The sequence below is a fragment of the Heterodontus francisci genome, unplaced genomic scaffold, assembly GCF_036365525.1.
Source record: "Heterodontus francisci isolate sHetFra1 unplaced genomic scaffold, sHetFra1.hap1 HAP1_SCAFFOLD_121, whole genome shotgun sequence".
Classification (NCBI taxonomy): domain Eukaryota; kingdom Metazoa; phylum Chordata; class Chondrichthyes; order Heterodontiformes; family Heterodontidae; genus Heterodontus; species Heterodontus francisci.
In genome coordinates, this window is record NW_027140425.1 from 129,738 (window position 1) to 273,916 (window position 144,179).

The 144,179-nt window shown below is 45.3% G+C and overlaps 2 protein-coding genes across 2 annotated transcripts; one reads left to right on the plus strand and one right to left on the minus strand.

Annotated features, from left to right (window-relative positions):
* Positions 1 to 14,630: 14,630 nt before the first annotated feature.
* Positions 14,631 to 90,489, plus strand: LOC137359683 (NACHT, LRR and PYD domains-containing protein 3-like). The gene is given in 14 exon segments (XM_068025463.1): positions 14,631 to 14,807; positions 17,155 to 17,176; positions 17,333 to 17,499; positions 30,669 to 30,840; positions 30,946 to 31,011; positions 47,892 to 49,629; positions 81,136 to 81,222; positions 81,403 to 81,566; positions 81,569 to 81,597; positions 81,647 to 81,777; positions 81,926 to 82,096; positions 82,309 to 82,479; positions 90,075 to 90,242; positions 90,402 to 90,489. Coding segments are annotated over 14 exon segments (3,351 nt in total).
* An 18,720-nt stretch (positions 90,490 to 109,209) lies between these two features.
* On the minus strand, positions 109,210 to 111,764 carry LOC137359684 (probable G-protein coupled receptor 139). Its single transcript, XM_068025464.1, has 2 exons — positions 111,674 to 111,764; positions 109,210 to 110,180 (listed from the first exon to the last, which is right to left on the minus strand). The coding sequence occupies exons 1-2, from the start codon at positions 111,762 to 111,764 to the stop codon at positions 109,210 to 109,212; spliced, it is 1,062 nt and encodes a 353-aa protein (XP_067881565.1).
* Between the last annotated feature and the right edge of the window lie 32,415 nt (positions 111,765 to 144,179).

The window sequence follows — 144,179 nt, forward strand, 5'->3', positions numbered from 1 at the left end:
TTGTGGTAAATAGACTTTGAGAGCTATGGGGATCGAGTGGGGGAGTGGGACTGAATGGATAGTTCCATGGAGAGCTGGCATGAACCCGATGGTCTGAATGACCTCCTTCTGTGCCATAAATAATTCAGTGATTCACTGGGCATCTGTCTGTGTCATACCTGATGTGGAGAGTGGATCATAACGCTCGGGAAATGCTCGATCCCGGAGCTAACAGCTATTGTACTAATGGGGAAGGAGGGACTGATATCATGTTTAACAAGGCACTGTTCTACCTCTCATTTTCATATTTCTGTGTAACCTTCCTATTAATATTGTATTTATTACAGAATATCAGAATCTGGGAACGCCTGTCACCACCATGGCTGAAGGTTCAAACAGCGGAGAAGATCCAACATCTTCAACAAGAATGAGAATGGACACAGGTAGGTTCACAAAATACTTCAAATATAATTTCTGTCCTGCCAAAGGTGTCCAAGTCTTGAGCAGGAAGCTGCAGCTACACAGGAAGAAAGAACAGGACAGGGACTGAGTGAGTGATCATCTAGAGGTGCATCACATTGACAGGTGGATGGAACCCCTGAGCACTGGAACTGTCCAGTAGATACCTGGTATTGGGACTGTAAGGGGGAGAGAGAAACAGGCAGGATTTTCCATCCGGGGGAAGGAAACAGTGGTTGGGATTGTTTCTGTGTCCCGAACCCGCCCATGGGGGAAGGAGTCACAAGCCCTAGTTTGTGCCAGACAGTTAATGGCCAGAGAGGGCAGGCTCACTGTCTAATTAATGACAGCAGGCAGACTGTCGAAGCTGGAGGGTCTGTCAGAGGCCGTCCAGCTTGAAAGGAGTAGCAGGCTGTAATAGAGGGTGACAATGCTTCAAAATGGAGGCACTCTCTCTATCCTCAACTTTTTAAAACTTTAATTGAAAACAAATGGATCTTGCAGCCAAACCACCACTGTTAGTGGGGGAACCCCTCTACTGGGCAGAGTGTGGCTGCTCCTTCACCCAGGCTGGCAGGGTGGGCCTCTAGACTTTCCTGGAATACTGGCCCTCCTGGTCTGCTGCTGGGAGGCTGCCTCCAGGCAGTTAAACTGGCTCCCGCTGCCTGCAATGATCTGAAGGCCAAATGGAAAATCCCAAATCTACTAGACAGTTCCAGTGCTCAGGGGCTCCATCCACCTGTCAATATGATGCCCCTCTAGATGATCACTCACTCAGTCCATGACCTCCTTTAATTGGCTGCAATAGGCTCTTTGTGAACTTGTCGGTGAACCATCACGTGGTGGGGTAGTCCTGCTGCCTCCCCCACTCCCCGTCTCCATGAAAATGGCCTGAAGCCAGGATGGAGCTGAGGAACCAGTGTGCTAGACGGAGGGGCTATTTTTAGCACCCACTCATCCACCTCCAATCCCAGCCCCGAAAGGTGCTTAAATCAAGGAGGGTCTTCCTGAGCAACAGTGTGTGATCAGGAGGCCACCCCGAGTGGGGCCGTGTGAGAGGTAGTTGGGGCACAGGAATAGGGGAGTGATAGTGATGGGAGATTCTACAGTCAGGGCAATAGACAGACTCTTCTACAGCCCTGAGCAGGTCCAGAATGGTCAGTTACCTCCCTGGTGTCAGAGGGAAGAACATCCTGTGATGGGTGGGACCTTCTCTGGGAAGCCAGGGAAAGCAGATAATGGTCATGGTTGGAACCATCATCAAGAACAGAAGAAACAGGAGGTGGAATAGGAAATTTGATCCTTTAAGCCTGCTCCACCATTCAATAACATCATGGCTGATCTTCTACTTCAACTCCATCTTCCTACACTAACCCATATTCCTTAATTCCCATGGTACCCAAAATGTATCAACTTCCATCTTGAATATTCTCAGTAACAAAGTGTCTACAGCTCTCTGAGGTAGAGAATTTCAAAGATTCACAACCCTTTGAATGAATAAATTTGTCATCTCAGTCCTAAATGGCTGACCTATTATTCTGAGACTGACCCCATGTTCTCGATTTCCCACTCAGGGGAAACATGTTCTCAGCTTCTAACCTGTCAAACCTGTTATGAATTTTATGAATGCAATCACCTCTCATTCTTCTGAACTCCAGGGAATATAGGCCTACTCAATCTCTCCTCATAGGACAATCCCTTCATCCCAGGAACAAGTCTAATGACCCTGCGTTGCACTCTCTCCAGGGCAACTATGTTCTTCCTTAGATAAGGAGACCAAAACTGCCCGCAGTAGTCCAGGCATGGCTTCACCAATACCTTGTATAATTAGACTAAGACTCCTTTATTCTTATACTTTAATGCCTTTGTAACAAAAGCTAACGTATCTTTTCACCTCTTTGAGGCGTCTGGTGGTCATGAAAGGTGCTATATAAATGCAAGTTTAAAAAAAAAGTTCTTTATCATGAAGACCATTTAATTATTCCCCATTATAATTTCACCTGTCTTTGCTTCTAAAAGGTGTATAATTGCTTTCAGTAATATCTTCCTATTTACATCCCTATAGACAATTACAATCTGTTTTATGTCTCTTGCTAATCTACACTTACATTCTCTTTCATTATCAATCTCTTAGTCTTCCTTTGCTTAATTCTGCAATCCTCTGGCTTATTACTCTTTCAGGCAATTAATTTGATTTAATAATAACTTAACTCCTCTTGTTAGCATTGGTTGGACCACTTTTTGTGGGATTTTGTGCCTTAAAGGAATATCTGCTTCTGACTCTGCAACAAAATTTGAAACAGAGTCAAAAACAGCAAGTCGCAGTAAATGGTTGCATTTTGGACTGGAGGATGGTAGACAGCGGTATTCCCCAAGGGTCAGTGCTGGGACAACTGCATTTCTTTGCTATAAATAAAATGACCTGGATTTTAGAATAAAGTAGAATTTCAAAATTTTCCAACAATACCACACTTGGAGGAGTGACAGTGAGGATGATGCGAACTGCCTGTAACAGAACATAGGCTAACAGAACGGGCAGACAAGTGGCTGATGGAATTGAATACTGACAAGTGTGAGGTGATGTATTTTGGCAGAAGGGATAGGGTGAGGCAATATAGATTTAATGGTGCAGTTCTAAAGAGTGTGCTGCAGTAGAGGGACCTGGGGGTGCATGTGCATCGATCTTTAAAGGTGGCACAGCATATTGAGAGAGTGGTTAGCAAAGCTTATGGGATCTTGGGCTTCATAAATAGAGGCATTGAGTACAAAAGCAGGGAAGACATGCCATATCTATATAAAGCTCTGGTTAGACCTCCATTGGAGTACAGCGTCCAGTTCTGGTCACCACACTTTAGGAAGGATGTGAGGGTCCTTGTGAGGATGCAGAGGAGATTTACCAGAATGGTTCCAGCGATGGGGGATTGTAGTTACAAGGTTAAGTTGGAAAAGCTGGGTTTGTTTTTCCTGCAGCAAAGGCGATTGAAGGACAATTTGATAGAAGTGTATAAGATTATGACAGGCTTGGATAAGTTAGACAAGGAAAAGGTGTTCCATTAACTGATGGTAATTAGACTAGGGGACACAGATTGAAGGTTTTGGACAAGAAATGCAGATGGAAGATGAGGAAGATCCTTTAGTACACATTGGGTGATGATGACCTGGAACTCACTGCCCACGAGGGTGGTGGAAGCAGAGACAATCAATGATCTCTAAAGGAAATTGGATGGCCAGTTGATGGAAATGAACTTTCAGAGCTTGGGGGATCGAGCTGGGGGAGTGGGACTGACTGGATAGTTCCATGGTGAGCCAGCATGGACTTGATGGGCTGAATGGCCTCCTTCTGTGCCTTAATTGATTGTTAGTCAGACACAACCTGCCCTTCACAAATCCATGCTGACCTTTGATTAATCTGTGTCTTCCCAAGTGAAGACTTATCCTGTTACTCAGAATTTTTACCAATAATTTTCCCAACACTGAGGTTAGACTGACTGGCTGTAATTCCTCAGTCTATCCCTTTTTAAACAATGGTACAATGTTAGATATGGTTGTCCAGGATCACAATGTTCTTCACAAATTCCCACATGCTGTTGTTAAAGCCCTGCCATGACCATCTAGTCTGACTTATTTGATTCATTTTAGTTGATTATCTTAGACTAATTAATTAATTGATTTTCTAGTTAAAGTTATTAATTTAATAAAGTAATAAAGTTTCCTCACATCAGAGACAAATGAAAAACATTCACCAGCAACTGGAATTATATAAAAAATAAAAAGCAGCATCTCCTTTCCTCTCTGCTCTGAATTACAACTTGCACCAAATTCTTGACTTTAGCTCTCTGTTAACAAATCACTCTTTCCTGACCACAGTGTGTCGCAGTAAATACTGTTCACTTAGATAGAGTTTATAACTCACACCCAAGTTACAACTGTTAACTCAGCTTCCTGTTCCAGTTATTAACATCTATTCAGATAATCACTTTCAGCTGATTGACAGTTAACTCTCACTGACGGGCAGTTTCTATTAACTCGGTATCTTCACTAACTTGCAGGCCCTTTTACAATTTGTAAAAGTCAAAGTCAATTTGTAAATGTAAAACTAAATTTCAGCTTGAGAAATACTTACCAGAGAATTTCCTCCTGCACCAAATTCCTGACTTTTCTGTTAACAAAACACTCTTTCACCAGCATTCTTCACTCCACACTCACTGCCGTACAAATCCTGCTTACTTACATCGAGCTAAATTTCTCCCACCAGGGGAAACATCCTCTCAGCTTCGATACTGTCAACCCCCTCATAATCTTGTATGTTTCAATAGATCACCTCTCATTCTTCCAAACTCCAATGTGTATTGATCCAAAGTGCTCAACCTTTCTTCAGAAGACAAATCCCTCCTTCATTACAGAATCCAAACAAGTGAACTTTCTCTGAATTACCTACAATGCAAGAATATCCCCTATAAAGAAGGAGACCAAAACTGTACACAGTACTCTAGGTGTGGGGGATGCAGTACATTGCCATTCATTTGCTTGGTCAGTGGAAGGCAGGACTGGGTGAGTGGGGTGCGGGCGTGGTGCTGGGTGAGTGGGTGCAGGCACGGGGCTGGGTGAGTGGGGTGCAGACGCGGGGCTGGGTGAGTGGGGTGCAGACGCGGGGCTGGGTGAGTGGGGTGCAGACGCGGGGCTGGGTGAGTGGGGTGCAGACGCGGGGCTGGGTGAGTGGGGTGCGTACGCGGGGCTGGGTGAGTGGGGTGCAGACGCGGGGCTGGGTGAGTGGGGTGCGGACGCGGGGCTGGGAGAGTGGGGTGTGGACGCGGGGCTGGGTGAGTGGGGTGCAGACGCCGGGCTGGGTGAGTGGGGTGTGGGCGCCTGGCTGGGTGAGTGGGGTGCGGGCGCAGGGCTGGGTGAGTGGTGTGCGGGCGCGGGGCTGGGTGAGTGGGGTGCAGACGCGGGGCAGGGTGAGTGGGGTGAGGCCGCGTGGCAGGGTAGGGTGAGTGGGGTGCAGATGCCGGGCTGGGTGAGTGGGGTGCAGACGTGGGGCTGGATGAGTGGGGTGAGGGTGCGGGGCTGGGTGAGTGGGGTGCAGACGTGGGGCTGGGTGAGTGGGGTGAGGGTGCGGGGCTGGGTGAGTGTGGTGCAGACACGGGGCTGGGTGAATGGGGTGCGGGCGCGGGGCTGGGTGAGTGGGGTGCAGACGTGGGGTTGGGTGAGTGGGGTGCGGGCGCGGGGCTAGGTGAGTGGGGTGCAGACGTGGGGCTGGGTGAGTGGGGTGCGGGCACGGGGTTAGATTTGGAGGAGTGCAGAGATGTTGAAGGCTGGTCGGGGTGGAGATGTTTCTGTTGATATCAGAAGATTTATTCTAATTCTGCCGCCCACATTAAACAGTGTGAAGACTGAGGACATGTTCTTTACCCAGCACTATGAATTCTGTTCCCTCGCCAATGATTCTGTCTCCGTCCCAGACAATGTCTCAGATTGAACCAGACTGTTCACAACCTCAGTGTTCTGTTTGAGGCCGGGCTGAGCTTCCGAGATGATATTCTGTTCATCATAATGACCGCTTCCTTCCACCTCTGTAACATCGCCCATCTTCACCCTGCTTCAGCCCATCTGCGGCTGATCCCGAATCCATACTTTTATCACCTGTACACTCGATTTCCCGAGGCTCTCTGGAGCAGCTTTGCTCCTTTCACCTTTTGTAAATGTAGATCAATCAAACTCCCTGCTCACTGATCACCCTGTCATTATAAACCTACATTGTATCCTGGTCCCCCAGCACCTGCAAATTAAACTTCTCATCCTCATTTAATCATCTTTATGGTTTCGTCAGTCCCTGTCTCTGTAACCTCCTCCAGCCCTGCAATCCCTCCACCATCTGTAACCTCCTCCCGCCCTGCAATCCCTCCACCATCTGTAACCTCCTCCCGCCCTGCAATCCCTCCACCATCTGTAACCTCCTCCAGTCCTGTAATCCCCCCACCATCTGTAACCTCCTCCAGCCCTGCAATCCCCCCACCATCTGTAACCTCCTCCAGTCCTGCAATCCCCCCACCATCTGTAACCTCCTCCAGCCCTGCAATCCCCCCACCATCTGTAACCTCCTCCAGCCCTGCAATCCCTCCACCATCTGTAACCTCCTCCAGCCCTGCAATCCCATCACCATCTGTAACCTCCTCCAGCCCTGCAATCCCCCCACCATTTGTAACCTCCTCCAGCCCTGCAATCCCTCCACCATCTGTAACCTCCTCCAGCCCTGCAATCCCTTCACCATCTGTAACCTCCTCCAGCCCTGCAATCCCCCCACCATCTGTAACCTCCTCCAGTCCTGCAATTCCCCCCACCATCTGTAACCTCCTCCAGCCCTGCAATCCCCCCACCATCTGTAACCTCCTCCAGCCCTGCAATCCCTCCACCATCTGTAACCTCCTCCAGCCCTGCAATCCCTTCACCATCTGTAACCTCCTCCAGCCCTGCAATCCCCCCTCCATCTGTAACCTCCTCCAGCCCTGCAGTCCCTCCACCATCTGTAACCTCCTCCCGCCCTGCAATCCCCCACCATCTGTAACCTCCTCCCGCCCTGCAATCCCTCCACCATCTGTAACCTCCTCCAGCCCTGCAATCCCTTCACCATCTGTAACCTCCTCCAGCCCTGCAATCCCCCCTCCATCTGTAACCTCCTCCAGCCCTGCAGTCCCTCCACCATCTGTAACCTCCTCCCGCCCTGCAATCCCCCACCATCTGTAACCTCCTCCCGCCCTGCAATCCCTCCACCATCTGTAACCTCCTCCCGCCCTGCAATCCCTCCACCATCTGTAACCTCCTCCAGTCCTGTAATCCTCGCACCATCTGTAACCTCCTCCAGCCCTGCAATCCTCCCACCATCTGTAACCTCCTCCAGCCCTGCAATCCCTCCACCATCTGTAACCTCCTCCAGCCCTGCCATCCCCCACCATCTGTACCCTCCTCCAGCCCTGCAATCCTCCCACCATCTGTAACCTCCTCCAGCCCTGCAATCCCTCCACCATCTGTAACCTCCTCCAGCCCTGCCATCCCCCACCATCTGTAACCTCCTCCCGCCCTCCAATCCCCCACCATCTGTAACCTCCTCCAGCCCTGCAATCCCTCCACCATCTGTAACCTCCTCCAGCCCTGCAGTCCCCCCACCATCTGTAACCTCCTCCAGCCCTGCAATCCCCCCACCATCTGTAACCTCCTCCAGCCCTGCAATCCCCCATCATCTGTAATCTCCTTCAGCCCTGCAATCCCTCCACCATCTGTAACCTCCTTCAGCCCTGCAATCCCCCACCATCTGTAACCTCCTCCAGCCCTGCAGTCCCCCCCCACCCCCGGCCCCGCAACCACCAAATTCTCACTCTTCCTCCAACACTGACCATTTGTACATTTCACCTTCTCCTCACCCCATCTGTGTCGGCCGTACTTTGAATTGTCCCAACTTTCTGCTTTGCTTTGCCGTCCTTAAACCTCTCAACCTCCTTCTTCTCAATTTGGACCCTCCTATAATTCAGATCTTTGACCAATATTTTGTCCGCTGCTGCTGCTTCCTCCTTTATTCAGCGTCCATCTTTTGTCTGGCTCAGCTTCTGTGAAGTGCCTTGGGATGTATTTTGATGTTTAAAATGCTATTGAAATGTAAGTTATTGTTGTGTTTTTATGATACCAGGGTCAGTACAAGTGAAACAGCCGAGAAGTGAATTTCACTTTGTCTCAAACTTGGTTATAAATGAATGCTGCAGAATAATTTGAACTGTACATCAATGATTTAGACGTGAATATCGGAGGTATAATAAGTAATTTGCATATGACATGAAAATTGGTGGTGTCGTAAATAGTGAGGAGGAAAGCCTCAGATTACAGAACGTTATCGAAGGGCTGGTAAGATGGGCAGAGCAGTGGCAAATAGAATTTAATCCTGAGAAGTGTGAGGTGATGCATTTTGGGAGGACAAACAAGGCAAGGGAATATACAATGGATGGTAGGACGCTCGGAAGTTCAGAGGGTCAGAGGGACCTGGTGTCCTGGTCCGTAGATCACTGAAGGCAGCGGCACAGGTAGATAAGGTGGTTAGGAAGGCATATGGGATACTTGCCTGTATCAGCTGAGGCACAGAATACAAGAGCAGGGAGGTTATGATGGAGCTGTATAAAACGCTAGTTAGTTCACAGCTGGAGTACTGTGTACAGTTCTGGTCACCACACTATAGGAAGGATGTGACTGCACTGGAGAGGGTACAGAGGAGATTCACCAGGATGTTGCCTGGGCTGGAGCATTTCAGCTATGAAGAGAGACTGAAAAGGCTTGGGTTGTTTTCCTTAGAGCAGAGAAGGCTGAGGGGGGACATGATTGAGGTGGAGAATATTATGAGGGGCATTGATAGGTTAGATAGGAAGAAACTTTTTCCCATAGTGGAGGGGGAAAGAACCAGGGGTCATAGATTTAAGGTAAGGGTCAGGAGGTTTAGAGGGGATTTGAGGAAAAAAATTTTCACCGAGGATGGTTGGAATCTGGAACGTAATGCCTGAAGAGGTGGTAGAGACAGGAACCCTCACAACATTTAAGTAGTACTTAGATGAGCACTTGAAACGCCATAGCATACAAGGTTGTCAGCCAAGTGCTGGAAAATGGGATTAGAATAGTTAGGTGCTTGATAGCCAGCACAGACACGATGGGCCGAAGGGCCTGTTTCCATGCTGTATAACGCTATGACTCTATGTCGTTTGGTGAAAGTACTGATCTGAGACTGAATCACTGAGCAAATGCAGCTTAACAAGAGCATTATCAATAAAAAAAAATGACACTGAGGCACAGGATGAGATATCACAGCACAGGAATGCATAGGTTTCATCCCACATGCCAAAGACTTGCAGGTTGATAGGTAAATTGGCCATTATGAATTGCCCCGAGTATAGGTAGGTGGTAGGGAAATATAGGGACAGGTGGGGATGTGGTAGGAATATGGAATTAGTTGAGGATTAGTAGAATTGGGTGGTTGATGGTCGGCACAGAATCGGTGGGCCGAAGGGCCTGTTTCAGTGCTGTATCTCTAAACTAAACAAAGGACTTACCTGGGAACAGAGCGGGTCAGTGGCTGGTGGACCTGTGTGGAAGCTGATCCAGAGCAGCGGCTGCAAGTAAAGAGCAGGACTCTAGGCCCTCATTCACTTACCTGGAAACAGAGCGGTGCAGTGCCTGGCGGACCTTTTTTTTAAATTCATTCACGGGATGTGGGCGTCGCTGGCCAGGCCAGCATTTATTGCCCATCCCTAATTGCCCTTGAGAAGGTGGTGGTGAGCTGCCTTCTTGAACCGCTGCAGTCCATGTGGGGTAGGTACACCCACAGTGCTGTTAGGAAGGGAGTTCCAGGATTTTGACCCAGCGACAGTGAAGGAACGACGATATAGTTCCAAGTCAGGATGGTGTGTGACTTGGAGGGGAACTTGTAGGTGGTGGTGTTCCCATGTACGTGCTGCCCTTGTCCTTCTAGTTGGTCGAGTTCACGGGTTTGGAAGGTGCTGTCTAAGGAGCCTTGGTGCATTGCTGCAGTGCATCTTGTAGATGGTACACACTGCTGCCACTGTGCGGCAGTGGTGGAGGGAGTGAATGTTTGCAGATGGGGTGCCAATCAAGCGGGCTGCTTTGTCCTGGATGGTGTCGAGCTTCTTGAATGTTGTTGGAGCTGCACCCATCCAGGCAAGTGGAGAGTATTCCATCACACTCCTGACTTGTACCTTGTAGATGGTGGACAGGCTTTGGGGAGTCAGGAGGTGAGTTACTCGCCTCAGGATTCCTAGCCTCTGACCTGCTCTTGTAGCCATGGTATTCATATGGCTACTCCAGTTCAGTTTTCGGTCAATGGTAGCCCCTAGGATGTTGATAGTGGGGAATTCAGCGATGGAATGTCAAGGGGAGATGGTTAGATTCTCTTTTGTTGGAGATGGTCATTGCCTGGCACTTGTGTGGCGCAAATGTTACTTGCCACTTATCAGCCCAAGCCTGGATATTGTCCAGGTCTTGCTGCATTTCTACACGGACTGCTTCAGTATCTGAGGAGTCACGAATGGTGCTGAACATTGTGCAATCATCAGCGAACATCCCCACTTCTGACCTTATGATTGAAGGAAGGTCATTGATGAAGCAGCTGAAGATGGTTGGGCCCAGGACACTACCCTGAGGAACTCCTGCAGTGATGTCCTGGAGCTCAGATGATTGACCTCCAACAACCACAACCATCTTCCTTTGTGCTAGGTATGACTCCAGCCAGCGGAGGGTTTTCCCCCTGATTCCCATTGACCTCAGTTTTGCTAGGGCTCCTTGATTAGATTTAGATTAGAGATACAGCACTGAAACAGGCCCTTCGGCCCACCGAGTCTGTGCCGAACATCAACCACCCATTTATACTAATCCTGCACTAATCCCATATCCCTACCAAACATCCCCACCTGTCCCGATATCTCCCTACCACCTACCTATACTAGTGACAATTTATAATGGCCAATTTACCTATCAACCTGCAAGTCTTTTGGCTTGTGGGAGGAAACCGGAGCACCCGGAGAAAACCCACGCAGACACAGGGAGAACTTGCAAACTCCACACAGGCAGTACCCGGAATCGAACCCGGGTCCCTGGAGCTGTGAGGCTGCGGTGCTAACCACTGCGCCACTGTGCCGCCCCATGCCATGCTCGGTCAAATGCTGCCTTGATGTCAAGGGCAGTCACTCTCACCTCACCTCACCTCGAGTTCAGCTCTTTTGTCCGTGTTTGAACCAAGGCTGTAATGAGGTCAGGAGCTGAGTGGCCCTGGTGGAACCCAAACTGGGTATCACTGAGCAGGTTATTGCGAAGCAAGTGCCGCTTGATGGACCTGTGTGGAAGCTGATCCGGAATGGCGGCTGTAAGTAATGACCAGGACTCGAGGCCCTCATTCACTTACCTGGGAGCAGAGTGGGGCAGTGACTGGCGGACCTGTGTGGAAGCTGATCCGAGCGGTGGCTGTAAGTAAAGAGCAGGACTCGAGGCCCTCATTCACTTACCTGGGAGCAGAGCGGTGCAGTGACTGGCGGACCTGTGTGGAAGCTGATCCGGAACGGTGGCTGTAAGTCAAGAGCAGGACTCGAGGCCCTCGTTCACTTACCTGGGAACAGAGCGGTGCAGTGACTGGCGGACCTGTGTCTCTCAGCGCGCATTGAAACTTGAAAAGCAGAAAAGAAACTTAGTGACATCACGGGAATTCTGCAAGGTGATTGAACAAAGAACAAAGAAAATTACAGCACAGGAACAGGCCCTTCGGCCCTCCAAGCCTACGCCGATCCAAATCCTCTATCGAAGCCTGTCGCCTATTTTCTAAGGGTCTGTATCTCTTTACTTCCTGCCCATTCATGTATCTGTCTAGATACATCTTAAAAGACGCTATCGTGCCCGCGTCTACCACCTCCACTGGTAATGCGTTCCATGCACCCACCACCCTCTGCATAAAGAACTTTCCACGCATATCCCCCCTAAACTTTTCCCCTTTCACTTTGAACTCGTGTCCCCTTGTAATTGAATCCCCCACTCTGGGAAAAAACTTCTTGCTATCCACCCTGTCTATACCTCTCATGATTTTGTACACCTCAATCAGGTCCCCCCTCAACCTCCGACTTTCTAATGAAAATAATCCGAATCTACTCAACCTCTCTTCATAGCTCACGTCCTCCATACCAGGCAACATCCTGGTGAACCTCCTCTGCACCCTCTCCAAAGCATCCACATCCTTTTGGTAATGTGGCGACCAGAACTGCACGCAGTATTCCAAATGTGGCCGAACCAATGTCCTATACAACTGTAACATGACCTGCCAACTCTTGTACTCAATACCCCGTCCGATGAAGGAAAGCATGCCGTATGCCTTCTTGACCACTCTATTGACCTGCGTTGCCACCTTCAGGGAACAATGGACCTGAACACCCAAATCTCTCTGCACATCAATTTTCCCCTGGACTTTTCCATTTACTGTATAGTTCACTCTTGAATTGGATCTTCCAAAATGCATCACCTCGCATTTGCCCTGATTGAACTCCATCTGCCATTTCTCTGCCCAACTCTCCAGTCTATCTATATTCTGCTGTATTCTCTGACAGTCCCCTTCAGTATCTGCTACTCCACCAATCTTAGTGTCGTCTGCAAACTTGCTAATCAGACCACCTATAATTTCCTCCAAATCATTTATGTATATCACAAACAACAGTGGTCCCAGCATGGATCCCTGTGGAACACCACTGGTCACACGTCTCCATTTTGAGAAACTCCCTTCCACTGCTACTCTCTGTCTCCTGTTGCCCAGCCAGTTCTTTATCCATCTAGCTGGCACACCTTGGACCCCATGCGCCTTCACTTTCTTCATCAGCCTACCATGGGGAACCTTATCAAACGCCTTACTGAAGTCCATGTATATGACATCTACAGCCCTTCCCTCATCAATCAACTTTGTCACTTCCTCAAAGAATTCCATTAAGTTGGTAAGACATGACCTTCCCTGCACAAAACCATGTTGCCTATCACTGATAAGCCCATTTTCTTCCAGATGGGAATAGATCCTATCCCTCAGTATCTTCTCCAGCAGCTTCCCTACCACTGACGTCAGGCTCACCGGTCTATAATTACCTGCATTTTCCCTGCTACCCTTCTTAAGCAAGTGGACAACATTAGCAATTCTCCAGTCCTCCGGGACCTCCCCCGTGTTTAAGGATGTTGCAAAGATATCTGTTAAGGCCCCAACTATTTCCTCTCTCGCTTCCCACAGTAACCTGGGATAGATCCCATCCGGACCTGGGGACTTGTCCACCTTAATGCCTTTTAGAATATCCAACACTTCCTCCCTCCTTCTGCCGACTTGACCTAGAGTAATCAAACATCTGTCCCTAACCTCAACATCCGTCATGTCCCTCTCCTCGGTGAATACCGATGCAAAGTACTCGTTTAGAATCTCACCCATTTTCTCTGACTCCACGCATAACTTTCCTCCTTTGTCCTTGAGTGGGCCAATCCTTTCTCTCGTTACCCTCTTGCTCCTTATATATGAATAAAAGGCTTTGGGATTTTCCTTAACCCTGTTTGCTAAAGATATTTCATGACCCCTTTTAGCCCTCTTAATTCCTTGTTTCAGATTGCGCCTACAATCCCGATATTCTTTCAAAGCTTCGTCTTTCTTCAGCCGCCTCGACCTTATGTGTGCTTCCTTTTTCCTCTTAGCTGGTCTCACAATTTCACCTGTCATCCATGGTTCCCTAATCTTGCCATTTCTATCCCTCATTTTCACAGGAACATGTCTCTCCTGCACGCTAATCAACCTCTCTTTAAAAGCCTCCCACATATCAAAAGTGGATTTACCTTCAAACAGCTGCTCCCAATCTACATTCCCCAGCTCCTGCCGAATTTTGGTATAGTTGGCCTTCCCCCAATTTAGCACTCTTCCTTTAGGACCACTCTTGTCTTTGTCCATGAGTATTCTAAAACTTACGGAATTGTGATCACTATTCCCAAAGTAGTCCCCTACTGAAACGTCAACCACCTGGCCCGGCTCATTCCCCAACACCAGGTCCAGTATGGCCCCTTCCCGAGTTGGAATATTTACATACTGCTCTAGAAAACCCTCCTGGATGCTCCTTGCAAATTCTGCTCCATCTAGACCTCTAACATTAAGTGAATCCCAGTCAATGTTGGGAAAATTAAAATCTCCTATCACCACCACCCTATTGCTCCTACAGCTTTCCATATCTGTTTACATATTTGTACCTCTATCTCACGCTCGCTGTTGGGAAGCCTGTAGTACAGCCCCAACATTGTTACCGCACCCTTCCTATTTCTGAGTTCTGCCCATATTGCCTCACAGCTCGAGTCCTCCATAGTGCCTTCCTTCAGCACAGCTGTGATATTCTCTTTGACCAGTAATGCAACAGCTGTTGGTGTATTTAAATTGCTTAAAAAAAGGGGAAGGTTTTTTTTCAAAACCTCAAGTGATAAGGTGAATGGTACTACTTAAATTAGAGTAATTTATTCAGGACTTTAGATTGTAGTGGGTAGTGTTTGGAGTAGAACAAGACCCCGAGTGTAATTAGTATTTTTTAAAGGGAGTAACTAAATTAATTTAAAGGTAAGTCATGACAGGAGAGCTCAGCCCTGTGATATACTCCTCCTGCACTATGTGGGAAATCAGGGATGCTTCCAGTGTCCCTGACGACCATGTGTGCAGGAAGTGTATCCATCAGCAGCTACTGACTGCCCGCATTACGGAGCTGGAGCTGTGGGTGGATTCACTGTGGAGCATCTGTGATGCTGAGGACGTGGATAGCACGTTTCGAGAGGTGGTCACACCGCAGGTAATGGCAGCACAAGCAGAAAGGAACTGGATGACCACCAGGCGGAGTAGTAGGCGCAGGCAGGTAGTGCAGGAGTCCCCTGTGGCCATCCCCCTCAAATAGATATACAGCTTTGGATACTGTTGGTGGGGGTGCGGTGGGGTATGACCTCCCAGGGGAAAGCAGCAACAGCCAGGTCCGTGGCACCAAGGATGGCTCTGCTGCACCGCAGGGGAGGAAAAGGCAGGGAAGGAAAAGGCAGGGAAGAGCTATAGTGACAGGGGATTCTATCGTAAGGGGTACAGATAGGCGTTTCTGTGGCCGCAACCTTGATGCCAGGATGGTATGTTGCCTTCATGGTGCTCAGGTCAAGGATGTCACGGAGCAGCTGCAGGGCATTCTGAAGGAGGAGGGTGAGCAGCCAGGGGTCATGGTACACATTGGTACCAACGACATAGGTAGAAAAAGGGATGAGGTCCTACAACAAGAATTTAGGGAACTAGATAGCAGATTAAAAGGCAGAACCTTGAAGGTTGTAATCTCTGGATTACTCCCGGTGCCACATGCTAGTGAGTTCAGAAATAGGAGGACAGAGCAGATGAATGCGTGGCTGAAGAGATGGTGCAGGAGGGAGGGCTTTAGTTTCCTGGATTACTGGGTCTGTTTCTGGCAAAGGTGGGACCTATACAAGTTGGATGGGTTGCACCTGAACCGGAATGGGACAAGCATCCTTGCTGGGAGATTTTCTAGTTCTGTTGGGGAGGGGGGAGGTTTAAACTGATTTGGCGGGTGATATGATACAGAGTGGAGGTACAGTAGGGGGTAATATCGAACAGAAAGTGAGTCTGTCTGGAAGGCAGAGCAAATATAGACCTGGTAAAGCACAAGGGAAAAATGCAAGGTTGGATTGCATCTATTTCAATGCAAGGAGTCTTACTAGTAAGGCAGATGAATTGAGGGCATTGATTAGCACATGGGATTATGATATTGTTGCGATCACAGAGGCATGGTTGAGGGAGGGACAGGACTGGCAGCTCAATATTCCAGGGTATAGAATCTTCAGGCGCGACAGGGGAGGGGATAAAAGAGGAGGTGGTATTACACTGTTGATCATGGCGTCAATTACTGCAGTAAGGAGGGATGACATCTTGGAAGGTTCCTCAAATGAGGCCATTTGGGTAGAACTTAAAAACAAAAAGGGGGCAATCACTTGGCTGGATGTTTACTACAGGCCTCCAAACAGTCAGGAAGAGATAGAGGAGCAGATATGTAGGCAATTCTCTGAGAGGTGTGAAAATAATAGGGTAATAAGAGTAGGGGATTTCAACTTCCCCAATATAAACTGGGATAGTCTCAGTGCAAAATGCTTAAAGGGGGCAGAATTCTTAAAATACATACAGGAGAGCTTTTTGAGCCAGTACATAGAAAGTCCTACAAGGGAAGGGGCAGTACTGGACCGAATCCTCGGGAATGAAGCCAGTCAAGTGGGAGAAGTGTCAGTGGGGGAGCATTTCGGGGATAGTGACCATAACTCTGTAAGATTTAAGGTAGTTATGGAAAAGGACAAAGGTGGACCAGAAATAAAGGTACTGAATTAGACCACACCTGGAGAACTGTGTTCAGTTCTGGGCACCAAACCTTAGGAAGGATCTATTATCCTTGGAAGGAGGATACCATAGATTTATCAGAATGATATCTGGATTCCAAGGTAAAATTATGAGAAGAGTTTACACAAACTAGGCTTGTAATCCCTGCTTTTTGCAAAGTTAAGGGGTGATTTGATCAAAGTTTTCAAGATATTAAGGGGAAGAGATGGGGTCAATAGAGAGAAACTATTTCCACTAAATATGGAGTCTAGGACTAGAAGACGTAGTCAAAAAATTAGAACCATTCCTTTCAGGAGTGAAATTACACAAAACTTCGACACGCAAAGGAACTCTCTTCCACAAACAGCAAGTGATGCCATATCAATTGTTGATTTTAAATCTGAGATTGATAACTTCTTGTTAACCAGGGGTATTAAAGGATATGAGGCAAAGAGGGGTATCTAGAATTAGATCACAAATCAGCCAGGATATCACTGAATGATAGAACAGGCTCGAGGGGCTAAATGACCTACTCCTGTTCCCACGATGGAATCAATAGGTATACATTTCAAGAACAGAAAAGAAAACAGCACATTTCTTAGCAGGTTTTGCAGACTATCGAGAATGGAGATAAGATGCAGGAGGAGGCTGGAGTTGTGGGAAAACTCCTGGAGTCTGTGTTTCAGTTTTGATCTAGTGACCATTTAGAGATACAGGGGATTGTTTGGGGATCTGGAGCTGATAAGTTGAAGGTAAGTCATGTTTGACAAACTTGTCCCCAGTTTTTGAGCATTGACTATACAGGTCAGTGGAATGTGATACATGTGGTGTTTCTCTGTTTTCAGAAGTTGTTTGGTAATGTGACTCACAGGAGGTTTCAGCTGTTTGGTATCAGACAAAATGTAACAGTCTGGATAGAATACCGACAATGTGTTTAGTTTTCTCCATTTGTGTTCACAGATCCGAACTCCACAATCACTGATTTCCTGACAAAGTGTGACGATTACCAGCTGTTCAAGTTGATGAAATTCTACCGGGACAGACTAGAACAGGCGATTGAAGAAGGGGTGGAGGGACTCAGTCTCATATTAACAGGCGAGGACCATTTCACTGGACAGGAGTATCAAGTAAGTGGGAGGGATACAGAATGAAGTTAATTTATTCTAACATCACAGAACTGATAGAATATTGTAACATGGGAACAAAGGAAATGCTGGGTAAAAAATGACCAATGTCTGACTCACCTAACATTTGGGCAGTCACATACTGCACTGATAATGGTTAATTGTTAATGGTTAATGGTTAATAATAACAGTTAATTGTTAACTGATCTCTATCAGCTAGTCTACAACAGACCCAGGTATGCGGAAAAGCCCAGAGGTGGAGAGCTTTGGGAACCAGAGGTCTAAAGTCACCTGTTCCTTCCAAGCATGTTACACTCACCACGTTTGGGTACAGTGACATAGTGATCATGTTACTGGATTGTTATACCAGAGGTCTGGACCAATAATCCAGACACCTGAGCTCAAATCTCACAGTGGCAGTTTGTGAGTTTGAATTCATTAAATAATATTGGATATTCGTCAAAACCCAGCTGGTTCAGTAACATCCTTTCGGGAAGGAAAGCTGCCGTCCTTATCCAGCCTGGCCTACCTGTGACTCCAGACACAGTGGTGTCGTTGACTCTTAACTGCCCTTTGAAATGGCCCAGGAAGTCACTCAAACTGCTCCAAAAAAGTATAATGGTAAAACCAGGTGGACCGACCAGAATCGTATTCAGTCACACAGCCAGTTGACCCTCCAAATTCCTCAGTAACATCTGGAATCTTGGGAAAAAAATTGAAAGAACTTATCCCACAGCTCAGTTAAGCAACAGCCTGATCTAGGTATGACTGAGTCGAACCATCAATCAACATCCCAGACTCCTCCATCACTATTCCTAGGTATGTCCTTTCCCACCAGACAGAACGATGGGAGATGGTGGCCCAGTGATATACAGTAAACAGGGTTGGCCACGAGAGTCCTCAACATTGACTCTGGATCCCGTGAAATCTCATGACCTGAGGTCAGACATGGACGAGGAAACCACTTTCTGATTATTGTCCTCACTCAGTTGATGAATCTGTATTCCTTTATGTCACGTGGAAAAAGCAAGGGCCCAGAATTTACTCTGGAGCGGGTGAGGGTAGGGAATCTTTAACGTCCGTCAAGAGTGGCTCGGTAGAACCACTCCTGACCGAGCTGGCCAATCCTGAAGGACATATCTGGCAGACTGGGCATGCAGAGGGTGCCGAGAGAACCAACACAAGGGAAAAAATCTACTTGTCCTCACCCATCTACCTGTCGCAGTTGTATCTGTCCATGACTGTATTGGTCGGAGTGATCACCACACAGTCCCTGTGGAGACTAAGTCACGTTTGGGAACTGAAGACTCCTCGATCATGTTGTGTGCACTACCACTATTGTAAATGTGATGATACAGAATAGATCTATCATCCAAAACTGAGCATCCATGAGGTGCTGGGAGCCACGAGCAGCAGCAGAATGATATTTCACTACGTTCTGTGACCTCATGGCCTGTCGTATCCCTCACTCTGCCATTATCATCAAGCCAGGGGACCAACTCTGGTTCAATGAGGAGAGTAGGAGAGCATGTCAGGAGCAGCACAAGGTGAACTGAAATTGAGGTGCCAACATAGTGAAGCTACATCACAGGACGACATGGATGCTGAACAGCAGAAGTGGCATGCTGTAAACAGACAAGCGATCCCACAACCAACAAATCATAAAACTTTACAGTCCTGCCACACCCAGTCATATAGTGCTGGACAATTAAACAACTAACTGAAGAGGACGTTCCACAAACATCTGCATCATCCATAATGGCGAAGCCCAGAGTGCAGAAAACAAAGCTGAAGCATTCGCAGCCATCTTCAGCCAGAAGTTTCAAGTAGATGATCCATCTCTGCCTCCTCCTGTGGTCCATACCTTCACAGATGCCGGTCTTCAGCCAGTTTTATTTACCCTACGTGACAAAAGGAATGGCTGAGCGCACTGGACACAACAACTTCTATGGGCCCCGACGATTTCACATCTGCAGTGCTGAAGAAGTAACCACATCTCTCAGAAGCTTTTTTTTATTATTATTCATTCAGGGATGTGGGTGTCGCTGGCCAGGCCAGCATTTATTGCCATCCCTAATTGCCCTTGAGAAGGTGGTGAGCTGCCTTCTTGAACCACTGCAGTCCATTTGGGGTAGGTATACCCACAGTGCTGTTCGGAAGGGAGTTCCAGTATTTTGACCCAGTGACAGTGAAGGAACAGCGATATAGTTCCAAGTCAAGATGGTGTGTGACTTGGAGGGGAACTTGCAGGTGGTGGTGTTCCCATGCATTTGCTGCCCTTTTCCTTCTAGTTGGTAGAGGTCGCGGGTTTGGAAGGTGCTGTCGAAGGATCCTTGGTGCATTGCTGCAGTGCATCTTATAGATGGTACACACTGCTGCCACTATGCGTCGGCGGTGGAGGGAGTGAATGTTTGTAGATGGGGTGCCAATCAAGCGGGCTGCTTTGTCCTGGATGGTGTCGAGCTTCTTGAGTGTTGTTGGAGCTGCACCCATCCAGGCATTGGAGAGTATTCCATCACACTCCTGACTTGTGCCTTGCAGATGGTGGACAGACTTTGGGGAGTCAGGAGGTGAGTTACTCGCCTCAGGATTCGCAGCCTCTGACCTGCTGTTATAGCCACGGTATTTCTATGGCTACTCCAGTTCAGTTTCTGGTCGATGATAGCCCCGAGGATGTTGATAGTGGGGGATTCAAGAATGGTAATGCCGTTGAATGTCAAGGGGAGATGGTTAGATTCTCTTTTGTTGGAGATGGTCATTGCCTGGCACTTGTGTGGCGCGAATGTTATTTGCCACTTATCAGCCCAAGCCTGGATATTGTCCAGGTCTTGCTGTATTTCTACACAGACTGCTTCAGTATCTGAGGAGTCATGAATGGTGCTGAACATTGTGCAATCATCAGCGAACATCCCCACTTCTGACCTTGTGATTGAAGGTAGGTCCTTGATGAGGCAGCTGAAGATGGTTGGGCCTCGGACACTACCCTGAGGAACTCCTGCAGTGATGTCCTGGAGCTCAGATGATTGACCTCCAACAACCACAACCATCTTCCTTTGCGCTAGGTATGACTCCAGCCAGCGGAGGGTTTTTCCCCTGATTCCCACTGACCTCAGTTTTGCTAGGGCTCCTTGATGCCATACTCTGTCAAATGCTGCCTTGATGTCAAGGGCAGTCACTCTCCCCTCACCTCTTGAGTTCAGTTCTTTTGTCCATGTTTGAACCAAGGCTATAATGAGGTCAGGAGCTGAGTGGCCCTGGCGGAACCCAAACTGAGCATCACTGAGCAGGTTATTGCGAAGCAAGTGCCGCTTGATGGCACTGTTGATGACACCTTCCATCACTTTACTGATGAGTGAGAGTAGACTGATGGGGCGGTAGTTGGCCTGGTTGGATTTGTCCTGCTTTTTGTGTACAGGACATACCTGGGCAATTTTCCACATTACAGGGTAGATGCCAGTGTTGTAGCTGTACTGGAACAGCTTGGCTAGGGGCGCGGCAGGTTCTGGAGCACAGGTCTTCAGTACTATCGCCGGAATATTGTCAGGGCTCATAGCTTTTGCAGTATCCAGTGCCTTCAGTCGTTTCTTGATATCATGCGGAGTGAATCGAATTGGCTGAAGTCTGGCATCTGTGATGCAGGGGACTTCAGGAGGAGGCCGAGATGGATCATCAACTCGGCACTTCTGGCTGAAGATTGTTGCAAATGCTTCAACCTTATCTTTCGCACTGATGTGTTGGGCTCCCCCATCATTGAGGATGGGGATATTTGTGGAGCCACATCCTCCAGTTAGTAGTTTAATTGTCCACCACCATTCATGGCTGGATGTGGCAGGACTGCAGAGCTTAGATCTGATCCGTTGGTTATGGGATTGCTTAGCTCTGCCTATCGCATGCTGCTTATGCAGTTTGGCATGCAGATAGTCCTGTGTTGTAGTTTCACCAGGTTGACACCTCAGTTTGAGGTATGCCTGGTGCTGCTCCTGGCATGCCTTCCTGCACTCTTCATTGAACCAGGGTTGGTCTCCTGGCTTGATGGTAATGGATATGTCGAACCATGAGCTTGCAGATTGTGGTTGAGTACAATTCTGCTGCTGCTGATGGCCCACAGCGCTTCATGGATGCCCAGTTTTACATTGCTAGATCTGTTCAAAATCTATCCCATTCAGCACGGTGGTAGTGCCTCCACGGTGGTAGGGAACTCCTCTTTGCTGCAGTAAGATCTCACACTGAAGAGTGTCTGCAAAGACTCATCGACAGGTTTGCGGCTGCTTGCAATGAATTTGGCCTAACCATCAGCCTCAAGAAAACGAACATCATGGGACAGGACATCAGAAACGCCCCATCCATATCGGCGACCACACTCTGGAAGTGGTTCAAGAGTTCACCTACCTAGGCTCAACTGTCACCAGTAACCTGTCTCTCGATGCAGAATTAAACAAGCGCATGGGAAAGGCTTCCTCTGCTATGTCCAAACTGGCCAAGAGAGTGTGGGAAAATGGCGCACTGACACAGAACACAAAAGTCCAAGTGTATCAAGCCTGTGTCTTCAGTAGCTTGCTCTACGGCAGCGAGGCCTCGACAACGTATGTCAGCCAAGAGCGACGTCTCAATTCATTCCATCTTCGCTGCCTCTGGAGAATACTTGGCATCAGGTGGCAGTACCGTATCTCCAACACAGGAGTCCTCAAGGCGGCCAACGTCCCCAGCATATACACCCTACTAAGCCAGCGGCGCTTGAGATGGCTTGGCCATGTGAGCCGCATGGAAGATGGCAGGATCCCCAAGGACACATTGCACAGCGAGCTCGTCACTGGTACCAGACCCACCGGCCGTCCATGTCTCCGCTTTAAAGATGTCTGCAAACGCGACATGAAGTCCTGTGACATTGATCACAAGTCGTGGGAGTCAGTTGCCAGGGATCGCCAGAGCTGGCGGGCAACCATAAAGGTGGGGCGAAAGCGTGGCGAGTCGAAGAGACATTGCAGTTGGCAGGAAAAAAGACAGAAGCGCAAGGTGAGAGCCAACTGTGTAACAGCCCCGACAACCAATTTTATGTAGCACCTGTGGAAGAGTCTGTCACTCTAGTATTGGCCTTTATAGCCACTCCAGGTGCTGCTTCACAAACCAGTGACCCCCTTCAGGCGCTTACCCATTGTCTCTCGAGACAAGGAGGCCAAAGAAAGAAGAAGAAGAGTGCCACACAACACGATGGACGGTATCCTCAATGTGAAGGCAGGACTTCGTCTCCACAAGGACTGTGCGATGGTCACTCCTACCAATACAGTCATGGACAGAAGCATCTGCGGCAGGCAGATTGGTGAGGACGAGGTCAAGTATGTTTTTCCCTCGTGTTGGTTCCCTCACCACCTGCCGCAGACCCAGTCTAGCAGCTATGTCCTTTAGGACACGGCCAGCTCGGTCAGTAGTGGTGCTACCGAGCCACTCATGGTGATGGACATTGAAGTCCCCCACCCAGAGTACATTTTGTGCCCTTGCCACCCTCAGTGCTTCCTCCAAGTGGTGTTCAACATGGAGGAGTACTGACTCATCAGCTGAGGGAGGGCAGTAGGTGGTAATCAGCAGGAGGTTGCTTGCCCATGTTTGACCTGATGCCATGAGACTTAGTGGGGTCCGGAGTCGATGTTGAGGACTCCCAGGGCAACTCCCTCCCTACTGTATACCACTGTGCCACCACCTCTGCTGGGTCTGTCCTGCCGGTGGGCCAGGACATAACCGGGGATGGTGATGGCAGTGTCTGGGACATTGTCTGTAAGGTATGATTCCATGAGTGTGACTATGTCAGGCTGTTGCTTGACTAGTCTGTGGGACAGCTCTCCCAACTTTGGCACAAGCCCCCAGATGTTAGTAAGGAGGACTTTGCAGGGTCGACAGGGCTGGGTTTGCCGTTGTCATTTCCGGTGCCTAGGTCGATGCCGGGTGGTCCATCCGGTTTTATTCCTTTTTATTGACTTCGTAGCAGTTAGGTACAACTGAGTGGATGCTCGGCCATTTCAGAGGGCATGTGAGAGTTAACCACATTGCTGTGGGTTCGAGTCACATGTAGGCCAGACCAGGTAAGGACAGCAGATTTCCTTCCCTAAAGGACATTAGTGAACCAGATGGGTTTTTACAACAATCGACAGTGGTTTTATGGCCATCATGGGCAGCACAGTGGCGCAGTGGTTAGCACCGCAGCCTCATAGCTCCAGGGACCCGGGTTCAATTCTGGGTATTGCCTGTGCGGAGTTTGCAAGTTCTCCCTGGGACCGCATGGGTTTTCGCCGGGTGCTCCGGTTTCCTCCCGCCGCCAAAGACTTGCAGGTGATGGGTAAATTGCCCATTGTGTAGGTAGGGCATATGGGATTACTGTAGGGTTAGTATAAATGGGTGGTTGTTGGTCGGCACAGACTCGGTGGGCCGAAGGGATGGCTTCAGTGCTGTATCTCCAAGTATAAAAAAAAAATTAGACTAGCTTTTAATTCCAGATATTTTTTTTTATTAATTAAATTCAAATTCCACCTTCTGATGTGGTGAGATTCGAACCTATGTCCCCAGAGAAATAAAAGCAAAATACTGCGGATGCTGGAAATCTGAAACAAAAACAAGAAATGCTGGATTCACTCAGCAGGTCTGGCAGCATCTGTGGAAAGAGAAGCAGAGTTAACGTTTCGGGTCAGTGACCCTTCTTCGGAACTGACAAATATTAGAAAAGTCACAGATTATAAACAAGTGAGGTGGGGGTGGTGCAAGAGATAACAAAGGAGAAGGTGCAGATTAGACCAGGTCACGGAGCAAAGGCAAACAATATGTTAATGGTGTGTTGAAAGACAAAGCATTAGTACTGATTAGGTGTGAATATACTGAATATTGAACAGCAGCAAGTGCAAACCTGAAGAAAAACAACCTGAAAAAAACAGTGGGTAAGCAAACTGAACAAACTAAGATGAAATGAAATAAATGCAAAAAAAGATTGTAAAAAATGTAAAAAGGAATGTAAATAAAAAGGAAGAAAAAATAACTAAAAATAACTAAAAATGACTAAAAATGAAAGTAAAGTGGGGGGCTGTCATGCTCTGAAATTATTGAACTCAATGTTCAGTCCGGCAGGCTGTAGTGTGCCTAATCGGTAGATGAGATGCTGTTCCTCGAGTTTGCGTTGATGTTCACTGGAACACTGCAGCAATCCCAGGACAGAGATGTGAGCATGAGAGCAGGGGGGAGTGTTGAAATGGCAAGCAACCGGAAGCTCAGGGTCCTGCTTGCGGACTGAGCGGAGATGTTCCGCAAAGCGGTCACCCAGTCTGCGCTTGGTCTCCCCAATGTAGAGGAGACCACACTGTGAGCAGCGAATACAGTATACTACATTGAAAGAAGTACAAGTAAATCGCTGCTTCACCTGAAAGGAGTGTTTGGGGCCTGGGATAGTGAGGAGAGAGGAGGTAAATGGGCAGGTATTACACCTCCTGCGATTGCAGGGGAAGGTGCCCTGGGACGGGGACGGGGGCGAGGTGGTGGGGGTAATGGAGGAGTGGACCAGGGTGTCGCAGAGGGAACGATCCCTTCGGAATGCTGACAGGGGAAGGGAGGGGAAGATGCGACTGGTAGTGGCATCACGCTGGAGGTGGCAAAAATGGCAGAGGATGATCCTTTGGATATGGAGGCTGATGGGATGAAAAGTGAGGATAAGGGGAACCCTGTCACGGTTCTGGGAGGGAGGGGAAGGGGTGAGGGTAGAGGTGCGGGGAATGGGTCGGACACGGTTGAGGGCCCTGTCAACCACAGTGGGGGGAAATCCTCGGTTGAGGAAAAAGGAGGTCATATCAGAAGCACCGTCATGGAAGGTAGCATCATCAGAGCTGATGCGTCGGAGACGGAGAAACTGGGAGAATGGAATGGAGTCCTTGCAGGAGGTAGGGTGTGAAGAAGTGTAGTCGAGATAGCTGTGGGAGTCAGTGGGCTTATAATGGATATTGGTAGACAACCTATCCCCAGAGATGGAGACAGAGAAGTCGAGGAAGGGAAGGGAAGTGTCAGAGATGGACCATGTAAAGGTGAGAGAAGGGTGGAAATTGGAAGCAAAGTTGATAAAGTTTTCTAGTTCGGGGCGGGAGCAGGAAACGGCACCGATACAGTCATCAATGTACCGGAAAAAGAGTTGGGGGAGGGGGCCTGAGTAGGACTGGAACAAAGAATGCTCGACATATCCCACAAAAAGACAGGCATAACTAGGACCCATGCGGGTACCCATAGCGACACCTTTTACTTGAAGGAAATGCATGGAGTTGAAGGAGAAGTTGTTCAATGTGAGAACAAGTTCAGCCAGGCAGAGGAGGGTGTTGGTGGATGGGGACTGGTTGGGCCTCTGTTCCAGGAAGAAGCAGAGAGCCCTCAAACCATCCTGGTGGGGGATGGAGGTGTAGAGCGATTGGACGTCCATAGTGAAGAGGAGGCGGTTGGGACCAGGAAACTGGAAATTGTCAAAATGACGTCGGGCGTCAGAAGAGTCACGGATGTAGGTGGGAAGAGACTGGACCAGCGGAGAAAAGATAGAGTCCAGATAGAAAGAAATAAGTTCAGTGGGGCAGGAGCAGGCTGACACAATGGGTCTGCCGGGACAGTCCCGTTTGTGGATTTTGGGAAGGAGGTAGAAGTGTGCTGTCCGGGGTTGCGGGACTATGAGGTTGGAAGCTGTAGAGGGAAGATCTCCAGAGGAGATGAGGTCAGTGACAGTCCTTTGGACGGTGGCTTGATGTTCGGTGGTGGGGTCATGGTCCAGAGGGAGGTAGGAAGAGGTGTCTGTGAGTTGGCGTTGAGCTTCTGCAAGGTAGAGGTCGGTACGCCATACAACAACAGCACCACCCTTGTCTGCAGGTTTGATGACCATGGCGGGGTTAGACCTGAGAGAACGGAGTGCCTCAAGTTCAGAGGGGGACAGGTTAGAGTGAGTGAGGGGGGCAGAGAAATTGAGACGACCAATGTCTCGCCGACAGTTTTCAATGAAGAGATCAAGAGCGGGTAAGAGGCCAGGGGGAGGGGTCCAGGTAGAGGGAGAATGCTGGAGGCGGGTGAATGGGTCTGCTGGTCGGGGGGAGGACTCCTGGTCGAAGAAGTGAGCCCGGAGGCGGAGGCGACGGAAGAAGAGCTCAACGTCATGCCGAGCGCGAAATTCATTGAGGTGGGGGCGTAAGGGGATAAATCTGAGACCTTTGCTGAGTACAGAACGCTCAGCATCAGAGAGGGGGAGGTCAGAGGGTATCGTAAATACACGGCAAGGTGTCAGATCAGAAGGGGTGGGGTCAGAGGGAAGTGAAGCGGAAGGAGGATCTGGAGGGGCATTAGTCCCCATCAGCTGCTGGAGCTTGCATTCCTTAACACCTGAAAGGAAGAAAAAAAGTTTTTTGTTAATGTTTCGGATGAGACGTAAGATGAGATGAAACTGCGGAGTAGAACAGATTTGAGATAAGGTAAGACGGTGCTGCTGGAGAGAGAGGTCCAGTGTGTGCATATGGCGGCGCATAGCACTGAGTGTGGATCTCAGGATGCGGCGAGAGTAGCAGTCCGAGGAACGTTGTATTTCTCGGAGATACCTGTGATCCTGGGTGGTCTCAAAGCATGACGGGTGAAACTGCAGTTGGAATCCACGTGGAATCAGTCGGAGCCGGAGACAGTCACTGAGGAAGGAGATGTGGCTGTGAAAACGAGTTTTGGTAGATACCTTATCAAACCCCAGAGAAATACCCTGGGTCTCTGGGTTACTAGTCCAGTGATAATACTGCCTACCCAACACTGGCAACTGCCTGACAAATTGGAAGAATTGTCCAGGTATGTCCTGCTCCACAAAAAGCAGGACAAATCCAAACCAGTCAATTACTGTCCCACAGGGTACTCACAATCATCAGCAAAGTGATAGAAGGCGTCGTCAACAATGCTCTCAAGAGGCACTTACCAATAATCTGCTCATCGATGCTCAGTTTGCGTTCCACCACAGACACCCGGCTCCAGACCTCATTATGGCCTTGGTCCAACCTGGATAAAAGAACCAAATTCCAGAGGAAAGGAGAGAGTGTTGGCCCTTGACATCAAGACAACATTTGACCGAGTGTGGCATTAAGGAGCCCTAGCAAAACTGAAGTCAATGGGAATCAGGGGGAAAACTCTCCACTGACTGGAATCACATCTATCACAAAGTAAGCTGGTCATGATTCTTGGAGGCCAATTATCTCAGCCCCAGGACATCACTACAGGAATTCCTCAGGGAAGTGTCCTCGGCACAAACATCTTCAGTTGCTTCAGCGATGACCTTCCCTCCGTCATAATGTCAGAAATGTGGATGATGATTGCATGGTGTTCAGCTACATTTGCAACTCCTCAGATAATGAAGCAGTCTGTGCCCACATAGAGAAAGACCTGGACAACATTTGGGCTTGGACTTATAAATGGCAAGTAACATTCGTGCCAGAGACGTACCAAGGTACAAATCAGGAGTGTGATGGAATATTCTCCACTTGTCTGGATGAGTGCGACTCCAGAAACACTCAAGAAACGCGGCACCATCCAGAACAAAACAGCCTGCTTGATTGGCACCACCTTAAATATTCGCTCTCTCCACCATCGACGCACAGTGACAGCAGTATGTACCATCTACAAGATGCACTGCAGTAACTCATCAAGGCTCCTTCGACAGCACCTTTCAAACCCATGACCTCTCCCTTCTAGAAGGACCAGGGAAGCGAGTGCACGGGAACATCATCACCTCCAAATTCCCCTCCAAGTCACACACCATCCTGACTTGGAAATATATTGTCATTCCTTCATTGTCACTGGGTCAGAATCCTGGAACTCTTACAGCAGTGTGGGTGTACCATCACCACATGGACTGCAGCGGTTCAGGAAGGCAGCTCATTCCCACCTTCTCATGGGTAATAAATGCTGGCCAGGCCAGAGGCATCCACATCCCATGAATGAATAAATAAAAACTGTCATATCTTAAATTACACTAATAGTGCATCTCAAAATGTTATTTTCTGAAATATATCTGTCTAATTCACATTTGAATGAATCAATACTAACTCCAGCTTCCCTAGTGAGTGTGTCCCACAGACTGACTGTTCACTCACTGAAATATTGTTACGAGAGATTAGTTGTGAATTTACCCTCCTTGAAGCTCAGGCTGTGTCCTCTGTTTCTACTGCACTGGACAAAGTGAAACAGCAATCATATCACCTCTCAACATTCTCTTTTCCAGTGAGGACATTCCCAGATTACACAATAGTTCCTCAATTCCAACCACTCCCTTCTCTCAGTTATTCTAGTTCCTCTTTTCAGTAGCAACATTAACGTTTATATACTGAGTCAACCAGAATTATACACAGTCATCTAAGTGCAGTCACATGAATGATTTTATGAAGTGACAGGATTATCTCATTCTTTCAGCTCAATCTTGCACTGTTAATACACCCCAACATGTAATTTGCTTCCACGCAGTCACTGAGAATTGTTGCAATGTTAGATCTTCGAATTGCAGATTGTTAAAGGATAGAAACCGGGAAATAGGAGAGAAAGGATAAAATGGCAAATACCATGAATCTGAAACAATGTTCTGAAGAGGTGAAAATATTAGTGGATCCATCAGTATCTGTACTAAGAACAGGGTAGTGGTTCGAGTGTAACTGGAGTCTGGACTGAAAACAAAGGGAAAGAGTTTTAGTCGGATTGGAAAAAAAGAGAGAACAGAGACAATAGACAGGATTTGGAGGGAAGGCTTGGAGCAAGACATTTACAATTACCACGGACTTCAACATTTTTAACCATGGACCACTGGTGTCTGTTTGCAGACACATTGTCAACTCCTACTGGCCACTGCCTGAGGCTAAGACAGACTGTCTGTGATTTCGGCATCCACCCTCAAGCTGAACTCCATATCCGACATTCTCTCCATCACAATGATCCCCTACTTCTATCTATGTAACATTGCCAGTCTCTCTCCCTACTTCAGCCCATCTCCTGCTGAGCCCTCGTCTATGCTTCCAGACACGACTATTCCAATGTTCTCCTGTCCGGCCTCCCACCTTACACACTCTGTAATCTTCAGCTACTCAGAGTCTGCTGCCTGTACCCTGTCCCCTCCAGGTCCCATTTCTGATATCACATGTGTGCTCACATACCTAGAATGGCTTCCAACCCTCAGGCCTTCAGTTTAAAATTCCTATCCTTCTATTTATATAACTTGATGGTCCTGATGCTTCTTATCACTGTAACCTCCTTCAATTCTCGTACCACTGGAATTTTCCATTGCTCTGACCCTGTCCTCTTGTGCAGCCCTTCCTTCACATCACCACTGGTGGTCAAGCTTTCAGTTACCTTGGGCCCCACGCTCTGAAATTCACTCCTGAAACCGATCCCCGTCCCCTCCTTCTTAAAACTTATCTTTTGTTATGTTTTGGTCACCTGTGCCAATTCATCCTACTTTGTCTCGGGCCCGTTGTCTGATTCTGTCGCTGTGAAACATCTTGGGTTGTTTATCGACATTAAAAGTCCTATATTAAATGTAATTTGTTGATAGAAGTCCTGACTATCCATTGCTGGATATGTTACTGAGGTTTCATGCTGGCAGCGGGTGGACAAAACATTGAGTATCTGACATCTCAATTACTGAGGGGAATATATATGGAGTGATTGGATTTTCAGTATTATAATTATTGGTCAATTCTCCTAACTGATAAATCAACAGGGGTTGTTTCGATTGGTTGGTGATAATTTCTCAGACAGTTTTCTCGCTGTTCCCCTCAGTTCAGAATCGTCCTTCCCTGTCACTTGAGTTCTGATTCGCTGCTGTTTTATTTCTGAGTAAATCACAAAGTGTGACAGCAGGAAGTAAGTGTGAGAAACAAGTGGATCATCTTGTCAATCAGTATCTGATGTCATGTTGGACACTAAAGGACAGAGAAAACTAATCCCATTAAAATACTGCAGATTCTCAGTGATTTCTCACTCTCCTAGAACAATACTTCTGATTTTGAATTTAGTTTTGTCACATTTATTTGCCATTAATGTCTGAATCAAGATGTTTACAGAATATTCAGCCCATGTTCAGAATGGATCAGTACCCGGCCCAGTGACTGCTTTCTGTGCTCAAAACTGAGAATTCAGATATTCATTATTATTCTTTACAGAAAATCACTGAGCTCGTGGAGAAGGGAAACCGGGCGGACAGTTCCAAACTTCTCCTAAATCTGGTGATGGAGAAAGACTCTCGGGTCCAAAGGCTAATGTGGAAATCCTTTGTGAAAATGTGCCACAGGTTACCAAAGTTGGAGAAAATACTGAAAGAAATACAGGAACACGGTACGGTAAAATCACACACTGAATTCAACTTCAGATTCAAACACTGCAGAATTTACTATAATATTACACAAATCTGATTTCATGAAAATTAATTGATTTTAACAGGTTGTGATTCATTTGATTATATGGACATCGCACGAGGTTTATCTGAAATACCCAGTGACCTGAAAGGTAAGTGATGACATGGAGATTTCAAACTGTTTATTTCACTTCCCAGAATCAGAATGATTGACGGTAGCCGTTTGTTTAAGAGATTGACAGAATCTGGGAATCCGAAAATCAAAGGCTGGAGAAACAAGATTGAACATTGTTTGGATTTGTTGTCAATTATTCTGTGTAGATTCAAGTTACAATTCATATGATTTCTGTCATATCCTGTAAATATGTGAACATTGTATTATTTCACTGAATCCAGCTGCTGATCATTATTATTTCTGAAATCTTACACACATCTGGCAGGATCCTGATAAGCTGTGAATCTTAATACAAACCTCCTGTGTGCTGCACGGATGCTCTGGGCTCACAGTAAAGAGCAGTGTCTTGACCCAGATGTTAAGGGTTCCTGCATCCCGAGCAATATGTCCCACAAAATGATGAGCAGGAAGAGACCAGATGGTCCATCAAACCTACCCCACACCACGCAGGCTGGACCATTATGGCTAAACACTTCATCCCTCCCTCGCCCCTTACCCCCACAAGACACCACTCCCACAGTCAAGCAAAACAATGGAAACACCCAGAGCCAATATGGGAAAATGTTCTTGGTAATATTCCTCTCTGACCTGACCTCCCCCCCCACCCCCAGGGACCAATCCAGGAGATCACACGGACCACATTTTACCTATAAAGACACTTACCTTCTACATGATGAGATCTCTGTCCCAGTCAGGAATCGGTCCAGCTCCCTCTTGAAGGTAAACAGAGAATCAGCAGCCAGCAGCACATTCCAGAGGATCACAATTCTCTGGGAAAGAAGAACCATCGAACATCCAGTTTATTCCTACATTTACATAGTTTAAATGTGTGTTTGCTGGTCCTCCCAATCTGATAAACTAGAATAATCTATCAACAGAGACTCCATCCAGCCATTCAGTTATTTAATAGACCTCTATCAGGTTGCCTGTAAGTCTGAACAAAGAACAGTACAGCACAGGAACAGGCCATTCGGCCCTCCAAGCCTGCGCCAATCTTGATGCCTGCCTCAAAGAAAACCTTCTGCACTTCCGGGGACCGTATCCCTCTATTCCCATCCTATTCATGTATTTGTCAAGATGCCTCTTAAACGTCGCTATCGTACCTGCTTCCACCACCTCCCCCGGCAGCAAGTTCCAGACACTCACCACCTTCTGTGTAAAGAACTTGCTTAGCACATCCCCTCTAAACTTTGTCTCTCTCACCTTAAACCCATGTCCCCTAGTAACTGACTCTTCCACCCTGGGAAAAAGCTTCTGACTATCCACTCTGTCCATGCCGCTCATAACTTTGTAAACCTCTATCATGTCGTTCCAGTGAAAACAATCCGAGTTTTTCCAACCTCTTCTCATAGCTAATGCCCTCCAGACCAGGCAACATCCTGGTAAACCTCCTCTGTACCCTCTCCAAAGCCTCCACGTCCTTCTGGTAGTGTGGCGACCAGAATTGCACGCAATATTCTAAGTGTGGCCTAACTAAAGTTCTGTACAGCTGCAGCATGGCTTGCCAATTTTTATACTCTATGCCCTGACCAATGAAGGCAAGCATGCCGTATGCCTTCTTGACTACCTTATCCACCTGCGTTGCCACTTTCAGTGACCTGTGGACCTGTACGCCCAGATCTCTCTGCCTGTCAATACTCCTAAAGGTTCTGCCATTTACTGTATACTTCCCACCTGCATTAGACCTTCCAAAATGCATTACCTCACATTTGTCCGGATTAAACTCCATCTGCCATTTCTCCGCCCAAGTCTCCAACCGATCTATATCCTGCTGTCTCCTCTGACAATCCTCATCACTATCCGCAACTCCACCAACCTTTGTGTCGTCCGCAAACTTACTAATCAGACCAGCTACATTTTCCTCCAAATCATTTATATATACTACAAAGAGCAAAGGTCCCAGCACTGATCCCTGCGGAACACCACTCGTCACATTCCTCCATTCAGAAAAACACCCTTCCACTGTTACCCTCTGTCTTCTATGACCGAGCCAGTTCTGTATCCATCTTGCCAGCTCACCTCTGATCCCGTGTGACTTCACCTTTTGTACCAGTCTGCCATGCGGGACCTTGTCAAAGGCTTTACTGAAGTCCATATAGATAACATCCTCTGCCCTTCCTTCATCAATCATTTTCGTCACTTCCTCAAAAAACTTAATCAAATTAGTAAGACACGACCTCCCCTTCACAAAACCATGCTGTCTCTCGCTAATAAGTTCGTTTGTTTCTAAATGGGAGTAAATCCTGTCCCGAATAATCCTCTCTAATAATTTCCCTACCACTGACGTAAGACTCACCGGCCTATAATGTCCTGGATTATCCTTGCTACCCGTCTTCAACAAAGGAACAACATTGGCTATTCTCCAGTCCTCTGGGACCTCACCTGTAGCCAATGAAGATGCCAAGATTTCTGTCAAGGTCCCAGCAATTTCTTCGCTTGCCTCCCTCAGTATTCTGGGGTAGATCCCATCAGGCCCTTGGGACTTATCTACCTTAATGCTTTGCAAGACACCCAACACCTCCTCCTTTTTGATAATGAGATGACTGAGACTATCTACACTCCCTTCCCTAGGCTCATCATCCACCAAGTCCTTCTGCTTGGTGAATACTGATGCAAAGTACTCATTTAGTACCTCGCCCATTTCCTCTGGCTCCACACATAGATTCCCTTCTCTGTCCTTGAGTGGGCCAACCCTTTCCCTAGTTAACCTCTTGCTCTTTATATACGTATAAAAAGCCTTGGGATTTTCCTTAATCCTGTTTGCCAATGACTTTTCATGACCCCTTTTAGCCTTCCTGACTCCTTGCTTAAGTTCCTTCCTACTGTCTTTATATTCCTCAAGGGATTCGTCTGTTCCTAGCCTTCCAGCCCTTACGAATGCTTCCTTTTTCTTTTTGACTAGGCTCACAATATCCCACGTTATCCAAGGTTCCCGAAACTTGCCAAACTTATCCTTCTTCCTAACAGGAACATGCTGGTCCTGGATTCTAATCAGCTAACATTTGAAAGACTCCCACATGTCAGATGTTGATTTACCCTCAAACAGCCGCCCCCAATCTAAATTCTTCAGTTCCTGCCTAATATTATTATAATTAGCCTTCCCCCAATTTAGCATCTTCACCCGAGGACTACTCTTGTCCTTATCCACAAGTACCTTAAAACTTATGGAATTATGGTCACTGTTCCCGAAATGCTCCCCTACTGAAACTTCGACCACCTGGCCGGGCTCATTGTCCAATACCAGGTCCAGTACGGCCTCATCCCTAGTTGGACTATCTACATATTGTTTCAAGAAGCCCTCCTCAATGCTCCTTCCAAATTCTGCCCCATCCAAGCCCCTAGCACTAAGTGAGTCCCAGTCAATAAGGGCGGCACAGTGGTGCAGTGGTTAGCATCGCAGCCTCACAGCTCCAGGGACCCGGGTTCGATTCTGGGTACTCCCTGTGGAGTTTGCAAGTTCTCCCTGTGACCGTGTGGGTTTTCGCCAGGTGCTCCGGTTTCCTCCCACAGCCAAAGACTTGCAGGTTAATCAGTAAATTGGCCATTGTAAATTGCCCCTAGTGCAAGTTGGTGGTCGGGAATATGGGATTGTTGCAGGGTTAGTATAAATGTGTGGTTGTTGGTCAGCACAGACTCGGTGGGCCGAAGGGCCTGTTTCAGTGCTGTATCTCTAAATAAAATAAAAGTATATGTAATCCTGAGATTGCAACCCTCGAGGTCCTGTCTTTTAACTTTCTACCTAACTCCCTAAATCCCCCTGCAGGACCTCGTCACTCTTCCTGCCTATGTCATTGGTACCGATGTGTGCTACAACCTCTGGCTGTTTACCCTCCCCCTTCAGAATGCCCCCTGTCCGTTCAGAGACATCCTTGACCCTGGCACCAGGGAGGCAACATACCATCCTGGAGTCTCTTTCACGTCCACAGAAGCGCCTTTCTGTGCCCCTGACTATAAGAGTCCCCTATAACTATTGCTCTTCTGCACTTTGTCCTTCCCTGCTGAACAACAGTGCCAGCTGTGATGCCATTGCTCTGGCTGCTGCTGTTTTCCCCTGATAGGCCATCCCCCCAACAGTATCCAAAACGGTATACTTGTTCGAGAGGGGGATAGCCACAGGGGATTCCTGCACTGACTGCCTGCCCCTTCTAGCGGTCACCCATCTATCTGCCTGCACCTTGGGTGTAACCACTTCTCTGAAACTCCTGTCTATGACGCTCTCTGCCACCTGCAGGCTCCTAAGTGCATCCAGTTGCCGCTCCAACCGATCCATCTGGTCTGTGAGGAGCTGCAACTGGGTACACTTCCTGCAGATGTAGTCGTCCGGAACGCTGGAAGTGTCACGGACCTTCCACATCTCACAGGTGAAGCACTTCACCCCTCTAACTGTCATTTCTAGCACCAATTAATAAATTAGTTTAAAATAAATAAATACTGATTAAATCCTTACTAAATTGTTATAACTATTTGGTCCCTAGTGCTAGATTCCTACTATAAATATTAAATGCGAACTAAATACAGTAATCTCCTCCCTCTGGTTTAGTTACTCTACTTATTAATTAGTTAATTAGGGTTTTAATCAATTTTTATCAATGTTTTATTTCCAAATTCAGTAAAAAAAATTCCCTACCAGCCAATCAGGTCACAGCTTTCCTGTGACATCACTTTCAGTTTTTTTTTCACCAGAGGTAAGTTTTTTTATCCTTACCGGTCCGGAACGCTGCGCTCCGAGTCTTCTCCCAGTCAGCTGTGCTCTTTGGAAGCTCTCGGCTCCCCTCACTCTGAGGACAGGTAGGAAATGAAAGGAGCTCCTCGCTCCCTCCTTACCGAACTTCCTCACTTACCAAGCTTCCACTGTAGCACTCTAATGCAACCCAAGTCATCACTCCAGTGCAAACAAAACCTGTGCTGCTCTAAAATAAATAGACCAAGGTCCTTGACCTTGTCTCAGTAGCTCAGGTTCCCTAAGATAGGAATCATTCCTGAAGATTTCCTCTGTACCTTTTCCAATGGCACTTTCTCATCCACCATGTGGGGGAACCAGGACTGGGCACAGTATCCAGATGTGGTCTGACCAGTGACCTGTACAGTGTCAAAGTGGTGCCTTGTCTTTTATACTGAGTGGTTCGATTAATATAACCCAGTACTTTGGTAGCTTTAGCAATGATTTCTTTACATTGGTCATTCACCTTCAGTGATCTTATCAAGATCTTTTTTCTCTCTCTCACTCTCTCACTATTTGGTTTAGTTTTTTTTAGTTTAGTTTAGAGATACAGCACTGAAACGGGCCCTTCGGCCCACCGAGTCTGTGCCGACCATCATCCACCCATTTATACTAATCCTACACGAATCCCATATTCCTACCACATCCCCACCTGTCCCTATATTTCCCTACCACCTACCTATACTAGGGGCAATTTATAATGGCCAATTTACCTATCAACCTGCAAGTCTTTTGGCTTGTGGGAGGAAACTGGAGCACCCGGAGGAAACCCACGCAGACACAGGGAGAACTTGCAAACTCCACACAGGCAGTACCCAGAATTGAACCCGGGTCGCTGGAGCTGTGAGGCTGCGGTGCTAACCACTGCGTCACTGTGCCGCCCTATTGATGCCTCCGAATGATTCCTGTGTTCTCTGATTGCCCGATCAATATGTGTGGCACTACATTTAACTAAATTAAATGCCATTTCCCATGTTTGCTTCACTCTCCTGGCATATCTACAAAGTTTTTGGATTTGATTGCCCTCCTCGACCATTTTCACCATTGCACATATGTTAGTGTCATCTGCAAACCTACTTACCATACTCGCAACACCACTGTCTAGGTCATTAATACAGACTGTGAAAAGTAGCAGGTCTAGGACCAGTCACTTGTAACATGTCTTCAAGCTGAACCACATCTGTTAATTACAACATTTTGGCTACAGGATTGAAGACAATTCCTAATCCAGAGTTTCAAATTTCTACTGATACATCAAAATTCCATCTTCTGAAGTAACCTAGTGTGAGGAACCTTATCAAAGACTTTCTGAAAGTCCAAGTAAACAATGTGCACAGGATTTCCCTCATCCACCATCCCAATGACTTCCTCAAAAAAAACTCTGCAAAATTTGTTGGGCAGAAGCTATTTTCTCAGAAGCTCAGTTATGAATTTCTATTGGTCCCTTCATTTCTCTTTAAACATAAAGGACGTTTCTTCTGATCCCGTCAGCACCTTCCCAATAAGGGATGTCAGCATGATAGGCCTGTAGTTCCTGGCTCTGATTTGTCTCCTTTTAAACTGTAGGGAAAGAGGTGGAGAAATGTGAAATATTAAAACGTTATCATTTCACAGCACAGAATAAGACATCAGAATGTGTTTGATCCAATCTGAGAATATATGTTAATGTTCACACAATAGAACATTAATCTGTGGAGAAATGTGAGGAAAAGACAATGTTCAGAGTGACTGGAAAGTTAGTTATTGGCCAACTTCCTAATGACAGTGAAAGAGAGAATCTCATTCTACACAAAGAATAATCCTTTAACTCTGGAGTTGTTTTTGAACCAAATGTAATGACTAACAGAAACATATTTTTAATTTCCCAAACCTGCATTATAGGAATTCAAGACCAAAACAAAGCAATGCAGTATAATTATTGGTAGAACAGTTCAGATGAACTGCGAATTTTTTCTGCTCTAACATTACACTGAGTGAAGTGGGCAGTAGTTCAATTTCGAATTCTAATCAGTAACATGACCGGACTGTTATAAAACCACAATCAATGAATGTATGTGTAAAACTGCTGAATAATTGTTAGCTTCCAGTCGCCTGTAATTTTAATTAGGAGCATTGGAACAAAGGAGCAGGAGTAGGTCATTCTGCCCATTGAGCCTGCTCCACCATTCACTTTAGATCATGGCCGATCATTTACCTCAATGCCACTACCCTACGTTATCTCCATATCTCTTGATGTTATTAGCATCCAGATAGCTATCAATTTCTGTCTTGAACATGCTCAATGATTGAACTTTCACAGCCCTCTGGAGTAGAGAATTCCAAAGATTTCCTAACCTCTGTGTGAAGAAATTCCTCCTCATCTCAGTCTTAAATGGCCTATCCCTTATTCTGAGACCAGGTCCCCCGGTTCTAGACTCACAAGCCAGGAGACATATCCTAGCTACATCCACCCTGTCACACCCTGTAAGAATTTTGTATGTTTCAATGAGATCACCTCTTATTTTTTGAAAATCTAGAGAATACAAACCCAGTTTCCTCAATCTCTTCTCATAAGACAGTGTCCCAGGGACAAGTCTGGTGAATCTGCATTGTACTCCCTCTATGGCAAGTTTATCCTTCCTTAAATGAGGATACAAAAACTGTACACAATATTCCAGGGTTGGTCTCACCAAGGCTCCATACAGTTGCAGCAAGACATTTTTACTCTTGTATTCTCATCCTCTTGCAATGAAGGCCAACATACCTTTTATCTTCCTAATTGCTTGCTGCACCTGCATGCTCGCTTTTAATGACTCATGAACAAGGACACCAGGTCCTTTTCGACATGAACATTTCCCAACCTCTCACCATTTAAGAATTACTCTGTTGTACTGTTTTTTTCTACGAAAGTGGATAACTTCATACCTATTCACATTGTAGTCACCAAGGTGGGAGTAATGCACTGCTAATTCAGTCCCACTACTTCACGGGTCACAACATACTAGTAAAGTTTCCTTCCTACTGAAAATTAGCCAAATTAAACACTTTATTTATCCCCCAGAATAAAGTACACCAAACCAGGTTTCTTTAAACAACAACAAAATTAACTATTTACTATTAAACTAAATCTTAAACAGTAATGGGTTAAATCTGTATATAGAAAAAGATTTCATAGCTTCTTATTCTTCCTAGCCCTCATGCACACACACATGCATTCAAAAATCGGTTAACTGGGGGAAAAACATTTTGATGTTCAACTATTTCTCAGCAATAATGAGATAGTTGGTGGTCACGGGCTGGTAGGATATTTCTAGATCGGAGAGGGATCCCAGAATCGAATAGTCAGATGCCACTCGAAGTCTCTCCAGGCGGGTTTGATGAACAGTCTGTGATGGGTAGGCGTTCAAGGTAATTCATCTGCAGCAAAGGATGCAGCAACAGCTCTGCCTACATTTTAAAGTAAAAGTCCAGCAATAGAAGCTTTCTTGAAATTTGAAGGTCTCCCAAAACACAAACAACAGGAATCACTCTTGAGGCAGAGATTTTCCAGAACGTGGAGGCAATAGCAATTTGCTACCTTTAACAATGCAGGGCTTCCTGTTAGCAAAGGAGCCTTTCTCCATGGAGAGCAGCAACTCCTCTTTCTCTGGCTCTTTTCCTCTCCAGGGCTGTTTTTCTCTCTCCAGGTAGAACACAGCCACAACTCAGATGTAGGATTCCCTTTCTTAAGAGAGACAAGTCTTCTTTTCAGGGAGAGGTCTTTCTCTGGTTTGCAAAACGAAAAACGAACGAAAAAAACAACTGCCTGCCAGTTTGTTCTGCCTCCTGCCTGCCCAGCACTGGTCTTTCACAAAGCAAAAGTGAAACTGAACTCTTAACAGTAAGTCAGGTGACCTGTCATTTCCCTTGCTGTTGCTTAGAAACAGGTTGCCTTGCAATCTATGCCCACCCAGTTCAGCATTCAGTGTTCTCGGAGAGAAATCCTTTTTTCTCCTAGTCTTTCAAAACACAAAACTCCAAGTTTTCTTTTGAAAAACAAAGCACTTGTAACACCTCCGCCCTTGGCGAAATGAAACACCATTCCTGAATGAATTAGAATTAGAACATTACAGCGCAGTACAGGCCCTTCGGCCCTCGATGTTGCGCCGACCTGTGAAACCATCTGACCTGCACTATTCCATTTTCATCCATATGTCTATCCAATGACCACTTAAATGCCCTTAAAGTTGGCGAGTCCACTACTGTTGCAGGCAGGGCGTTCCACGCCCCTACTACTCTCTGAGTAAAGAAACTACCTCTGACATCTGTCCTATATCTATCACCCCTCAACTTAAAGCTATGTCCCCTCGTGTTTGCCATCACCATCCGAGGAAAAAGACTCTCACTATCCACCCTATCTAACCCTCTGATTATCTTGTATGTCTCTATTAAGTCACCTCTCCTCCTCCTTCTCTCCAACGAAAACAACCTCAAGTCCCTCAGCCTTTCCTCGTAAGACCTTCCCTCCAAACCAGGCAACATCCTAGTAAATCTCCTCTGCACCTTTTCCAAAGCTTCCACATCCTTCCTATAATGCGGTGACCAGAACTGCGCGCAATACTCCAGGTGCGGTCTCACCAGAGTTTTGTTCAGCTGCAGCATGACCTCGTGGCTCCGAAACTCGATCCCCCTACTAATAAAAGATAACACACCATATGCCTTCTTAACAGCCCTATTAACCTGGGTAGCAACTTTCAGGGATTTATGTACCTGGACACCAAGATCTCTCTGTTCATCTACACTACCAAGAATCTTCCCATTAGCCCAGTACTCTGCATTCCTGTTACTCCTTCCAAAGTGAATCACCTCACACTTTTCCGCATTAAACTCCATTTGCCATCTCTCAGCCCAGCTCTGCAGCCTATCTATGTCCCTCTTTACCCGACAACATCCTTCGGCACTATCCACAGCTCCACCGACCTTCGTGTCATCCGCAAATTTACTAACCCACCCTTCTACACCCTCTTCCAGGTCATTTATAAAAATGACAAACAGCAGTGGCCCCAAAACAGATCCTTGTGGTACACCACTAGTAACTAAACTCCAGGATGAACATTTGCCATCAACCACCACCCTCTGTCTTCTTTCAGCTAGCCAATTTCTGATCCAAAGCTCTAAATCACCTTCAACCCCATACTTCCGTATTTTCTGCAATAGACTACTGTGGGGAACCTTATCAAATGCCTTACTGAAATCCATACACACCACATCCACTGCTTTACCCTCATCCACCTGTTTGGTCACCTTCTCGAAAAACTCAATAAGGTTTGTGAGGCACGACCTACCCTTCACAAAACCGTGCTATCGCTAATGAACTTATTCTTTTCAAGATGATTATAAATCCTATCTCTTATAACCTTTTCCAACATTTTACCCACAACCGAAGTAAGGCTCACAGGTCTATAATTACCAGGGCTGTCTCTACTCCCCTTCTTGAACAAGGGGACAACATTTGCTATCCTCCAGTCTTCCGGCACTATTCCTGTCGACAATGACGACATAAAGATCAAGGACAAAGGCTCTGCAATCTCCTCCCTGGCTTCCCAGAGAATCCGAGGATAAATCCCATCTGGCCCAGGGGACTTATCTATTTTCACACTTTCCAAAATTGCTAACACCTCCTCCTTGTGAACCTCAATCCCATCTAGCCTAGTAGCCTGAATCTCAGTATTCTCCTCGACAACATTTTCTTTCTCTACTGTAAATACTGACGAAAAATACTCATTTAACGCTTCCCCTATCTCCTCTGATTCCACACACAACTTCCCACTACTATCCTTGATTGGCCCTAATCTAACTCCAGTCATTCTTTTATTCCTGATATACCTATAGAAAGCCTTAGGGTTTTCCTTGATCCTATCCGCCAATGACTTCTCGTGTCCTCTCCTTGCTCTTCTTAGCTCTCCCTTGAGATCCTTCCTGGCTAGCTTGTAACTCTCAAGCGCCCTAACTGAGCCTTCACGTCTCATCCTAACATAAGCCGCCTTCTTCCTCTTGACAAGCGCTTCAACTTCTTTAGTAAACCACGGCTCCCTCGCTCGACAACTTCCTCCCTACCTGACAGGTACATACTTATCAAGGACACGCAGTAGCTGCTCCTTGAATAAGCTCCACATTTCGATTGTGCCCATCCCCTGCAGTTTCCTTCCCCATCCTACGCATCCTAAATCTTACCTAATCGCATCATAATTTCCTTTCCCACAGCTATAATTCTTGCCCTGCGGTATATACCTGTCCCTGCCCATCACTAAGGTAAACCTAACTGAATTGTGATCACTATCACCAAAGTGCTCACCTACATCTAAATCTAACACCTGGCCAGGTTCATTACCCAGTACCAAATCCAATGTGGCATCGCCCCTGGTTGGCCTGTCTACATACTGTGTCACAAAACCCTCCTGCACACACTGGACAAAAACTGACCCATCTAAAGTACTCGAACTATAGTATTTCCAGTCAATATTTGGAAAGTTAAAGTCCCCCATAACAACTACGCTGTTACTCTCGCCCCTGTCGAGAATCATCTTCGCTATCCTTTCCTCTACATCTCTGGAACTATTCGGAGGTCGATGGAAGATTCCCAACAGGGTGACCTCTCCTCTCCTGTTTCTAACCTCGGCCCATACTACCTCAGTAGACGAGTCCTCAAACGTCCTTTCTGTCGCTGTAATACTCTCCTTGATTAACAATGCCACACCCCCCCTCCTCTTTTACCATCTTCTCTGTTCTTACTGAAACATCTAAATCCCGGAACCTGCAACATCCATTCCTGCCCCTGCTCTATCCATGTCTCCGAAATGGCCACAACATCGAGATCCCAGGTACCAACCCATGCTGCAAGCTCACCCACCTTATTCCGGATGCTTCTGGCATTGAAGTAGACACACTTTAAACCAAGTTCTTGCTTGCCAGTGCCCTCTTGCGTCCTTGTAACCTTATCCCTGACCTCACTACTCTCAACATCCTGTACACTGGAACTACAATTTAGGTTCCCATTCCCCTGCTGAATTAGTTTAAACCCCCCCCGAAGAGCATTAGCAAATCTCCCCCCCAGGATATTGGTACCCCTCTGGTTCAGGTGAAGACCAACCTGTTTGTGGAGGTCCCACCTACCCCAGAAAGAGCCCCAATTATCCAGGAAACCAAAACCCTCCCTCCTACACCATCCCTGCAGCCACGTGTTCAACTCCTCTCTCTCCCCCTTTTCCTCGCTTCGCTATCACGTGGCACGGGCAACAACCCAGAGATAACAACTCTGTTTGTTCTCGCTCTAAGATTCCACCCTAGCTCACTGAATTTTTGCCTTAAATCCCCATCTCTCTTCCTACCTATGTCGTTGGTGCCTATGAGGACCACGACTTGGGGCTGCTCCCCCTCCCCATTAAGGATCCCAAAAACACGATCCAAGACATCACAAACCCTGGCACCTGGGAGGCAACACACCAACCGTGAGTCTCTCATTCCCACAGAACCTCCTATCTTTTCCCCTAACTATGGAGTCCCCAATGACTAATGCTCTGCTCCTCTTCCCCCTTCCCTTCTGAGCAACAGGGACAGACTCTGTGCCAGATACCTGTACCCCATTGCTTACCCCTGGTAAGTCGTCCCCCGCAACAGTATCCAAAACGGTATACCTGTTGTTGAGGGAAACGGCCACAGGGGATCCCTGCACTGCCTGCTGGTTCCCTCTCCTTCCCCTGACGGTAACCCATCTACCTATTTCTTTTACCTGAGGTGTGACTACCTCCCCATAACTTCTCTCAATAACCCCCTCCGCCTCCCGAATGATCCGAAGTTCATCCAGCTCCAGCTCCAGTTCCCTAACGCGGTTCTCGAGGAGCTGGAGTTTGGTGCACTTCCCGCAGATGCAGTCAGCAGGGATACTCTTGGCGATCCTTACCTCCCACATTCTGCAGGAGGAACATACAACTGCCTTAACCTCCATTCCCACTATTCTAAATTCCATTACAATGTAAAACAGAAATTGAAAAAACAGTATAAACACATTTTCGCATTCATACCCATCATTCATTCTACTGGTAGTTAACACAATTTTTCTTTGTAGCATTGTTGCTCCTGGAACTGAAATAAGGTTACATTTCTGACAAAGCATTGGCAATAACATCGTTTTTTTCCCCAAAATGTGTCCAATCTTCAAATGATAAGGCTGTAACAATAAACTTTATCTTTATATTCTGGCATTTTGCTTTAAACATTTTTTATGCAAAGGTTGTTTCCATCAGCCAATTGCAACCTTCCAAACATAGTCTCCCGTTTTTTTCATGTGTTGTTTCCAAGTATTCCGAAAGACCAGCACCTCAGCAAGATGACCTGCATCGTTAGGAACTGGCCACTACTGGGTTCACTAGTCTCTGAATTTTTTTTTTGAGTCGGTAATCTGTGTGGTAATACTTGACACTGGAAAACCCCGTCCATTGGAACAAAAACGTCTTCTTTCTGAGCTTGGAGTGTCAAAGGAATTTGCCATTATCTCTCGAACCAAATTTACCTCTCAGACAAATGGCACTGCCCACACTGTAAATAGTCTTCCAAGCGAGAAATTGAGCAAGAGTCTGCCTTCATTACTGCATTGACTTTTCTGTAGCCTAAGCTACAGAACCCTAAGTTGGGTTGACCTGTCAGGTTTAAACACTAATAACTATTGGTGAACTCCAGCTGCTTTGACTCCATTCAGTTACATTGTTTTCCAGCATGGATTTCTCCTTTTACTTGAGCCTGTTTGTCTGGACTTAAGCGGTAAGGATGGTGTTTTATAGGCTAAAATAAAAGCAAAATACTGCAGATGCTGGAAATCTGAAATAAAAACAAGAAATGCTGAAAATACTCAGCAGGTCTGGCAGCATTTGTGGAGAGAGAAGCAGAATTAACATTTCAGGTCAGTGACCTTTCCTCAGAACTAGCAAAGGGAAGAAATGGAATAGGTTTTAAGCAAATAAAGTAGGGGTGGGGCAAGAGATAACAAGTTTTATAGGAATGGATTCCACTACATCCACATCATCTGTGGCTAAGGTTGTACATCCTGGCTTATCCCGACAGACTCTTAAACGCTGTGAAAAGTCTTGTTAGGTCTTCACGTTGTTCTGTCTGTAAGTACAAAAGCATGTTGTCCAATTTTCCTTGCCATTCTGTATTAGCTAACTTGACAGTAGGAGGTTCAATCTGAAAATTGTCTAGGCCTGCTTCTACCTCATCCTCACTATCCTTTTCCTTCTCAATAGTCCCCATGACCTAGCATACCTGTACTGGTTTATCCTGCTCCCTGTGGTAATATTGCATCAACATATTGATATCAAACAGCCAATTCTTTTCCGTGTGATCACGGGTGTCAATCAAGTAATTTACCGTACCCACTCTTTACACCACTTTATACTGAACCTGCTTTTAATAGTTCACCCTGTAAAGGTAATAATACTAATACTTCATCCCCTAGTTGAAAATTTTGGGTCTTTGCATTCTTGTCCGCCCATTTTTTTATATTGGCTTGGGATGATTTCAGGACACGTTACAAGCTTTTGTGAGCCTTTCTTGGAACATGGTCGCGTATCGAAGGTTCATTCCTTTGTTTGAAGAATCTGTCTTTGATGAGTCTTATTTCTTGTCTGCGGGCAGGCAGTGGTGTAGTGGCATTGTCACTGGACTAGTAACCCAGAGACTCAGGGTATTTTTATGGGGACATGGGTTCGAATCCCATCACAGCAGAAGGTGAAATGTGAATTAAAAGCTAGTCTAATGATGGCCATGAAACCATTGTCGATTGTTGTAAAAACCCATCTGGTTCACTAATGTCCTTTAGGGAAGGAAATCTGCTGTCCTTGCCTGGTCTGGCCTACATGTGACTCCAGACCCACAACAATGTGGTTAACTCTTACATGCCCTCTGAAATCGCCTAGCAAGCCACTCAGTTGTACCTAACCGCTACAAAGTCAATAAAACAGAATGAAACCAGACAGACCACCCGGCATTGACCTAGGCATCGGAAATTACAACAGCAAACCCAGCCCTGTCGACCCTGCAAAGTCCTCCTTAATAACATCTGGGGGCTTGTGCCAAAATTGGGAGAGCTTTCCCACAGACTGGTCAAGCAATTACCTGACATAGTCAAACTCACGGAATCATACCTGACAGACACTGTTCCAGATACTGCCATCACCATCCCTGGGTATGTCCTGTCCTACTGGCAGGACAGATCCAGCAGAGGTGTTGGCACAGTGGAATACAGTCGGAATGGAATTTCCTTGGGAGTCCTCAACATCGACTGCGGACCTGATGAAGTTTCATGGTATCAGGTCAAACTCGGGTAGGGAAACCTCCTGCTGATTACCACCGACCGCCCTCCCTCAGCTGATGACTCAGTACCCCCCATGTTGAACACCACTTGGAGGAAACACTGAGGATGGCAAGGGCACAGAATGTACTCTGGATGTGGGACTTCAATGTCCATCACCAAGAGTGGCTCGGTTACACCACTACTGACCGAACTGGCCGAGTCCTAAAGGACATAGCTGCTAGACTGGGTATGCAGCAGGTGGTGAGGGAACCAACAAGCGGGAAAAACATACTTGACCTTGTCCTCACCAATCTGCCTGCCACAGATGCACCTGTCCATGACAGTATTGGTAGGAGTGACCTCTGCACAGTCCTTGGGGAGATAAAGTTCTGCCTTCACATTGAGGATACCCTCCATCGTGTTGTGTGGCACTACCACTGTGCTAAATGGGATAGTTTTCAAACAGATCTAGCAATGCAAAACTGGGCATCCATGGGGTGCTGTGGGCCATCAGCAGCAGCAGAATTGTACTCAATCACAATATGTAACCTCAAGGCCCGGCATATTCACCACTCTACCATTACCATCAAGCCAGGAGACAAAACCAGGTTCAATGAAGAGTGCAGGAGGGCATGCCAGGAACAGCACCAGACATAACTCAAAATGAGGTGTCAACCTGGTGAAGCTACAAATGATTCTGTGATTATGAATATCTTAGACTGTTGCCTGACTAGTCTGTGAGACAGCTCTCTGAATTTTGGCACAAGATGTTGGTGAAGAGGAGTTTACAGGGTTGACTGGGCTGGTTATGCATGTGGTGTCAGGATCCTCCGTCAACACCAGGTGGTTTGCCTGGTTTTATACTGCTTACACTTTTTTTTACCAATTTGATAAAACTGAGTAACTTGCCAGGCCATTTCAGCCAGCAGTTCACAGTCAGCCACATTGTTGTGTGTCTGTAGTCACCTAGAACCAGCCTGGATAAGGAGGGTGAATTTCTTTCCCAAAACGACATTAGTGAACCAGGTGGGTTTTCATGACAATCTGGTAGATTTCCTGTACAACATTCTTGATACTAGCTTTATTCCAGATTTATTTACTGAACAGAATTTACATTCCCCAGCTGCCATGGTTGTATATATCTCTGGGTCAGTGGTCCAGGCATCTGGCTTACTAGTCCAGTGACATAACTGTGTTACTGTACCCTTGGTGAAACACAGAGACCTCAGAGTTTTGTCAGGCTGGAGGTGGTTACAGAGATAGGGAGGGTCTAGGCCCTGGAGGGATTTGAAAACAGTGAGAATTTTTAAATTGATATGTTGCCGAACTGGGAGCCAATGTCCAGCCAGATAAACTGCTCATTGTCTGATACAATAACAGTGGGATTACTGACAATTCACAGTATAACCCACTTGTGTCCGATGTCAAATTTTCCATTTCTGCAGAAGGTAAACACTGCTGATGGTTTTAAAAATTAATCCAATGGAATCTCTACTGTCTAATAACCAGGATCACGTGTGGATTTGTAATGAGATTTCTAATCGTACAGGGCAGGACAGATCATGTTAACCATCAGAGGGAAAATATCACCTGTGTAGGCATCTCCCTGTTCAGTAAATGTTAGAATCAAATCAGGATTTAAAACTTCTTTTCACCATTGTTCACTTTTAGGTAAAGTTTTCATTAACTGAGTTTTAATTTATACACACACCTCTATTGAAGCTGTGAATTAAATCTTGCAACTTTATTGACTAATAAAATGTTTTCAGAAGTTGTTTTTATATCAATATAACTAACATTGAAAACCACTTTCTGTCTGTTCTAATTGAAGATGTTCAACAGAAACACAAGGAAACACTCCGGGTACAAACTGAAACACTGAGAGTGAACACTATCCTAATAAAGGAGAAGGTTAAGATTTTCCAGCTGGTTGATCGATACGCTGAGCTAACGGTCATTTCTACTGTTCGAGATCGGACACTTGTAGAACATGAACTGCTGGTAAGAGGCCGAGATCATGAAGAGTGGAGAGAGAAACATCTCCGGAAAGAACTGGAAAAAATCCGGACTGATCAATTATTCCACAGCAGTTTTTCCTGGGGAAAATCCAAATCTGGGAGTTCAGCAGCAGTGAGTGGAGTCCCGGGGATTGGAAAAACAACAATGGTACAAAAGATTGTTTATGACTGGGCCACTGGGAAAATATACCCAAACTTTCAATTTGTTTTCAGTTTTAAATTCCGGGATTTGAATACAATTAACTGTAGAATAAACCTGAGGAATCTGATACTGGATCAGTATCCTTACTTTGGGAATGTTCTGGGAGAGCTCTGGAAGAATCCAGAGGGATTGCTGTTTATATTTGATGGTTTGGATGAATTCAAGGACACGATCGATTTTGGTGACAATCGGAGAAATACAGAACCTCAGTACATGTGCACAGATCCCGAATGCTGCTGTGAAGTGTCTGACATTGTGTACAGTTTAATACAACACAAGCTGCTCCCAGGATGTTCAGTGTTAGTGACCAGTCGTCCCACTGCATTACATTTATTGGAAAAGGCTGAGATCAGTGTCTGGGCTGAAATCCTGGGATTTGTTGGTGATGAACGGAAGGAATATTTCAACAAGTTTTTTGAAGATCAGACGGTGGCAGCAGCTGTTTTCAAACACGTGGAGGAGAACGAGATCCTGTACACCATGTGTTACAACCCTTCCTACTGCTGGATCCTCTGTCTGTCACTGGGTTCCTTCTTTACACAAAGAGACAGGAAACAGCAGCAAGTTCCCAAGACCGTCACCCAGCTATATTCCTACTATATTTACAACATTCTGAAAAACCATAGCCAAGAGATTGAAAACCCCCGTGATGTGTTACTGAAGATCGGTGAGATGGCCTTCACAGGAGTCTCCAGGAAGAAGATTGTGTTTAGAAATGGAGATTTGATCGAGTACAATCTGCAACCTTCCCAGTTCCTGTCTGGATTCCTGATGGAACTTTTGGAGAGAGATGATTCTGTCCAGAGTGTGGTTTACACATTCCCGCACCTCACCATCCAAGAGTTTGTAGCCGCACTCGCACAATTCCTGACTCCAAATCCCGGGGACATCTGGAATCTCCTCAGTGACATTCACAGGATGAAGGATGGAAGATTTGAGATATTTCTGCGTTTTGTTGCTGGTCTCTCCTCCCCACAGGCAGCTCGACCCCTGGAGGAGTTTATGGGTCCATTTCCTCATCAAACAACCTGCCGAGTGATTGACTGGGTGAAGGAGAAGGTTAAAGGAGAGATTAGAAACTCAAACCGTGAAACTGGTAAAAGGAAGCTCCTGAACACATTGCACTACCTGTTTGAGTCTCAGAATAAAGCACTGGTTCAGGACATAGTGGGATCTGTGAACACACTTACATTTAATGATTTGGAACTGACCCAGATTGACTGTGCCGTCCTGTCTCACGTAATTGGATTCTCAGATATATTCAAAGGACTCAATCTGGAGGAATGCCGCATTACATTTGAAGCACTCCAGCGGCTGGGACCCGTACTGCACAAATGCCAGGAGTTAAGGTAACTGTTTATTTGTCTCTAACTGTTGGACAAATTGTAGAACAGTCACAGCCTGTGTTGTTGCTCTATAATGAAGGGAAAGAAACAGTTCAGTTAAACCAGAGAAAAACAGATTCAACACAACGATGACAAATAATAAGAGGATTGTTTAGTTTTACCATCAGGACTGGAAAATCTAAAATGGATTCTTGTGATTTGTTGGTGTTGAACGGAAGGAATATTTCAACAAGTTTTTTGAAGATCAGACGGTGGCAGCAGCTGTTTTCAAACATGTGGAGGAGAAAGAGATCCTGTATACCATGTGTTACAACCCTTCCTACTGCTGGATCCTCTGTCTGTCACTGGGTTCCTTCTTTACACAAAGAGACAGGAAACAGCAGCAAGTTCCCAAGACCATCACCCAGCTATATTCCTACTATATTTACAACATTCTGAAAAACCATAGCTGAGAGATTGAAAACCCACATCCACCATTTTAACTGGATACAGGACAGAAATCCGAGTTTAAATAAATAACATTTGATATTTAACCAATACCATGAAGAATGTATATGTTGAGGGAGCCTTTTCCTGGATTGGGAGTATTGGGGAAAACAGGAATTTTTTTTTTCTATAAATGTTTAGAATTATTCACAGTCCTGAACATTTGTAAAGAGTGACATTTGGGAGGTTCTATAGTAGACAGGAAGGACCTGTTTCCCCTAGTGGAGAGGTCAATTACCAGGGGGCACAGAATTAAGGTGATTAGTAAAAGGATTAGAGGGGACATGAGGAAAAACTTTTTCACCCAGAGGGTGGTGGGTGTCTGGAATTCACTGCCTGGATTGTTGGTGGAGGCAGAAACCCTCCATTATTTTAAAAGGTACCGGGACTTGCACTTGAAGTGCTGTAACCGGCAAGGCTATGGACCAGATGTTGGAAGGTGGGGTTAGAATGGGTGGCTAGTTTTTCAGCTGGCGCAGACACGTTGGGTGAATGGCCTCTTTCTGTGCCATAATTTTTCTCTGGCCCTAGAAATAGTGGATGCATTGGTGGTCATCTTCCAAGATTCTATAGACTCTGGAACAGTTCCTACAGATTGGGGGGTGGCTAATGTAACCCCACTATTTAAAAAGGGAGGTAGAGAGAAAACAGGAAATTATAGACCGATTAGCCTGATGCCAGTAGTGGGGAAAATTCTAGAGTCCATTATCAAAGATTTTATAGCAGAGCACTTTGAGAACAGTGGTCGAATTGGGCAGAGTCAGCATGGATTTATGAAAGGGAAATCATGCTGGGAAAATCTACTCGAATTCTTCGAGGATATAACTAGTGGAGTTGATGAAGGGGAGCCAGTGGATGTGGTTTAATTCAGGGAAAATGACCCTATTCCCATAAAATCCAGGATTTAAGAAGTGACAGAAATGAGACCATTTTCCCCAAACATGACGAGGCTGGTCACTAATCTCCAGGAGGGTAATTCTGATCATCAGGTAATGAGACCAGACTGAGGGACAGTTAAAGACTTCACACAGACAGTACTGTATTACATAGGATATACAGCACAGAAACAGGCCATTCGGCCCAACCAGTCCATGCAGGCTCGAGCCTGCCTTCTGTCTTTCCTCTTCTAATTCTATCAGCATAACTCTCTATTGCCTTCTCTCTCCTTCTTCTATCTAGCCTCCCCTTCAATGTGTATAAACTATTCGCCTCAAGCACCTACTGTGGTAGTGGGTTCCACATTCTCATAATAGAGTCATTATGCCACAGAAGGAGGCCATTCGACCAATTGAGTTCATGCCAGCTCTCCGTATTGCAGTTCAGTCAGTCCCATTCTCCCACTCTATCCCCATAGCCCTGCTAGTTTATTGCCTTCAAGAGCCGATCCAGTTCCCTTTTGAAATCATTGATCATCTCCACTTCCAACACCCTCATAGGCAGTGAGTTCCAAATCATTACTACTCACCAATGAAAAAAAGTTCTTCATCACATACCCCCATATCTCTTGCTCAAAATCTTAAACTTTGTCCCAGTCCTTGTACCATCAGCTAATTGGAACAGATTTTCTTTGTCTCTCTTATCTAAACCTGTCATTATCTTGTGCACCTCTATCAGATCTCCTCTCAGCCTTCTTTGCTCCAAGAAGAACAATCGCAGCTTCTCCAACACAACCTTGTAGCTAAAATCCCTCAACCCTGGCACCATTCTGGTAAATAGCCTCTGCACCCTCTCAAAGACCCTCACATCCTCCCTTAAGTGTGGTGACCAAAACTGGAAGCAGTAATCTAGTGGTGGCCTGTCCTGAGCTTCATAAAGTTTCTACGTAACTTCCCTGCTTTTGTACTCAGGACCTTTATTTATGAAACCCAAGATCCCATAAAATTTGTTAACTACTCTCTCCATATGTCCTGCCACATTCAAATACTGAAGCACATGAACCCCAGCTCCCTTTGTTCCTGCTCAGTCTAGAACTGTGTCATTAGTCTCTACCAGGGTTGCCCAACATGCAGCCCACAGGCCAGGATGGGGCCCACTAAAGATTCCCATCCGGTCGGCGGGTGTAAATTGTACCGGAGTTGTTCCTCCTCCTCACCCGGGGTCCATGACTGCTGATGGAAAATTTCCCTTTGTCAGACCATCTTTTAAAATGATCGCAAGTCACTTTCACCGCTGACAGATCCTGACATCGGGAACAGCAGCTTCTGAACTTCGGACAGATTCGAGGATTTTGAAAAGCCCACCAGAAAACCCCAGGTCTGTCCAAAGTTCAGAAACTGCTGTTGCTAATGTCAGGATCTGTCAACTGTGAAACATAGGAACATAGAAGCAGGAATAGGCCATTCATCCCATCAAGCCTGCCCCACCATTCAATATGATCATGGCTGATCATCCAGTTCAGTGCCTTTTTCCCACACTATCCTCATATCCCTTTATGTCATTGGTATTTAGAAATCTGTCAATCTCTGCTTTAAACACACTCAATGACTGAGCTTCCACAGCCCTCTGGGGTAGAGAATTCCAAAGATTCACAACCCTCTGAGTAAAGAAATTTCTCCTCATCTCTCTCCTAAGTGACTTCCCCCCTTATTTTGACATTGTGTCCCGGGTTCTAGACTCCTCAACCAGGGAAAACATTTTAGCTGCATTAACCCTGTCTATACCTTTAAGTATTTTGTAGGTTTCAATGAGATCACCTCTCATTCTTTGAAACTCTGGAGAATACAGGTCCAGTTTTTTCAATCTTTCTTCAGAGGACAGTCCCGTCATCCTGGGAATAAGTCTGGTGAATCTTCGTTGCACTCCCTCGATGGCAATAATATCCTTCCACACAGTGCTCCAGGTGTGGTCTAACCAAGGTTCTATACAACTGAAACAAGACTTCACTACTCCTGCACTCAAATCTTCTTCAGATAAAGACTAACATACCATGAGCCTTCCCAATTGCTTGCTGCACCTGCATGTTAGCTTTCAGTGACTTTGTACTTTTACACTTTCGAATCTCTTACCATTTAAGAAATACTCTGCACATCTGTTCCTCCTAGCAAAGTGAATAACTTCACATTTTTCTACATTATATTCCATCTGCCATGTTGCTGCCCTCTCACTGGCCGGAATTTACACCGCCCCAGCGGGTCGGTTGGTGGCGTGCGGGCGACGTAAAATTAAGCAGGAGGCTCGTGGAGGCCTAAGCGCCCCGATTCCGCCTCCGACCAGGTTTACGGAGGTATGGCGGGGGGTGGGGGGGGGGGGGGTGGTGGTGGGAAACGGCCTGCCCGCCCGAGGCCAATCAAGACCCTTAATTGACCACTTAAGTGCTCTCACCCACCTCCACGGGTATTTTACCGATGGCAAGCGGGTGTGTCGGGGACGTGAAAGACCGCCCAGCGATAGCTGCCGGCCTGTCCATGCCCCGGGTTTGGAGTGGGGGAGGCATGGCAGTCGGGCACAGGGTGCCCGATTGAGAGTCGCCCCCACCTCTCAACCCACACCTGGGATCCAAGACGCCCCTCCCACCTCCCACCAAACGACCACCCTAACCTCACCAGGGCACGACCGATCCCCCTGGTGAGGCAACCTGAACTTCCCTTCAGTCCCAGCTCCATGGCATCCTCCTTGTTCAGCTGGGCGGCAGTCCCAGCAGTGGCCACTGTTCCCGGTGGCGCTGCTGAGACTAAGAGCTGCCGGACTGCTGATTGGCCGGCAGCTCACTGAGGCGGGACCTCCTCCCTCAAGTGGGTGGAAGTCCCGCCTCGGGCCACTTAAAGTCTGGGGATCCGTAAAATACGGGACGCATCCCCAGGCTGAGCGGAAGTGGGTTCGTCACCGACATTTACGTCGGAGTCCGGGTCCCGTCCGCCCACTTTAAAATTCCGGCCACTAAGTCTGGCCAAATCTCCTTGAAGCCGCGTTGCATCTTCCTCACATCACACATTCCCACCTAGTTTTGTGTCATCTGCCAACTTGGAAATATTACATTTGGTCCTCACATCCAAACCATTGACACATAATGTGAACGACTTGGGCCCAAGTACTGATCCCTACGGTACCGCACTAGTCACCGCCTGCCAATGTAAGATTGACCCGTTAATTCCTACTCTCTGCTTTCTGCCTGTTAACTAATCCTTAATCCATATTACCTCCTATCACATGTGCTTTAAAATTCAAGAAGACCATGTCCACCGACACCCCTTTGTCAATTCTGTGAGCAACATCCTCAAAAAACTCCAACAGGCTCGACAGACATAATTTCCCATTCATAAAAGCATGTTGACTATGTCAATCAGATTATTATTATCCAAGTGTCTACTTATCATATCATTTAGAATAGATTCAAACTGACCTGAGATTTTAAAAATCTTTGAAAAAGAAGAGAGAGAGAGAAGTGGGGGGCAGAGTGAGAGAAGTGGGGGGCAGAGAGAGAGAAGTGGGGGGCAGAGAGAGAGAAGTGGGGGGCAGAGAGAGAGAAGTGGGGGGCAGAGAGAGAGAGAGAAGTGGGGGACAGAGTGGGGGGCAGAGAGGGAGAGAGAAGTGGGGGACAGAGTGGGGGGCAGAGAGGGAGAGAGAAGTGGGGGACAGAGTGGGGGGCAGAGAGGGAGAGAGAAGTGGGGGACAGAGAGAGAGGGAGAGAGAAGTGGGGGACAGAGAGAGAGAGAGAGAGAGAGAAGTGGGGGACAGAGAGAGAGAGAGAAGTGGGGGACAGAGAGAGAGAGAGAGAGAGAGAGAGAGAAGTGGGGGACAGAGAGAGAGAGAGAGAGAAGTGGGGGACAGAGAGAGAGAGAGAGAGAGAAGTGGGGGACAGAGAGAGAGAGAGAGAGAAGTGGGGGACAGAGAGAGAGAGAGAGAGAGAAGTGGGGGACAGAGAGAGAGAGAGAGAGAGAAGTGGGGGACAGAGAGAGAGAGAGAGAGAAGTGGGGGACAGAGAGAGAGAGAGAGAGAAGTGGGGGACAGAGAGAGAGAGAGAGAAGTGGGGGACAGAGAGAGAGAGAGAGAGAAGTGGGGGACAGAGAGAGAGAGAGAGAAATGGGGGACAGAGAGAGAGAGAGAGAAGTGGGGGACAGAGTGAGAGATAGAGAGAAGTGGGGGACAGAGAGAGAGAGGGAGAGAAGTGGGGGACAGAGAGAGAGAGGGAGAGAAGTGGGGGACAGAGAGAGAGAGGGAGAGAAGTGGGGGACAGAGAGAGAGGGAGAGAAGTGGGGGACAGAGAGAGAGAGAGAGAGAGAGAAGTGGGGGACAGAGAGAGAGAGAAAAGTGGGGGACAAAGAGAGAGAGGAGTGGGGGAGAGTGAGAGAGGAGTGGGGGAGAGTGAGAGAGGAGTGGGGGAGAGTGAGAGAGAAGTAGGGGAGAGTGGGGGACAGAGAGAGAGAGAGAGAAGTAGGGGAGAGTGGGGGACAGAGAGAGAGAGAGAGAGAGAAGTGGGAGACAGAGAGAGAGAGAGAAGTGGGGGACAGAGAGAGAGAGAGAGAGAGATGTGGGGGACAGAGAGAGAGAGAGAAGTGGGGGACAGAGAGAGAGAGAGAGAGAAGTGGGGGACAGAGAGAGAGAGAGAGAGAAGTGGGGGACAGAGAGAGAGAGAGAGAGAAGTGGGGGACAGAGAGAGAGAGAGAGAAGTGGGGGACAGAGAGAGAGAGAGAGAAGTGGGGGACAGAGAGAGAGAGAGAGAAGTGGGGGACAGAGAGAGAGAGAAGTGGGGGACAGAGAGAGAGAGAGAGAGAGAGAGAGAAGTGGGGGACAGAGAGAGAGAGAGAGAAGTGGGGGACAGAGAGAGAGAGAAGTGGGGGACAGAGAGAGAGAGAGAGAAGTGGGGGACAGAGAGAGAGAGAGAGAAGTGGGGGACAGAGAGAGAGAGAGAAGTGGGGGACAGAGAGAGAGAGAGAGAAGTGGGGGACAGAGAGAGAGAGAGAAGTGGGGGACAGAGAGAGAGAAGTGTGGACAGAGGGAAAGTGAAGTGGGAACAGAGAGAGAGAGAGAGAGAAGTGGGGGACAGAGAGAGAGAGAGAGAGAAGGGGGGACAGAGAGAGAGAGAGAGAGAAGGGGGGACAGAGAGAGAGAGAGAGAGAAGAGGGACAGAGAGAGAGAGAGAAGAGGGACAGAGGGAGAGAGAAGGGCGGAACGAGAGAGGGGGAGGGAAGGGGGTCAGAGAGAGAAAAGGAAGGGGTATTGTGAGCCTCAGCCAAATCACTATCTATACATCAGAATCAGGTGGCAGGACTATATCTCCAACACAGAAGTCCTTGAAGCGGCCAACACCCCCAGCTTATACACACTACTGAGTCAGCGGCGCTTGAGATGGCTTGGCCATGTGAGCCGCATGGAAGATGGCAGGATCCCCAAAGACACATTGTACAGCGAGCTCGCCACTGGTATCAGACCCACCGGCCGTCCATGTCTCCGCTATAAAGACATCTGCAAACGCGACATGAAATCGTGTGACATTGATCACAAGTCATGGGAGTCAGTTGCCAGCATTCGCCAGAGCTGGCGGGCAGCCATAAAGACAGGACTAAATTGTGGCGAGTCGAAGAGACTTAGTAGTTGGCAGGAAAAAAGACAGAGGCGCAAGGGGAGAGCCAACTGTGCAACAGCCCCGACAAACAAATTTCTCTGCAGCACCTGTGGAAGAGCCTGTCACTCCAGAATTGGCCTTTATAGCCACTCCAGGCGCTGCTTCACAAACCACTGACCACCTCCAGGCGCGTATCCATTGTCTCTCGAGATAAGGAGGCCCAAAGAACTAGAACATCATAATCCATTATCAAAACCCCTTGCTAACCATTTCCCCATGTTTTGCCTTTTGGTTTTTCATTTTAGTTTACCCGACAATCTTAACATGTACAGTATTATATTCCTTTGTACAATCACCAACACGTGCGAAGCAATTGGAATCCAGCAGGGAATTTCAATATTGAAACCAATATCCCACAAGGGTGGGGAGGCTATTTCCCTAATACCATTCCCCTTGTCTCTGTTCATCTGATCAAGCATGTAATAGTGCTTTTGAGACAGCTCTACCTCCTTCACCAATTTCATGAGGTACTCGGGCAGGGATGGAATATCAAATCCAAAGTGGGCTATGTATTCTTGGAGGTTTGGGAGGCCACTGCCTACGGTGAGGTTCACTGAAGTATGATCCCAGATGGGGATTATCCTTTCCTGCAAAATCTGAACCTCCATCATGGGCTTAAAACAGAAGGTCGAGTCGAAAACTGGGCACCATGTGTTATTGTGTATCCTATGCTGGTAGTGACACAGTAGGTTCTGTGACCCTCATATGCCACCTGGGGAGGGACATGGTTCTGTTCCGTAGTATAGTTGATGGGCTGTGTATTCTCAGACTCATCCTGGTCAGTCCAACTCATTTAGCTGATATGGACGCAGCACTTCATGTGCTCCTCTTCCCTGACACCCCTTCAGATCAGTGCCAATCATAGATTTCCCCCACTTAGCCACATAAACCCCTTCCTCTTCCTTCCACCACTTGATCCAACACAATTTCACACCCTCCTTTGTCCCGGTAATCCATCTGTGTGTGTCGTTCCACAATCTTTTCCAATCCCCGAATTCATCACCCTTCGCCTTGTCTGTCTTATGCAACCATCACCACCATCTCACGGGGATGCTTCCCCGACACTCTAGGACACTCGCCTTCCCTCTATCACCTGTATCTTTCTGGTTGTGATATATCATTTTGGGCATGGCACTGATGCTTCAACGAATGTGTACCCAGTGTGATTGGAATACTTGGTTGGATTTGATCCCAACCTTCCCTCATGGAAGTATGTAGCTATCCCGTCAGTGCCCTGTGTCTGACCCCATTGTGTTACAGTGGGCCTGGCTCCTCCCGTACACTCGTAAGTGAAAGACAGCTTGATGCACCCTCGATCCGTCTGTCCTGCTCCAATCAGGATTATCATCACACTCAGCCACAGGGTACATCCTGTCTTGTGTTCCTGACTCGACTTTGCTTCTGCAGAAAGGAAAAGAAAAGAAAATTGCACTGCTCTGGTCTTCCCTCCACAGGTCAGATGTAGGTTATGTACAAATTTACTCTACCTGAGAGATCTTCCCTGCACAGATCAGACTTCCTTTTATGTTACTTTACACTGTGTGCCCAATCATCCCCTTTTTGTTTTTCCCCGGTTGGGACTTATTGTGGTTCGAGGTCGGTGTGCGAGGAGTTGTCCAGGGCACCCTGGATCGGGGTGTCCGACTACTCCTTCTTACCGTCCTGCTCACTGGGTCTTGCCTTTAAACAAAGGAAACTCCCTTTTCCAAAATTAGAAGCCTTTTATTTAAAAACAAATTCCAAATTGTCTTATTTCACCCTTTTAAATTCCTATTGGCAAATGATCCTTTGTTCTTCCTGCAGTCTGAGTTTAAAACACAGTTTGAGGGTGTTTTTTGTTTCAATCTCTAACTCACATGTGAATTTCTGTCCAGAATAAAATCCCCACATGTTTGACCAAACAAAACTCCATACGAATGAAATTTTGATTAGAAATTCCAACTCGAATTTATAACTTCCAACATTTGCTTATTTCCATTACTGTCACCCTTGAACAAGGTCACAATTCCCATTGTGAAATCCACTTTAACCCAAAAGTAGTAAAACGTAAGACTACAAAATCACGATTTCAGAAAGTAAACTTAAAGCATACATCCTCCACACAAAACCTTTATTACACACACACATTTCTGGCTGGAAGCTTCCCACTTGCATTCTCCATGCACACACCTTAAACTTTATCAACTTAAATCAATTAACATAGCACATGTTTTGCAAAGAAATAAAAGAAAAACTTAAGGTGTGGGTTCTCAGGCCTTCTTTCTTCAAGGTCCCCTTTGAAGCAGCTGGAAGCAGGAACTCAAGACAAAGGTGAATTTTCAAAGTACAACTTCAGACAAAATTTAAACCTACCAGCAGCCTCACACAGCATGGGGGAGAATCCCCTATATCTCTCTATTTCAGAACAATGAAACAATCGTTTTTTTTTACAGTTCAATATCCATGTTATCATAACTTCTTTTTCACCTCCATCCATTAAAAACAACTCTTGAAACACATTAAACAACCGTTTTAAAATCACGTACAAAAACAGACCACAAAGGGTTAAACAACTTTTAAGTGACAGACACTGGCTTGCAAACTCAGAGAAATCAGAGACATGAGTCATTCTCTCTCTCTCTCTCTCTCAGCACAATAGATTTTAACACTTCCAACATCCACTCAGTGACAGACACTGAACATTGGAGCACAGACACACAAAATCAAACAGGACACTCTAATAAAACATACAAACAGAAAACTCAACCAACTCACATACACACCAGGTTTTCTTTTTCTGTTCACACAGTGTTTTAAAACCTATCATGTGAATCTTCCGATTAACTTCCTTTAACCATTATCTTTCAATCCGAGCACATTTCCCTGTCCCTTGTCCATAACCTGCTGTAATGCGGCCACCAGAAGTTTCACTGTGTCTTCTACTTGCTCTTTCTCTGCCTCTACTGCCCGTGATTTCGACCCTGAGGGATTCCCTCTTCCAGGCTTCCCTTTTTTCGGAGACTTACACACCCGACTCCAGTGTCCCATTTTCCCACAATTGAAACATGCCTGGGATCTGTCCGCATTAGGCCCTTCTTGCTTCCACTCCTTTCTACCACTCATGCTTCCCTTTATTTCGAGTACCTTTCCCTTTTGTTTATTCTCCTCCCCCCGGTCAGATTTAAAAGTCAGTTTCCTCAACGCACCTGTCTCTGTATTTGTCTCATCCTCGGGGTCAAACCGTGGTTCTGCCCTTGCCCTGATCCGTGGTAAGCTGATAGCTACTAGGGTCCTCAACCAATGATTCCTGGGAGCCCCTATCAGCTACGCTCGGGCTAGATTTCCCCCAGTAACTTTCATATATATGGGCCATAACCTATCCACAAATGCCTCCGTTGCCTCGCTTGCGAGCTGTCTGGTCTGCTCAACCTGCAAGAACAGACTGCCCTGATTAAATCCCAGCACCACGAAGATTTCATCCTTCAAACGGTCCCTGATTCCCCCTCCCAACTTAATAGCTGTTGACAGACTCTGATACAGCTTCCCATCTAAGGAGAACAGGATCAGTTTCTTTATTTCTCCTCATCACAGTTATTAATTCACTCTATCTGTTCTATGCTAGTGAAATGAACTGAGGCATCCCCTCCGTGCTTCAGTTTTGGCACACTGGCCAGCATTTCCTGCGACTGAAGGGTCATATAGGGGAGCAAATAATCGCTCTGCAATGGTGCCAGGCCACCGCCTGCTGGGGGTGGACCGAACTTTTGCTGTTGCAGGGGACACATCACTCTCGGTGGTCCCGGTGCCTCAGGAGCCGGCTGACACTCTCTATACTGGGTCCCATCATCGGATACCCTTCTCTCCACATCCCAGTCTACCCCAACATCCCCTGGTGCCAGAAGACATGTCATACCCCTGGTGCCGGATGATACTAGAGCCAGCTTACCAATTTCCTCGTTACCTGGCCCGTGATCAGCCTCGTCATGTATCCGACTCTGAGCTACCCTAAATACCACCTTGATATCCTTCAATTGCCCCTCAGCCTTGTCAGCTTTCTCCAAGTTTCTAGCACTCTCCTCGCGCTGAGCCTGACACTCCCTTTTACTCTCTGTGAGAGAACGGGAAGGCAGGACGGTGTGAGGGAGAGAAGGGAGAATAGAAAAAGAGAGGAGGGGGGACAGAAAGAGGGAGGGAAGAAGGACAGAGAGAGAGAAGGGGAGGCAGAGAGAGAGAAGTGGGAGTGAGAGAGAGAGAAGGAGGACAATATGACAAAGGGCACAGGGCGAGAGTGAGCAGAGGGGACAGGGAGAGAAAGAGAGAAATGGGGACACGGAGAGAAAGAGAGAAGAGGGGACACGGAGAGAAAGAGAGAAATGGGGACACGGAGAGAAAGAGAGAAATGGGGACACGGAGAAAAAGAGAGAAATGGGGACAGGGAGAGAAAGAGAGAAATGGGGACAGGGAGAGAAAGAGAGAAATGGGGACAGGGAGAGAAAGAGAGAAATGGGGACAGGGAGAGAAAGAGAGAAATGGGGACAGGGAGAGAAAGAGAGAAGAGGGGACAGGGAGAGAAAGAGAGAAGAGGGGACAGGGAGAGAGAGAAGAGGGGACAGGGAGAGAAAGAGAAATGGGGACAGGGAGAGAAAGAGAGAAATGGGGACAGGGAGAGAAAGAGAGAAATGGGGACAGGGAGAGAAAGAGAGAAATGGGGACAGGGAGAGAAAGAGAGAAATGGGGACAGGGAGAGAAAGAGAGAAGAGGGGACAGGGAGAGAAAGAGAGAAGAGGGGACAGGGAGAGAGAGAAGAGGGGACAGGGAGAGAAAGAGAGAGAAGAAGGGACAGGGATAGAAAGAGAGAGAAGAGGGGACAGGGAGAGAAAGAGAGAAATGGGGACAGGGAGAGAAAGAGAGAAGAGGGGACAGGGACAGAAAGAGAGAAATGGGGACAGGGAGAGAAAGAGAGAAGAGGGGACAGGGAGAGAAAGAGAGAGAAGAGGGGACAGGGAGAGGAAGAGGGGCCAGGGAGAGGAAGAGGGGACAGGGAGAGGAAGAGGGGACAGGGAGAGGAAGAGGGGACAGGGAGAGGAAGAGAGAAGAGGGGACAGGGAGAGAAAGAGAGAAGAGGGGACAGGGAGAGAGAGAGAGAAGAGGGGACAGGGAGAGAGAGAGAGAGAAGAGGGGGCAGGGAGAGAGAGAGAGAGAGAAGAGGGGGCAGGGAGAGAGAGAGAGAGAAGAGGGGGCAGGAAGAGAAAGAGAGAAGAGGGGGCAGGAAGAGAAAGAGAGAAGAGGGGACAGGGAGAGAAAGAGAGAAGAGGGGACAGGGAGAGAAAGAGAGAAGAGGGGACAGGGAGAGAGAGAGAGAAGAGGGGACAGGGAGAGAGAGAGAGAAGAGGGGACAGGCAGAGAAAGAGAGAAGAGGGGACAGGGAGAGAAAGAGAGAAGAGGGGACAGGGAGAGAAAGAGAGAAGAGGGGACAGGGAGAGAAAGAGAGAAGAGGGGACAGGGAGAGAAAGAGAGAAGAGGGGACAGGGAGAGAGAGAGAGAAGAGGGGACTGGGAGAGAGAGAGAGAAGAGGGGACAGGGAGAGAGCGAGAGAAGAGGGGACAGGGAGAGAGAGAGAGAAGAGGGGACAGGGAGAGAGAGAGAGAAGAGGGGACTGGGAGAGAGAGAGAAGAGGGGACTGGGAGAGAAAGAGAGAGAAGAGGGGACTGGGAGAGAAAGAGAGAAAAGAGGGGACAGGAAGAGAAAGAGAGAGAAGAGGGGACAGGAAGAGAAAGAGAGAGAAGAGGGGACAGGGAGAGAAAGAGAGAGAAGAGGGGACAGGGAGAGAGAGAGAAGAGGGGACAGGGAGAGAGAGAGAGAGAGAAGAGGGGACAGGGAGAGAGAGAGAGAGAAGAGGGGGCAGGGAGAGAGAGAGAGAGAAGAGGGGGCAGGGAGAGAGAGAGAGAGAAGAGGGGGCAGGGAGAGAGAGAGAGAGAAGAGGGGGCAGGGAGAGAGAGAGAGAAGAGGGGGCAGGGAGGGAGAGAGAGAGAGAAGAGGGGGCAGGGAGAGAGAGAGAGAGAAGAGGGGGCAGGGAGAGAGAGAGAGAAGAGGGGACAGGGAGAGATTGAGGCGGGGACAGAGGGAGGGGGAGAGGGAGAGGGGGAAAGTAGGGGGAAAGAGTGAAGGGAGAACAGAGAGAGAGAGAAAGGGTGACAGAGGGAGAACGAAGGGGGATAGAGAGAGAAAGAGAGGGAAGGGTGTCAGAGATAGAGAGGGCAGGGGGGACAGAGAGGGAAAGAAGGGGGACAGACAGCATGAAGGCTGACAGGGAGAGAAAGAGAGAAGGGGGACAGTGAGAGAGTGAAGGGGAGACAGGGAGAAAGAGAAGGGGGACAGGGAGAGAGAGAGCAGAGGGGACAAGGTTAGAAAGAGAGAAGTGGGGACAGAGAGAGTGGGAGACAGAAGACAGGACAGGGAGAGAGAGAAGGGGGGCAGAGAGACAGGGAGAGAGAAGGGGGACAGAGAGACAGAGAAGGGACAAACGGTGAGAGAAAGAGGGAGCAACGGGGGGGGAGGGCAGAGAGAGAGAGAGAGCGAGAAAGAAGGGTGGACAGAGAGAGAGAGGAACGGGGACAGAGTGAAGGGAAAACAGAGAGTGAGAGAAAAGGGGGACAGAGAGAGAATGCGAGACAGAGCTGAGAGAGAAGGGGGGGACAGAGAAATGCAGAGTGAGAAGGGATGACAGAGAGAATGAGAGAGAAGGGGGCGACAGAGTGAGAGAGTGGGAAGGCAGGACAGTGTGAGAGAGAGAAGGGAGAATAGACAAAGAGAGAAGGAGGGACAGAGAGTGAGAAGGAGGGAGAGAGAGAAGGTGGGACAGAGTGAAGGGAAAACAGCGAGAGAAAAGGAGGGGGGACAGTCACAGAGAAAGAAAGGGAAGGGGGGGTCAGAGAGCGAGAGGGCATGGGGTACAGGGAGAGAGAGAGTAAGGGGGGACAGGGAGAGAGAGAGAATGGGGGACAGAGAGAGAGAAGGGGAGACAGAGAGAGAGAGAGTGAAGGAGGGACAGTGAGGGAGAGAGAGTTCCGAAGAAGGGTCACTGACCCGAAACATTAACTCTGCTTCTCTTTTCACAGATGCTGCCAGACCTGCTGAGTGGTTCCAGCATTTCTTGTTTTTGTTTCAGATTTCCAGCATCTGCAATATTTTGCTTTTATTATGTGAGGGAGAGAGAGTGATGGGGGGACAGAGAGAGAGAAAGGGGGACAGAGAGAGAGTGAAGGGAGATCGAGAGAGGGAGAGAGAGAAGGGAGACAGAGCAAAAAGGGGACAGGAAGAGCGCTAGCAGGGGGGACAGGGAGAAAATGAGCGACGGGGGACAGAAAGAGAAGGCTGACAGAGATCCAGTGAGAAGGGTGCACAGAGGGAGTAAGAGATGGGGTCAGAGAGGGTAAGAAGGGGAATTGAGAGCAATTAGCAGGGGTCAGAGAGAGAGAAGAGGTCAGAGAATGAGAGAGAGAAGGGGGCAGAGAAGGAGGGGACAGAGAGAGAGGGAGAAAGAGTGAGGGGCAGAGAGAGAGAGAAGGGGGAACAGAGGCAGAGAGTAGGGATCAGAGCGAGAAGGGGGGACAGAGGGAGGGAGAGAGTAGCGGGCAGAGAGAGAGAGAAGGGGGAACAGAGACAGAGAGCGGGGACAGAGAGAGAGAAGAGAGAGTAGGGGGCACAGAGAGAGAGAGAGAGTTGGGATCAGAGAGAAGGGGGGACAGAGGGAGGGAGAGAGAGAGTAGGGGGCAGAGTGAGAGAGAGAGTAGGGGGCAGAGAGAGAGCGAGAAGGGGGAACAGAGAGAGAGAGTGGGGATCAGAGAGAGAAGGGGGTAGAGAGAGTAGGGGGCAGAGAGAGAGTGGGGATTAGAGAAAAAAGGTCGGACAGAGGGAGGGAGAGAAGGGGGGGACAGAGAGAGAATGTGGGACAGAACAGAGGGAGAAGGGGGGGGACAGAGAAAGACATAGGGTGAGAAGGGATGACAGAGAAAGTGAGAGAGAAGGGGGACAAAGAGAGAGAAGGGATGACAGAATGGGAAGGTGGGACAGTGTGAGAGAGAGTGGGGGAATAGAGAGAGGAAAAGGGGGGCAAACAGTGAGAGAGAGAGATGGGGACACAGGGAGAGTAAGAAGGGGAATGGAGAGAGAGCAGCGGGGAGAGGGAGAGAAGGGGGAAAGAGAGAGGAAGCGAGAAGTGGGGACAGAGATATAGAGAGATGGGGGACAGAGAGAAAGTGAATGGGGGACAGAGTGGGAGAGAGAGAGAGAATGGTGGACCGAGAGAGAGGGAAAGTAAGCAGGACAGCAGAGAGAGAATGCGATTCAGAGCAGAGAGAGAAGGGGGACAGAGAGAGAGAGAGAGAAGGGGGACAGAGAGAAAGTGAATGGGGGACAGAGTGGGAGAGAGAGAGAAAATGGTGGACCGAGAGAGAGGGAAAGTAAGCAGGACAGCAGAGAGAGAGAAAATGGTGGACCGAGAGAGAGGGAAAGTAAGCAGGACAGCAGAGAGAATGCGATTCAGAGCAGAGAGAGAAGGGGGACAGAGAGAGAGAGAGAGAGAAGGGGGACAGAGAGAGAGAGAGAAGGGGGGCAGAGAGAGAAAGGGGGAGAGAGTTAGAGGAGGTGGGGGGGGGCAGAAAGAGACAGGGAGAGAGAGAGAAGGGGGACAAAGAGAGACAGAGAGAACGGGGGACAGGGATGGAGAGAGAAGAGGAACAGAGAGATAGAGAAGGGAGGATAGAGAGAGAATACGAGGCAGAGCAGAGAGAGAAGGGGGGACAGGGAAAGACATAGAGTGAGAGGGGGGGTAGAGTGAGAAAGAAGGAATGAGAGAGAAGGGGCGACAGAGTGAGAGAGTGGGAAGGCGAGACAGCGTGATAGAGAGAAGGAGGAACAGTTGGATTTCCTCAGGCCTGGGCTGCCCACCTGCCAACGGTAAAACCCCCGTGGCAGCGGGCGGAGGCCCTTAATTGCCCACACAAAGGCCTGAATTGGCCTGGGCAGGTTGGCCGTTTTGCGCCGCCACTCCGTATAAAATGGCTCTGGAGGCGGGAGCAGGTCGGGAAGGGCTCCCTGAGCCTCCCACTCCATTTTATATCACCACGCCCTACCCCCCCCCCCACACCAGCCCACTCTTTGGGGGGGGTGAGGATAAAATTCCGGCCAATGTCTTCCCTAATCAGTACTGTCTTCCCCTTTATCCTTCCCTAACTTTTCTGAACACTTTGTATCCGTGAATATTAATCACCCAGTCCTCACTATTTTAAGCCAGGATTCCACTATTGCAACTTCGTCATAATCCCGCGTGCTATTTACGCTTGTAGCTCACCAACCTTATTCACCACACTTTGTGCTTATACACAATCGGGGCTGGCCTTGAAGAGCCCGCTGCTGCTCCCGGTGGCAGACGGAAAATGTGTGTGCCGCATGCCGCTGAGCCATCACAATCTACCGCGCGACAGCTCATTTAAATAGCCAGGTTGGTCTGCACCCCCCAATGGTGGGGGCGAGCTGTCTGACACCGGCAATGGCATCAGCTGCCTGCTCACAGGCGTCACCGCCATTTTTTTTAAAGGGCAGCCAGCCCTGACAGTTAATTTCCGTTTTTAAAGAAACACCCCTCCCAAAATGTACCAAATAAAATTCTAATGCCCCTTTCCCACCCCCCCCCCCAATCACAATTAAATATTTGCCCTCCCCCCAAAATAACTTACCTTTTGAATATGACCTTACCCCACCAAGGTTCACCCCTTTCCATCATCCCCTACACCCATTATATTTATTTGACCCCGACCCCCACCCCCAGCACTAAAAATCTTCACTCCCCCCCTCTCCCTACCAGTTTCACGCCTGCTTTCCCCAGACGGGGATGTGAAGGAGCAGGAGTGCAGGCTGCCGCACTGAGGATCGTGGCGGGCCTGTAAGATTCAAGATAAATTTAATAAAATGTATTCATGGTGCTCATTTTACTATGCAAAGCCGGGTCCCGTCGCCCAACGGCGGGTGGAGGTGGTTGGGGGGGGGTGCCGCCATGGAGCCTTGCTGGCACTGGGAAGGTTAGGCTCGGCCCTCCCAGCATCTGGCTCTGTGGAGGGCCTCTGCCGCAACGTTCTTTTGATTCCCTCCACCCCCCCCCCTCCACGTCAGGAGCCCAGTAAAATCCAGCCCATGCCATCTAGACATGTCTTTGTATTATTCCTAATGGTTCTTCTTAACCTATCTTTGTAATTCCTCCAGCCCCACAGCCCTCTGAGATATCTACACTCCTCTGATTCTTGCTTCTTGCGCATCCTCGATTTTAATTGCTCCACCTTTGATGGCCGTGCCTTCAGTTGTCTAGGCCCCAAGCTCTGGAATACCCTCCCTACACTGCATTCCTCCTTTAAGACACTCCTTAAAACCTACCTCTTTACCAAGTTTTTGCTCACCTGATCTAATATCTCCATATAAAGAAAATGAGGATGACCTTGAGGGGGAAGGACAGAATTCATTTAGTTAGAGTTGAGAAGCAAGAAGGGTATGATCACACTACTGGGGGTATTCTATAGGCCCCCAAATAGGGAGAGAGAGTTAGAGGAGCAGATATGCAGAACTATAGAGTGGTGATATTGGGGAACTTTCATTTCCCAAATCTCGATTGGGCTAATTTGGGGAAAGGGAAAGGAGCGGTTAGAAATGTCTGAAATGTGTTCAGGAGAACTTTCTGGACTAGTACGTTCTTGATCCAACTAGGAAGGAGGCATTGCTGGTTCTGGTGCTGGGGAATGAGGCGGGCCAAGTGGACCAAGTGTCTAAAACACAAGAAATAGGAGCAGAAGTAGACCATATGGCCATCGAGCCTGCTCTGCCATTCAGTATGATCATGGCTGATCTTGGGCTTCTCGCCCGCTCCCCATATCCCTTGATTCCCTGTGAGACCAAAATTCTATCTATTTGTATCATCAGCAAACTTAGATACATTACTCTCTGTCTCTTCATCCAAGTCATTAATGTAGTGTAATTAGCTGAGGCCCCAGCACTGATCCTTGTGACACTCCACTATTCACTGCCTGCCAACTTGAAAATGCCCCATTTATGCCCACTCTCTGCTTCCTGTCTGTTAACCAATCCTCTATCCACGCTAATTTATTACCCCCAACACCATGGGCCCTTATCTTGCCTATTAATCTTTTATGTGGCACTTTACTGAATGCCTTTTGGAAATACAGGTAACTACATCTACTTGTTCCCCTTTTTCGACCCTACTAGTTACATCCTCAAAAAACTCTAATAAATTTGCTAAACAGGATTTCCCTTCAGTAAAACTATGCTGACTTGTTCTAATCATACTATGCTTTTCCAAATGCATTGTGAAGACGTCTTTAATAATAGTTTCCAGCAGCTTCCCAATGACTGATGTTTGGCTAACTGGCCTGTAGTTCCGTTTTCTCTCTACTTCCTTTCTTGGAAAGCTGTGTAACATTTGCTAAATTCCAATCTGATGGGACCATTCCTGAATCTAAGGAATTCTGGAAAATCAGAGCCACCGCACCCACTATCTCTGCAGCTATCTCTTTTAGAACCCAAGGATGTAAGCCATCTGGTCCCGGGGACTTGTCAGATTTTAGTCTATCAAGTTTCTCCAATATTTTTTCTCGGCTGATATTAATATCCTTAATTTCCTCACTCTGATTTACTCTGATGTTACTGCTGATTTCTGGTACGGAGCTTGTGTCTTCTACAGTGAAGAAAGGCACAAAATATTTGTTCAATGCTTCTGCCATTTCCTCATTCCCCATGATGATTTATCCTGTCTCTGCCTCTAAGGGAGTAACGTCTACTTTAGCTGCTCTCTTCCTTTTTATGTACTTACAAAAGCTCTTACAATCTGTTTGGGGAGGTTGGGGGGGGTGGGGGTGGTTGGGGGGGCTGTAAACTATTCTGAGCAGTGTTTTTTGACTCCTGCTATTCCTAATTTCCACTCAAACTGATTCTACTTCATGATTTTCTGAGGCCACATCCCTTCTTATTAATGTCCTTATGCTATCCTTTACTATCAGGGCTACCCCGTCTCCTTTGTCATTCTATTGGTCTCTCTGAAATATTGCGTACCCGGGAATATTCATTTCCCGACCTTGATCTCCTTGTAACTATGTATCGATAATGGCTATTAGATCTAGATCATTTACCTCTATTCGTGCCACTAGTTCATCTATCTTATTACAGATGCTTTGTGCATTCCGATAAAGGAACTGTAATTTAATTTGTTCCCTCTATTCCCTGCAATGACCTTATTTGCTGATGTACAATTTTTGTTAAACTCTCTGTCCCTCCCTGTCCCATTCTCTTGGCATTTACCCACATCACAATCCTTCTGATGTCCTGACGCCTCTCTTTGCATTTCTAAATTTCCCTTTCTGCAAACCCTACCCCACCTGTTCGTTTAAAGCCCTGTCCAGAGCCCGAGATGTGCGATTGGCCAGGACAGTGGTCCCAGCCTGGCTGAAATGAAGCCCATCCCAACAGAATAGCTCCCATTTCCCTGAGTACTGATGCCAGTACCCCAAGAATCAAAACGCCTTCTTCCCACACCCCTCTGGGAGCCACACGTTTAGTTCTCTAATCTGTTTGACCCTGTGCCAGTTTGCAGGTGGCTTAGATAACAACCCGAAAATGATTCCCTTTGATCTGCATTTTCGTTTGGATCCTAGCTCCTCAAATTCTCTAAGCAGAACATAATTTCTTGTTCTACCTATGTCATTGCTTCCCACATGAACCACGACAACTGGATCCTCCCCCTCCCACTCCAGGTTCCTGTCTGGCCGTGAGGAGATGTCCTTAACCAGGCACTGGGCAGGCAACAGAGCCATCGGAGTTTCTGGTCATGGTTGCAGGGAACAGTCTCTATCCCCCTGACTATACTGTCTCCTATCACTACCACATTCCTCTTCACTCTCCCCACTGGAATGGCATCTTTCACCATGGTTCCATGGTCAGTCCAGCTTGCAGTCCTTCTCTTCATCCACACAGGTAGCAAGGACCTCGTGCATGTTGGACAAGGTCAGGGGCTGAGGTTCCTCCGTCACTACATGCTGAGGGGGAACACTTAAGGTAAGAGGGACGATCATATCATAAGCTTTAGATTAGAGATGGAGAATAACAAGGAACAATTTAAAGTAAAACTTCCAAGTTGGCAGAAGGCTGACTTCAATGGGAAGAGAGGGCATTTAGCCAGGACAAAATGGATCCAAAGGCTAATAGGAAAAACTGTAACAGAGCAATAGGTGATCTTTAAGGAGAAGATATTTCAGGTGCGGGTGAAGTACATCCCAACAAGCTGGAAAGGTAGGGGTGCCAAAGCCAGGGCTCCTTGGCTAATGAGGGAGATAGAGAATATGATGAATCAAAAAAAAAGAGGGTGTATGATGCAGGTCAGGTGAATTCTTCAAGCAAGAACCAGGCCAAATACAATAAGATGAGAGGGGAAGTGAAGAGCAAAATAAAACTGGCAAAGAGAGAATGTGAGAATAGAATGGCAATTAATATAAAAGGGAACCTAAAGATCTTCTACCGCATGCAAATATTAAACGGGTAGTAAGATGCAGGGTGGAGCCTATAAGGGACAAAGAGGGTGAAATATGCTTAGAGGTGCAGAGCAAGGTGAGAACATGAAATGTGTATTTTGTATCAGTGTTTATTAAGGAAAAGGAATTTGACAAAATATTGGTAGAAGCGGATATGGTAAGGGTGATGGATGGGGTGAACATTGATAGGCAGGATGTATTGGAAAGGCTGGCTATGATTAGAGTGCATAAGTCACCTGATCTGGATGCCCTGCATCCTAGGTTTGTGAAGGAAGTGGGGGTGGAGATTTGAAAGGTCTTGCCATAATCTTCCAATCTTCCTGAGATACAGGGAAGGTGCCAGAGGATAGGAAAGTGGCAAATGTGACACCCTTGTTCAAGAAAGGGTGTAACAGCATTCCTGCTAACTATAGAACCATTAAAAAGTTACAGCACAGAAAGAGGCCATTCAGCCCATCGTGTCTGCGCTGGCTGAAAAAAACAGCCGCCAATTCTAATCCCACCTTTCAGCACCTGGTCTGTAGTCTTGCTGGTTAAAATACTTCAGGTGAATGTCCAGGTACCTTTTAAATGAGTTGAGGGTTTCTGCCTCCACCACCGATCCAGGCAGTGAATTCCAGACACTCACCACCCTCTGGGTGAAAATGTTTTACTTCATGTCCCCTCTAATCCTTCTACCAATCACTTTAAATCTGTGTCCCCTGGTAATTGACTTCTCCGCTAGGGGAAACGGGCCCTTCCTGTCTATCTAGGCCTCTCATAATTTTATACACCTCAATTAAGTCACCCCTCAGCCTCCTCTGTTCTAAGGAAAACAACCCTGGCCGATCCAATCCTTCCGCATACCTGTAACTTTCAAGCCCTGGCAACATTCTCGTAAATCTCCTCTATACTCTCTCCAGAGTAATTATGTCCTTTCTGTAATGTGGTGACCAGAACTGTACACAATACTCCAGCTGTTGCCGAACCAGTGTTTTATGCAGTTCCAGAATTACATCGCTACTTTTGTATTCTATACCTCGACCAATAAAGGAAAGGATTCCTTATGCCTTCTTCACTACTCAATCTACCTGTCCCTGTCCTGCCACCTTCAGGGACCTGTGGACATGCATTCCAACATTTCTGGCTTCTTCTACCCCTTTCAATACCCTCCTGTTTATTGTGCTTTCCCTCACTTTGTTTGCCCTCCCCAAATGCACAGCTCTCTGCATTGAATTCCATTTGCCTATTTTCCACAACTCAACCAAACCATTGATATCATTTTGGAGTGTACAACTATGCTCTTCACTATCAACTACACGGCCAATTTTTGTGCCATCTGAAAATTTCCCAATCATGCCTCCCACATTTAAATCCAAATCATGAATATATTTCACAAACAGCAAGGGACCCAACACTAAGCCCTGTGGAACACCACTGAAAACTGCCTTCCATTCGCAAAAACATCCATCGAACATTACCCTTTGTTTCCTGTCATTGAGCCAATTTTGGATCCGACTTGCCACATTCCTCTGTATCCCATGGGCTTTTATTTTTCTGACCAGTCTGCCATGTGGGACCTTGTCAAATGCCTTACTAAAATCCATACAAACTACATCTACTGCCCTACGCTCCTCAACCCTCCTTGTTACTTCCTCAAAAAACTCAAGTTAGTAAGACATGACTTTCCCTTAAATCCATGCTGACTATCCCTGACTAATCTGTGCCTTTGTAAGTGACAGTTTATCCCATCTCTCAGAATTGATTCTAATAATTTACCCACCACTGAGGTCAGACTGACCGGCCTACAATTATTTGGTCTATTCCTCTCACACTTCTTAAACAATGGTACAACGTTCACAGACGTCCAATCCTCTGGTATCTCGCCTGTATCTAGTGAGGATTTGAAGATGATCCTCAGAGCATGTGCTATTTTCTCCCTGGCTTCCTTAAAAACCTGGGATACAATCCATCTGGCTCCCTGGTGATTTATTCAATTTTAGATATCAGACCCTCTGGTACTTCCTCTCTCATTATGCTTATCAGATCTAATATTTCACTTTCCTTTTTAACTACGATGTCTGCTTCATCCCTCTCCTTTCTGAAGACAGAGACAAAGTACTCATTAAGGACCCTGCCCACATCTTCTGCTTCCACGCATAAGTTCCCTTGTACATCTCTGATAGGCCCTACCCTTTCCATAGTTATCCTCTTGCTTTTAATGTACTGATAAAACATCTTTGGGCTTTCCTTAATTTTACCTGTCAATATTTTTTATGGCCTCTCTTTGCTTTCCTCATTTCCTTTTTTATTTCAGCCTGAACTTTCTATACTCTTCTAGGCTTTCTAATGTATTAAGTCTTTTGTGACTGCTATAAGCTTTCTTTTTCTGCTTTGTTACCCTGTAAGCTTCTAAATAACCTGGGGGCTCTAGATCTGGCCTTTTTCTTTGTTGGGACATGTCTATACTGTGCCTGTAGAATATCGCTTTTGAATGACTCCCACTGGTTGGCTACTGATTTTCCTTCAAGTATCCAGCCCTCTTTCGCCAGATCACCTCCCAGTTTTGTAAAATTTGCCATCCCCTATTTTAGAATTTTTACTTCTGTTTTATCTTTGTCCTTTTTCATAATAATGCTAAAACTAACTGTTTTATGGTCACTATCTCTGCTGCTTCATCCACTTGCCCAGCTTGATTTCCTAAGACTAAATCTGGAATTGCGCACCCTCTCATTGGGCTGCAGGCCAGTCAGTTTAACGTCAGTGTTGGATAAGATTTTAGAAACCACAAGCAAGGAAAAATTTAACAGGCACTTGGAGAGGTTTGAGTTAGTTAAGGAGAGTCAGCACAGATTTGTAAAAGGCTTGACTAATCTAGTTGAATTTTTTTGATGATGTAGGAGAGAAAGTTGATGAGGGGAATTTGGACATTTTCTGTATGGATTTTAGAAAAAGCTTTTGACAAAGTGCCACATAAATGGCTGGTTAACAAAATCAAGTCTCCTGGAATAGGAGAATCATTGTTAGCTTGGAGAAAAAATTAGCTGAAGGATGGAAAACAGCGCGTGGTGGTAAATGGTTGTTTATCAGACTACTGGATGGTAGACATTGATGTTATCCAAGGGTCAGTGCTAGGTACATCCTTTTAATCTTGGCATCGATAAATGACTTGTATATTCGAACTGAGTAATATTTCAAAATTTGCTGATGATACCAAACTTGGAGATGTAGCAGACCATAAGGATGACACCAATTGACTGCATAGATAGGCTAGCAATATAGAAGTGACAGATGGAATTTAACACAGAGAAGTGTGGGATGATGTATTTTGGCAGAAACGATAGGCAGAGGCAGTATACACTTCATGTCACAGTTCCAGAGAGTGTGGAGGGACAGAGGGACCTGGGGGGTTGGTTCATGTGTGTAGACCTTTGAAGGTGGCAGGATGTATTGAGAGAGAGGTTAGCAAAGTTTATGGGATCTTGAGCTTCACAGGGTGCTGAGTGAAAAATCAGGGAAGTTATGATGAATCTTCCTAAAGCTCTGTTTAGGCCCAAGTATTGCATCAAGTCCTGGTCACGACACTTTAGAAAGGATGTGAGAGTCCTTGAGAGGATTCAGAGGAGATTTACCAGAATGGTTCCAGGGATGAGAGATTTTCGCTACAAGGTTAGGTTGGAGAAGCTAGGGTGAGCAAAGGAAATTGAGGGAAGATTTGATAGAAGTGTACAAAATTACGACAGGTTTCGATAAGGTAGACAAAGATAAGCTGTTCCCATTAGCTGATGGTACAAGGACTAGGGGACACAGATTTAAGATATTGGGCAAGAGTTACAGGGGGGATGTGGGGAAGATATTTTTCATGCAGTGAGTGGTAATGACTTGGAACTCGCTGCCTGCATGGGTGGTGGAAGTGGAGATGATCAATGATTTCAGAAGGAAATTGGATCAGCACATGAGGAAAATAAAATTGAAAGGCTGTGGGGATAGAGAGGGGGAATGGGACCGACTGGATTGCTCTACAGTGAGCCGGCATGGTCTCAATGCGTCGAATGGCCTCCTGTGTCATAATGACTCTGACTCTATTGTTCCATAAAGGTTTTTCCTGACAAATTTCAATTCCATTTTGCCCTGGCTGGATCCCTCTCATCCCATCGACGTTAGCCGTCTTCCAATTTATAAGTCCGGCTTTCGATTGTTCCTTGCTTTTCTCCAATCTAATCTAGAGCTTGTCTTACAATGATCACTCTTCCCCAAGTGTCCCCCCCTCTGCCCAGATACTTGGTCCACCTCATTCCTCAGCACCAGATCCACCAATGCCTCGTTCCTAGTTGGACCGAGAGCATACTGGTCAAGGAAGTTCACCTGAAAACATTTCAGAAATTCCTAACTCCTCCTTTCCCTTTACTCTAACATTATCTCAATATTTGGTTAATTAAAACCCCAATATCACCACTCTATAGTTCTTGCACATCTCTGTGATTTCCCTACAGATTTGCTCCTTTATTTCTCTCTGTCACTATTTAGAGGCCTGTAGATTACCCCCAGTCGTGTGATCACATCCTTTTTGCTTCTCAATTCTAACCAAACGTATTCTATCCTTGCTCCCTGAAGATCATCCTCTCTTTCCAACACTACAATGTCTTCCCTAATCAGTACTGCCACACACCTCCCTTTTCTCCTTCACTATCTTTTCTGAACACTTGGTATCCATGAATATTAAGTGCCCCGTCCTCACCATTTTAAGCCACATTTCTGTTATTTCCACTACATTATATTCCCACATAGGTGTTAGTGCTTGTAGCTCATCAGCCTAATTCACCACACTTTACATTTCTACACGGGTTCCGAAGAAGGGTCACTGACCCGAAACGTTAACTCTGCTTCTCTTTCCACAGATGCTGCCAGACCTGCTGAGTGAATCCAGCATTTCTTGTTTTTGTTTTACATTTCTACACATGCATTCTGAACCTGTATTCCCTGCAGTCCTTAGTCAGCTGCTATTTAGTATGGTACTACTTCCTTCTCCAGTACTATCCAATACTCTCATTACTTTAGGCACCTTATTCCTCTTTTCTACTTCTATCTGCTGGTTCCCATCCCCTAGCCAATTTAGTTTAAACCCTCCCCAAGCACATTAGTGAACTTCCCCACGTGGACATTGGTTCCAATCCTGTTGAGGTGCAACCCATCCCTTTTGAATAGGTGCCTACTGTCCCAGAACTGGTACCAGTACCCCAATAATCTGAAACCCTTCTTCTTGCATCATGTCTCAAGCCACACATTGATGCTCCCTACCTTCTGATTTCTACTCTGGCTGGTGTGTAGCATGGGGACTATACCAGAAATTCCTACCTTTGAGGTCCTACTTTTTAACTTCTTCCCTAGCTCCTGAAAATCAGACTGTAGGACCTCCATAATTGCCCTGTCTATGTCGTTGGTACTGATGTGTATCACAACTTCCGGCTCACCCCCTTCTCCCTGCAGAATGTTCTCTGTGATGTCCTTTACCCGAGCAACAGGGAGGTAACACATCATACAGGACTGACCAATCTGAATTCACTGTTTGATTTGTGGGTGACTATCTTACATTGATGGCCTCTAGTTTTGCTTTTCCCCACAAGTGGAAACATTCTCTCTGTGTCTCCTCTATCGAAACCTTTCATAATTTTAAACACCTCTATTCGGTCACCCCTCAGCCTGCTCTTTTTTTTAGAGAAAAGAGACCAGCCTGTTCATTCCCTCCTGATCGGTATTCCCGACATTTCTGGTATCATCCTTGTAAATATTTTTCACCCTCTCCAGTGCCTCCATATCTTTTTTATAATATGGTGAACAGAATTGTCTGCAGTATTCCAGGTGTGGTCCAACCAGGGTTTGACACAAGTTTAGCATAACTTCTATACTTTTCAATTCTACCCCCTAGGAATAAACCTTAGTGCTTGGTTTACTGTTAACCTGTGTAATTACTTTTAGTGATTTGTGTATTTGTACTCCCAGATCCCTTACCTCCTCTGTCCCATTTAGATTCTTATTTTGTAAGTAATTTGTAACCTCTTTACTTTTCTTTCCAAATTGTAATACCTCACATTTATCTATGTTGATATTAATTTGTCAATTACATGTCCATTCTGCAAGTTTGTGAATATCTTCATGTACTTTGTTGCTATCCTCCTCAGATTAACTATCCCCCCAACCCCAAGTTTGGTGCCATCTGAAGATTTAGAAATTGTGTTTTTGATTCCAAAGTCTAAATCATTAATATAAATTGTAAAACAGTGATCCCAGCACTGATCCTTGTGGAACATCACTTTTCACCTTCTGCCATTCTGAGTAACTACTCTTTATCCCGACTCTCTGTTTTCTGTTTTGAAGCCAGCTAGCTGTCCATTCTGCTTGTTCCCTGATCCTGCAATCTCTGACCTTATTCATCAGTCTGCTATGTGATACCTCATCGAAGACTTTTTGAAAATCTAGATAAATTGCATCTCCTACATTAGCATTGTCTACTTTCTCTGTCACCTCTTCAAAAAATTCAACAAGGTTGGTTAAGCAAGACTTTCTCTTTAAATTCATGCTGACTATTCATTATTATATAATAAAAGCAAAATACTGCGGATGCTGGAAATCTGAAATAAAAACAAGAAATGCTGGAACCACTCAGCAGGTCTGGCAGCATCTGTGGAAAGAGAAGCAGAGTTAACGTTTCGGGTCAGTGACTCTTATTATATCTTTGGTTTCTAGATGTTCTCTATTCCCACCTTTAATAGGGATTCCATTATTTTTTACCACTGATGTTAAGCCAACTGGTCTATAGTTCCCTGTACATGTTCTATCTCCTTTCTTAAATATAGGTATAATGTTAGCTATCGGTCAGTCTTCTGACACTACACCTTTCTCCAAAGAATGATTAAAAATGTGTAGTAATGTCTCTGCTATCTCTTCTCTAGATTCTTTTAAAATGTGTGGATGTAATCCATTTGGACCAGGGGTTTTTATCCTCTGAGTTTGATTAGTTTATTAGTGTGGGAAAAAGCCATGATTATATTGAATGGCGGGACAGGCTTGATAGGCTGAATGGCCTACTCCTGCTCCAGTGTTCCTATTTAAAACTTCTATTTTTTTAATTTTCAATGCTGTTATCTGATGTTTAATCTGTCCACCTATCCTGTTTTCCTGGTAACTATTGAAACAATGTAATTTAATATTTCTGCCATTTCTCTATCGTTACCTGTGATATGATCCTGTCCATCAATAATTGACCCTATTTCCATCACGATTTTCCTTTTTTTATTTATGTCCTTGTAAAATATTTTACTATTTGTTCCTTGATACTTTAATTGTTCCTTTTTGCCCTCCTATTTCTCTTTATTTCTAATCTCTTTGTCATGCTCTCCCCTACTGCTCATGTACTTAGTGTCTGTCTTTTTCCAAGACCACATTTTTCTTTATCTGATGTCTTTATTCATCCATGGTAACTCATTAGTGTTTCGCTTGTTCTTGTCTCTTTAGCAGAATATATTTTTCCTGGACTATGTCAAACATGGTTTTAAATGTTTCCCATTGCTGTTCGACATCACTGTTTGACAATATTGTTGTCAGTTTTATTTTCCTCAGCTCTATTCTCAACCCCTCAAAATCCACTTTTCTCCTCTATTCCCTGGTCTTCATCATACTTACGTCCTTCGCAATTATTATCTTAAAGCATTTAATATTAATGTTCACTATCGTCGAGATGTTCCCCTACCTTTACTACTTTTATCTGCTCGGGCTCATTGCCCATTACTAGATCCAGTAAGGAATCCTCCCTTGTTGAGCTTCTTGCATATTGGTTTAGAAAGGAGTCTTGTACACATTGTAGGAACTCCATTCCCTTATTCCATTTACATATCTCTTCTGGTCAGTTAATCGCATGTTAGTTGAAATTCCCCCATGATTATTATTCCAGGTTTTTTATTCATTTCCCTAATTTCTTTGTATTCTTCTTCCTCAGCTTCCTTCCACTATTAGGTGGTCCTTAGACTATCCCTGTTGTTACAACCGACCACTCAAGACAGTACCCTCAATCAAAATATTTGATTCTGATTGCGGTGGGAGAAACGCACTGTCAATTCAATCCCGTCCCTCCACAAATCGCCTAACAGATCACTTCAAACTATCCAAATTAAAGAAAACCACACCCCCGAAAGAGGCGAACCAAACCATGTGTCTTTAGATCAACAGATTAACTGTTTATTAGAGAAAACTAAATTTTTAACACTACCAAAATATAAACATTTTTTTAAAAAGTAACAAAGTTCTTGCAGATTTATGCTCTTTCCAAAGTGGAATCTTCCAATGTGGAATAGACCAAGGATGCTTGAAGTCTTCCCAGCCGTCCGATGGGAAAGAAAAGGTTCTTCAACAGTAGGACAGTCAGTATTCTCGTTCAGCAGTTGAAGTGATGCTCTCCTTTTCCAGCGATGAACATGAACATAGTAATTACAGTTCAGTAGTTAAAGTAATTGGTTATTTTTTTTAAAGAAATTAATCTGGCTTGAAGCTTCTTTAAAATTTTGAGAGTATAATAAATAAGGTTTAAGCTGACAGAGGAAGAGCTCTCCTATTTCTTTCTGTACATGCTGGCAGCCAGTCTGTGTCTGTAATAAAACCAAAAAGTGCTGGAAATGCTCAGCAGGTCTGACAGCATCTGTGGAGAGAGAAGCAGAGTTAACATTTCAGATCAGTGACCTTTCATCAGAACTGGCAAAGGTTAGAAAAGTCTGTTTCTGTTTCTGTCAAAAGCCAGTTTTTCAGCTAGTTTCAATAAATTAATCACAATATTGTATATTTAACCACAGTCTCAGAGTGGCTGCGTCCAAGGCAATCAGGATGCACTAGCTGACATTGGTTGGTTCCCTCTCTGTAGGGTTGTATCTAACGGAAACCAGAATGCACCTTCTTGATAACTACTGAGGCTTGCTTGTTCTTAAGGCAGTACTGATCCTTTGTTGACTTAAAAACACACTGTAGATTTCCCCCAAAAAATCAGTAGGATTATGACACTGTTAAGTGATCTTTTATTATCTTTTATCTTTATCCATGTGAATTCTATTTCTGTCTTGCTGATGGCCATGTCACTTTTTGCTACTGCCATTATGCTTTCAGTAATAGGTGCAGCTACTCCTCCTCCCCAGGCTCCTCTCTATCTTTCCTAAGTAGTTTATACCCTGCAATGTTTAATTCTCAGTCCTGATTTTTTGGTAGCTATGTTTCAGTAATCCCTACAATGGTTCCTCACAACATAGCATTGCCTCCAGTTCCACGTTTTTATTATGGACACTATGAAAAGTTTAACTCATTTGTAATAGCAGTTCCTCTTACTGTATTTTTTACCATCTTTTTACAATCATGCTCCATAATTCTATTTCACTCCTTTCCTTCGAAGTCCTCACTTTTTTTTCTTTCCAATGCTCCGCTTTCCTGTATTGTTTATATTCAGGCTGATTTCATTTTCGCTTCATCCCTCCCCATCTTCCTTCCCCACACCCGCCCACCCTACCTCACCTAATTAGTTTAAAGCCTTTACCATCTCCCTATTTACCCTTTCCACCAGGACACAGGTCCCATCCCGGTTCAGGTGGAGTCTGTAAACTCAGTATAACTCCTTCCAGTACCAGTGCCAGTGTTTCCTTTAAAGGAACCCCTCTTTCCCACACCAGCTCTTTAGCCACACTTTAATTCTCCTGATCTGACTGTTTCTTTGCCAATTTGCATGTGGATTGGGAAATAATCCAGTGATTATTGCCCTTGAGGTCCTGCTTTTTAATTTAGCTCCTAACACCTGATATTCCCTCAGCAGGATCTCCTCCCGGTTCCTACATATGTCGTTTGTTCCAACATCAACCACGACAACTGGATTATTCCCTCCCCTTCCAAATTGCTCTCCTGTCACCATAAGATACCCCTTACCCTGACACCTTGTAGACAACACACCCGACAGGATTCTCATTCATGTCTGCAGAGGACGCTATCCATCCCTCTAATTATAGAAACCCTTATCACTACCACATTCTATTCTGCTCTTTCCCCCTTGGACAGTCTTCTGAGCCACAGTGCCTTGGTCTACATTGTGACTGTCCTCCCCACAGTCTTTCTTCTTGTCCTCACAGGTAACAAGTACATTGTACCTTTTGGACAGTACCTGTGTTTGAGGAACCTCCTTCTCAATCTCTCCTCAGTCCTCACCATGCTGCTCCCTAATGGTTACACCCTCTTCTTGAACCTGTGATTTTCTCTGAGCTGTGACTGTGTTCTGGATAAAACTGTGAAGAAATTCCTCCCCCTCCCTTATGTTTGGGAATGTCTCCAACTCACATTCCAGCCCATTGACTCTCAGCTGGAATGACTGAAGACAGAGACATTTCCTGCTGGTGTGGGAATGTGGGACAGTCTCACTATTCACAAACTCCCACATCCTACAGTCCCAACATGTAGCCTGCCCTGTCATCTCTAGTCTTTTATCATTAATTTGCTTATTGATAATCTGAATAAATGTAACTAAAACTTTTAAAACAATTCATAATAAATATATTAATTAATTGATTTATCTAATTAATTTAATAAAGTAATAGATTTATTTCCCCAAGCAATACTTTATTCAAATACTGTCACTTAGAGAGACAAAAACACACTGTAATACTCACCAACCAATCACCTACCTTCTGTCCTGTTACTTCCCTCTTTGATGTTTATTGACAGCTCCTGAATATATGAGGAGTTCTAAAGTGTGAGATTCATTATCAGTGACAGGAAACTCTGGTTGTTAATTTCCTCAAGTCTTTTTCAGTGTTTCCTGTAACATTCAACAGAAAGTGAATTGTATCAGGTCCGGGTTTGATTCAGTTTGTTTCTCACTCTCTGTCTCCCTGTGTTTAGACTGGGTTATCTTTATCTGGGAGATTCAGGAGTGAAACTACTGTCTGCGGCTTTGAGGAACCCAGACTGTAAAATACAGAAACTGGGGTAAGTCCCAGACTGTGTGTGATTGTGTTTATAATAACTGGGTTTCTGACACTGTATATTATTATTATCAGAAATAGTATTATTGCTAGACACTGCACATTATTAGTATCAGTAGTGGTGTTACCAGTAAATACAACAGATTTACTCTGATTCCTATTATTTCTCCATCTTTGATCCCAGGTTGGAAGAAAACAATTTCACAGATTCTTGTATCAAAGATCTCTCCTCTGCTCTCAATAAAAACCGGTCACTGACGGTTCTGAACCTGAATTATAATCAACTGGGAGATTCAGGAGTGAAACTACTGTCTGAGGCTCTGAGGAACCCAGACTGTAAAATACAGAAACTGGAGTAAGTGCTAATTGTATATTAATTGTGTTTAATTGTATGCAGATGGTGGGTATTAACTGGGGTTTCACTTGAGCACATATTAAGAGACAGTACAAGCCAGTCACTGACGGTTCTGAACCCGAGTTATAATAATCTGGGTAATTCAGGAGTGCAGCTACTGCCACTGGCTTTGAGAAACCCAGACTATGGAATGTAAGAACTGGAGTAAGAACCAGACTGTATAAGATTGTACATGTAGTAACTGGATGTCTGACAGTGTACATCATTATAATTAATATCAGTAATAGGGTTATTAGTAAACACTGGGGATTTACTCTGATTCCTGTTATTTTTCTCTCGCCTTAATTTCCAGGCTGCGTAATGCCGGTCTCACTGACTCTTGTTCCGAGGATCTCGCTTCCGCTCCCAGTATAAACCGATTACTGACTGTTCTGAACCTGGGTATGAATAAACTGGGAGATTCAGGGGTGAAACTACTGTCTGTAGCTTTAAGAAGCTCAGATTGTAAAATACAGGAACTGTGGTAAGTACATATTGTATATTAATTGTGTTTAATTGTGTGCAGTTGGTGGGCATGAACATGGACTATAAAATAGAGACACTGGAGTAAGTACCAGACTGTGAGAGATTGTGTCTATAATAACTGGAGTCTAACACTGGACATTATTATTAGTATCAGTAATGGTGTTCTTAATAAACACTGGAACTTACTGTGATTCCTCCCTCTGACCCCAGGCTTAATAATAACGCAATCACAGCTTCTTGGATTGAAGATCTCTCCTCTGCTCTTAGTATAAACCAATCACTGACGCTTCTGAACCTGAGTGGTAATAAACTGGGAGATTCAGGAGTGAAACTACTGTCTGCAGCTCTGAGGAACCCAGACTGTAAAATACAGAAACTGGGGTAAGTGCTAATTGTGTTTAATTGTGTGCAGGTAGTGGGTATTAACTGGGCTTTCACTTGAGCACATATAAAGAGGTACTTATTGAAACTATGGTGTGGTTGAGTGAGGAGGTGTATGCTTGAAGTGCTTAACTCTGTAAATAAATGTAAGATTGAGTAAAGATTAACTCAAGTATTATTCTTTCCAGAGCAGAATATGGCAACAGAGAATGGTTGCCTCAAGGTGAAGGTCGAAGGTTATGAAAAAAAGGCTGCATTTGCTGACAATGCATCTACTGGGAGGCGCAGTACGGGCACATGTGCAAATGCAGCCTCATAGACAGAAACGTCACTGTCTGTGACATCTCAGGCAGCTACCAGTGATTAAAAATGGTGCTGCTCAATTTAATACGAAAAAAACAATTGAACCCAAACTCCCTCACCCTTCAATGGCTGTGATCACCGCCTTCACCCACCCCCCCCCCAACAATACACCACTCCCTCCCATAATCGCTGCTTCTCTTCCCCAATCCCTCCGACACCCACCTTCCCGCCACTCCTGACTGCTCAGAACTCCAACCCACAAGTCTATCCCGCACCCATCTGCTCGCTGTTCCCTCCTGTTGCTCGCTCCCCGCCTTGCCACCCAGAGAAGTGGTGGGGGCTGGGGGTGGGGGACAGCAGCGAGTGAGGCGCCAGTGGTGAGGCAGGAGGTGAGTGGCTGGATGGAACAGCAGAAGAGGCTGGGGAAAGTTGAGGGAGCGAGCGAGGTGGGATGGAGCGGTGAAAAGTCGGGATCAGTGAGCAGGCGGGCGCAGGAGATGACAGAGGCAGAGAGCGGGGACGAGAAGCGTCGACTGAGGCGCCGATCGCGGGAGGGAGCAGGATACTGTTGGAGGAATGGAGATGGCCATTGCAGCCATTGAGGGGTGAAGAAACACTCGGACATTATTATGTCTGACGTCATTACGTGGTGACGTTGACGTGCGCGTGCACGGACCCGTCCTGGCAAGCTGGCAAATGTTCAGACGCAGTGAAGAGGTCAGCGATTGCTCTGCGCATGCTCTGCATTGTCAGGAGATATTCTGAACAAACAAAAGACAATAAAACTCCAATCCTAGCAGCAATGTTCAGAAATGGCTGAAAGCAAGTGTAAATTGTTGGGCTTTGATTACCCTCCGATGTTCTCGGAATCTGAACCATATGACCAGGTGAGGTGAAAGTGATTGCCCTTGATATTGAGGCAGCATTTGACCGAGTGGGACATCAAGGGGCCCGAGTCAAATTGAAGTTAGTGGGAATCAGGGGGAAAACCCTCCACTGGTTGGTGTTATGACCGAGGATGGAGGAGCGCACTGTCTTTCTCTAGTTCCACTTCTCCACAGGTCACAACATATATTTAAGTGTTTTACCCAGTTACCGATACAGCTAATTACATACTTCATCTATTTTAGTTTCTGAATAAAAATTTGCCAACCAAGCTTCTTTAACAATCAACAAAATTATTAATTTATTATGAAACAAGACTCATTTAATAAAGATGCAAAGGTTATTAACACACAGGTTGAAATATGAAAGTATAAATATATTCCCTTCGAAATAACCCAACACACAATCACGCACCAGTTCAACTACACAAAAAAAAGCAAAAAATATACTTTGGCCAAGTACTTGTTAATTCTTGGAGAAAAAGGATAAGATATGGAATATTCCAGTTTGTCTGGATACATGTAGACGGGTGTCACTGGTCACATACAGTTGTCACTGGGATCTTTTCAGAAGCAGTTCATTCAGGAGATGTGAAGAGAAAGTCTTGCAGAAACTTCTCAGGAGAAATGCTGCATCAGTTTCTCCAGTTCTCACACTGGATTCTCAGAGTTCTCAAAGAGGTGGAACAGGATGAACTGGTGACCTCTCTCTCTTAGCAGGCTGACACCCCAACTGTCCATTCAAACAGTTCAAAATGAAACCAACTCCTGACCACCATAAATCTAGACATGTGACTTCTCTGTAAACAACTCCAATAGTTAGTAATGCTCCTGCTATTTACTTATCTTATGACATGTGAATTCCAGTAAGTGTTTTTTAAACAAAGTCCCAAGTGTCCTTCCAGTGACCCTTTAAAACAAAAGTCCAGCATCTCCTTAGGTATTTCTGCAGTCTTTTGAACACGAGTCCACAAAAATAATTCAAACATGGAAGCATGTTCATAAAATTGGAGTCACACCTAGCAAAAAGGAAGATGGTTGTGGTTGTTGTAGGTCAATAATGACAGTCCCAGGACATCACTGCAGGAGTTCCTTAGGTTAGTGTCCTAGGCTCAAACATTTTCATCTGCTTCATCAATGACCCTCTCTTCATCATAAAGGCAGAAGTGAGGATGATTGGTAATGATTGTACAATGTACAGTGCCACAAGAACACTAGAAATTAGAGCAGGAGTAGACCATACGGCCCATTGAGCCTTCTTCACCATTCAGTACGATCATGGTTGATCTTAGGCTTCAACTTCACTTTCTCGCCCACTTGCCATATCCCTTGATTCCTTGAGAGACCAAAAAACTATCTAACCCAGCCTTAAATGTATTCAACGATGAAGCATCCACAACCGTCTGGGGTAGAGAATTCTAAAGACTCTCAACCCTTTGAGTAAAGTAACTTTTCCTCATCTTAGTCCTAATGGATTGGCGCCTAATCCTGAGACTGTGCCCTGTGTTTTTGATTCCCCGACTAGTGGAAACAATCTCTGTGTCTCTTCTATCCAGTCCCTTCAGAATCTTGTATGTTTCCATGAGATCGCCTCTCATTCTTCGAAACTCCAGAGAATATAGGCCCAATTTACTCAGCCTCTCATCATAGGGCAACCCCCTCATCCTAGGGACCTATCTAGTGAACCTTTGCATACCGCTTCCAATGCAAGTATATCCTTTCTTAAATGTGGAGACCAAAACTGTAAACAGTACTCCAGATGTGGTCTCACCAAAACCCTATCCAATTTTAGCAAGACTTCTGTCCCGTTGCAATAAAGGCCAATATGACATTTGCTTTCTTAATTGCTTGCGGTACCTGCGTGCTAACTTTCTGTATTCAAGCACACCCAAGTCTCTCTAAACATCAACACTTACAAGTCTCACACCTTTTAAAAATACTCTGATTATCTATTCTTAATACCAAAGTGAAGAACATTATTCTCCATCTACCATCCCTACATTATACTCCATCTACCATTCTCAACTCCTCAGATACTGAAGCAGTCCATATCCCCATGAGGCAAGACCTGGACAACATCCAAGCTTGGGCTGATAAGTGCCAAGTAACATTCATGTCAAACATGTGCCAGTCAAAGACTACCTCCAACAAGAGAGAATCTAACCATCTCCCCTTGACATTCAACGGCATTAACATCGCTGGTCACCCACTATCAACATCCTGAGAGTTACTGTTGACAAGAAACTGAACTGGAGCAGCTGTATAAATACTGTGTCTACAAGAGCAGGTCAGAGGCTGGAAATTCGACAGCGAGTAGTCCACCTTCTGACTCCCCAAAGCCTGTCCACCATCTACAAGGCATAAGTCAAGAGTGTGATGGAATACTCTCTGCTTGCTTGGATTAGTGTGGCCCCAACAACACTCAGGAAGCCAGCACCATCCAGGATAAATCAGCCCACTTGATCGACACCCCATTCGCCACCTTAAACATTTACTCCCTCCACCAGGGAAGGACAGTGGCAGCAGAGTGTACCAGATACAAGATGCACTACAGCAACTCACCATGCCTCCTTCAACAGCACCTTCCAAACCCACGACCTCTTCCACCTAGAAGGGCAAGGGCAGCAGACCCGTGGGAACACCACCATCTGCAAGTTCCCCTCCAAGCCACACACCATCCTGACTTGGGAATATATCACCGTTCCTTCACTGTTGCTAGATCGACATCCTGGAATTCCCTCTCTAACAGCATTTTGGATGTGCCTACACCAGAGAGACTGCAGAGGTTCAAGAAGGCAGCTCACCACCACCTTCCCAAGGACAATTAGGGATGGGCAACAAATACTGGTCTTTCCAGTAACGCCCACATCCCACAAAACAAATAAGTATAAAAAATGTCCAGTGAAAGAATGAAGTGGAGATGTGGACATGGGTTGTGTCCCAATGAGAAAGGAAACAAGGTATGGCCTTGGCGTTGCTTCAGACCAGAGGTAAAATGAGAAGTAAAATGCTTTGTGAGCTGCCTCCCCGTCAGTTAAAAACTGATGATGGTTTGGATCTTCTATTAGAGTTCTTGGATGAAATGTACAAGTAAGGTGATCTATTAAATACCTTTGAGGCATGGTCAGAGTTTGATACGTTTTGGAAAACAGATGTTTATTCAAAGGAAGAATATATCATGTACTTTAACAAATTGTATAAACGATTGACAAAATTCACGTTAGAGATCCCTGGTTCAGTGCTAGCAGTTAAATTGCTGGATTGTGCCAAAGTGTAGCATAGGGGCATACTCCTGGTTCTAACTGGTCTTCAGTTCTCAGAGAGAGAGATTCCCTGTTTGATCAGATGTTTGCTCTCTTGAAAAGATTCCTGGGGCTTTGGTGGAGCAAATGGGACATTCGGCAGTAACACAAAGAATAGAAGACACAATAATTTCCAGATTTTGAAATGGACCAGATACTGGATACAGGTGTAAGTACAATGGAATGTTTATGGACAGTCAGAATGAGGATGAAAGCACCTTTAGCAGATCTGGCTATTGTAACAAACACAAAATTGGAACAGCAATAATAGGCGACTGAATCCCAGCAAAGGTAAAGGGACAGTTAATAGGTGCATCAGGTGTGGCTCCAACTACCATTATGTGATGAACTGCACAAAGCGTAAAGGCAGAGTCCTCGAAATGACACATGGGACAGAGGAGTCTGAGGCAGAAGATGAAGACTTTGATGAATCTGAACTATTTGTACAGGTCACAGGAGTTTGAATCCAAAACTGAATATGTTCTTCACAGACTTGTTTAACTATGTCGTTTTCATAGTAATTGCACTTCAACGGTATGTGGAACAGATTGGTTAAAATATTATCTAGATTCACTAAGCAGTGAGGATTGATGCAATGTGAAAGAATACAAAAGTACTACTTGTTTCAGGTTTAGTGATGACGAGCATTGAAGTCACTAAAGAGTGTCATAATTCCATATAAAATAGCTGGAGTAAACCATGTTATCAGTACTGATGTCTCTATTGAGATATCTATGTGGTTGAGTAAACCTTCTATCAAAGAGGCACAAATGAAACCTGACATGGAGTGTGATAAGGCAGTTACTTTTGGAAAGTCAGTGGATCTGCACTTTACCCAATCAGGACATTATTGTGTCCCCTTAACAAAACCTGTTGTTTCTTATCAGAGTGTTAGACAAGTATTAATGGCATCAGTTGAGAAGAATCAGAGAGTAGGAAAGCATATTGACTTGAAGTAATATAGACTATTTGCTCACCCTGCTTGTCAGAGGTTAAAAACCCTGCTAAAAGATACAGGTACAGTTGAAGAGTGTATAAGGCTAAAAGAAGAGATTAGTCAAGTGTGAAATATGTAAAAAGTATTGGAGGATGCTGCCACGTCCTATTGTAAACCTTCCATTGGTACGTGGTTTTAACGAGGTTGTTGCGTGGATCAAAGACAGAAATATTTTCATTCTACATTTTATAGACCTGACCACCAGACTTAGTGTTTCTGCAATAAAACAGAGTAAGGACAAAAGGGTGATTATAGATAAAATCATGGAGAAATGGATAGGGATCAGACTTGGGGCACGAGCAAAGTTTCTAATTGATCGTGGAGGGAATTTGCCAATGATGAGTTCAATGACATGTTTGAAAACATGAACATTCTGGTCATGAATACAGCAGCTGAAAGTCTTTTCAGTAATGGACTCTGTGACAGGAATGATGTGGTGATTGATGAAATGCTGCATAAAATCTTAGCTGATCAACCAGACTGCAAGTTGACAACCGGCCGAGCATTGATGGTTCATACAAAGAATTCACTCCAGATGGTTGGAGGGTTTAGTCCCTGTCAATTGGTCTCTAGGAAAAATCTCAAATTACCTCCTGAACTGTGTGATAGTCCTCCTGCTCCAGAATGTACAACAATTAGTTCAATTTTGTTCAGCACATTTGAATATTTTACATGCGTGAAAATGGTCTTTCATCAATTCTGAGATCTTGATGAAAATTCAGAGAGCTCTGAGGCATCATATAAGACCATCTGAGATAGAATTTAATTCAGCAGATTTGGTCTATTATAAAAGAGAGGGTCATAGGGAATGGAAAGGCCTGGGTAAAGTAATAGGCCATGATGATAAAACAGTCCTTATCAAACATATCAAACTGTTCAGGTTCATTCCTCACGATTAATCAGGATTAATTATATCTTGGACTCTGAGCAGCCGATAGAGTGAACAAGGCACCTTGTAACTCAAATGTTCGTGTGTTTTGTGATGAGAGTCCTGAGGCCCAGTAAAACAGTAGATCAAGGGCTGGTTAGTGGTACTGTGAGTGATCATGACACACAGGACAGAGCTATCACATCCAAAGACCAATTGCTCAGAAACTTGAGTGACACATATTCCAGAGGGGTCATGTTAATGCAGGAATATGACAATTGTGGGTTGTGCAGGAAAAGCTACTGGCAAATTTAAATATTGTTTAATGTACAGGATGATGGTCAAGAAGTGAGGTCTGTGGACTGGTAGAATGGGATGAAAGAGTGGAGGGTATGAAAGCACAGTGCACGTTCTGATAGTGGATCTGGAGGTGATTCTTGCATCAGAAAAAAAATCAGGTACTGGAGGAAGAGCCTCGATAGTGTAAGAGGGAGATCTCACAGTAATCATCCCAACAGATATAAAAGTGCAAGTAGAGGCTGTAACTTGAATAGATTACACAATGAAATTAAAGACACAGAACAGTCTCTGAACAGAACGAGAAGCAGAAGTCCTCATGATTGTCAAGTTTTAGTGACTGCCAATAAACTTGAGGACAAACTATTAAGAGAAGCAAAACAAAGGGAATTAGATAGTTGGAGACAGTTGGAGTTTACTCTGTGATACCAGATCAGGGGCAAGGAGCCTTGTCACATAGGTGGATTTGTACTGAAAAGATCCTTTCAGATGGGACTGATAAGGCTAAAGCCAGGCTGGTTGCTAGGGGTTTTGAAGAGTGACTGGATGATACAGATGTTGGAGTGGGCTCTCCCACAGCTGGAAAAGTAATCTTGAAAATCTTTTTATCTCTTTTGGTCACATATTCATGGGAGTGGAGATCAATTGACCTGAAAGCTGCATTTCTGCAGGGCGATACCTTTCAGAGAGGTGTGTTTCTGAAACTTCGCAAAGAGATCGCAGATGCAGAAGGAAAATTATGGAAACTGAACAAATGCATGTATGGCCTGATTGATACTTCCAGTGTGTGGTATTTTACAGTGAGATCTGTTTTGCTGAAAGTAGGCTGTGTTCAACTAAAAGCAGATCCCACAGTGAACATTATTATTAGTATCAGTGATAGTGTTATTAATGAACCCTGGAGATTTACACTGATTCCTGTTATTTCTTTCTCTGATCCCCAGTCTACACCGTATCGGTCTCACAGATTCTTGTGCCGAGGATCTTGCCTATGCTCTCAGTACAAACCAGTCACTGATGGAGCTGGATCTGAGATCAAATTCCGTCACAGACCGATCTGTGCCCGCTCTCCGCCACCTCATACTGACTTGCAGGAGTCTGGAGCTGATCGAGTGAGTGTTTGTGTTAATGTTTAATCTAATAAATAAAATATAAAGTCTTATCAGTAATATCTGGCTGTAATTATTATTGAAATATTAATCCCAGTCTCCCTGTTATTTACACTATTGTTCAATCTGTTTATTTCCTGTTGAATCTTTAATCTGTTTCAGGTTGAGGCAGAATCAATTCAGTTCAACCGGAAAGAATCAGCTGAAGTTGCTGCAGGATACAAGACCCAGACTGAATGTGATTCTGTGAACATTTCAATTTGTTAACATCACTGGTCTCTCTCTATAAACATTTTTGGCCAATTTTTTGTCCTTCCCCTTTAATTGGCCGCGCTCCAGGTTTAAATCCTATTGGCTGTTTCACTGTTTCTAGCTCGAGCTGAGCGAGTGTCATCTCCCATTGTGACATCAGAGGCCCAGCAACAGGGTCACGTGACTCAGCCGCCCGGCCCCACAGCGCTGCTTCTGCAGGATATCTGGGACTGAATGTTCCCCAATGGGGCACTGGGGAAATGTACAGACAGGAAGGGTCCGGCGTGGGGCTCAGTCTGGGCTGCATTGGGACACTGGTAATTACACTCAATATCCCTGGTTGAGGTTGTACATACATTTTAGTAAGGCATTTGACAAGGTCCCACATGGTAGAGTGGTCAGAAAAATGAAAATCCATAGGATACAGGGGAATGTGGTGAGTTGGATCCAAAATTGGCTCAGGGACAGGAAAAAAAGGGTAGCGGTTGACAGATGTTTTTGTGAATGGAAAGCTGTTTCCAGTGGCGTTCCATAGGGCTCAGTGTTAGACCCCTTGCTGCTTGACAAATACATGAATAGGATGGGAATAGAGGGATACAGTCCCCAGAAGTGCAGAAGGTTTTAGTTTAGACAGGCATCAAGATCGGTGCAGACTTGGAGGGCCGAATGGCCTGTTCCTGTGCTGTATTATTCTGTTTATTAATGATTTGGACTTAAATGTGGGAGGCATGTTTGGGAAATTTGCAGATGACACAAAAATTGACCGTGTAGTTGATAGTGAAGCAGATAACTAGACTCCAGAATGATATCAATGGTTTGTTTGAGTGGGCAGAAAAATGACAAATGGAATTCAACCTGGGGAAATGTGAGGTAATGCATTTGGGGAGGGCAAACAAAGCAAAGGAATACACAATAATTGGGAGGACATTGAGAGGGGTAGCAGAAGTAAGAGACCTTGGAGTGCATGTCCACAGGTCCCCAAAGGTGGCAGGATGGTAGATAAAGTGGTGAAGAAGGCATGTGGAATGCTTTCCTTTATAGGCCGAGGTAGAGAATACAAAAGCAGGAATGTAATGCTGGAACTGTATAAAATGCTGATTAGGCCACAGCTGGAATATTGCGTATAGTTCTGGTCACCACAAGAATGTTGCCAGGGCTTGAAAATTGCAGCTATGAAGAAAGATTGGATCGGCTAGGGTTGTTTTCCTTAAAACAGAGGAGGCTGAGTGGTGAGTTAATTGAGGTGTACAAAATTATGAGGGGCCTAGATAGAGTAGACAGGAAGGTCCTGTTTCCCCTAGTGGAGAGGTCAATTACCAGGGGGCACAGATTTAAAGTCATTGGTAAAAGGATTAGCGGGGACATGAGGAAAAACGTTTTCACTGAGAGAGTAGTGGGTGTCTGGAATTCAGTGCCAGGAATGGTGGTGGAGGCAGAAAGGCTCAACTCTCTTAATAGGTACCTGGACCTGCACCTGAAGTTCTTTAACCTGCAAGGCTATGGACTACATGCTGGAAGGTGGGATTAGATTGAGCAGCTAGTTTTTTCAGCCGGCGCTGAAGCAATGGGCTGAATGGCCTCCTTCTGTGCCGTAACTTTTCAATGGTTCTATGGTGATTACATTATCCAGCGTTCACACTCAGTATCAGGACCCAGTGACCCTGCTGGGAAGTGAACCTGTGTGTGTTCAGGATGGAGACAGGCTCTGTTCAGCTTGGATAGATCCCACCGTCCAATAGATACCAATACCCAGTGTATGGGGTCACCCAGAGGGAGTATCCTATTGGGGAGGTTCCTGAAACTGGTGCACCCAGGATGGGTCAGCACTGCGAGAGGAGAAATGGGGAAAGTGCCAGTCGGGAATCCCACTGTTCTGTCTGGGTGACCGTGAGCATTTGTAGTGTTTAAGGATCCTGAACTTAACGTGTTTCTGACACCAACATGGGAGCAGGTACTGGTGTTACCATGGAAATTAAACATTGTGTACTTACTGTGGACTGAATTTTCAAACGGAATCACCTGAGACTGTAAACCATGAGATTGTGAAAAGGTGCAATGACCCTGTGAAACATCCTGAGGAAACTGAGGGGTCGATGAACGGACTTGTTACCTGTACTCACCTGGATTTGTATAATGACTTCCACTTGGAAATGTTTTATTAAACTTCACCTCTGTATCACTGCCTCCTGGATGATGTAACAGTACTGATGAGAATTGTTATTGTGTGATGTTGAATTAAATGATGCATTATCTTAACAAGTACATCTCAGGACTTCTTACCAACTTCAAATTTGAGAATAGTTTCAGAGAGTTTTGGCCTTTACCAGATAAAGGTGAGTGTGGATCAAAAGCAGTTCACCTGAGGGAAATATCAGAGAGAGACAAGTCAACAAAACATCGCTGTTTGAGAGGTGAGAGAGGGAAACCTGGGAATTATAGACCAGTTAGTGTAACATCTGTTGTCGGGAAATTGTGAGAGACTATAATTAAAGATAGGGAACTTAAACTCCTTCAATTTTTTTAACTGATCAGAGAGTACAGCGTGGATTTAGAAAGGGCAGGTCATATCTTGCGAACCTGATTGGATTTTTTGAAGGATTTTTTCTCTATTCATGGGATGTGGGCGACGCTGGCCAGGACAGCATGTATTTCCCATCCCTAATTGCCCTTGAGAAGGTGGTGGTGAGCTACCTTCTTGAACCGCTGCAGTCTATGTGGGGTAGGTACACCCACAGTGCTGTTAGGAAGGGAGTTCCAGGATTTTGACCCAGCAATAGTGAAGGAACAGCAATGTAGTTCCAAGTCAGGTTGGTGTGTGGCTTGGAGGGGAACTTGCAGGTGGTGGTGCTCCCATGCATCTGCTGCCCTTCTCCTTCAAGGTGGTAGAGGTTGTAGGTTTGGAAGGTGCTGTCTAAGGAGCCTTGGTGCATTACTGCAATGCATCTTTTAGATGGCACACACTGCTACCACTGTGTGTTGGTGGTGGAGGGAGTGAATGTTTGTATATGGGGTACCAATGAAACGGGCTGCTTTGTCCTGGATGGTGTCGAGCTTCTTAAGTGTTGTTGCAACTACACCCATCCATCACACTCCTGACTTGTGCCTTGTTAATTGTGGACAAGCTTTGGGGAGTCAGGAGGTGAGTTACTCGCTGCAGGATTCCTAGCCTCTAACCTGCTCTTGTAGCCACAGTATTTATGTGGCTATTTCCGTTCAGTTTCTGGTCAATAGTAACACCTAGAATGTTCATGGTGGGGGGGAGTGGGGAACTCAGCTATGGTAATGCCATCGAATGTCAAATGGGAATGGTTAGAATTTCTCTTCTTTGAGATCATCATTGCCTGGCACTTGTGTGGTGCGAATGTTACTTGTCACTTATCAGCCCAAACCTGGATATTGTCTGGGTCTTGCTGCATTTCTACACTGACTGCTTCAGTATCTGAGGAGTCGCGAATGGTGCTGAACATTGTGCAATCATCAGTGAACATCCCTACATCTGACCTCTGATTGAAGGATGGTCATTGATGAAGCAACTGAAGATGTTGCAGTGATATCCTGGAGCTGAGATGATTGACCTCCAACAACCACCTCCATCTTCCTTTGCATTAGGTACAATTCCAACCAGCGGAGATATTTCCCCCCGATTCCCATTGACTCCACTTTTGCTAGTGCTCCTTGATGCCATACTCAGTCAAATGCTGCCTTGATGTCAAGAGCAGTCATTCTCAACTCCCCTCTTGACTTCTCTTTTGTCCATGTTTGAACCAAGGCCGTAATGAGGTCAGAGGTGAGTGGCCCTGGCGGAAACCAAACTGAGCATTACTTAGCAGGTGCTTGATACCTCGATGACACCTTCCATCACTTTACTGATAATTGAGAGTGCACTGATGCGGCAGTAATTGACCATGTTGGATTTGTCCTGCTTTTTATGTACAGGACATATCTGGACAATTTTCCACATTGTCGGGTTGGTGCCAGTGTTGTAGCTGTACTGGAACAGCTTGGCTAGGGGCGCAGCAAGTTCTGGAGCACAGGTCTTCAGTACTATTGCCGGAATATTGTCAGGGCCCATATCCTTTGCAGTATCCAGTGACTTCAGTCATTTCTTGATGATATATGGAGTGATTCGAATTGGCTGAAGACTGGCATCTGTCATGCTGCACACTTCAGGAGGAGGCCGAGATAGATCATCCACTATTCACGACTGGATGTGGTAGGACTGCAGAGCTTAGATCTGATCCACTGGTTATGGGATCGCTCAGCTGTCTATCTCTTGCTGCTTACACAGTTTGACATGCAAGGAGTCCTGTTTTGTAGCTTTACCAGGTTGACACCTCATTTTGAGGTATGCCTGGTGCTGCTACTGCAATCCCTCCTGCACTCTTCATTGACTCAGAGCTGATCTCCTGGCTTGATGGTATTGGTAGAGTGAGGGATATGCTGGACCATGAGGTTACAGATTGTGGTTGAGTACAATTCTGCTGCTGCTGATGGCCCACAGTGCCTCATGGATGCCCAGTTTTGAGTTGCTAGATCTGTTCGCAGTCTATCCCACTTAGCATGGTGGTAGATCCACACAACACAAGGGAGGGTATCTTCAATGTGAAGGCGGGACTTCTGCTCCACAAGGACTGTGCAGTGGTCACTCCTACCAATACTGTCATGGTCAGATGCATCTGCAACAGGCAGATTGGTGAGGACGAGGTCAAGAATATTGACTGAGTATGCGGTGACTAAAGTAGTGGACAGGGGAATATCAATGTATATTATTTACGTGGACTTTTGGAAGATATTTGAGAAATTTCCTTGTAAGAGACTAAGAGTAAAAGTTGCAGTTTATGGAATCGAAGCAAATTATTGACTTGTTTAGAAACTGAGCAACAGGAGACAGAAAATAGGGATAATGGGCAGGTACTCTACTTAGCAGGATGTGACACGTGATGTCCTCCATGGATCTGTGTTGGGGCCTGAATTATTCACTCTATTTATTAATGACTTAGCTGATGGATCACCTCCAGGTGATGCTTTTGCCAGGCATTAACATCGGATTGTTTATGAGCTGATAGGAGTCTGGGCGGGGGAAGTCAGAGATTTTGACAGTCTGACCTGGCTTGGGTGGACAGATGTTTATGTGACAACTTTGACAATTGGGCAGTTCAAACAATCGCAAAGTCATGGTTCGGTTAATCAGTCTCTATAGATTTTGCTATAAATAGAAAATATAAGAAGGGATTCCCTGGGCAGAGAGGGAGAATATTTTGACCAGAGGAGATATGGCACCATCCCACAGACAGACACTCACAGAACAATGGGCTGGCAGAGGGACCATACGTATCACATTGACTGGCAGAATGGTACCTGGGGCACCGCCAGAGAGTAGTTCGGTGGTGATTACACAAGAAATAGGAGCAGTGGTAGACCACACAGCCCCTCGAGCCTCCTCCACCATTCAATATGATCATGGCCGCTCCTCAGCCTCAACTCCACTTTCCTGCCCACTCCTGATATCGCCTGATTCCCTGAGAGACCAAAAATCTATCTCAGCCTTAAATATATTCAATGATGGAGCATCCACAACCCGCTGGGGTAGAGAATTCAAAAGATTCGCAACTCTTCGAGTGAAGAAATTTCTCAATACAGTCCTAACTAATCACCCCTTATCCCGAAACTGAGCCTCCATGTTCTAGACTCCCCAGCAAGGGGAAAGAACCTCTCAGTGACCAGCCTATCAAGCCCCTTCAGAATCACGTATGTTTCAATGAGCTCATCTTTGATTCTTCTAAATGCAAGAGAGGATAGATTAAATTTACTCAGCCTCTCACCATAGGGCAACCATCTTGTCCCAGGAACCTTTCAAGTGAAACTTTGCTGTACCACCTCCAACGCAAGTATATTCTTCCTTAAATATGGAGACCAAAACCACACACACCGCTCCAAGTATGATCTTACCCAAGCCCCATACAATTGTAGCAAGATTGATTTACTCTTATACTCCAATCCCCTTGCAATAAAGGTCAACATGCCATTTGCCTTCCTAATCACTGGCTGTACTTGTATGCAAAGGCTGCATTTGCTGAAATAAAAACAAGAAATGCTGGAAATACTCAGCAGGTCTGGCAGCATCTGTGGAAAGAGAAGCAGAGTTAACGTTTCGGGTCTGTGACCCTTCTTCGTAACTGACAAATATTAGAAATGTCAAAGCAAGTGAGGTGATAACAATGGAGAAGGTGTAGGTTGGATTTGTTGCTGCATTTGCTGACAACACAACCACTAAGTGGCGCAGTACTGCCACATGTACAAATGCAGCCTCATCACTGCAATGTCTCAGGCAGCTGCCAGCACTAAAGATGGTGCAGATCAATTAGTCACAAAAAATCAAATTAAACCCAAACCCCCTCAATGGCTGCAATTACCACTTCCCTCTCACCCCCAACATTACTCCGCTCACTCCTGCCATCGTGCTTCTTTTCACCGTTCCCTCCCACACCCGTCTGCTTCTCCCATCTCGCCGCTGCCTTCCCTCAGCAACTCGCTCCAGCCCTCGCCGCTTCCCCCCGCTCCCCGGGCCGCGTACTCCCTGCCTTGCCACTTCGGTAGTTCATTCCCCACCGCCTCTTCGGGTGGCGCTGTGGGAGGGATCGGCCAAGGGGAGGAAACGGCGAGGCCGGGACTGAGCGGCCGAGTAGGTGAACCAGCGAGGCGGGATGGAGCGGGGAGTCATTGGGTGTGGGAAATGGAAAATTTCACAGGTGAAGGGTGATTTGATCGAAGATTTCAAGAGATAAAGGGGAACTGATAGGATCGATAAAAACTTTTACTACTGCTTAGGAGTCTTGGATTAGGGAGCTTAGTCTAAAAGTTAGAGCCAGACCTTTCAGGACTAAAATTAAGGAAGACTTCTACACACAAAGGGTGGTAGAAGTTTGGAACTTCCTTCCACAAACAACAATTGATGATAAGTCAATTGTTAATTTTAAAACTGTCACGGAGAGGTTTTTGTTATCCAAAGGTATTAAGGATCAGGGGGAAAAGGTCAGCATACGGAGCTAGGTTGTAAATCAGTCATTTACCAGAAGGTTCCAGGGATTTTATTTGCAAGGTTAGGTTGGGAAAGTTGCAGCTGTTCTCCTTGGAGCTTGAGGGGAGATTTGATAGAAATGTACAAGATTATGACAGGCTTAGATAAGTTAGACAAGGAAAAGCTGTTCCCATTAACTGATGGTACAAGGACTAGGGGATACAAATTGAAGGTTTGGGGCAAGAGATGCTGAGGGAATGTGAGGAAGACCATTTATACACAATGACCTGGAACCTGCTGCCCACAAATGTGGTGGAAGCAGATGATTTCAAAATGAAATTGGATAGATTTCCAGGGCTACAGGGATTAAGCCACGGAATGGGACTGATTGGATCCCCTTGCAGAAAGCTGGCATGACTCTATGACTTAATTGAATTCCAGAACAGGCTCAAGGGACTAAATGACCTACTGCTGTTCCTTTTGTTCCCTTTATACCTGGTCATCTCACTGGCCTGTCTACTATTGTCTCAACAACAAACAAAGTCATCTTCAATCACTTCCACATATCCCTCATAACCCACTTCCAACACCACTTCTTCTTGTGTCTGTCACTGCACCAAACTCTCCCCTCAGTAATTTACTATTATAATTTTCAGTTACCAACTATTGGCTCACCATTTTTCATGATATTTCTATTGCTGTTGATCTGCCCCTCTCCCAGTGATGACCTGGATCCCAGTAAATTCCTTCTGGTCCGACCTCCATCTTCGGGATTCAAATGTATCTGGTGCACAACTGGTTCAACCATCCAACAGTAGATCTGACTGAACCACATCAAACACTAACCTTATGTAATGGAGACATTCAGATAAAAATGCTTCGAAATCGCAGAAGTAGCGGGTTTTCGTTTCAACAAGTTCTGATGCAACATAGAATTGTTTTAATAAATTACCAGGAGTTCTTACGACTGAGAGAATGGGATAATAAATGGGCTATACAGTAATCATGGAGAATTCTAAACTCCATCCAGAATGGGCAAACCATATTCAGTAATAATGTGGAGCATGAGTACGTGGTATGTATACAAGATATTTTTCTTGATCAGTCTGTTGATGAACCAACTGGGGACATGTTATTTTGGATCGAGTATTGTTCAATGAGGAAGAGTTAATTAATAACCTGTAGTAAAGAAGCCTCGAGGGAAGGATTTTATATTGAGTTTGAAAGTGATTTAGTTAAGTCCAAAACTGAGGTCTTAAGTCTAAACAAAACAAACAACACAGGTATGTGGGGCGAGTTGGTAAAGGTAGATTGAAAACTACATTAAAAGATATGATGACCAGCAAGCAATGGGTAGCATGTAATAAAATTAATGGATAATTTGCAAGAAATATACATTCCTTTAAGGCATAAAAACTGTGGCTAAGAAGAGGAGTTAAATATACGAGTAGATCAAAGGAAGAGGCTTATAATGTTGTCTAAATGTTACTACGGAAAGCTGAGAGGAGTATAGAAAGTGGAGGGGTGAAATCAAAAAGGAAATAAGGAAAGCAAAGAGAGAGCATGAAAGAATATTGGCAATAAAATCAAGGTGAACCCAAAAATGTTTTATCAATACATTAAGAGTAAGAGGATAACTAAGGAAAAGGTAGGGCCCATAAAAGACCAAAGGAGCAAAAGATGTTGGTATTGTTCTTAATGAACACTTTGTGGCTGTCTTCACAAAAGAGGAGGACGATGCAGATATTGTATTTAAGGAAAAGGGGTGTGAAGTATTGGATGTGATAAACACAGGGAGAGAGGAAGTATTAATGGGATTAGCATCCTTGAAAGTTGATAAATCACCAGGACCCGATGAATCGTACCCCAGGCTATTAAAAGAAGCAACAGAGGAAATCGTGGAAGGTCTGACAATCATTTTGCAGGCCTCACTGGATACAGGTGTGTTGACAGAGGATTGGAGGACTGCTAACATTGTGCCTCTGTTTAAAAAGGGAGTGAGGGATAGACTGAACAATTACAGGCCAGTCAGTCCAACCTCAGTATTGGGCAAATTATTGGAATCAATAATTTGATTAACTATCACTTAGAAAGGCACGGATTACTCAAGGACAGTCAGCATGGATTTGTTAAGGGAAGATCTTGTCTGATCAACTTAGTCAAATTTTTTGAAGAAGTAACAAGGAAGATAGATGAGGGTAGTGCAGTTGATGTGGTCTACATGGATCTTAGCAAGACTTTTGACAAAGTCACACATGGCAGACTGGTTAAAAAAGTAAAATCCCATGGGATCCAGGGAAATGCAGCAATAAAATTGGCTCAATGGCAGGAAACAAAGGGTAATTGTTGACGGGTGGTTTAGCAACTGCAGGGTTGTTTCCAGTGGAGTTCTGCAGGGCTCAGTACTGGATTGCCTGCTTTTTATGGCATATATTAACGATTTGGATATAAATGTAGGGGTACAATCTAGAGTTTTGCAGATGACACAAGGGTTGACCATGTGGTAGATAGCAAAGAGGATAGCTTTAGGTGGCAGGAAGATATTGATGGTCTGGTCAGATAGGAAGAAAAGTTGCAATTGGAATTCAACCTGGAGAAGTGTGAGGTTATGCATTTGGGGAGGTCAAACTTGGCAAAGGCATACATGATTAATGGAAAAATACTGAGTAATGTAGAGGAAATGAGGGACTTTGGAGTGAATGTCCACAGATCCCTGAAGGTAGCAGGACAGGTCAATAAGGTGGTTAAGAAGGCATATGGAATCCTTTCCTTTGGTAGCTGAGGTATAGACTATAAGAGCAGGGAAGTTATGCTGGAACTGTATAAATCATTGGTTAGGCCACAACCTGAGTAGTGTGTGCAGTTCTGGTCACTTCATTACAGAAAGGATGTAATTGCACCAGAGAGGGTACAGAGGAGATGTACCAAGATGTTGCCAGGACTGAAAAAACAAAGCTATGAGGAAAGATTGTATAGGCTGGGGTTGTTCTCCTTGGAATAGAGAAGGCTGAGAGGAGATCTGATTGAAATGTACAAAATTGTGAGGGGCCTTTTCACCTTAACAGTGAGGTCAGTGATGAGGGGACATAGGTTTCAAGTGATTGGCAGAAAGACTTGAGGAGAGATGAGTAAAAGATTCTTCACCCAGAGGGTGGTGGGGGTCTGAAACTCACTGCCTGAAAGGGTAGTTGAGGTAGAAGCCCTCAACTCATTCAAAAGGAGTCTGGATATGCACCTCAAGTGCCGTAATCTGCAGGGCTGCGGAGAAAATGCTGGAAGGAGGGATTAGACTGGGGTTGGGGGGGGGGGGTCATTCTTCGGCTGTCACAGAGAGGATGGGCCAAGTGGCCTCTTTCTGTACCATAAACTTTCTATCATTCTATGATTCTATGAAAAAGAGTACTCAACCGAAGGATGGCAGGAATTTAGAATTCAGAAAAGGAGGACTAATAAATTGATAAAGAAAGTGGAAAGAGAATATGAGCGTAGTCTGGCTAGAGTCACAAAACAAATTGTAAACATTTCGATAGGTATGTTAACAGGAAGAGATTGGTGAAAGTAAATGTTGGCTCATTCCATGCAGAGACAGGTGTAATTATGATGGAGAATAAGGAAATGGAAGAGATATTAAACCAATATTTTATATCTATTTTATATTTTAAAAATGCCCTACACCTGATGTCTTTCCTCCTAGGGCTTTAAAAGAGATAGCTCTAGAGATAGTTGATGTATTAGCTTTGGTCTTCTAGAATTCCTTAGATTCTCGAATAATTCCCAAGGATTGGAAAGTAGCAAACATAATTCTGCTTTTTAAGAAAACAGGAAGAGAGAAAACGGGGAACTATAGGCCAGTTATCAGAACATCAATAGTAGGCGAAATGCGAGAATCTATTATTAAGGACGTGGAAACAGAGCACTTAGAAATGATAATATGAAAAAGCAGATTCGACAGGGATTGATGAAGTGGAAATCGTGTTTTACAAATCTCAGTTTTGGAAGAGATAACTAGTAAGATAGATAAGGTGAAGAAAATATATTTGGATTTTCAAAAAAACCACACAAGAGGTTATAACACAAAATTTGGACTCGTGGAATTGTGGGGTAATATATTAACATGGGTTGAGGATCAGTTAATGGACAGAAAACAGATTAGGAATAAATGGGAAATTTTTGGGTTGACAAATTGTAACTAGCAGGGTACCACATGGATCAGTACTTGGGCCTCAACTACTTACCTAAATGAGAGAGCTGAGTGGAACGTATCCAAGTTTGGTGACGGTACAAAGTTAGGTGGGACGGTAAGTGGTGCGCAGGACCCAAAGAGGCTGCAGGGGGATGTAGACAGATTGGATGAGTGGACAAGAACATGGCAGATGGAATTCAATGTGGTGATGTGTGAAGTTCTCCACTTCCTTCAGAAAAATAAAAAGAATATGTTTTAAATTGTGAGAAAATAGGAAATGTTTGCAGTCAGAATGACCTAGGAATCCTTCTACATGAAAAACAAAGTTAGCATGTTGGTACGACAAGCAAGTAGAAAGACTTTTTTTTTGCGATTATTCTTTCATGGGATGTGGATGTCGCTGGCAAGGCCAGCATTTGTTGCCCATCCCTAATTGCCTTTGAGAACTGAGTGGCTTGCTAGGCATTTCGGATGGCAGTTAGGAGTCAAAAACATTGCTGTGTGTCTGGAGTCACATGTCGGCCAGACCAGGTAAGGACCGCAGATTTCCTTCCCGAAAGGACATAAGTTAACTTTTGTTGCAGAGATATTGGAGTTGTTAAGACCGAGGTGGGAGGAGTGCACTGTCTTTTCTAGTCCCACTTCTCCACAGGTCACAACATATATTTTAAAAATATTTACCCAGTTACTGATTCAATCAATCATATCATCTACTCTTTATCACAGAATGAAATACACCAACCAGTTTATTTAATTAACAACAAAATTATCAGTTTATTATAAAACAAGACTTATCCAATAATGAAGCAAAGCATTAATATCCAGATTGAAATATGAAAGTTCCATTTTTAACTTATCCTCTCACACTTACACACACAGGCTGAAAAACTGAAAAATAAAGCGATTTTCTCTGCAGAGCTCTGTTACAAAAAAAAAACAGACAAAAAATATTTTGGCCAAATATTTGCTAATTCTTGAAGAGCAAAGAGAAGGTATGGAAGGATGTCACTTGTCCTTTTTGGTCTGACATCCAGGTGTATGTAGACAGGTCACCAGGATCTTTTCTTGAATAGTTCAATTTGAAGATGTCGAGAATTAATCTGGTAGGCTTTCCAGGAGAAATGTGGCACCAGGGGTTGCGGCTGTCACACCAAATATACAGGGTTTCTTTCAAAGACGTTGAGAAAGATGAGCTAGGATTTTTTTCCCCTTTGCAGGTTGATTTTCAACTATCTTCAAAACACTTCAGACCCCAACTGAACTGAAAACAATATCCAAACCCCAACACAGAAAGTCAACTTCCTGACATCCATAAACCTTGACATGTGGCTTCTCTGTAAACATCTTCCCAGGTCAGCAAGTTTGTTTATTGAGCTTAAAGCACATGATTACCAGCAAAGGTTGTTTTCGAACAACATCTCAACTGTCCTTTCACGGAAATGTCCTGGGGGAGTATTTGCTCGAGTGGTTGAGGAGGGTTTAAACTAAAATGGCAGGGGAATGGGAACCTTTGCAAGGAGTCAGTGGAGGGGGGATCAAAGACAAGAACAAAAGACAGTAAGGGGAATAAGAAAAGTGATAGGTAGAAAAATCAAGGGCCAGAATCAAACAGGGCCGCAGTGAAAAATAGTGGGAAGGGGACAAGTAATGTTAAAAAGACAAGCCTTAAGGCTTTGTGCCTTAACGCGTGGAGCATTCACAATAAGGTGGATGAATTAATCGTGCAGATAGATGTAAACGGGTATGACATAGTCGGGATTACGGAGACTTGGCTGCAGGGGACCAGGGATGGGAAATGAATATCCAGGGCTATTCAGTATTTAGGAAGGACAGACAAAAAGTAAAAGGTGGTGTAGTTGCATTGCTGGTTAAAGAGGAAATTAATGCAATAGTGAGGAAGGATATTAGCTCTGACGATGTGGAATCTGTAAGGGTAGATCTGGGAAACACCAAGGGGCAAAAAACGTTTGTGGGGGTTGTATATAGAGCCCCAAACTGTTGCGATGATATTGGGAATGGCATTAAACAGGAAATTAAATACGCATGTGATAAAGGAATATCTGTAATTATGGGTGACTTTAATCTGCATATAGATTGGCCAAATCAAATTAGTCACAATAACATAGAGGAGGAATTCATGGAGTGTATATGGGATAGTTTTCCGGACCAATACTTTGAGGAACCAACTCGAGAAGAAGGCCATCCTAAACTGGGTATTGTGTAATGAGAGAGGAATAATTGACAATCTAGTGGTGCGAGACCCCTTGAGGATGAGCGACCATAATATAATAGAATTCTCCATCAAGATGGCGAGTGATGTTGCTGATTCTGAGACTAGTGTCCTGAATCTTAATAAAGAAGACTACGAAGGTATGAGGCGCAAGTTGCGTATGATGGATTGAGAAACATTACTTCAAGGGATGACAGTGGATAGGCAATGGCAAACATTCAAAGAGCGCATGGATGGACTGCAACAATTGTTTATTCCTGTCTGGCGCAAAAATAAAATGGGAAAGGTAGCCAAACCATGGCTTACAAGGGAAACTAGAGGTAGCATTAGATCCAAGGAAGAGGCATACAGATTCGCCAGGAAAAACAACAGACCTGAGGATTGGGAGCAGTTTAGAATTCAGCAAAGGAGGACCAAGGCATTGATTACGAAGGGGAAAATAGAGTACGAGAGTAAGCTTGCAGGGAACATAAAAACTGACTACAAAAGTTTCTATAGGTATGTGAAGAGAAAAAGATTGGTGAAGACAAATGTAGGTCCCTTACAGTCAGAAACCGGGGGATTTATTATGGGGAACAAAGAAATGGCTGACCAACTAAATGCATACTTTGGTTCTGTCTTCACAAAGAAGGGCACAAATATCATACCAGAAATGTTGGGGAACACAGGGCTTAGTGAGAGAGAGGAACTGAAGGAAATCAGTATTAGTAGAGAAATGGTGTTGGGGAAATTGATGGGTTGAAGGCCAATAAATCCCCAGGGCCTGATGGTCTGCATCCCAGAGTACTTAAGAAAGTGGCCTGAGAAATGGTGGATACATTGGTGGTCATCTTCCAAGATTCTATAGACTTTGGAACAGTTCCTACAGATTTGAGGGTAGCTAATGTAACCCCACTATTTAAAAAGGGAGATAGAGAGAAAGCAGGGAATTATAAACCAGCCTGACATCTGTAGTGGGGAAAATTCTAGAGTCCATTATCAAAGATTGTATAGCAGTGCACTTGGACAACAGTGGTAGAATTGGGCAGAGTCAGCATAGATTTACCAAAGGGAAATCATGCTTGACAAATCAACTAGAATTCTTCGAGGATGTAACTAGTAGAGTTGATGAGGGGGAGCCAGTGGATGTGGTTTATTTGGAGTTTCAGAAGGCTTTCGACAAAGTCCCACATAAGAGATTTGCATGTAAAATTAAAGAGCATGGGATTGGGAGCAGTGTATTGCGATGGATAGAAGATTGGTTGGCAGACAGGAAACAAAGAGTAGGGATAAATGGGTCTTTTTCCAAATGGCAGGCAGTGACTAGTGGTGTACCATAGGGTTCGGTGCTAGGACCCCAGCTATCCACAATATATATTAATGATTTAGATGAGGGAACGAAATGTAATATCTCCAAATTAGGAGTTTCGATCGGGTAGACTAGAGAAGATGGTTCCACTTGCGAGTGAGACCAAAACTATGAGGTCATGAATATAAGATAAATCCAATCGGGAATTCAGGGGAAACCTCTTTCCCCAGAGAGTGATGAGAATGTGGAACTCGCTACTACAGAGAGTGATGGATGTGAATGGAGTCGATGGAATTTAAGGGAAGTTGGATAAACACAAGAGAAGAAAGGAATGGAAGGATATGTTGATGGGGTGAGATGAAGAAGAGTGGGAGGAGGACCGAGTGGAGTGGGGTGAGGGGGGCGGTGGTGGGGGGGTGGGTAGTTGGAGCTTGACAAAGAGAAGTGGAGCGGCGGACAAGAAGTGTCTGCCACAGGACTGGAAGTAAAGGACCTGGAGGAGAGCGAGAGCGCCCCATGCAGGACAGGAATGAAAACAGCAACTGCAGTCTCTCCTCCAATCCCACTGTTTTGATTCTCAGCTCTTCACATCCGCTGGGAAACAAATAAACTTGTTCCTACAAAAGCCAAAATGTGGCAGATGTTGGAAAGCTTTTTTGTGTGAATTCGTATTTCCATTGTTTTTGGAGACACTTCAATCAATCCATCTCATAGAATCGTCGACTGTTTAGTGCATAGGAGGCCATCTAACCCATCATGTTCATGCCATCTCTCTGCAAGAGCAACTTAGCTCGTCCCACTGCCCTCTCCTTTCCCGTAGCCCTGCTGTGGACTTTATTTTGTCAATCACTTTAAATCAGTATTCACTGGTTCTTGACATTTCTGCCAATGGAAAGAGTTTCTCCAATACTCCAGTTGAGGCCGAACCAGTGTTTTATAAAGCTTCACCACAACTTCCTTACTTTTGTACTCTATGCTGCGTTTATAAAGCCCAGCATCCCGTGTGCCTTATTGACCACTTTCTCAAGCTGTCCTGCCACCTTCAGCAATTTGTGCACATATACCCCAAGGTCCCTCTGCTCCTGCATCCCCTTTAGAATTGTGTCCTTTATCTTATATTGCCTCTCCTCGTTCTTCCTACCAAAATGTATCTCTTCACATCTTTCTGCATTAAATTTCATCTGCCCTGTTTCCGCCCATTCCACCAGTCTGTCTATGTTCTCTTGAAGTTTATCACTATCCTCACAGTTCACAATACTTCCAAGTTTTATGTTAGTTGCAAATTTTGAAATTGTTCCCTGTATACCAAAGTCTAAATCATTAATATAGATCAAGAAATGTGCTGGTCCTAATACCAAGAGAAAGTTAGGGAACTGATCTTGTAAACCAGGAATCGCCAGTCCAGATTTACATGGTTCGACTCAATTTTGTTTTTTGTTTCTAAATTCACAGTTAGTTCACAACAGCGTTAAACCATCAACAAGCACCATTCACTCTTCACTTTACAAACACCATGCCCAGAGTGTATCCCACCTCTTGCATATCGAATCTCAGTCCCACCAACATATCCTGAGATTTCTGCATTCATGATATTTATTCTCATAAGGTAGCGAGCAAAGTAGGATAAACAGATTGGATTTTTAACTAATAATTCATCCTGTGGATGTCTGATTTACCCATGATGCTCATCTGTAAAATATGCAGACCTCCTCCTGGGGGAATTCCATCGCACAACCTTTGGAATTCTAAACCAATGACCATAATCGTTCAGCTACAGTACCCGATGTGATTGATTTTGATTTGAGGAACAAACAGTTTGACTCCCATTTTCATCTTTAAAAATACATGCACCAGCGAGAGACAGAGAAGGTGAGCAGTGAGAGAGAAATTGAGAGGGCAGAAAGAGAGAGAGAAAGTGAGAGGAGCAGGCAGAGAGAGATAGTGAGAGGCGCAGGGAGAGAGAGATATTGAGGGGGCAGGGGGAGAGAGAACGTGAGAGGGGCAGGGAGAGGCAGTGAGAGTGGCAGGGAGAGAGAGATAGTGAGGAGACAGGGAGAGAGATAGTGAGAGTGGCAGGGAGAGAGAGAGAGAAAGTGGAAAGGGCAGGGGGAGAGACAACGTGAGCGGACAGGGAGAGGTAGCGAGAGTGGCAGGGAGAGAGATATAGTGAGAGGGGCAGAGAGAGAGAGAGAAAGTGAGAGGGGTAGGGGGAAAGAGATAGCGAGAGGGCAGGAGAAAGAGATAGTGAGAGGGGCGGGGGAAAGAGATAGTGAGAGTGGCAGGGAGAGAGAGAAAGTGAGAGGGGCATGGGGAGAGAGAACGTGAGAGGGGCAAGGAGAGGTAGTGAGAGGGGCAGGGAGAGAGAGAATGTGAGAGGGGCATGGGGAGAGAGAACATGAGAGGGGCAAGGAGAGGTAGTGAGAGGGGCAGGGAGAAAGAGATAGTGAGGAAGCAGGGAGAGAGATATAGTGAGAGGGGCAAGGAGAGAGAGGAAGTGAGAGGGGCAGGGAGAGAGAGAAAGTGAGAGGGGCAAGGCGAGAGAGAAAGTGAGAGGGGCAGGGGGAAAGAGATAGTGAGAGGAGCGGCGGAACGAGAGAAAGTTAGAGTGGCAGAGAGAGAGAGGTAGTGAGGGGGCAGGGAGAGAGAGAGAATGTGAGAGGGGCAGGGGGAAAGAGATAGTGAGAGGGGCGGGGAAAGAGATAGTGAGAGTGGCAGGGAGAGAGTGAAAGTGAGAGTGGCAGGGGAGAGAGAATGTGAGAGGGGCAGGGAGAGGTAGTGAGAGGGGCAGGGAGAAAGAGATAGTGAAGAGGCAGGGAGAGAGATATAGTGAGATGGGCAGGGAGAGAGAGATAGAGAGGAGGCAGGGAGAGAGAGAAAGTGAGCGGCGCAGTGAGAGAGAGAACAAGTGAGAGGGGCAGGGAAAAAGAGATAGTGAGAGGGGTGGAGGAAAGAGATAGTGAGAGGGGCGGGGGAAAGAGATAGTGAGAGTGGCAGGGAGAGGTAGTGAGAGTGGCAGGGAGAGACAGATAGTGAGGAGGCAGGGAGAGAGATATAGTGAGAGGGGCAGGTAGAAAGAGAAAGTGAGAGAGGTAGGGAAAAAGAGATAGTGAGAGAGGCAGGGAGGGAGAGAAAGTTAGAGGGGCAGAGAGAGATAGTGAGGAGGCAGGGAGCGAAATATAGTGAGAGGGGCAGGGATAGAGAGATAGTGAGAGGGGCAGGGAGAGAGAAATAATGAGAGGGGCAGGAAGCGAGAGAGAAAGTTAGAGGGGCAGAGAGAGAGATAGTGAGAGGGGCAGGGATAGAGAGATAGTGAGAGGGGCAGGGAGAGAGAAATAATGAGAGGGGCAGGATGAGAGAGAGGAAGTTAGAGGGGCAGAGAGAGAGGTAGTGAGGGGGCAGGGAGAGATAATGAGACTGGCAGCGAAGGGATAAAGTGAGGGGGGGGGGCGCATGATTGCCCCCATGATAAAAGATCAGGTTGAAGGGGAGTTGGGGAAATGAAAAGTGTCAAACCTTGACAGCATAACCTTCCCTTAAGAAAATTAATGATTTCAAACAACCAATATTCTTCATTTCAATAGGAACGGTCAGTATTTTAATCTGGTTCCATTTAGAAGTTTATTTGTTGAAATTATTTTGTTACATTTGTTCCTCACAAAGATACCCGCCATTGTTCACTCGGAAGATCAGAGTCAAGACAAGAGGGAAACAAAAGTAACCATCTCCTCCAACAGTGCCAGCATGAGCTTGTAGCCATCCAGCTGCAACAATCAGATATGTTACTTTACTTTCCCTCATTCAAATGGATCAGGTTTCATCTGTAAAAACAGACAGGGAGTTTTGACAGGCTATTCGGACATGGGAGGCTGCACATCTTTGTTGTGTGTACCAACACGTCAATGTATTTCAGGTCATCCAGCTGTTGGTCACCTGTTGTCCATTTGGGATTGATATTACTATCATGGATTGTAAACACCAGGACCTACCTCCAGTCTGCTCTCAGTTCTTTTGTTTATTCATTAATTGAATAATTGATCTAACCAGATATTTACCCATGCTCTTGAACTGCTCTCTGAATTTGGACTGAGTTGCCCCATAAATAAATGTGTTTGTGCAGCAACTTAATGTCCGCAGCATCAATCCAACTTGTCTGAATATGTATTCAGTACCATTGTAATCCCTGGGATCTGTTCCTGTAATGATATAATATAAGAATTCTATAACATACACCAACCATAAAAGTATGAAGCTGCCAGATATGGTTAAGAGTAAAATCACAGATTTCATTCTGCTTTCCATCTCTGGGTCACTGCGATTCTCTCCCTTGCTCTGACCCTTCAGTTCCTTACGGACTCGACTGGCCATTAAAATGTGTCTGACTGTCAGAGCATTGAACAACAGAATTAAAGCAAATGGGAGCAATGGGGTTAAAACCGTATCAAACCAGTCAAATCCCACCCATCCGGGCTCAGTAAAATAGCTTGGGATTGGATAACAGAACCATGGAACATTATCAATTATCTCGACAGGTTCAAATATAAAGTAGAAGGGGACGTTTTCTAAACAGAGCAGAATGCAGGTTGTTGCCAGAACCACAGCTGCAGTTTTCTCGGTGCAATATTTTGTTTTCAGCTTCTGGCAACAAATGGTCACAAATCGATCAAAGGTGAAAGTGACGGTGAACCAGACAGAACAGTCTGTGGCTGCACGAATCAGGACAATGATAACAGTACACACAGGCGTGATATCCAGGAAAGATCCCGGGAAATAATAATTACTGATCTTCCACAGTATCACCTCAGTGATAATGACCAGTAGATCTGCCGTTGCCATGGCCACCAGGTAGAGAGTGGTGCAGGTGGAGAGGCCGCACTTTCCCCGGGACAGGATCACAATCGCCAGGAAATTAACTGTGAGAGAGAGAAGGGAAAGAGACTGGAAATTACTGATCAAACACTCTCCATGTCCGACTCAGACAGTAAGAGCAGAAAATTAGCATCAAAAACAGGTGAATTCGGGTCGGTCAGAGTTTAAAATTTTAAACATATCAACCTTGACCCCAATCCACCTCCGACCCACTCACTTCCATGATAACAGAGTCGGGATAGGGAACGGGCAACCAACAGCTAGCTGGAGGTGGGTTGGCAATTGAAATATTTGAATGAGGCTGGAAGTCTCTGATTTAATCTGTTTTACTGGTTTAACTCTAGCTGGCCAGGCTTCCCCATTCTGCCCTAGGCCAGAAAAAACTTCCAAAAAGATTCCTAAAATTGGCCTGTGGAGCCTTTTTCCCCTCCCCTGGATCAGACTCCTCTCCAGATCGCATGCCTCAGGCATCAGGTCCCACCATCGTCACTTGGATCAGACCCTCCCATTGACCCCTCTCCATGGACCATGGTCTAGGATAGGAGACCCTTCCCTATGATTGGGGATCAGCAGCCCAGCAATCAGAGATGTCACCGCTCTGCCAGTCTCCCACTCCGCAGTTGGTGATTGGACACCCCTGGAATCAGGCAGCCCCATACACTGCCTTCATCGTTTAGTCCACCCTGGTCCTGAGACCTGCTTCAGAGTCCTCCCTGCCCCCCAGGATGCCAAGCCTGTCAACCAAGCTGACTTCAGTGTCAAGGTTAAAAGACGTAGTTTGTGATTTAAAACTCAGGAACTCCGCTCCTCATCTATGTCACTTGCCCGTTAACATCCAAACCTAAGCAAAAACAAAATACTGAAACTGCTGTCACTCTGATAAAACAAGGGAGAATGTTGAAAACATTCATAGATCAGGCAGCATCTGTGGAGAGAGGATCAGGGCTAATATTTCAGACCAATAGGCTTTCATCAGAACTGGAAGATAATAGAGAGTTAAAGTTTTAAGCAATTGTCTAGCTGGTGAAAAGTGGGTTATGGGGGGAGGAAAGAACAAAGGGGCAGGAGAGCAGGAGTGAGTCAATGATAAAAAGGGATGATGGAACAAAGCAAATGGGAAAACTAAATAATCAGAGAATGGCTCCAGAGGAGATTTATATGGTTTACAGTAAATGATAGAGGGAGAGGGCAGCATGGAAAATCTGGTAAAGAGGAGAAGGCTTCAGTGTTCCAGAAAAGTGACTGAGAAATAGCAGGTAGACCCGAGGAGTGTGGAGCAACCTGCAAGTTTTATACCAATAGGAGATCCACACCCCAAGCCCAAACTCACACTCCCTCCAATCACTGTGCCACTGGTGTCGCCATCCAGCATTACTAGCACAGGCCATCCCAGAAAGTGGGAGCAATTGTTATAATTTGATGTTTGCAATTTCATTGTTGAGCCGGACAGGCAATACAATGCCTAATTGAAAAAAATAACAGCACTGTTCCTCAATATGTTTCAGTGCACGAGTGTAGGAGGTAGAGAATAGAGAGGTCAGAGTGCGAGTGAGATGTAGAAATAAAGAGACAAGTGACTGGAAGCTCAGGATCACACTTGCAGACTGAATGGTGGACTTCATCAAAGCAATCACCCAATCTGTATTTACTCCTCTGCTCCTCTCGCAAAGTCCAGGAGACTCCGTCATGTACTAAATTGTAAGAAGTACAAGCTTCACCTGGAAGGAGTGTCTGGAGCCTTGAAGGGAGCAGGTGAAAAGCCAAATGTTGTATGTTCTATGCTTGCCTGGAAAGGAGCTCCAGGAAAGGAAGCGATGTGGGGGGTGATTGAGATGGACCAGGGTTTCAGAATGAGCGAGAGGGAGCAGAGGGAAGCAGAATATACAGTTACTGATGGAGATAGCTGGATGTGGCAGAAATGTTGGAGGATGATTTCTTGAATGCGGAGCTGGTGGGGTGGAAGGTGAGGAGACGGGAAACCATATTGCGGTTCTGGCAGGGAGAGGAATGGCCAAGGCAGTTAGATGGGAAATTGAATGGACATAGTCGAGGGTCCTGTTAGCCACACCGGAGGGGAATCCTTGGCTCAGAAATAATTAAGACATTTCAGAAGGATTATGGAAGGTAGCATCAGCAGAAAAGATGGAACAGAAGTGGATAAAATGGGAGAATGGAACAGAGAATTTCCAGGAAGCAAGGAGGCGGGAAGTATACTCAAGGTAACTGTGGGAGTCAGTGGGATTATAGTAGATATTGGTGAATGGACAATTCCCTGAAATGGAGCTGGATAAATCAGGGAAATGAGGGCAAGCATCAGAGACTAATAATGTGAAGATAATGGAGGGGTGGACATTAGAAGCAAAGCTGATGAAATTTTCCAGTTTTAGGCAGCAGAAGGAAATGGTCCCAGCACAGTCATCAAAGTAATCAGAAAAATACATGAAGGAGAGGACCTGAGTAGGATTGGAACAAAGAATGGCCCACGTATCCTACACAAAGGCAGCATACCTAGGAATCATACAGCTCCCATAGTGACACCATTTGAGTGTGGAATATTCACAATGTTGAACATATTGTCCACACAGCTTTATTTTACAACAGGCACCCTGAACAGGGATCAGGATCAGGAACCTGCGATTCCAGACCAGAGCCAGAGAGGAAGATAGAAGTTCCAGTGGGAATGGTGAGGGAATGAAACCAAATGAATCATTGCCAAATGGGGCCCTTAGAATGTACCAGAAGGAGCTGGCGGAGGGAAACTGGCCAGGCAATGGAGTCTGTCAGGCAAGATCCTATCCACTGTCAGTTTGAGGGCAGCTCCGGATTTCTGGATTTTTGACCAGAGAGGGGTAGACTATATGGAATGGATCGCAGCTTGGAGCTCAGAAGGAAGGAAGTCTCATGTGTTGTGGGACAGTCAAGGCAGAATTAACCCGGGGATGAACATTCAGAGCCTGAAGAAGGGAGAAAGGTCTCTGATGGGAGGAAATAAACTCTGAAATAATAATAATAGTGTTTATGGTAGAAATTGGGGAGATATTTATTAAAGTAATCGAAGAGAGGGTAAACTCTCTGGTTCGGATAGATTGCATCCAAACTGCTTTATTTTATTGTTTACTTTATTCTTTATTCAAAAACTAACAGTATTTAAAGGAGTCAGTTGTATCTTATATTTTATACCAATCCCTTAAATCAGTTACAATTAATGCTAAAACCATGTTTGAGTTATTCAGGTATAGATCAAGTTACAATATTGGTTAATTAACTAATGCATAAGTTTAAACCTTTAGTTCTTTTTTTGTAATGCTTTGGGCAACAAATCTGGCCATTTGTCTTGGAGTGTGAAACGAGGCATTTTGAGCTTCAAGAAGCCCTTTGTTAGTTACAGGTTGGAAAGGCTCCACAGGCAACATTAATGAGATGCTATCGCTTGAGAAAGAATGAAGTTCTGAGCAGAAGAGGTAGTATTTTAGCCAAAGTTTCTGGGATCTTGCACAGCAAGAGCACTCCTTCATACATGTTGCCCAGTTGTGTTACCTTAATTCGAAGGTTCAATTCAAGTTCAATCTAATTCGGCGAGTAACAGCTACAACCAATTATCAGGCCAGCTTCCCTGTGACTGCCAGGGTCGTGAAGCTCAGAAATGGGTGAAAAACAGGACGCTTGTAAGGTTTCTGTGCACAGCAACAATAGAAGTCTTCAGAGGAAAAACCACAGACTGACAGACCAGGAACTGCACCATGTGGGCGAGGGATGGAGAACGGAAAGAGAGAGAGAGAGAGAGAAGACCTTTGTGTCGTTCTGCGCCAATACTCGACCAGGAAGCACACCTGTGAGAGCTGTAAAGTTATTTTCCTAAGTTTGTTACAGTTTTACTCTCAATAAACATTCTGGACTTACTTTTCTATCCTGTTGCTTTAATTGGTTCTGTCTTCTCCGGACCAAAATTAAGGGTATTTTTGACCTTCAATCACACATACTAAAAAGAAAAGACAGAGACAGCAGAGGCACGATTACCTGTACATTAATTATCATCGGAATCGTGAATAGAGTCAGAGGACTGACGGACAGTTAATGTGATGTACTTAGAATAGAAGGCAGAACAACTCCAGGGAACTGTAGACCAGTCAGCATAACTTCAGTGGTAGGAAAGATAATGGAATTCTTATTTCAAGATGTCATAAAAAAATCCAGAAACACATAATATAATAGAGCAGTCAGCACATATTTCAAAAGGAAGGTCATAATTGTTGGATTGTTTGAAGAATATCAGAAAGAGTGAATAAAAATAATACAGTGGGTGTAATATATATTGCATTTCTAAAGGACTTCGATAATATACCACATAGCAGCCACATGGCTAATCTCAGAGTAAGTGGAGTTATGGACAAGCAGCAGAATGGACAGAAAACAGAAAACAGGGATCAGGGGTTTAAGGTATTTACTAAGATTGGCAGAGGGTGGGAAGTGAAGTTCCACAAGTGTCAGTGCTGGGAACACTGTCGTTCACAATTTACACAAATAATATTGACTCAGAAAGCAGAAAATCAATTTTAAAACGCGCAGACAATTCCAAATTGAGAGTACAGTTAACACAGATGAAGAATGTAACAAAATACCTGAAGTCAACATTCATATCAATTAATAAACTTGCACAATGGGCATTTAAATAGTAAATTAATTAAATTTTTCGGCAGTGTGTGAATTTTGGTTGGAAGAATAAGAATTTCAAATACTCTTTGGAAAATAAGTGCCTTAATGGGGTATAGGAGAAAAGGGGTTCAGGAGGATAGATTCATAAAGGATTTAAAGTAGCAACACTGATTAACAGAGCGACACAAATACAAACAAAGCAGTGGAGTTTATTTTTAAAGGGTTGCAATTGAAAAAGCAGTGAGCTGATATTAAACGAATATAGAACTTTGGTTATGCAATGCCTATTGTACTGTGCACAATTCCAGTTCTGGTTCAATATTACATCCAATAGTACATAACCTCTGACATCTGGTGAACTCCTGTTAGAAACCCACACTCAGTACAATTCTACAGTGACAGATATCTCCAATAATACATGATCACTGGGATAAGGTGCTCCACTCTGGTTAGTAACCCACACTCAGTACAATTCTACAGTGACAGATATCTCCAATAATACCTGGTCATTGGGATAAGGTGCTCCACTCTGGTTAGTAACCCACACTCAGTACAATTCTACAGTGACAGATATCTCCAATAATACCTGGTCATTGGGATAAGGTGCTCCACTCTGGTTAGTAACCCACACTCAGTACAATTCTACAGTGACAGATATCTCCAATAATACCTGGGCACTGGGATAAGGTGCTCCACTCTGGTTAGTAACCCACACTCAGTACAATTCTACAGTGACAGATATCTCCAATAATACCTGGTCACTGGGATAAGGTGCTCCACTCTGGTTAGTAACCCACACACAGTACAATTCTACAGTGACAGATACCTCCAATAATACATGATCACTGGTATAAGGTGCTCCACTCTGGTTAGTAACCCACACTCAGTGCAATTCTACAGTGACAGATATCTCCAATAATACCTGGGCACTGGGATAAGGTGCTCCACTCTGGTTAGTAACCCACACTCAGTACAATTCTACAGTGACAGATACCTCCAATAATACATGATCACTGGTATAAGGTGCTCCACTCTGGTTAGTAACACACACTCAGTACAATTCGACAGTGACAGATATCTCCAATAATACCCGGTCATTGGGATAAGGTGCTCCACTCTGGTTAGTAACCCACACTCAGTAAAATTCTACAGTGACAGATATCTCCAATAATACCTGGGCACTGGGATAAGGTGCTCCACTCTGGTTAGTAACACACACTCAGTACAATTCTACAGTGACAGATATCTCCAATAATACCTGGTCACTGGGATAAGGTGCTCCACTCTGGTTAGTAACACACACTCAGTACAATTCTACAGTGACAGATATCTCCAATAATACCTGGGCACTGGGATAAGGTGCTCCACTCTGGTTAGTAACCCACACACAGTACAATTCGACAGTGACAGATATCTCCAATAATACCTGGGCACTGGGATAAGGTGCTCCACTCTGGTTAGTAACCCACACACAGTACAATTCGACAGTGACAGATATCTCCAATAATACCTGGGCACTGGGATAAGGTGCTCCACTCTGGTTAGTCGCCCACACTCAGTACAATTCTACAGTGACAGATATCTCCAATAATACCTGGGCACTGGGATAAGGTGCTCCACTCTGGTTAGTAACCCACACTCAGTACAATTCTACAGTGACAGATATCTCCAAAAATACCTGGGCACTGGGATAAGGTGCTCCACTCTGGTTAGTAACCCACACTCAGTACAATTCGACAGTGACAGATATCTCCAATAATACCTGGGCACTGGGATAAGGTGCTCCACTCTGGTTAGTAACCCACACTCAGTACAATTCTACAGTGACAGATATCTCCAATAATACCTGGTCACTGGGATAAGGTGCTCCACTCTGGTTAGTAACCCACACTCAGTACAATTCGACAGTGACAGATACCACCAATAATACCTGGGCACTGGGATAAGGTGCTCCACTCTGGTTAGTAACACACACACAGTACAATTCTACAGTGACAGATATCTCCAATAATACATGGGCACTGGGATAAGGTGCTCCACTCTGGTTAGTAACACACACTCAGTACAATTCTACAGTGACAGATATCTCCAATAATACCTGGGCACTGGGATAAGGTGCTCCACTCTGGTTAGTAACACACACTCAGTACAATTCTACAGTGACAGATATCTCCAATAATACCTGGGCACTGGGATAAGGTGCTCCACTCTGGTTAGTAACCCACACACAGTACAATTCGACAGTGACAGATATCTCCAATAATACCTGGGCACTGGGATAAGGTGCTCCACTCTGGTTAGTAACCCACACTCAGTACAATTCTACAGTGACAGATATCTCCAATAATACCTGGGCACTGGGATAAGGTGCTCCACTCTGGTTAGTAACCCACACTCAATACAATTCTACAGTGACAGATACCTCCAATAATACCTGGTCACTGGGATAAGGTGCTCCACTCTGGTTAGTAACACACACTCAGTACAATTCGACAGTGACAGATATCTCCAATAATACCTGGGCACTGGGATAAGGTGCTCCACTCTGGTTAGTAACACACAATCAGTACAATTCGACAGTGACAGATATCTCCAATAATACCTGGGCACTGGGATAAGGTGCTCCACTCTGGTTAGTAACACACAATCTGTACAATTCGACAGTGACAGATATCTCCAATAATACCTGGGCACTGGGATAAGGTGCTCCACTCTGGTTAGCAACCCACACTCAGTACAATTCTGCAGTGACAGATACCTCCAATAATACCTGGTCACTGGGATAAGGTGCTCCACTCTGGTTAGTAACCCACACTTAGTACAATTCTACAGTGACAGATATCTCCAATAATACCTGGTCACTGGGATAAGGTTCTCCACTCTGGTTAGTAACACACACTCAGTACAATTCTACAGTGACAGATATCTCCAATAATACCTGGGCACTGGGATAAGGTGCTCCACTCTGGTTAGTAACACACACTCAGTACAATTCTACAGTGACAGATATCTCCAATAATACCTGGGCACTGGGATAAGGTGCTCCACTCTGGTTAGTAACCCACACACAGTACAATTCTACAGTGACAGATATCTCCAATAATACCTGGTCACTGGGATAAGGTGCTCCACTCTGGTTAGTAACCCACACTCAGTACAATTCTACAGTGACAGATACCTCCAATAATACATGATCACTGGTATAAGGTGCTCCACTCTGGTTAGTAACACACACTCAGTACAATTCTACAGTGACAGATATCTCCAATAATACCTGGGCACTGGGATAAGGTGCTATATTCTGGTTAGTAACCCACACTCAGTACAATTCGACAGTGACAGATATCTCCAATAATACCTGGGCACTGGGATAAGGTGCTCCACTCTGGTTAGTAACACACAATCAGTACAATTCGACAGTGACAGATATCTCCAATAATATCTGGTCACTGGTATAAGGTGCTCCACTCTGGTTGGTAACCCACACTCAATACAATTCTACAGTTACAGATACCTCCAATAATACATGATCACTGGTATAAGGTGCTCCACTCTGGTTAGTAACCCACACTCAGTACAATTCTACAGTGACAGATATCTCCAATAATACCTGGGCACTGGGATAAGGTGCTCCACTCTGGTTAGTAACACACAATCAGTACAATTCGACAGTGACAGATATCTCCAATAATACCTGGTCACTGGTATAAGGTGCTCCACTCTGGTTAGTAACCCACACTCAGTACAATTCTGCAGTGACAGATACCTCCAATAATACCTGGTCACTGGGATAAGGTGCTCCACTCTGGTTAGTAACCCACACTCAGTACAATTCTACAGTGACAGATATCTCCAATAATACCTGGTCACTGGGATAAGGTGTTCCACTCTGGTTAGTAACCCACACTCAGTACAATTCTACAGTGACAGATATCTCCAATAATACCTGGACACTGGTATAAGGTGCTCCACTCTGGTTAGTAACCCACACTCAGTACAATTCTGCAGTGACAGATACCTCCAATAATACCTGGTCACTGGGATAAGGTGCTCCACTCTGGTTAGTAACACACAATCAGTACAATTCGACAGTGACAGATATCTCCAATAATACCTGGTCACTGGGATAAGGTGCTCCACTCTGGTTAGTAACACACAATCAGTACAATTCGACAGTGACAGATATCTCCAATAATACCTGGTCATTGGGATAAGGTGCTCCACTCTGGTTAGTAACCCACACTCAGTACAATTCTGCAGTGACAGATACCTCCAATAATACCTGGTCACTGGGATAAGGTGTTCCACTCTGGTTAGTAACCCACACTCAGTACAATTCTACAGTGACAGATATCTCCAATAATACCTGGTCACTGGTATAAGGTGCTCCACTCTGGTTAGTAACCCACACTCAGTACAATTCTACAGTGACAGATATCTCCAATAATACCTGGTCACTGGGATAAGGTGTTCCACTCTGGTTAGTAACCCACACTCAGTACAATTCTACAGTGACAGATATCTCCAATAATACCTGGTCACTGGTATAAGGTGCTCCACTCTGGTTAGTAACCCACACTCAGTACAATTCTACAGTGACAGATACCTCCAATAATACCTGGTCACTGGGATAAGGTGCTCCACTCTGGTTAGTAACCCACACTCAGTACAATTCTACAGTGACAGATATCTCCAATAATACCTGGTCACTGGGATAAGGTGCTCCACTCTGGTTAGTAACCCACACACAGTACAATTCTACAGTGACAGATACCTCCAATAATACATGATCACTGGTATAAGGTGCTCCACTCTGGTTAGTAACCCACACTCAGTGCAATTCTACAGTGACAGATATCTCCAATAATACCTGGGCACTGGGATAAGGTGCTCCACTCTGGTTAGTAACCCACACTCAGTACAATTCTACAGTGACAGATACCTCCAATAATACATGATCACTGGTATAAGGTGCTCCACTCTGGTTAGTAACACACACTCAGTACAATTCGACAGTGACAGATATCTCCAATAATACCCGGTCATTGGGATAAGGTGCTCCACTCTGGTTAGTAACCCACACTCAGTAAAATTCTACAGTGACAGATATCTCCAATAATACCTGGGCACTGGGATAAGGTGCTCCACTCTGGTTAGTAACACACACTCAGTACAATTCTACAGTGACAGATATCTCCAATAATACCTGGTCACTGGGATAAGGTGCTCCACTCTGGTTAGTAACACACACTCAGTACAATTCTACAGTGACAGATATCTCCAATAATACCTGGGCACTGGGATAAGGTGCTCCACTCTGGTTAGTAACCCACACACAGTACAATTCGACAGTGACAGATATCTCCAATAATACCTGGGCACTGGGATAAGGTGCTCCACTCTGGTTAGTAACCCACACACAGTACAATTCGACAGTGACAGATATCTCCAATAATACCTGGGCACTGGGATAAGGTGCTCCACTCTGGTTAGTCGCCCACACTCAGTACAATTCTACAGTGACAGATATCTCCAATAATACCTGGGCACTGGGATAAGGTGCTCCACTCTGGTTAGTAACCCACACTCAGTACAATTCTACAGTGACAGATATCTCCAAAAATACCTGGGCACTGGGATAAGGTGCTCCACTCTGGTTAGTAACCCACACTCAGTACAATTCGACAGTGACAGATATCTCCAATAATACCTGGGCACTGGGATAAGGTGCTCCACTCTGGTTAGTAACCCACACTCAGTACAATTCTACAGTGACAGATATCTCCAATAATACCTGGTCACTGGGATAAGGTGCTCCACTCTGGTTAGTAACCCACACTCAGTACAATTCGACAGTGACAGATACCACCAATAATACCTGGGCACTGGGATAAGGTGCTCCACTCTGGTTAGTAACACACACTCAGTACAATTCTACAGTGACAGATATCTCCAATAATACCTGGGCACTGGGATAAGGTGCTCCACTCTGGTTAGTAACACACACTCAGTACAATTCTACAGTGACAGATATCTCCAATAATACCTGGGCACTGGGATAAGGTGCTCCACTCTGGTTAGTAACACACACTCAGTACAATTCTACAGTGACAGATATCTCCAATAATACCTGGGCACTGGGATAAGGTGCTCCACTCTGGTTAGTAACCCACACACAGTACAATTCGACAGTGACAGATATCTCCAATAATACCTGGGCACTGGGATAAGGTGCTCCACTCTGGTTAGTAACCCACACTCAGTACAATTCTACAGTGACAGATATCTCCAATAATACCTGGGCACTGGGATAAGGTGCTCCACTCTGGTTAGTAACCCACACTCAATACAATTCTACAGTGACAGATACCTCCAATAATACCTGGTCACTGGGATAAGGTGCTCCACTCTGGTTAGTAACACACACTCAGTACAATTCGACAGTGACAGATATCTCCAATAATACCTGGGCACTGGGATAAGGTGCTCCACTCTGGTTAGTAACACACAATCAGTACAATTCGACAGTGACAGATATCTCCAATAATACCTGGGCACTGGGATAAGGTGCTCCACTCTGGTTAGTAACACACAATCAGTACAATTCGACAGTGACAGATATCTCCAATAATACCTGGGCACTGGGATAAGGTGCTCCACTCTGGTTAGCAACCCACACTCAGTACAATTCTGCAGTGACAGATACCTCCAATAATACCTGGTCACTGGGATAAGGTGCTCCACTCTGGTTAGTAACCCACACTTAGTACAATTCTACAGTGACAGATATCTCCAATAATACCTGGTCACTGGGATAAGGTTCTCCACTCTGGTTAGTAACACACACTCAGTACAATTCTACAGTGACAGATATCTCCAATAATACCTGGGCACTGGGATAAGGTGCTCCACTCTGGTTAGTAACACACACTCAGTACAATTCTACAGTGACAGATATCTCCAATAATACCTGGGCACTGGGATAAGGTGCTCCACTCTGGTTAGTAACCCACACACAGTACAATTCTACAGTGACAGATATCTCCAATAATACCTGGTCACTGGGATAAGGTGCTCCACTCTGGTTAGTAACCCACACTCAGTACAATTCTACAGTGACAGATACCTCCAATAATACATGATCACTGGTATAAGGTGCTCCACTCTGGTTAGTAACACACACTCAGTACAATTCTACAGTGACAGATATCTCCAATAATACCTGGGCACTGGGATAAGGTGCTATACTCTGGTTAGTAACCCACACTCAGTACAATTCGACAGTGACAGATATCTCCAATAATACCTGGGCACTGGGATAAGGTGCTCCACTCTGGTTAGTAACACACAATCAGTACAATTCGACAGTGACAGATATCTCCAATAATATCTGGTCACTGGTATAAGGTGCTCCACTCTGGTTGGTAACCCACACTCAATACAATTCTACAGTTACAGATACCTCCAATAATACATGATCACTGGTATAAGGTGCTCCACTCTGGTTAGTAACCCACACTCAGTACAATTCTACAGTGACAGATATCTCCAATAATACCTGGGCACTGGGATAAGGTGCTCCACTCTGGTTAGTAACACACAATCAGTACAATTCGACAGTGACAGATATCTCCAATAATACCTGGTAACTGGTATAAGGTGCTCCACTCTGGTTAGTAACCCACACTCAGTACAATTCTGCAGTGACAGATACCTCCAATAATACCTGGTCACTGGAATAAGGTGCTCCACTCTGGTTAGTAACCCACACTCAGTACAATTCTACAGTGACAGATATCTCCAATAATACCTGGTCACTGGGATAAGGTGTTCCACTCTGGTTAGTAACCCACACTCAGTACAATTCTACAGTGACAGATATCTCCAATAATACCTGGTCACTGGTATAAGGTGCTCCACTCTGGTTAGTAACCCACACTCAGTACAATTCTGCAGTGACAGATACCTCCAATAATACCTGGTCACTGGGATAAGGTGCTCCACTCTGGTTAGTAACACACAATCAGTACAATTCGACAGTGACAGATATCTCCAATAATACCTGGTCACTGGGATAAGGTGCTCCACTCTGGTTAGTAACACACAATCAGTACAATTCGACAGTGACAGATATCTCCAATAATACCTGGTCATTGGGATAAGGTGCTCCACTCTGGTTAGTAACCCACACTCAGTACAATTCTGCAGTGACAGATACCTCCAATAATACCTGGTCACTGGGATAAGGTGTTCCACTCTGGTTAGTAACCCACACTCAGTACAATTCTACAGTGACAGATATCTCCAATAATACCTGGTCACTGGTATAAGGTGCTCCACTCTGGTTAGTAACCCACACTCAGTACAATTCTACAGTGACAGATATCTCCAATAATACCTGGTCACTGGGATAAGGTGTTCCACTCTGGTTAGTAACCCACACTCAGTACAATTCTACAGTGACAGATATCTCCAATAATACCTGGTCACTGGTATAAGGTGCTCCACTCTGGTTAGTAACCCACACTCAGTACAATTCTACAGTGACAGATACCTCCAATAATACCTGGTCACTGGGATAAGGTGCTCCACTCTGGTTAGTAACCCACACTCAGTACAATTCTACAGTGACAGATATCTCCAATAATACCTGGTCACTGGGATAAGGTGCTCCACTCTGGTTAGTAACCCACACTCAGTACAATTCGACAGTGACAGATATCTCCAATAATACCTGGTCACTGGGATAAGGTGCTCCACTCTGGTTAGTAACCCACACTCAGTACAATTCTACAGTGACAGATATCTCCAATAATACCTGGTCACTGGGATAAGGTGCTCCACTCTGGTTAGTAACCCACACTCAGTACAATTCGACAGTGACAGATATCTCCAATAATACCTGGTCACTGGGATAAGGTGCTCCACTCTGGTTAGTAACCCACACTCAGTACAATTCTACAGTGACAGATATCTCCAATAATACCTGGTCACTGGGATAAGGTGCTCCACTCTGGTTAGTAACCCACACTCACTACCATTCTACAGTGACAGATACCGCCAGTAATTCTTGGCTGCAGGAATAAGGCTTTCCTCTCTGCTTAGTGACCCAGTGACTAGGTGCAATTCTACAGTGGGATATAATCTCTGCACAAATATCCACGACAGTTGTAGGCATGGAGTGCGGGTATATGATTGCATGCCATTGCACTAAATTTGATAATTTGACTTGGCCATCAGACCTGAAAAGAAATATCTTTTTAGATAAGAAAGAGTTGTAAAAACAGAGAATTTCCAGGTACCAACTCACACACAGATTTACACAACTTCAATAATTAGAGTCACTTACCAGGAACACCAATGATAGCGAGGATCGTATAATATATTTTCTCTGAAAATTGAATTGGTGAAAGCATTTTCTGTGTGAAGTGGTCTGCCTCTTTATGTTTCAGGCAATCTGTCTGTATTAAACTCTGAGGTGATACATTCCCATAGGCTGTAATTTATACCCTGTGGGAACCCCACGGGGATATTGAGGTTGCAACATCGTTCAAGTAACTTTTTTTGAATGAACAAACAGATTACAACAGTGATTTAATAGAATATATTTAGTGTTGAGACAAAATTGGACACCCCAGATCAGAGTCATTAACTAACAAAAATGCGAAGCTGTATTCTCCCAGCAAGTAGGTTAGTCTTTCAAGCACCACCAGTCCATGTTCAGATCTCCTGTTGTCTCAGTGATGTCCTTCACTCCACCGTGACCGTTCAGTAATTAAACTCCAAATGTGAGAGTGTCTCTGTCAGGGCTGCTCTACTGCACTCTTGTGTGTGGCCACCATCTTTAACTATGGACATTCAATAATTAAACTGCTAATGTGAGAGTGTTGCTCTCAGACTGCTCTACTGCAGTCTGGGATGTGACTGTTGTCTTTAAATGTGGACATAAGTGATAAGTAGGGCAGGCGGTGGCGTCGTGGTATTATCACTGGACTAGTAACCCAGAGAGAAGTGTTCGAATCCCACCACAGCAGAAGGTGGAATTTCAATGAAATTAATAAATCTGGAATTAAAAGCGAGACTAATGACTAATAACATCATCTAATGATGGCCATGAAAACATTGTCGATTGTTGTAAAACCCGTCTGGTTCATTAATGTCTTTCCAGGAAGGAAATCTGCTGTCCTTACTTGGTATGGCCTGCATGTGACTCCAGACCCACATCAATATGGTTAACTCTTACATGCCCTCTGAAATGGCCTAGCAAGCCACTCAGTTGTACCTAACCGCTTCAAAGTTAATAAAAAGGAATGAAACCAGACGGACCACCCGGCATCGACCTAGGCAACGGAAATGACGACGGCAAACCCAGCCCTGTCGACCCTGCGAAGTCCTCCTTACTAACATCTGGGGGCTTATGCCAAAGTTGGGAGAGCTGTCCCACAAACTAGTCAAGCAATAGCCTGACATAGTCATACTCACGGTATCATACCTTACAGCCAATGGTGGTGCAGTGGTTAGCACCACAGCCTCACAGCTCCAGCGACCCGGGTTCAATTCTGGGTACTGCCTGTGTGGAGTATGCAAGTTCTCCCTGTGTCTGCGTGGGTTTCCTCTGGGTGCTCCAGTTTCCTCCCACATGCCAAAGACTTGCAGGTTGATAGGTAAATTGGCCATTAGCAATTGCCCCGAGTATAGGTAGGTGGTAGGGAAATATAGATGGGTGGGGGATGTGGTAGGAATATGGAATTAGTGTAGGATTAGTATAAATGGGTGGTTGATGGTCGGCACAGACTCAGAGGGCCGAAGGGCCTGTTTCAGTGCTGTATCTCAAATCTAATCTAATGTCCCAGACACTGCAATCACTATCCCTGGGTATGTCCTGTCCCACCGGCAGGACAGACCCAGCAGAGGTGGTGGGATAGTGGTATACAGTTGGGAGGGAGTTGCCCTGGGAGTCCTCAACATCGACTCTGGACCACATGAAGTCTCATGGCGTCAGGTCAAACATGGGCAAGGTAACCTCCTACTGATTACCGCCTACCGCCCTCCCTCAGCTGATGACGCAGTACTCCTCCATGTTGAACAGCACTTGGAGGAAGCACCGGGGGCGGCAAGGGCACAAAATGTACTCTAGGTGGGGACTTCAACTTCCATCACCAAGAGTGGCTCGGTAGCACCACTACTGACCAAGTTGGCCGAGTCCTAAAGGATATAGCTGCTAGACTGGGTTTGCGGCAGGTGGTGGGGGAACCAACACGAGGGACAAACATGTTTGACCTTGTCCTCCCCAATTTGACTGCTGCAGATGCTACTGTCCATGACAGTATTGGTAGGAGTGACCACCGCACAGTCCTTGTGGAGATGAAGTCCCGCCTTCACATTGAGGAAACCATCCATCGTGTTGTGTGGCACTATCACCGTGCTAAATGGGATAGATTTCGATTAGATCTAGCAATGCAAAATTGGGCATCCATGAGGCGCTGTGGGCTATCAGCAGCAGAATTGTACTCAACAATCTGTAACCTCATGGCCCGGCATATCCCCCACTCTACCATTACTATCAATCCAGGAGACTAACCCTGGTTCAATGAAGAGTGCAGGAGGGCATGCCAGGAGCAACACCAGGCATAACTCAAAATGAGGTGTCAACCTGGTGAAGCTACAACACAGGACTATCTGCGTGCCAAACTGTGTGAGCAGCGTGCGACAGACAGAGCTAAGCGATCCCATAACCAACATATCAGATCGAAGCTCTGCAGTCCTTCCACATACAGCTGTGAATGGTGGTGGACAATTGAACAACAAACTGGAGGAGGTGGCTCCACAAATATCCCCATCCTCAATGATGGGGGAGCCCAGCACATCAGTGCGAAAGATAAGGCTGAAGCATTTGCAACAATCTTCAGCCAGAAGTGCCGAGTTGATGATACATCTCGGCCTCCTCCTAAAGTCCCCAGCATCACAGATTCCAAACTTCAGCCAATTCAATTCACTCCGTGTGAAATCATGAAACGACTGAAGACACTGGATACTGCAAAAGCTATGGGACCTGACAATATTCCAGAAATAGTACTGAAAACCTATGCTCCAGAACTTGCTGCGCCCCTCGCCAAGCTGTTCCAGAACAAACACTGGCATCTACCCTGCAATGTGGAAAATTGCCCAGGTATGTCCTGTACACAAAAAACAGGGTAAATCCAATCCGGCCAATTACCGCCCCATCAGCCTACTCTCTATCAACAGTGCCATCAAGCGGCACTTGCTTAGCAATAACCTGCTCAGTGATGCTCAGTTTGGGTTCCGCCAGGGCCACTCAGCTCCTGACCTCATTACAGCGTCTGTTCAAACATGGACAAAAGGGCTGAACTCAAGAGGTGAGGTGAGAATGACTGCCCTTGACATCAAGGCAGCATTTGACCGAGTATGGCATCAAGGAGCCCTAGCAAAACTGAGGTCAATGGGAATCAGGGGGAAAACCCTTCGCTGGCTAGAGTCATACCCAACGCAAAGGAAGATGATTGTGGTTGTTGGAGGTCAATCATCTGAGCTCCAGGACATCACTGCAGGAGTTCCTCAGGATAGTGTCCTAGGCCCAACCATCTTCAGCTGCTTCATCAATGACCTTCCTTCAATCATAAGGTCAGAAGTGGGGATGTTCACTGATGATTGTACAATGTTCAGCACCATTCGTGACTCCTCAGATACTGAAGCAGTCCATGCAGAAATGCAGCAAGACCTGGACAATATCCAGGCTTGGGCTGATAAGTGGCAAGTAACATTCGCGCCACTCAAGTGCCAGGCAATGACCGTCTCCAACAAGAGAGAATCTAACGATCTCCCCTTGACATTCAACAGCATTACCATCGCTGAATCCCCCAATATCAACATCCTAGGGGCTATCATTGACCAGAAACTGAACTGGAGCAGCCATATAAATACCGGGGCTACAAGAGCAGGTCAGAGGCTAGGAATCCTGAGGCGAGTAACTCACCTCCTGATTCCCCAAAGCCTGTCCACCATCTACAAGGCACAAGTTGGGAGTGTGATGGAATACTCTCCACTTTCCTGGATGGGTGCAGCTCCAACAACACTCAAGAAGCTCGACACCTTCCAGGACAAAGCAGCCTGCTTGATTGGCATCCCATCTAAAAACATTCACACCCTCCACCCACTGACGCACAGTGGCAGCAGTGTGTACCATCTGCAAGATGCACTGCAGCAATGCACCAAGGATCCTTAGACAGTACTTTCCAAATCTGCGACCTTTACCAACTAGAAGGACAAGGGCAGCAAATACATGGGAACCCCACCGCCTGCAAGTTTCCCTCCAAGTCACACACCATCCTGACTTGGAACTATATCGCCGTTCCTTCGCTGTCACTGGGTCAAAATCCTGGAACTGCCTTCCTAACAGCACTGTGGGTGTACCTACCCCAAATGGACTGCAGCGGTTCAAGAAGGCAGCTCACCACCACCTTCTCAAGGGCAATTGGGGATGGGCAATAAATGCTGGCCTGGCCAGCGATGCCCACATCCCATGAATGAATTTAAAAAAGTGATAAAAGTGTGTTATTCATGACTTTGCATTGCAGAATTCAACTAATACAGTATCTGAAGCTAATTCAACACCACAAACTGATACAGAATCTCAATCTGATACGGCACCTCAAACTAATGCAATGTTTCAAATCAACAGAACACCTTGGAATTTAAATTCAATTAATTGATAAAAATCTGCATTTGAACGCTAGTCTCATGAATGCTGTCGTGATTCATTTATTTTCATAAAATTTCTTCTGTTTCCAAACTGTTTCTTTTCAGGGGTGAAATGTTATCGGGTGTAGGTGGGAATGTGGAGTTGAGGTTACAATCAGATCAGCCATGATCTTGTTGAATGACAGAACAGGCTCGAGGGGCCGAGTGGCCTACTCCTGCTTCTAATTTATATGTTCTTCTCCTCATTGGTTCGTAAGCCAGTTCGCGCCCTGTGGAAATGTCAGAGTGAAGACAGGTCACAAAAACTCGGGAGGGAAATGGAGAGTATGTCAGCCAGTGTGAGCAGCAATCCATCAAGCTCTGAGTTTATCATTTCTCTCACTCTTTCCCTGTGAGATGCCATGCCATATGACACTAGTTTTATCAGTGGGAATGAAAAATATCGCTAAAACATAAAGCACCGTGGCGCCATCTGTGATGAACGTATTGAGACTGTTCAGCAAAACCTGTAATCTAAAATTCTCATCCCCATTTTCAAATCCCTCCATGGCATTCACTCCTCTCCCTATCTCTGTAACTACTCCAGCTCTACAACCCTCCCTATCTCTGTTACATCTTCCAGTCCCACAATACTCCCTATCGCTATAAACTCCCGCAGCCCTACGAACCTCCCTCTGTCTGCAACCTCCTCCAGCTCCTACAACACTCTCTAAATCTGCAACATCCTCCAGTGCCACAATACCCCCGATCTCTGTAACCTCCTCCAGCCCTACAACCCTCCTTATCTCTGAAGCCTCGTCCAGCGGTTCACCCTCCCTATCTTGTAATCTTCTCTCGCCCGACAACCCCTCCAAGATCAGTGTGCTCCTCCAATTTGAACAACTGACAAAACTGTAGTCTGGATTTTGCTGCACAGACACCGGTTCCACTGGCTGGACCAGAAGTGAGTGAATGCCACAACAATACCAGGAGTGGCCGGTAGCACGCGATGCAGTGGCAGTCAGCCAAGTAAGAGCCATGAGGCATGGGTGCCGACAATTCCGTGGTCAGTGGCGGGAGCAGAGGTGGAGACGCTGCCGTGAGCTGATGCCACAGCAGGTGCTGGTGCCATTAATAAAGGTTGCCAGTTCTGTATTCAATCCTGCTGTCTGCAGTCACAGGAGAGACAGAGCTCATGGAGGCTGCAGATAGATGGTAAAAATTAAATCCCGGGCTATCCCATTCTTTAGTGATGTCTCCCTCCAGGTGTTCCTACAGTCTGTCTGGGAAAGGCAGTGTATACTATTCACTAGAGATGGGAGGAGGAGACCTAGAAGCCTGACCAAGCGAGCCTGGCTGCAGATTGGGGAGGAGTTCAAAAGCCCTGGGGTCACAGCAAGGACCTGGATTCAGTGCCACAAATGGCTCAATGACATAATCCAGGCAGTGAACGTCGGTACCTCTTAATGCCTTCACCTCTTGGGTCTTTCATCTGACAAAGAAGGGGGTTGTGCTGTGTGTAAAGGGAGTATCCAACTAGACGTGGGCAAAGGGTCAAGTGATGCAGGGAAACTGAGGCATAATAGAATGGCCCTGAAAGTAGGTCCTTCATCATTGCAGGCCCTCATGAGGTCCCTGGAAAGGAGCCCCATGGAGGAGGCATCTGTGTACCCCAATTTCTGGCAGCTTAGGCTCAGTTAGTAGCACTCTTGCATCTCAGTCACAAGGTTTCAAGTTCAAATCCCACCCCAGGGTTTGAGCACAAAAATCAAGACTGGCACTGCAGAGCAATGTTGAGGGATTACTGCACTGTCAGAGGTGCCACCTTTTGGATGACACATTAAACCGCTGCCCCATCTGCTTCCTCGGGTGAATGTAAGCAATTCCATGACATTATTTTGAAGAAGAGCACGCGAGTTATCCCTGCTGTCCTGACCAATTTATATCCAACAATCAACTTGACCAAAACATTATCTGGTCATTTTCACATGGCCTTTTGTGGGATCTTGCTGTGTGAAAATTGGCTGCTGTGTTTCCTGCTTTACAACAGTGACAACGCCTCATAAATACTTCATTAGCTTCAAAGTACTTTGAGACAGCTAGCGGTTATGAAATGCTTTATATAAATGCAAGTCTGTCTGTTTCTGTAACAGCTGGATGATGACCGGAAACTGCAGAGCAATGAAGCGAATACTGGAAGGTGGGATTAGAATAGGTGGATCATTTTTCGGCCAGCACAGACACGATGGGCCAAGTGGCCTCTTTCTGCACCTTAAACTTTCTATGATTCTATGACTAGCCTATGTCTTTGGATTGCCTCCGCTGGGCGACCAACAGCTGCCATCCCTCTGTCTGCAGGAGAAGACTGCACACAATCAGAGACAGCAGACCAAGACTGGTGGTGGGCTGCTGATTCTTCACATCCTGAGACTGATGGAGGTGGAGGAGGCCATAGAGATGCTGGACCACATGATAGAGGAAGCGATGATGACAGAGACTCAGGGGCACCTTCCCAAGACAGAGTCAAGATGTCATGGTGCACAAGGCTACATCAGCAGTGATACAGCCATGCTGCTCATAAGGCATCCGGTGCCTGCAGGGATTTCCTACGTAGGGGTGTGTGCTGTATTGGAAGGGAAGGTCCTTGAATATTCAATGTCTCTGTTCTCTCATGTAGGTCAAGCAGTGCCTACTCAAGCAGCCTCCAAGACTCTGGAAGAGCCTGCAAACTCTGATGGGAAGGAGATGGCCTCCAAGGGTCCAGCATTAACTCATAGCCCTGACTCCACCACCAGCACATATACTTACAGGTTGGTGGGTATGTGTTGATAGTTAAGTTCAGACACAGAACTTGGTGAGCAAATCACACATGCACCCGAGTGACTGATAGAGGCTGTGACAGCCCAGGTTACTGACAGTTGAAGAATTGTGGGAGGCAAGGCCCATGCTGAGCTCCAGGTGCATGACTTGATTATGGTCTCGCCAGCATCATGGGAAATGCTGTGGCTGCAGTGAGACATGAGGCAACATCTGGCAGAGATGGCAGAGGTTATGATGCCCAAGCATGGATGATGGAGGTGTCCACCCAGGCCTTGGGGGTTGTGCTGTCTCTGAATGGTGCATGAGTGGCATCCTTGGCTGAGAGTCTGGCAGCTCTGATGGAGAGCCACATTCAGCAAAGAATCAGTGTCTGCAGAATATTCGTACAGACCAAAATACCCGCGTATTGACCATGGGTCAAGGCACCAGCGGCAATGTGAGAGGGTGACAGGGGACCTGGAGTCACCACCAGCTCATGTCCACAGGGAGGCACAAGTCTGCCTTGCAAGGGCAGGGAAGCGGCTTTCCACCACTTCTGGGGCTCATATCAGGGTGCTCCTGCTGAGTCCAGCAGTTCCTCTACCCCTTTGCAGTGATGCTAAATGCCACTTCATGCCTAAGGGTGATGTTTTTGTACAGGAGGACACCAAAATGCTGGGGCCCACCAGGCTTCAGGCAAACAGAGGATAACATCGAAAGCCAAAGGGGCTGCAAGGTCAGCAGTCTTCCTCCATCTCAGCTGACAGTGCAAAAGAATGAAGAAGAGTATTTAGATGCACAGGGTTTTCATGGGTGATTAGGTATTGCAGATGGAAAGGGTATCGTTTGACGTTATGATCATTATTCTTTAGCAAACAAGATCCTCCCCCTCCCCCACCCCCCCTGCCTTCTGTCAGGCCTTTGGGCCTTCATATCAAGCAGTACAGCGATGGTTCACTAGATTGGTTCCTGGGATGAGTGAGTTGTCCTATGATAACAGATTGAGTAAATTGGGCCTTTACTCTCTGGAGTTTAGTAGAATGAGAGGTGATCTCTTTGAAACAAATCCGAATCTGAAGGTGATTGTGAGGGATTCCTGCCTGGGGAATCCAGAACATGTAGGGGTAAATTCTCAGGATAAGAGTTTATGGTGAGGGTTAGGTCTGTGATGAAGAAAAATGTCTTCAGTCAAAGGGTTCTGAACCGTTGGAATTACGTACTCCAGAGGATTGTGGATGCAACATCGTTGAATGAATATATTTAAGACTGAGATGGATACTTTTTGAGCCTTTCCAGGAATAGGACTATAGGAAGCGGGCATGAAAGTGGAGTTAAGGTGGAAGATCAGCCATGATCGTATTGAGTGGTGGAGCAGGATTGAGAGGTATATGGCCTACTCCTGCTCCTATTTCATCTGTTCTTCAGTTCTTATGTAAGTGTAGGGAACCATTAGTAGCGAAGGAGTGCTGTTACCACCATTACAATTATAGGTGATCACAAGTACCGGAGGAATATTGTTTTATCTCACATAACTGTCGGACTAACACCAGTTGCACTAGAGTAAACAAAGGGAATCACAACCAGTATCAGAAAAGGGTTGTTATCTCCAGTGTAAGTGTGCTTAACCAGGAGTATTGGAGCAGGATGATCACATCTCCTGTAAGTGTAGGTGCCACTAGTACAGAGGAAGTTGAGCACATTTACTGTAATCATAGATACCATTAGAATCAGAGGAACCTGTTCACCTCTGGAGTAAGTGATGACATTAGCACTATTCTGGGGCCAGCCTGCTCACCTATAGCATAATTGAAGGGCACCAATAGTACCCGAGGAATATGGCCACTTCCACTGTGAATGTGGTGTAACTGCAGCAAGGATAAGCATGCAGACCTCTGTGTACATGTACTGGTCCCACTAGTCTCAAAAAAACTAAAATCACCTGCATTACTGCAGGACTATTTTCATCACAAATATTGCAGGATTTCTTCTGCTGCCTGATGTGCAGGTGTTGAATCAATAGGTTAGAGTCAAGGACAGCGTCAGAACAATTCAGTCTCAGTGTGCTGCGTTGGCTGGTCCTATGGGAACAGGATCCATATTCATTCCACTTGTAAATAATGTTTTAATTTAGTGTTTTTAAAACTGTCTTAGAGTTAACCTTTCCCCTAATTCAGAATTGTTCGAAAAAAACAACTTGTTGAGTCTATTTGTAAAATGACTATAACCAATGCTAATTATGATTAAAGCTGATTGACTCCTTGGAGGATTAATGTCTGTATAAATATTGGTTCCCCCGCATAAGCTCAGACGTGCGTCAGCCTTTCAACTCCTACAGCATTCATCCATTCTTACATAAAATGGGGAAACCAGCGATTCTGTTGATAAAAGACATTTACTACCCGAATGTCGCAGCCCTGGGTGTCCTTGGTGAGCCATAATTATCCATGTGTTCGTAATCTGTGTTGAATATCTCCCTATTTATACCGCATATTGAATAAGATACCGTCTTTCCCAGATGTCAGCATTACACAGTCAGTGGTTACTGGAAAAAACTTGTGAACCGGGTGTCCACACTTTCTCTGTTTCCCTTAAACTGATAGTTTTACTGATGTTATAATGTTCTTTGAAGGTCCGACCCAAAGAATCAAGTATCACCCGTGCAGAGTGAGCGCTACAGCAGCTCATTAAAATATATGGGCAGGTTTTCCAGGAAATGCCTCCACGGATAATCATATATCATCATAGTGAATGGAGTAAAATGCTGTCAAGATATAATTGAGATTTATTTTTTCAAACAGCCGCTAAAATGTTACTTATCTCGTCCCACTTTCTTACAGTGAACTTGGTGACAATTGTGATTCTCGCCGGAAGAAACTGCGGCCTTTCCAAATGTATTTCTGTTTATATGGTGGCCATGGCAACAGCAGATCTCCTGGTTATGATCATCAACGTCATATTGTATCATATTTTCAGTCATCGCTTTCCATTTTCATTCCTGTCTTACACTCCCGTGTGTAGGATTATTCTATACATGACAACTATCAACTTTGATTTGACTGTTTGGTTCACAATCTTCTTCACATTTGACCGTTTTGTAGCTGTCTGTTTCCAGAAGTTTAAAACAAGATATTGCACAGCAAGAACTGCAGGTGTGGTTATAACAGTGTTCTGTTTCTTGAGTTTGTTCAAGAATATTCCCTTTTTATTTGCATTCGAACATCAGCAAATAATTAACAATGTGCAGTGGGGCTGCCGGTCAAGCGTGGATTTTTTTTCCTCACCACTCGGGACAGCATGGGTCTGGTTTCACAGCGCCTGGCTCGTTTGGTTTCCTTTTACTTTAATTGTCTCATTTAACTGTTCAACCATTGGACGTATTTTAGTGGCCAATAGAACCCGCAGGAAACTCCGGGGTAACAGGAGTGAGAATCGCAGTGATTCAGAAATGGAGAGCCGCAGGAAATCCATTATTTTATTGTTCACTGTATCCGGCTGTTTTATACTGTTGTGGTTGACAGTTGCCGTGAGTTTCGTAGCGACCAGACTGACTGGCACCAATAATTACCGAGGTGACTACACAGCCCCTGGATATATCGCCTATGAAACTGGAACTTGCCTTAAGTATTTGAGCTGTATTCAAAACCCATGTATTTATGTAGCGACCCAGAGAAAATTCAGAGAAGAGCTGAAGAATGTGTTGAAATCTCTCTGGGCATTAATTCTCAGATTAGTTGAAAAATGCGGATAAAATTAAATGAAGCTTGTTCACATCTGAGTCTCAATTTCAAATTATTTCCTTTTGTACAAGGTCTTTCTTTTCGGTAATGTGAAAAATACATAAGCTATTTTGCGCTTCTATTTTCTAGCACATTTGGTCGTTGCACTACATTCGTTCTTTGCCCTTCGGTCGTGGAGTAAACATAATTTATTCTTGTAAATTCAGCGCATTTCAAATTAACATTTCAAAGATGGGAATGATGTGTTTCAGTAGTGGGGTCATGCATGTGGGTAAGAGAGGGAACTGCCTTATTTTCGAGATACTGGGATCGGGTGTGCAAGTTAAATTCATCAGTAAGGCTTCACTTGGTGTGGGGGCGGGGCGGGAAAAAGGTCCTGAGATTATTGATAGTGGTAACAGTCTGGGAAGATTGATATGAATATTGCAAGTGAACTCACGATCAGATGTCATTCCTCATTGACAAATGGAACCGGGATCTTGTCACATGATAAGTTTTCAAATGGAAGAAACTGTCAGAACTCGACATTAATCAATGTGTCGTTTCATCTGTTTTGCTCCAGATATTTAATGAAAATGTCGATTGTGCACTGACTGGTGTCTCTCACTCATCACAGATAGAGCTTGCTATTTTTATTTCGTGCAGTTGATAACAGTATCATGAGTATTAGTATTGATATTCTGTCCCAGATTCCAAAACAGAATGCTAAAGGAAAGTAGTACTAAAAAATTTGTCATAAGGTTATTAACTATTATATTCGAATAAAGTTACTTGCAAAAAATTGTCAGAAATTCAAAAAATGTCAAACTGATGTTGAGCCTTTAGTGTTTAGGAGAACGTCTGCAGACAGTCAAAGTATCTTTCGTAATTATTTATTTTCACATTATTCCACATAATAATTGAATCAATACCAGGGAGTTTGAATCAGTTAAATTTTTTTTTCATCTGTCATCTCTCTTCAATTCGCCAGGAACGCCAAAGGATAGGAGCAGGTTCTCAATGAAAAGGAGCTGCAGGGTGTGGATGAACAACAAGCTCGAGGGACCCAAATAATCATTTCTGAGAAAACGGCTTTCCTCTTGTAAAGTCCACAAAAATAAAGGAACAGAAATTTTGGAAACACCACAAGAGTAAACAAGTGGTGATAATTCTTTGTAAAAAGCTGCTCAGGCCGCCGTTAGACTACCAGATAAATCTTTGGTCTTCTCATTTTGGAAAGGATTTTCGAGCTCAGAGCAGATAGCGTAGACACACCAGTATGGTGTCAGGGATCAGAACCGTATTGATGATGAAAAACAGGACATTGCATCTGTATGCAGTGGAGAAGTGAGAACTAAGAGAAACTATAATACAGGGTTTAAATATTATGAACAGCTTTCAGGAACTGAAGAGCGGGAGATTATTCTGTCCAGTTGGTTAGTCAGTGGCAAAGGTGATCAATTTAACATGGTCACAAAGGGCATGCGCAGAGAGATTAGCAGAAACTTCTAATCAACAAAGGTTGTTGGAACATGGAATGTTCCGCTTTAGGGAAAAGATTAAGGGGAAACAGATGTATATTTGAAGAAGTGAAATTCAGTGTTTGTGGAAAGAGGAGGACAGAGCTGTAATCCAAGAACACAGGACAGTTCGACTACTTCAAATGACCAAATCCCTCCCAGAATATATCACTGCTTTTATAGTGCTACCAATGTGGCATGATTTTACTTTTATTCTAAGATACCCTCATCCCCGTTGAGATTCTATTAAACAAGAATATGCCAGAGCTTCAATAGCCACCCTTGCCTCACAGGTTGCCATTTGTCCATAGCCTGTTTTCAATATGTAATTCTCTCTCTGTGCAGTGCCAAACTCCATAGTTGGCAGGGATTCCAGGACTTCAAAATTCCAGTTTTGAATAAATTATACGAAATTGCACTTTATGTCTTTAGAACATAGGATTCCTTTGGATAAATGCCGGTGTTAAGGTGATGAGGAGATGGCCAAAGTTCTTTATTTTTCAAATTCATCACTGTGACACGGAGTTCAATCATCCCGATCGACAAAATGTGAAATTAGAAATGGAATAATCCTGTCACGACATATACTTCAGTGTAGAAGCGAATGAGAATTCTAATATTTAACGGTATTACAGAAATTCGCAAATGTATCCCTGACAGTTTGTAATGGGATAGTCTGTGGCACCTGTCCCTATTTTAATAAATCAAAAAAGAAAACCCTGACAACTCAGTTAGCTGCACTTTAATGAAGTTCAAATAGTTGAATTCTGTCGTATTATTTTTACCGAGCCCATACAGTGCAACAGGTACAAGGAATATCCTGTACTGTGAATCCAAGTATTATCCTCAGTTGTGGAGATCCTGTTGTAAGAATGCTAAGTTTTGGTATCCTGAAAGATAACAGTGGAAACATCAGACACATCCTACATTCACTCCTTAAACTCATGAGGAAGGAATTGTCTGGGATTGGTGGGAGGCGGTCGGGTTGTGTGGTTACCTCCCAGTGTAGGTGGTGGGATGAATAATATTTGACTAAGTTCACAATCTCTATTGCATTTTATCCAATTTGGATCAAAAATAATTCAATTTATTAACCATTGATTAAGTTATCCCCAAGCTTCTGAGTAAGAACATTTCTCACAAATGAGAAGGAAGAATCCAAACACTACGTCATGCACAAAACAAATTAACCGGTCACAAATCAGAGCTGTAAGTTAAAGTTAGGCACACAGGGGCTTAATAAGCATTAACAAATATAAAAATATTTTTCTAACAATTGATAACCAAAACACTAATGGGTAGAGTTACTTCACAAAATTCAGTAGCGAAGGTTGTCCGGACAATTAACTAATCATTATAAATCAGCATCAAAGGATGTTGAGCTTTTAGCACAACAGTAACCAGACACTACTGTTATAAATTGGTGAGACGTTATTTATTCATTCATGCGATATGGGCGTGGTTGGAAACCCCAGCTTATGGTGTCCATTTAAATTATTCATGAGGAGGTGGCAGTGAGCCCCGTTTTGAACAGCTGTTGTTCATTTGCGAAGGTATGTTCACACTGCTGTTAGGAAGAGAGCTCCAGGATTTTCTCCCAGCGACAGTGAATGAAAGGTATGTAGCTTGGAAGGAAACGTTGAAGTGGTGTAGCATTACTGGTTAAGGAATCAATAACAGATAAATTAATCGTCCAATAAGGCCATATGGGTTGTGCTCAGAAATACAAAAGGGGCAACCACACTACTAGGAGTGTACTATAGACTCCCAAATAAAGAGAGGGTGATAGAAGAACAAATATGTAGGCAAATTTGTGAGTGTAAAAATAAGAGGGCAATAGTTGTTGGGGATTTCAAATACCCTAATATCGACTGGGATACATACAGTGTGAAGGGCACAAAATTCATGAACTGCATTCAAGACAAATCTTTTAACCAGCACGTAACACGCCCAACGAGAGGGGCACAATTCTAAGTACAGTTTTCGGTAATGAAGCTGGACAAGTGGATGAAGTAGCAATGGGTGACTATTTTGGAGATAGTGACCATAATACAATTAGTTTTAACATAATCATGGAAAAGGACAAAGATAAAAAAGTTCTAAATTGGGGGAAGGCAAATTGTACAAAGCTGCGAGGTGATCCGGATACAGCTACTTGAAGGAAAATCAGTGGTAAATCACTGGGAGGCATTCAAAAGGGAGATTCTATTGGCACAGTGTAGGCATGTCCCAATCAAGATAAAGGGTGGTACGGCCAACTCCAGAACCCTCTGGGTATCTAGACGTTTATAGGGTAAGATAAAGCAGAAAAAGAAAGTTTATTGCGATCACAAAAAACTTAATATTGTAGAAAGGCTACAGGAGTATAGAAAGTGCAGTGGTAAAGTAAAAGAGGAAATTAGGAATGCAAAGGAAGGACATGAACAATTATTGGCAGGTAAAATTAAGGAAAACCTAAAGATGTTTTCTCTGGGCATTAAGTGCAAGAGGATAACTCAGGAAAGGGTAGGGCCTATCAGAGATCTCCAAGGGAACTTCTGCGTGAATGCAGAAGATGTGGGCAGGGTCTGAATGAGTTTTTTTTGTCTCTGTCTTCACAAAGGAGAGGGATGATGTAAGCATTGTAGTAAAAGAGTAAGATTGTGAAATATTAGATACGATATGCATAATGAAGGAGGAAGTACTAGAGGGTCTGACATTGTTGAAAGTGGATAAATCACCAGGGCAGGATGGATTGTATCCGAGGTTGTCAAAGGAAGCCAGGGAGGAAATGGGAGATGCACTGAGCATCATCTTCAAATCCTCACCAGATACAGGTGAGGTTCTGGAGCATTGGAGGTAGGCGAGTGCTGTACCATTGGGTAAAAAGGGTGCGAGGGATAGGATAAATAATTATTGGCTGGTCAGCCTGACCTTGGTGGTGGGTAAATTATTAGAATCAATTCTGAGACACAGGATAAACTGCCACTAAGAAAGGCAAGGGGAAGAGATTGCCGTGCCTTTGGCGATGATCTTTGCGTCCTCACAGTCCACTGGAGTAGTACCGGATAATTGGAGGGTGGCAAATGTTATTCCCTTGTTCAAGAAAGCGAATCGGGATAACTCTGGGAATTATAGACCAGTCAGTCTTATGTCAGTAGTGTGCAAATTATTGGAGAGGATTCTGAGAGACAGGATTTATGATTATTTGGAAAAGCATAGTTTTATTGGAGACAGTCAGCATGGCTTTGTGAGGGGCAGGTCATGCCTCACAAGCCTTATTGAATTCTTTGAAGATGTGACAAAACACATTGATGAAGGAAGAGCAGTGACTGTGGTGTATATGGATTTTAGCAAGGCGTTTGATAAGGTTCCCCATGGTAGGCTCATTCAGAAAGTAAGGAGGCATGGGATACAGGGAAAGTTAGCTGTCTGGATACAGAATTGGCTGGCCGATAGAAGACAGAGGGTGGTAGTAGATGGAAAGTATTCAGCCTGGAGCTCGGTGACCAGTGGTGTTCCACAAGGATCTGTTCTGGGACCTCTGCTCTTTGTGATTTTTATAAATGACTTGGATGAGGAAGTGGAAGGCTGGGTTAGCAAGTTTGCCGATGATACGAAGGTTGCTGGAGTTGTGGATAGTGTGGAAGGCTGTTGTAGGTTTCAACGGGACATTGACAGGATGCAGAGCTGGGCTGAGAAGTGGCAGATGGAGTTCAACCTGGAAAAGTGTGAAGTGATTCATTTTGGAAGGTCGAATTTGAATGCAGAATACAGGCTTAAAGACAGGATTCTTGGTAGTGTGGAGGAACAGAGGGATCTTGGGGTCCACATCCATAGATCCCTCAAAGTTGCCACCCAAGTTGATAGGGTTGTTAAGAAGGCGTATGGTGTGTTGGCTTTCATTAACAGGGGGATTGAGTTTAAGAGCTGCGAGGTTATGCTGCAGCTCTATAAAGCCATGGTTAGACCACACTTGGAATATTGTGTTCAGTTTTGGTCGCCTCATTATCGGAAGGATGTGGAAGCTTTAGAGAGGGTGCAGAGGAGATTTCCCAGAATGCTGCCTGGACTGGAGGGCATGTCTTACGAAGAAAGATTGAGGGTACTAGGGCTTTTCTCATTGGAGCGAAGAAGGATGATAGGTGACTTGTTAGAGGGGTACAAGATGATGAGAGGCATAGATAGAGTGGATAGTCAGAGACTTTTTCCCAGGGCGGAAAGGGCTATCACCAGGGGGCATAATTTTAAGGTGATTGGAGGAAGGTTTCGGGGAGATGTCAGAGGTAGGTTTTTTACACAGAGAGTTGTGGGTGTGTGGAATGCGCTGCCAGCGGTGGTAGTAGCAGATACATTAGGGACATTTAAGAGACTCTTGGTTAGGTACACGGATGATAGTAGAATGAAGGGTAGGTAGTTAGTTTGATCTTAGAGTAGGTTAAAAGTTCGGCACAACATCGTGGGCCGAAGGGCCTGTACTGTGCTGTACTGTTCTATGTTCTGTGTTCTATGTTAATCAGGGATAGTCAGCATGAATTTGTTAAGGGAAGATCATGTCTTATTAACTTGATTGAATTTTTTGACGAAGTAACAGGGAAGATTGATGAGGGTAGTGCAGTGGATGTGATCGACATGGACTTTAGTAAAGCATTTGACAAGGTCCCACATGGCAGACTGGTCAGAAAAATGAAAGCCCATGGGATACAGCGGAATGTGGCAGGTCGCCTCAGTGACAGGAAACAAAGGGTAGTGGTCGATGAATATGTTTGCGAATGGAAAGCTGTTTCCAGTGTCGTTGCACAGGGCTCAGTGTTGGGCCCCTTGCTGTTTGTGGTATATTTTAATGATTTGGACTTAAATGTGGGAGACATTATTGGGAAATTTGCAGATGTCACAAAAATTGACCATGTAGTTGATAATGAAGTTGATAGCTGCAGACTCTAGAAAGATATCAATGGTTTGGCTGAGTGAGCAGAAAAGTGACAAATGGAATTCAATCCAGAGAAGTGTGGATTAATGTATTTGGGGAGGGCAAACAAAGCAAGGGAATACATAAAACTGGGAGGATATTGAGAGGGGTAGAAGAAGTGAGTGACCTTAGAGTGCATGTCCACCCTACAGATCCCTGAATATGGCAAGACAGGTAGCTAGAGTGGTGAAGAAGGCATATGGAATGCTTTCCTTTATTGGCCGAGGAATAGAATATGAAAGCAGGGATGTAATGCTGGAATAAAAACTCGGAAGTCTGGAAATACTCAGCAGGTCTGCCAGCATCTGTGGAGAGAGAAGCAGAGTTAACGTTTTGGGTTAGTGACCCTTCATCAGAAATGGCAGAGCCAGAAATGTAATAGGTTTTAAGCAAGTGAAGCGGTGGTGGGGCAAGAGATAACAAAAGAGAAGGTGTTGATAGGACAAGGTCACAGAGAATAACCGATCAGAAGGTCATGGAGCAATAACAAATGGTATGTTAAGGGTGTGGTGAAAGACAAAGCTCAACCTTCCATGACCGCGCTTCTGATATGTCTTCCTTTTCTTCAACCGAGGATTCCCCCACCCCACCACAATGTGGTTGAGAGGGCCCTTAGCTGGGTCCAGCCCATTTCCCGCACCTCTATCCTCACCCCTTCCCCTTCCTTCCAGAACCGCGACAGGGTTCCCCTTGTCCTCACTTTCCACCCCATCAGCCTCCACATCCAAAGGATCATCCTTCGCCATTTCTGCCAACTCCAGCATGATGCCACTGTCAAATGCATATTCCCCTCCCCTCTCCTGTCAGCATTCTGAAGGGATAACTTCCTCCACGAGACCCTCGTCCACTCCTCCATTAGCCCCACCACGTCGTCCCCTTTCCACGGCACCTTCCCCTGCAATCGCAGGTGTACTACCTGCCCATTTACCTCCTCTCTTCTCACTATCCCAGGCCTCAAACTCTCCTTTCAGGTGAAGCAGCGATTTACTTGTACTTCTTTCAATTTACTATATTGTATTCACTGCTCACAATGTGGTCTCCTGTACACTGGGGAGACCAAAGGCAGACTGGGTGACCACATTGCGAACACCTCCTCTCAGTCCGAAAGCATGACCCCGAGCTTCCAGTTGCTGGCCATTTCAACACCCACCCCACCCCCACACCCCCTCCCTCATGTTCACATCTCTGTCCTGGGATTGCTGCAGTGTTCCAGTGAACATCATCTCATTTACCGATTAGGCACACTACAGCCTGCTGGATTGAACATTGAGTTCAATAATTTCGGAGTATGATGGGTCTTTCCCACATTTTTATTTTTAGTTATTTTTTCTTTTTTATGTGTTTTATTTTAGTTTGCTTAGTTTGTTTCCACTGTGCCTGCACACTGTTTTTTTCATGTTTGTGCTTGGGGCCATGCTGTTCAGTTTTCTGTCAATTAACACCCTCTCTGCACTAACGCTTTGTCTTTCACCACACCATTAACGTACTGTTTGCATTTGCTGCATGACCTCCTGATCAGATATTCTCTGTGACTTTGTCCTATCAACACCTCTTTTGTTATCTCTTGCCCCACCACCGCTTTACTTAAAACCTGTTACATTTCCGGCTCTGCCATTTCTGTTGAAGGGTCACTGACCTGAAACGTTAACTTTGCTTCTCTCTCCACAGATGCTGCCAGACCTGCTGAGTATTTCCAGCAAATCTTATTTTTATTTCAGATTTCCTGCATCTGCAGTATTTTGCTTTTGTTTTGATGGAATACTGGAACTGTGTAAAACTCTAGTTATGCCATAGCTGCAGTTTTTCAGACAGTTCTGGTCACCACTTTACAGGAAGGACATAATTCCTCTACAGACACTACAGAGGAGATTTACAAGAATGTTCCCACAGCTTGAAGTTTGCAACTATGCGGCAAGTTTGGATCAGCTCGGTTTGTTTTCTTGAACCGAGGAGGCTGAGGGGTGACTTAATTGAGGTGTACAAAATTATAGAGCAGGCAGGAAGGATCTGTTTTGCATAATGGATAGGCCAATTATCGGGGGCACAGATTTTAGGTGATTGGTAGAAGGATTAGAGGGGACATGAGGAAAAACATTTTCACCCAGAGGGTAGTGGGTGTCTGGAATTCACTGCCCAATCGGTGGTGGAGTCAGAAACCCTCGACTCATTTAAAATTTAGCTGGACATGGACCTGAAGTGCTGTAACCTGCAAGGCTATGGACCGGGTGCTGGAAGGTAGGATTAGATAGAGCGGTGAGTTTTTATTTTTTATTCAGTTGGCGCAGACACGATGGGTTGAATGATCTCCTTCTGTGCTATAACTTTTCTATGGTTCGACAGTAACACTCGGAAGGAACACTTAAAACAGCTGGAAACCATGATTTATAAAATTAGAAGAAGCTGTTTTAGTGGCAAATCTGGCCAAAAGCAAATCTGCAAAAGCAAACGTGACCTACCTCGGGCAGATAGTGAGGCAAGTGTTGCCAAAAATGGCAAAAGCACAAGCCTTAGTGGAGGTTCCTATCACTAAGATTAAGAGTAAAATCATAAGGTTTTTGGGGATGTGTGCTTCCTGCACCAAATTTCAGTACTGTAGCCACTTCACTAACTGATTTACTACAGGAAAAGAAAACCAAGGTAACTTGGTCAGGTGAATGCTAGGCATCTTTTGAAAAGCTAAAGGCAGTTTCGACTACTGAACCAGTGTTGGCTGCTTCAAATTTAACTGCGCCCTTCAAGGTAGCGGATTGTTGCCAATGACCGGGGGCT

What these genes read in the sequence shown, in the direction of transcription:
- LOC137359684 (XM_068025464.1), bottom strand. Translation starts at nt 111,764, where the DNA reads ATGACGGAGTCTCCTGGACTTTGCGAGAGGAGCAGAGGAGTAAATACA. An exon ending in GTCCACCATTCAGTCTGCAA is followed by an intron (nt 110,181 to 111,673) that starts GTGTGATCCTGA and finishes TTACTGTCTGAG; the next exon opens with TCGGACATGGAGAGTGTTTG.